Raw genomic sequence first — 144,179 nt, 5'->3', positions numbered from 1 at the left:
TCCAGAGAGAGTTAGATGGCATATAATTGTCTTAGGGATGGCATTTGGGATTGAAATTGTAATTGGTATAAATATCAGTATATTTGATGATTATCATTGCCTTACTTGCTTGCCTCCTCATCATTTCCGGTGCATCTGTCACACTGTACAACTTTAGGAAGACTCCATACCAGCCTAAGTTCATATTATACCTAAGATGAAGTTTAGGTTTCAAAATTTGAGAGGAAGTTCAAGAGAGAATGTATACTTGGAAGAGGATGTTTTAAGATGGTAGTGTCCATGAACTCTGCTTGAATATGTTGCTTCATCCAGCCTCAGTTCTTTTGTGCAGGCTGTCTACTAAAAAAAAAAGACCATTTTTGGTCATCTTCTTTTTCACAGATTTGGTCTTTTTAGTACTGGTTTCATGTTTTATACACCTTAGTTTCAAATACTCAATGTAGCTGAGTAAGGTTTTCTTTTGGGCTGGGTTTTTTTTGGTCTGCTCATATTTGTGTAGTACCGCAATGGCATTTTCTTTTCATTCATTTTATTCCACAGTTCCTAATCTATGTTCCTAATCTGTTATGTTATAAATTCTGCTTCCATGTGCTACTTTTTACCTGCCAGTGCTACTAATCTTTTTCATCAACCACTTTTTTAATATTTTTGAGCTAGTAAGTGGCCTATTGCTTGCAAAAAGACAAAAGGCTTCTCTTTTCTGCTAATAAGAGGAGAGGAGGGGAGTGCCAGCGACCTTCTCTTACAGAATGACAATACTCCCCTCCCACAAAAATGCAGAGAATAGAAATAGATGTTTACCAGTTTTCCCAAGACGCACAGTATACTAGGGCACCACTGAAAACATTATTTAGAAGCAAAGGCTTCCTAAAGCTCACCTACCACCTTCTGAAGTTCTTTCTCAGTTCATTAGTTCAAAAAGTCTTTATAGATGTAAAGTATTGCTTTAATTTTGTTTTAAAAAGGCAAGAAATTAGAATTCCTTATTAGGGAATGATAGGAGAGAGGTTCTTTCATGAGTGAGTAAAACAGAAGCCTTCAGAAGAATACAAAGGGGTTAGTTCATTCCCATCTTCATGTAAATTGAATTACAGGGTTTAGTAAGTGAAACGGATCATAAGATAAACCCCGCAGAGTCCAGAAAGCACTAATTAACACCCACAGTGAGTAACTTTTCTGAAATTGGTCTTTAATCAAACTTTGCTCTGCAAACAAAACAAGTTATTGTGGCAGCTTGATAAAAGAGATGCATCACCAAGGCTGACAGGCCCACAATCAAACCAGCACTAAAAATAACTGTTTTGTCTACTAATTTTCTTTCAGATGCTAAAAAAAAATGCATGAGCTACAGTCTAAAAAAACTTGCATAGTTACTCAGCCAAGTGACTCAGCTCTAGAAAAGTGAGGTTCCTGTAAATGTTAATACCCTCACTGATTATGAGACCTTTTTCCTTCCCACACCCTCCTGTTGAAACAGAGGAACAGCAGAGAGCATTGTGAGGCTGGGAGGGGAAGAGACAGTTTCTGGATTCCTTCAGAGTTGGTCATTTGATGCCAGCTGTCCCTCTCCTCTTGCTGCTAGTGGTGCAGAGTTCAAGCATCCTGACTGACTAACTAGTGTGGATTAAAATAAGCCAATCACTCATCTTTCTTTTATCTCCCATGAACAGTAAGGTCTATCTATGGCTGCTGTCTTTCGCAACTTCTACTCACTTAATCTGAGAGCAGGAGTTATCAGTAAGACATGCAGGGAAACACAGCTCATTTTCCTCATTTCCTTTCATCTGCTTAGCTGTAGGAAGAGTTGCTAGAACTCCTGTGGGTACCCATCCAGCCTACAGCAACTTTTATTATGTTTTCACTGTTTCCTCCTTAAAAGCATTGCTAGAACTGTTTCTGTCCGGTCTGAGATAGATTCCAAAGGGACAAGAAGTCCACTGCATAAACAGGACTAACAGTAAAATATAACAGAGTACTAGTCTTCCCCTTATAGCAGATTTTTCTCTTAGCACAAAAAAGACATGGACCTGTTGAAGTAGGTCCAGAGGAGGGCCACAAAAAATGGTCAGAGGAGTGGGACACATCTCCTATGAGGAAAGGCTAAGATAGCTGGGGTTATTTAGCTTGGAGAAGGCTTTTTGGAGAGATTTTTTTGGCCTTTCAATATGTGCAGGGAGCTTATCAGAAAGATGGGACAGACTTTTTCATAGGACAAGGAGTAATGGTTTTAAACTGAAAGAGGGTAAATTCAGACTAGACATAAGGAAGAAGTCTTACAGTGAGGGTGGTGACAGACTGGAAGACATTGCCTAGAGAGCTAGTAGATGTGCCATCACTGGAAACTTTCAGGGTTAGATTGAACGGGCCTCTGAGCAGCCTGGTCTGGTTGAAGACACCCCTGCTCGTTGAAGACACCCCTGCTCTTTGAAGGGGGATGGACTAGAAGAGCTTTAAAGGTCCCTTCTAACTCAAACTATTTTATGATTGTATGATTTCACTTACTGAATGCTCCATTGGGTGAAGTTTTACCCTATTTTGTATCTGTGCGTTCAACTCACAGTATTTTATGTCCAAAGTGACAGAGTCCTATCAGTCTGGATCCTAATAACCACATCCTTCACAGAAGAGGTTGCAATCATCTGAAATGGCTCTTCTGTTTTAGGGACAAGCTGAAAGAGGATGGCTAACATTTGCTTTAGTGCTTTCAGTACAGGTTGTATTTTCACCTGTTATGTGATCACTTGAAAAAGACATTTTCATTGTCACAACTAAAACTAGTTTAGTATGAGAAGAAAGAAGTCCACCAGTATAGATGGGTCCATAAATTGCAATACAAACTGAAATGTAATGTGATGAATTCTTGGAGACAGGTTTTTATGAAAGATTGTTTGCAAATACAGACATGCAGATCTGAGTGGCAACTTTGGCATCTGACCAGGCATGTGTTTGTAGAGACTTGAGTTCCAAATGCAACTACAATTCCCTCTGTAATTTCTTTTTTTTTTTTTTTTTCATTTTGGGGTATGTATACTTTACAAATAGGCCAGAAACAGTAAATTTGGGGTTTTTCTGAAGTCTAAAATATGCTAGTTACTTTTTAATTTTTTTGAAAAAATGTTACTGTGTATTTACCATTCAGCAGGAAAGCTCATTCATCAGTTGTTCACATTGAAAGAAAGGAGACAAATCTAGATACAGCTTAAGAAATGTCCACCACATGGATTATGCTTTGAATGTAATGTAGAAAAGAACACAAGTTCTTTTATAGTCACATTTTCAAAGACTGGTTTAGGAAATCTCAGGTTTAAAGCCGTTTCACAGCCTTATCCAAACTCATACTGGTCATTTGTCTCATATATCATGGCTATATTCCACTGCAATTCAAAGCAGCTGCTTAACTTGTATTCAGATAAATATCCCAGGCCAGAGTGACTGAAATGCATCATCAGTATTGCATGAAGGAGCTTATATCATCTCTATAGCTCTGCCTAATCTGGGCTGCAGAAAGGTTCCACAGAACTCCCTTTGTTATCAACAAAAGTCAGTTACGCCCTGACCATCATTAGAAGTAGGCAAATCATCACTATCTTATATTATAACTAAGTAGTCAAAGACAGCCTGCAACTCACTCAAAACCAGAAGGACCAAGGTAAAGCAGTGTAATAACCAGGATAAAGAATCAGAAGTGGGTGACTTCAAAGCAAATTCCAGTTCCATCCCTTTAAGTTTATTTATTGTTAATTTCCCTCTTTTTATGCATATGAATGTTTCCCACTTGGCAAAAAAATCAAGACTGACTTCAAATTTTATAATTTCGGAATAAATTTATAAAAGCATTGAATAATGCATCTTTGACCTATTTTCCCTGCAACTGGTAGGCTCTCAGCATTTTTTAAGTTGTAGCTGATATGTGGAAACACAAATATTTACAACATGTTGCCTCCATTTTTCCTGTGGGCAGAGCAATTTTGAAAACGTGGTCCCTTAATAGCACAATGACCAACATGAAATAATGTCATCAAGAACAGTAACAAAAAGCATAAGGTACCATATGACAAACCAAGTATTTGTGCAAAATGTCCACGTTATTGTCATTTAAAATCTTCACAGCCACATCAAAACAATCAGTGCAAAATCATATTTTGTAGACTTCCTTTTATATTCCAACAGTATATTCCTGTTTACAGGGCTTGGTTTTGTTTTGGACAGAAAGGCATTAATTGCAATGAAGCAAGCAAATTGTACAGGTTTTGTTTCAAAATCTTATATTCCACTACATCATTTTATATTAAGAAAAATATGGGGAAAATGCTGAACTGTAAAAACAGACAATATTTTAAAGCACAGTTTCTTTCCTTCTTGTTTAAGAAAGGGGGGGCCTCCCATTCCTTGTGTTTCACTTTTTCATTGCATTGCCTGACCATTTAAGGCAGAGGCTTGTTCCAGACAGCTTTAATTAAACTATGCTGGGAAATTGTATATAGATCAATGGAAATGATCCATTACAAGCTAATCATGTATTTAACAGTGTTCAGTACAGTTCAGTCACCTTCTAACATTTCTATGGCTTTACATTCATGTGGCAAAGCCCTGAATGTGTATATGTATTTTTAATCCATCTCATTAGTGACCATATGCTTTGGCTTCAAGGGAGACAAGAACTGTCTGCAATCTGCCAGGGATTTGGGGACATCAATAATTTGTGAATAGTCATGTTGGTACTGGTCGAAGGGTTAAGTGTTCTGCACACCAGGGGCAGATCTTTTGGGACTGGAACTCTTAGTCAAATGTTAGGAACCTGATCCCCTGTGATGATGCATCTTTTCAAAGTACATGCTGCATGTCAGATCTCCACAGCAGAAGCAGTGGCGCTTTTTTAGCTCAGGGATTTAAAAACCTTCTCTAAGCAATGTAACAATATCTTCTGGTTAAAAAGTGAACGAAAGATAGTAGTAATATGAAAGTGATTTTTTATATACTAGGCAAAATGTGATCTTCCTCTTTGTTACCATTTTCCCTTTCCATATGAGCTATTAGATTACTCCTCCCCTGCAGATATACAATGAAGCAAGAGTATGGCAGCAATAACAGGGGCCTGGTTTTGAAAACATATGTGGATTCTGTGGCCTCACCTGATACTGCCTAAATCCTACTAATGACAGCAACAATGTAAAAATCATCTTCCTAATCATTTGGAATGACCCTTTAGGAGCTCTCAGGACACTGTTCTTTCTTAGTGTGAAAGCACCTTTTAAAAACAATAGCTGACAGCCTTAGTTTGTACCATGTTATATGGAAGGGCTGCTAAGTCAGCATAAGAGACCATCGAACTGTTGATCTCAGTATCCTGTCTTTACAGAGAAATGGCAAAAATAAATGGTAATACCAGAAGACTTAGAATTATTTTTGTTCATTTTAAGTTTTAGTTATGTCCATATCCCTCAGCTGTACCCAGGTCAAAACAAAAATGCATAGCAGTGCAGGAAGACACTTCGTATCTCCCTGAACTTCTGAGGATCCTTTGGGAGCAGGGGGATTCATCTTACAGGATGAAGCTCGCTTGCTTTCAGCAAATTTCATGTAGTTATAAACACAGAATCATAGAATGGTTTGGGTTGGAAGGGACCTTAAAGATCATCCACTTCCAAACCCCCTGCCAGGGACACCTTGCACTAGACCTGACTGCTCAGAGCTCCATCCAACCTGACCTTTAACACTTCCAGGGATGCGCCATCCACAGTTTCTCTGGGCAACCTTTTCCAGTGCCTCACTACTCTCACATCAAAGAATTTCTTCCTAATATCTAATCTAAACCTACTCTTTATCAGTTTGAATCCATTCCCCCTTGTCCTGTCTTTACATGCTCTTGTGAAGTCCTTCTCCATCTTTCTTGTAGGCTTCTCTCAGGTACTGGAAGGCAGCAATTAGGTCACCCTGAAGTCTTCTCTTCTCCAGACTGAAAATCCCAATTTTCTCAGCCTTTCCTTGTACAAGACGTGCTCCATCTCTCTCATCATCTTGATGGCCTCCTCTGGACTCACTCCAGCAGATCAATGTCCTCCCTGTGCTGGGGACGCCAGAGTTGGATGCAGTACTCCAGTTGGGGTCTCACCAGAGTAGAGTAGAGGGGCAGAATCACCTTGACCTGCTGACCATGCTTCTTGTGATGCAGCTCGGGATACAACTGGCTTTATGGGCTGCAAGTGCACATTGCTGGATAATCTCCAACCTCTCATCCACCTGCATCCCCAAGTCCTGCTTGGCAGGGCTGCTCTCAATCTGTTCATGTCCAGCCTGTATTGATACTGGGGGTTGCCCTGACCGAGGTGCAGCACCTTGCCCTTGGTCTTATTAAACGTCATGAGATTCCCATGGACCCACCTTGAGCTTGTCCAGATCCCTCTGGATGGCATCCCATCCTTCAGGTGGTGTGATCAACCACACCACTCAGCTTGGTGTCATCTGCAAATTTGCTGAGGGTGTACTCGATCCCTCTGTCTATGTCATTAATGAAGATATTAAATAACGCTGGTCCCAACATAGACCCCTGAGGGACACCACTTGTCACTGATGTGACCATCCAACCAATTCCTTATCCATCCAACAGTCTACCCATCAAATCCATCTCTCTCCAATTTAGAAAGAAGAATGTTGTGGGGGACCATGTCAAAGGCTTTGCAGAAGTTCATATAAATGACATCTGTATCCCTTCCCTTGTCCACTGAGAGAGTCATTCTATCATAGAAGGCCACTTGGTTAGTCAGGTAGGACTTGCCCTTGGTGAAGCCATGCTGGCTGTCTCAAATCACCTCCATCTTCTCCATGTGCCTCAGAAGAGCTTCTAGACAGATGTGTTCCATGACCTTCCTAGGCACAGAGGTAAGGCTGACAGGTCATAGTTCCCAGGGTCCTCCTTTCTACCATTTCTAAAGATGGGTACAATGTTTCTGTTTTTCCAGTCACCTGGGACTTCACCTGACTGCCAAGACTTTTCAAATATCATGGCATGTGGCTTGGCAACTACATCCACCACTTCCTTCAGGACACTGGGATGCAACTCGTCACATCCCATAGACTTATGTATCTTCAGGCTCTTGACCTGCTCATGTCTGTTCTTCAAAGACAGCTCTTCACACTCAATACAACTCTCGATGTAGAGGGCAACCTCTCCCCCTCTCTTTCCTCTCCTGTCTTTTCTGAACAGCCTGTAGCCATTGATAGCTGCATTCCCATCATGGGATTCATCCCACCAAGTTTCAGGAATGGCAACAAGGACATAACTTTTCAGCAGCATGGTGTATTCCAACTCCTCCTGTTTATTGTCCATGCTTTGTGCACTGGTGTAAAGGTACCTCAGCTGGGCTGTCAGCTATGGTACCTTCTCAGAGGAATGTCCCTTAATTCCTTTGAGATATTTCGTTGGTGTTTCCCTGTTGGCTTCTGTTGCCTCAGGAGTCCCTGGCTGGTCTCCATAAGACTGCGAGTGTGATGCTTGTAGCTAGCAAAATTAATGTGGAACGTCACAGGAAATGAAAACATGCACGATGCACACCACCTGTTTGTTGCCTGAGAATCAGCTGGTTTTCCTTTCACTTTAATAAACATTTTGTATCAGGGCAGATTAAATAACTCTAAAACTAATAGCAGTCATATATATAACACACTCACTGTAAACCTCTGTCCATTACTTGTTTTCACTTTTATCAGCCTTTATAACTACGGCGTGCAACTGAGCAAGCATTTCCATAAGTGATATAAAGGAAAGATGGTTTTGAAATCTTTGTATTTGAATAGTTATATACTTCAGAAAACACTCATGACTGAGGCTCTGCCTAAAAGCACAATTTGAATGAGTGAAAAAAACATAGATAGTGTCTTTATTAGTGTCTCACCATTAAAAATATACAATTAGTATTGGAAGATTTGGAGTAACTTATTATAGCAGGTAAAATATATAGCTGTCAAATTTTTGGTTGTGTCAGCTATAATTACATAGGTTGCCACAGATTTACTAATCGTGCATTGTCTTCTGTGAGACAGAGTACAATGTTACTGTTTTAGATGACTCAGTCTGCTTTTCAAGGGAAATTTACATGAGCAAACTTTTATCCATAATTTTTAAATGTATGCATGTCTAATTTAGACTGTTTTCATATCAAACTATTTGATTTGAAAGTACAGTAAAATATTTAGAGACATATGTCCCAGATTTTCATTCACATTTCATTTATACATGTAGGCACTGGCAATAGAAAAGGCAGTGGTCTTTAGGAAAGGTGGCTCTTTCTGACTGGCAACCAAGTCCACTAGGGAATGTTCAAATGTAAATATTTACAGCTATTTTGGCCACCTCAAAAATCCAAAAGAATGGAGTTCTATTTTCAGATAGCCCCACTTTCAGATTCTCCCTTTGAAAAGAATATCTGGTCTTTTAAGCCTGTGTAAAAGGTTAAAGACAAAAATTACATTTTCACAATTTTAATTGATGAAAAAAAGGAAATGTAATTTTAATAGGGTGGAATGCATGACTTTTTGAGGTGGCTTGCCTTTACCCCTTCCACTTAATGCCATTTGAGCTAGAATAGCCATACAGTTTTCTGAAGTCAAAGCTTAGAATAAAAATGCTAGTTGATGTTTAATTATTGGGTCACTGCTGAATATCTGTAATATAAAGACTTAGTCCCTTTTTACACACCATATGAAGGAGTCCTTTGACCTTTGAAGTGACTGTTGACCTTTGGGTCATCCACGCGTATCTTCACCTCCAATGTCAGTGATGTTAATACAAAAGGAAGTCAGCAGAATTTCAGAAGACTGGTACTGTCTTAGCAGTATTTTGTTGGTAGCACTGCCATTATTACATTTTATGCTACTGCTGCCAGATAAAAAGAGAGAAGAGTTTTGGCTTCAGTGAATACAATTGCAAAATTCCTGTTTTATCCTGTATGAGGTAACACTTTGAACTGCCTATTCACAGTTTCACAGGCAGTGACACAAAAAAAAAAAAAGCTCTGACAGTCTTCAAGTTCTGCCCTCTTTACACCCTCTCTAGCCAAGATTGCTTAGTGTTATAAAGAATTGCCATAATCACAGAAGCTGCTGACAGAAATAACTTATTGCAACAAAAACCCATGCAGGCCATACCTTATCATTAGGAAACTGTCTTTTGTAGGGTCATTCAAAGGGTTTTCGGTAGTCTTCTTTAGGGTTCTGTGTGGCTTGATTTCTAGCATGTTCACTGAGGCTGCAGCATGACCAGAAACGTCTTGATACTGAGTTTAAATTTTCCATTCTTTAGTTTTCTTCCATATTCTAATTAGGTCTTCTCAATTATTAATTCAGTTCCCATAATGGACTTTTAAATTTCTGAACTTCTGCCACACATACCAGTCCCCTTAGAACTCCTTGTAGCCAGATTCTGTATTTTTAGCAGTTTGAATCTTACTGTAGTTCCAGATATGCAGTCATGTATGTTGCCATTTCTGGACTTCCTCCATTGTCTCTTTAACATGGGATGCTTCCATTGATTTGAAATAAAAATCATGTTCATAAAGTTTTTTAAAATGGCCCATTTTAACTTCTAGTAGATTGCTGCGCTGCAGTGGGATTTGAGAGAAGAATTTCATTTACAGGCAACTATGTGCCGATCACCCAAATACCAAAAATGACAAAGAACTGAATTTCAACATCCCTTCAGCTATTTTTACTACCTGCACGTAGTTTCAGCTTGCTCTATTGGTAATCAACAAACCACTCGCTCACTCAAGGTTGAAACATGCATTTAACCGTTTTGCTGAATTCTCACCTTAGGCAACATGTAAAATTAATCTCAAATTAGTCGACAAGGAGATGGGAGATGATAATTGTTCCTTCTATATAAAGTGAAAATTTAAGAGTTGCATTTCACTTCCTTTTTTTTTTTTTAATTGCTACCCCACAATAATTTTCAAAAAAATATTTAGAAATCATTTGTAAGAGACAGGACACAATAGAAAATAAGACAAAGAGAATTCATTAATTGTTTCATTTCTATTTTAGGACTGGAAGGATACCTTGAAAAATATCTGAAAGAGAAGGCCCCAGCTCTGATTTTAGTACCTGTGGTGGATTTACCTGGCAAGGAAGTTATTCATATGATATGCTGGCTAAGCTAGCAGTTCAAAAGAGATGAGCTGATGTCAAAACACACATACATTCCATGCAGGAGAGAACAAAGAAAAGAGTCAATACTAACTGTGTTGGATACTTTCATGAAGCAATATTGTTTGATTTAAGCAAAGTCGTATTTAGCTTGTTAATGATGCCTCATTATATGTGACAGAGTCAGGTTTGTATGAAGAATAAAGGTTTCATTTAAAAATAATGTACTTCTTTCTCATTTATTTTTAAATGTCTACAGGTAATAGCAGGTGGCTCTTGGGAGATGCAGTTGATCAGATCACATCAGCTCTTTTGTTTTGTATATTTAGGCCTGGTTACAATACACTGATTATAACTTCAGATCATTTGGATGGAAGTGAAACCAGAATATTACCTCCAATATGGTTTTAAAGACTGGATTCCTTTCAATTCTATGTTGAATATACTCACTTCAGGCCAACTCATGGAAACCTTATTTGTGGCCAAATTTTAGCCATTTTCTAGCACAATAGAAGAATTATTCAGAGGAGTATTCAGGATGCATATTTTACAGAAACAAATAATGGAGATGCTGGCCAGACAGTAGGATTTGCCATCCTGCTTTCTGAGGCAGGGGTATCTTTGTGCTTTACATCTGGTAGACAGCTCTTATTAAAGAGCTACCAATATTCAGGAAGTTACCAGTATTCAGAGCTACCATAAAAGCAGGGCTTCAGTCTTCTCCAGAAAATCAACAGGAGTTTTACCACTGCTTTTACTAAAACCGACTCAGACACACAGCTCCTATCAATTTCATTGCCACTGATATTTTACTCATTACATAAGGTCAATACAAGATAGAAAGCCTTTTGCACTGTAGAGAAATCTTACTTTCAGAAAAAGGCTATAAAATTAAACTTTAAAGAAAGAGTATCAAACTTTGCCTTGCCTATGTTCTATATCTGTATGTTCTTACTGCTTCTCTTCCAGTGTGTGAGCACTGGAGCACTCTTGCAGTAGCATATAACTGAGAAGACAGCTGCATGGTAGTAAGTTTATATTGAGGTAACTAAGAGGTGGAGTTAGCATTCTGGTTTAATTTTCTTACCCACTACCAGAAATGCACTTGGCTGCACCTGAAATGAAACAAGTGACTAAAAATAAGATCTTCCTCTGTTAGAAGCGTTGCATGGCCAGCATACTATGCTGATCAATATTTGAAATTAGAGACTGTTAAATGTTACTGTTCCTTACTATTACATCAAGTAATATAGCAGAGATGCCATGTTCTTTAGTAAGAATTACTTTTTTCACAGGTCTTCAAATATTTTTTGAAAGGGGAAGGCAAAGAATGCCTGTTATATAACAGTGTATAAATACATGTATGTATTAAATTTCTGAAGGAAAAAAGGATGAACCTGTTAACAATTCATTAGTTGATTAGTATTCGGTATCATTTTTATGTTAGACTTAAAACATATTTGATCCTTGTTCTTTCCCACAATCAAAAGAGGGCTTGTTAATACCTGTGTGTGCCTGGTTTATTTCAATTCTACTCTTTTAGAAGGCTAAATCGTTTTCTCACTTCTCCCTGGAAATACTTTATTTCTGTCACTGTGGAGTGCTCATGGACCAGAGACCCAAGCTGGACTGAATCAGAAGAGAAGGAGATGTACTTTCAGAGAGATAAGGATGAAGTTTAAGTTCTCATTGATACATATAGAAACCAAAGAGATGGCATAAGTTTGACTTTGTCTTCTGTAGCAGTCATTGTTTTCATTATGAGTTTAAAAATGATAATGAAACATGTCGATCTTGGTTTTTGTACTGTACTGCATATTTTAAGGTGGCAGGATATTTGCTCCTAAAGAAACTAGCTTTTTCTGCAAGTATTCCTGCAAGATTTGTGACTCAAAATAGCCTTCTTTTTTCCCATTAGATGTGCACTGAGAAATGGTAATAGAATGCATTGGGCTGAAAACAGTGTGATCTTCTGTTTTTCTCTCAACTGAAAGCAAACCTTTTCCTTTTTTTTTTTTTGAGAACTAAAACTTCAACTGGTTTACATTGTTAATAACTAAAAAAAGAATAGTTTGATGACTTTTTCTCCTTGAGAGGCTTCAAAGAGTTTTTAAGTGGTGTGAGTAACTAAAAGGATAAGCTGAGTCTACGGTGCTTTAGGTATGAACAAGGCCATTTGTTCAACATTGATATGCAAGGTAGGTGATTAAAGTGTTGTGCACCATATAGAGACCTAAGACTTTTATAATAGAAGGAAACAGCCCCATTTTATCTGCCTTATGCTGCCATACTTTTATCATAATTACTGGGTCATACTATGAATAAGATATTTCAGAGCTCTTTTTCACTTTCTTTGTAAGAAAAGTGCTAGCTGACTGTGAGGTAGGGAGATGGGCATAGACACATACATGCACGTACATATATGTGTTTTAGTGAAAAGAGGGAAAGACATCTGATACTCAAAATTTATAGATGCGGGGGGGGTTGTCTTTTTGTTTTTAAATGGGTTTTTCTTCAAAGCAAGCTTGGTAGAGTATTTACCCCAGCAAGTTTTAATCTTGAGACTATAAAGTCCCATACATGCTAAAACACTGGTTTTGAGGACTTATATATACACACAAATTCTTCTGTTCCTCTGATTTTAACTAAGCCAGCAAGAGAATGTTTTGTGTGCATCTTATGACACAAAAAGTTGGCTTATCTAGACTCCAGCACTCAGAACACAGAAGGGCTATGTAATGGGTGGGAAAATGTCTTTAAAATGTAACCCAAGGTCTTAATTTTTCGTTCTCTTCTTAACAAGAATATGTCTTACACACTTTTTCTGCTTCTTTTTTTTCCCAGAAATAATCTATGTCTTGTTATAGTTATCTGTGTCCGTGAAATTTTGTCTCTTCCTCCTTTTAAAAGTCTCTGTATATCAATTTCTTTAATTGCTTGAAAGTATGACCAAATGGCACAGCAAGACCAAAACTGATTTAGTAACTTTGCACTGTACTCATTTCAAAACCCAGTGATGGCAGCAGTACCAGTGAGCCTTTACAAAGCACATGGCTAAGGTGCTATAAAGGCACTAGAGCTGATCTTCCTAAATAGATTTTAAAATGACACTGAGATATTTTAAGCAGAGATTATTTAATTTTTTCCCTCTGAGTTTTACAGTTAGGTGATTCAGGAGCTGATTTGTTACACCAGATAGCATGGGCGCATCTTTCCTCTTAGCCTTCAGAAGTCTGACGAGCATTGGAACCAGGATGTCTCCTGAGTATTAGAAAGGTAATCTGAAGCAGCTCTTCTCCTTCAAGGACATCCTATTCAATCCATTATCTCCTGTCTATGTGCGGAGTCTAGTCTATCAAAATACAGTGACTGAATAAAACTTTTATTTCAAATAAATGAATGCATTGGTTTAATAAAAGACTTGTACTTCATGGTGTAACAGTTCTTTAAATGAACGCAGAAATCCTACAGTACAGAAACTTTTTCATGCATCATGTTTTCATTTAACTTTTAATGAATAACTTTGTTATTTCTTTCAGGAGGGGTTTTCTGAAGCAAACCTATCTTATTCCGTGTGTTAAAGTAAAACTGTTCTGAGCTCTCTGAGTACTAACCGTCACTTAATATTTTAGTAACCTGCTTTTACTATTATAAATGTCTGGCATTGAGAATACATATTAAGAATACTTGACAATTTACTAATTTATGATCTTTTTACTTGTATTTTAATACTTCTGGCAAGCCAGCTTGTGTTGATGTATTAGACAAACATTCAAAATACAGACTTGAGACTTTGCAAGCTTCTTTTTTTCAACTTTCATCTGAACACTGAATATTTTTGACCTATTTTAAATTTTAATTTTAAAAAACAGACTGGGTACCTGTGAACTGAACTCATATGTTACATGCAAGTGCCCTTTTACTGATGATTCACTGCTCACAATTTCTTGGATTTGACTTCTGTTGGATTAATTCATGGCTAGGATTTGCCTGTGATTTCCTGCTTTTCTCATTTTTTTTAGAGCACTGTCTGCTTTTTCCCTACATTCCCAAATAGACAATTTGTTCTGAGGATCTTCTCACAGGATATGTCACCAGCCCTAGTCTCCTTGCCTTTGCCTTGATTCTCCATTTCATTTGCAATGTTTAAAAAACACTTTTTGGATATGTCTGCTCATCCTCCATTTTATATTATATGGCTATTTTCTGACTGTATCAACTAATCCTAAATCATTCTGAAATACTGTTTGCATGATTTAACTGGGCTGACAAGACTTACTGTCCACAGTGCAAATAGGATGTACTCAAAATAGGTCAGATTTCACATTTGTTTTTCCCAGCTTTCAGAAATTCCAGCTCTTCTCTAAATTACAAAGATCCTCAGATCAGAAGAAAATAAACGTTTCAGAACAAAAAACCAAGCTGAACAAATTGACAGATGCTCCAATCTAGTAACCTGTTAGGGGGCCTGTTAAAGTCAGGAGGCATAGGTTAGGATCACACCACCGCTTTCCTGGATAAGTTTAAGCATATCCATTTGATTTCTTGTGCCTCTATTTCCATATTTGTATGTTTTCTCACCCTTTCCAAGGTGTTGGCAAAGGGATGCTATGTTGTAGTCATACAACCTGCAATAGCAAAAAGTTTAGACTGAGTGAGCAGCACACATGAGTGTGAAAGTAATGTTGTAGTGGGAACCAGAACGAATGTGATCACAGATAGGAATTTGCATGAGCACAATCTGGAAAGCTTTTCCCCCAGCACACTGCCTACAGCAGTCTCAGATCACAGGAGAAGTCTATAATACATCTAGTAACATTAATGATACATTTTACAGCATGATTCATCCCTGATGATCCCGAAGGGCTTTACAGGTCCATCACATAAAATTTGCCTGGGCCATCACTGGGACAGCCACACATGTGCTGGGGGCCTCCCCTTGCAGCATGAGCATGGGCAGGTCTCTGTGGTTATGCTGCTGGGAGAAGAGCTCCTCCACTCTCCACAGTTCCAAGTAGGGGTATTTGCTTTGACAGAAGCAGCAGTTTTCAACCTCAAAGGCACATCACCAGGCAGCTAGTGTTATTACTTTCTGTTACTCATGAGAAAACTTGTTCTACTTTAGATTTTGCCATGATACAGGGGGAGAATCCCTCTTCTATGCTCCATCAGGCAGCAGTCTCCGTTCTCCTTCTGCAACTTCTGCTGCTGGCAGCTGTTGACAGTACTCTCTGACCTGGTACATCATGTTATTGCCGTAACCCCACTTTACAGGAGAGACTTCGTTTGTCTGAGATGGAAGTGGTGTCATTGCGTTAGGGGTGCAAGCCTGTGCAAGCAAGCATTGCTTCACCTTCACCGATTCCATGGGTTTGCTGGTAGCTGCCTTGACAGTAATTTATTTTGTTGCTTATAAAAGACCAGGGGCCCAGAAGGAAGAAATACATTTCTCAGATATAAGAGTTATCTCGTTGCAACAAAGTTTAGTGCTACTCCCAGACATACCCAACCATTCTGCAGCAAGACACGGATACATGCAGATATAGAGTCTTTTGTAATCAAATTTCCACAGCTCCAGACCTGGATCTGTTAAGATTTAAAGGAGGAGGTGTTAAAGAATACAAAATAAAAGAAAGGTAACACAGACAAGAAGTCATTGTCAAAGGAATGATATTACTAGGAACTGGTGGGGAAGTCAAGCTAAAAAAGGCAAACAACAGGTCTAGGGACCTAAGGGGTTTATTCTTTATTTATGGGATGTCTTTGAAGGAAAGGACCCTGGACTGCCTCTCACTATTGCTAGTTCTAATTATAAAAGATGAATGCATGAAGAACAAAGAGGAATAAATAGAATTGCCAGGAAAAAGATCCAGAAGTGAACTTTAAAACACATCTCTCATCCCTTCAACAAGGTATAAAATGGTAAATGCTTTGACTACTCTAACAGCGTGCTTTGGTCTGGCATCTGAAGCTGAAGATGCCTGAAATGAGGGTAATATGCAAGAGAAGCCACCAGTTGTGTGCTATCCTGCTGTTAGGGGACATTTCTCCTGGGTGCTGCCATAAAGAATGTGGTTAATAGGTCTTGACTGCAGAGTTATAGCCCATGAATGTGCTCTCATTTGTACCTTTCCTTGATCAAGGTGCTACAGTGTACCAAGATGTTGATTCAGGACTTGTCTTTCATTGTTATGGATCTTGTTTAAAACTAACTATTTAAATACTAAAAGTCTGACTATCTCATGTTGCAGCTCAGATTAGGCAAGCCAAATGTGATTCTTTATGCTACAGTCCCCAGTGCAGACAAAAAGCATTCTCAGGTTGTGATCCTGCCACTCATGTAATTATTTTAGAGAAAGACAGCTCCACTACTTCAGCTTCAGTACTTCACAAGAGGAATGGAAACATTAGGAAAAGTTTTTTCTTTGATGTAGAATATGCCGCCAGTTTTTTGTTATTAAAATAGGAGCTAACTTTAAATAAATAAAATTTTGCCTGGAGCCTTCTGAAAACTAATGTTGTGTTTTGACAGTGTCATTTTTCTGATTCCTGAATGCATTATGTGAGTTAGCTCAGGACTTCAGCATGATTTTTCTTCTATGCTACATACAGTGAATTATTTTTTCAGTTCTGGATTTTAATTGATTTCTCTCTCACACACATGCAGAGTCACATCACTGTACAACTTTCTTACTTAACAGGCGCTCCCCAAAACTGGATTTTCCCCTTTTAAAGGACAAGTGGATCAACGCCCTGCAGAGAAGTTTGTACAAAGTGGAGGCAGCTACCACTATTTCTTATTGGGAAAAATGGATGAAAAGCAATCATCTTGGAAAATAAGCTAAGGAAATTAAGAAATGTCACTCAAAACCCCCGCAAGCCAGAATTTTGTTTAAAAAAACCCACACCATATTCAACATGCAAAATGTACGTAATGCTTTATTAATTGGGCTTGTAGGTTTCATATCCCCTGAATTCCTGCTTTTCTATAAAGGATATTGATGTAAAGATGATATAGGACTTTGAGAACAAGCAGACAGTCTTTAAATAACAGCTGAATTGAGACTCCTGTCTTTGATGACAATTTATGGCCCTCTTTTAAAAAAGGAAAGTCATTTAGGTGTATGCTCAACTAGAAAACTCAAGTAATGTGTGCTTAGTGAGAGAAAAAAGATTGCTAACAGCACAATGTATCTTACAGCATAAAGTGCACCCCTAAAACTGCAAATTGCTGAGCATTCTTAATGTGCTGTGAGCAATTGCATACACTGTATTTCAAACATTGAGTGCCCAGTCTAGTATGTACCTACATCAGAAGTGGCTAAACTTTTTGCTATGTGATTTCAAGAGAGAAAAAGAGGTGGCCAAAGGAATTACATTCCACTTAACAACTGTTGAAATTTCAAATTTATATTTATTTCCTATTTGAATAAAATAAAATACTTTAAAGGGGAGGGTTTTTTGGTCATGGTTGTATTTTTTTTTCCCAGAGAAAATGAACTGGGTTAAAGTGTTTATTTTCTTATTGAAAAGGTCAGATTTTCTGTTCAGATTCCTTTTTTTCCCTGGAATTACCAGAAAGCGTTGGACCATAGAAACCTTTATGTTGCAGAACTTTTTGCAATTTACATGTTTTAAAATGTTTGGTTGGAATGCCAAATTCTATTTTAAAAGATTATTTTTTTCTGTAGTACTTTGAGACATCTTATTTCAATTAAAAAAAAAGAATCTTCTTTCTGGAGTAAATACAGTTCAGAGATGTGAGCAGAGTCCTCAGAGACAAGAACTCTTGAATTCTGCTGTTGACAGTGAACTTTGCAATGGTTGCAAGTTATATATTTATGATCTCTTCCTGCCTGTAAAATGAGGACAACAGTAACGGGTATAGATTAGGTTGTTGAAAAGATTCTCTTGTAGGCAGTGTCAGGTCTACAGGTATCCTGAGGTACACATTCGAAAGGAGAACATGCCCAATGCTCTTTATGCCCATAGTTCATGAGGAAGATAATTTTGAGTCCTGAGTCCACTGTGAATTACAGAGACTTTTTTTAAAATACTACACTGCAAGAGTTCTTCACTTGCTTTCTGGTCCACATAGTAGACTTCAGGATGGTGTGGAGATGCTATTGCAGGTGCAGATTGGCCCAGGAGCACAGCCCAGGCTTGTCTCCTGTACAGCTGCAGGGTAACTGTCCAGATTCTGTCTGGATTCTTACATCTCTGCACTACAGAGCAGTATGTAGCACGGGCATACTTTGACTTTTGGCTACCCTTTCATGGTTTTCTCTGTATCCTCAAAACTAGAAAACAGTGATTTTAATATTATTGAGATTTTTAGAATATTACTTCTCCACAGAGGTTGGGGAGTTAAGAACTGCAAATAGAGCAGAAGGATTGAGAAAACTGCTTTTTCTCTTCTGTCATCAGACATCATATGCCTTTCGTCTTTGGAATTTTCCTTTGCTATCACTGTGTTTCTCTCTTCCCTCATTTCTTTCCCCTTCTTTAGGTTCGTATTCCTCCTTTTTTATTTTATTTTCTTCTTTCTCTCCCCGATACTGTCTTATAATGTCCAGAGTATGTTCGACGAAAGGAAAGCCCCATGTGAGCTCTTCTTTTGCATTCAAAACTAAGGACCTTAAAAATCCAAGTTAAGAAGAAGACCATAAGCATAAGTGAGAGGGCACACAGAAAAAAAAAAAAAAAAAGCTGAGAATTGCAGCTGCTCCCATTGGCATCAGGTATATCTAGAAATACAAACTGTAAAGTTTCATAGATCTGAGGCAAGGTGAACAAGCCTTACATTTTACTCAGGTGTTACTTGCATCTCAACAATGTGACTTAGTAGTGAAATACCATCTGTTGCCTTTACCAAGCCCCACATACATCTTTCAAAAGGGACTGGGAACATAATTTGTATCTTCACTGAGTAGAATTTGTGCTCCCAAGTCATGTAAGCACGTTCAACAAAATGTTTCTTGGGAAGGTAATGTTTTATGATCTGGTAGCTTGAACTAAGATTTCCAAAGTTTACCAGACCATACAAATAAAATGCAAAGTCAATCTAGTGCAAAAGGTGCTAGAGAAATCCTCGTTATTCCTTCTCTTCTTTACTCATGTGAGGTATGGTTTTAAAGGAACTGCACAAAGAATGCCACCCTGCTTATGCTGAATGTTGCAGCGTAAAGCCTCTCCAAAAAAATCTGAGCCTTTGCATGGCTGTTCAAAGAGGAACTGATTTTTCAATAGTCAAACACCAGAACAGCCTTCCTAGAGAGGTGGTGGTGGTTGCCCCAAGCGTGTGAGTGTCTAAGAGGAAACTGGACAACTTCCTTAATAACATGCTTTAACTTTTGGTCAGCCCTGAAGGAGCCAAGCAGTTGGACTGTCCTTGTAGGTCTCTTCCAGCTGAAGCAGCTGTTCCAGCCTGGTCTGGTCTGCCCGCTTTCAAGCACTGAGCAGCCAACTCAGGACCTGATTTTCATGTAAGATCTCGGGCTTTGGTAAGTATGTTACCGGTTATACGCTTTGCAACTTAAAAGCCGCTGGAAGCCTTTGTCACTGTTCCCGGGCAGAGGTGTCACTGACGCCGCAGCGAACACCAGGTGCTGGAGCTCCCCTCATTTTTTAAACTCACAATCTCCCCCGAAAAAGAAATGCGGTATAGCCGCGTGCGAGCACGCCGCAGAGCAAGCCTCGGCAAGACTGCGAAGGAGCAGAGAAAAGGGGATTTATTTCTTCTTCCCCCTCCGCATCCCTCCCTCGCCGCCCACCGCCCCCTCCCGCCCGGCCCCGGCCTCGGCGCCGCCGCCGCCATTTCGCGGGCAATGCTGCCCCCGCCCGCTCCCGCCGCGCTACAGCACGGGGCCGCCCGCGCGCCGCCGCAGGGCCGGGCAGCGCCCGCGGGGTCCGAGGACGGGGCGGGCACGGCGGGGACGGGGACGAGCGGGATCCGCCGTCCCTGACGGAGAGTGCCCGAAGGCTTGGAGTTGTGCTGTCACTGCTGTTGTGCGAAAACGGGGCACAGTAACTATGGTTAGTGATTAATCGTAACAAGTATGGTTCCCGATTGATGCATGAAGTGTCATGGACAGCAAACACACACCCACACGCACACCCCCCACCACACACATACCCCCCTTACCGTAGTTTGCTGCTTTGCAAACTGAGTTGTGGGTTTGTTTGTTTGGGGTTTTTTAAATTCTCTGTTCCTCTTTCGGTTTTGCAACTATAAATACAGGAATTACATTCACAGCAAATATAGAGAGATCGGAGTATAATGCATCAACTAGGAGGGAGAGGATGTGGTTGCACCATGAATGGTTGTCAAAAGGAGAGTTAAAATGTATGAAGAGAAGTCTGCTCTGCCTTAGACTTTGCAAACCCCTTCTGTCAGCTGCTTTCTCATGCTGCAGTTCTTCCATATGCTCCCTACACCCACCAACACACCCACCTACACACACTCACAATTTACCAACATACTTCATATCTTTGCTGAATTAAAATCCACACCATCACTTAAATAAAATAAAATAAACAGCTGTTTTCTTTCCACCAAAACCCAGCATTTTCTGAGTTGGCACTTGCGAAGCATTTGAAAACAGCAGGCTGCTAGAGATGCTTTTGTACTGACACATTGTGATGCTGCACAGGGGGCCAGGGCTGGACCTGGGCAGTCATCCATGCACTGAGAACCACACTACTTAGGAAGGGGACACTTCCCAGGGGGAAGGACTTAGAAGCTGTGCAAATGACAGTAGTTTGTCCTAGTGGTCACTGATATTCCAGAATAGGCATCGTTCGAGTCTCCAGGCCTGATAAATAGAGTATTTAAAGCAGCACTGAGAGGCAGAGTGCTGCAGAACCACATTGAAGGTATTTATTTCATGGCCTCCCTTCCAATGGGAGAAGTACAGCTCCAAGAAGTGCAGGCACCAGAGGCTGTGGCTAGCATTTACCCTACTTGTGTCATCTTCTCTGTTAGTTCCAAACTAAATTATCAGCTGAAATTTGAAAGTGCCCAGCACACAAACAAATAGGAAGAAGGCAAGGTCTAGAAAGAGTCATCAACAGGTTATCCTACTGAGGATCTTGTGTTGGCAAACACTCCTGCGCTTTGTTAGCCATGGACAAAGATCACCTCAGATGCATCTCAGATCAAAAAGGGTTGAAAGCAAGACAACTACCTCAAGTTGCCACCTCAGTAGGAGTATCCTTGTTGTACCACTCCGTTCTGCCAAAGCGTTACAACATGGCTCTCCTAACAGCTGTGGCAGGAACTGTTCTCTCAGGTCATGTTGGTCCCAGCTGCAGGAGCAAGGATGCTGCACTGTACAGGTGGAAAGCAGATAAAAGAACAGTATCTAACTGAAAGGCGCCTTGTCATCTAGTAGAATCCAAAGACCTAGATTTCATACCTGATTTATTCATAAAATCCGTTGTGAGACACCGATCCCAAGAGTGCATTCCTTAAATCAGCTATATCAATTTCACAGGATATTGAGTAGGTACATACCAAGCCAGCTGGCAGGAAAGACTGAAGGACTCAGATGCCTCACTCTCAGCTCAGGTGCCATTCAGAAGTCACAGTCATGAATACTCTCCTCAGATCAAACATGTAAGCCAGGTTGGACCTGCCACAAAACCCAACCCTGAGAAGAAACAGTGCTCTCCTCTCTTGTTGTGTGCAATACAATTCACTGGAATATGGGGTAACCATAACCAAATGCATTTAAAATGCATGTAAAATTTGCAGGAGAGTTTTGAATCAGTATTAGCTGTTGGCATACTGTAAGTATTGATCATAATTAAGTTTCTGGTTCATGATGTAAATTTTAATCAGTCCATCCAGTCTTGCATGCTTAGCGTTGCCGATGTTAGTGAGTACCGACTTCTACACCTATGGAGGTGGAGCAACAGTCAGTGATGCGGGAGGGGGCACAAAACAGAAAATATTTCACCTCCATCTCAGCATATGTGATGTATATACTCAGAATTGCTCTTTGATAAAAGCAGCTAAAGCACAGCCTACTATGGCTATAAGAAGAGTCTTTAGGCTCTCCTTCCCGCAAATGACTTTATTTTGTTCCCCTGCAGATGTGCTAAGGAACACCAGGGCTCAGGGAAAATCTGTGATGTTGTCCTAGGTATGTGAGCTAAAATTTCCTAAAAGTGACACGTGTTGACATATCTCTTTTGGCTCAAAGTCAGGCCATGGGTTTGGGTTAGTGCACTGTGAGAACTAGAATCCAAAGAAATATCCTGTTGTCCATCTTAACCATCAAAATCACTACTCATCTTTGTATCGTCACTTTCCAGTTCACAAAAGAAATTACGTTTCTCAGATAGGCTTGCCTAAATACTTTTTTCAGTTTATTTACAGAGTTACCATCCTGATTCTTCATGTCACTGATGTCAAGCAGCTCTCCTGGAAGCCTTTAAGGACAACAGAAAATAACTTATGACAATTAGACTAAATAGCAGAAATGAACTATTTTAATCCTTCACTCTAAGGACAAAAACACATGCTGCACTACAGCTGTGAACTCAGGAACTCAGGTGGGAAGAATAGCACTCCAGTAAAGCTTATCGATTGCTCTAGTGAGTACAAAGTGAGATAATGCAGGTCACACTGGTAGGAGCTTATCATGTTGTTGATCAACATTTGACAATGATTGCAGAGCATCAGAAAAGCTGTGTTCATAGAAAAACCCCAAACTTCCAACCACATGTACTATTGAAAGACTATTTACTTTTTTGTTTGGTTTTGGTTTTGAGGGTTTTTTAAATGCATTTCAACATTTGGGCTCCCTTTCAGGAATGGATTAATTATGCAAGGAACAAAAACCCCACATGAATTCCCTTTCTGTGCTTGTTCCCTCAGTCTTTGCTATTTCGGGTACAATCTCCTCAGTACAAAAAAACCCCAAAAAAACAAAAAACCAACAAAACACCAAAACCCACACTTGTTCATGTTTCTGAGCAGCTTTGTATCAAACTGTCAATGATATTCCTATTTCTTATGAAAGCGTCCTTTTTCTTGAAAGTTACTGTGCTGACATTGGGCTAACCTGTTTTAATACTGATCTAATAGTAAGAATTCATTCCCTGAAGTACATTAAAATTGCTATCCAAAGTCCAGTTCAGCAAGACACTTAACATATGCTTTCCTAATATGAGTGAGATGTTTAGATGTATGCTTATACACTTTGATCAAGTGGGGCCAAAGTGAATGCCAGTGAGCAGCATAGTTTGCACCAGCACAAAAAATAAAGGGTTGAAGACATCAGTAGTATTTTCTAAAAGACTATGCCTTGTGGTTTTTTTAGGATACTGGAAAGTATTAAACTGGTGGATGCTTAAAATATATACTTCTGGGGGTAGAAGTTGAGCACATGGTTTTAGAGAGATTCTGGCTCTCCAAAGCAATGGAGCATTCATCCTTTGTGTATGACATGAACAGAGGGGAATGCACTGGCTCCAAAGCTGCAGGAGAGCCGTGGTGAAACCTACTGGTTTACTGGTTATGGATAACTTGAAGAAGAGAATGTAACAGAGAGAAATAGAAAAATGAGGCTGTGGGAAGAAGAGGAGAAGCAGCCATGGTAACTAAATTAAAAAGGAGCAAAAAAAGAAAAATGGAAAATGCAGAAAACTACTGGTTTTTACCTTGTCAAAGCCTTTATTCTTTCTCACCATATAGGTGGGGGTAGGCAATGAGAGTTGTATATGAGAGAATGCACTACACTGTGAAATGAAAGCAGCCACATTTTAAAATCAGTATTTTCAGTCTTTCATTTTGTTCCCTTTTTTGAGGTACCAGTTATACTCACAATTACGTCCACCATAGCTACTGTACTGGGTCTGACTGGGATTAACTGGGAGTTACTTTCTTTATAGCTATCAATATAGTCAATTATAGCTGCTTTTTTGACTTTGTGACTAAAACAGTGTTGATAACACACCAGTGTTTTGGCTATTGCTAAACAGTGCTTTCTCTTTTTCCTACTCTGTGCCTCCAGGAAGTTGGCTGGGGGTAGACAGGAAGCTGGGAGGGAACCAGCAGGGCAGTTGACCTGAAGTGGCCAAAGGGATGGTCCATACTATATGGTACCATGCTCAGCAATAAGAACTGAGGTAGAAGGCAAAGAAGGGGAGATTGTCTTCCAAGGTGTCTCCTGATTTGACATCAGTCTGCTTGTGAGAGGTGGTGAATGATTGCCTGTGCATCACTGGACATCACATCTCTTTCCTTCACGTATTAAATTTGTTTTTACCTCAATCCATGAGTTTTCTCACTTTTGTTCTTTCTCTGCCATCCCCCTGGGGAGAGGGCGGAAATCAGCAAGCAGCCATGTAGGTGCTTGGCTGCTGGCCAGGGTCAACCCACCATAGCAACACTAACAGAATTTCATAAAGTCAGTCAAAATGTCTTGAAATTACTCAAATTGCACCTTAAGCAATGTATTCTGACAATCCAAAAAGCTACAATATCTTCAGATCCTTCATTTATCTTCTCAGTTTTGGTCCTATTATTCCTCTTACATAAATCAGGCTGTCATGGCAGGCAGGGGAACTTTTGCATTGTTTTGGCTACAGAAGGACCTGAGGAAAAGAAACCTGTTATAACAGGTCTTCTGGGATAGACATTAATCTGTACTATTTGCTGAAGAAGCCTTGGGACATGGTGCCCTAGGCCTCTTGAGACACAAGAAAAGTAGCTAGAGAAAACTAACATAGGAAGCAGCCTACTTGAAGACTGATGACAATAAGGGGTAAAAGAGAAAAGAAAAAGGAGAAAAACTATCAGCACTCCTTACCTGCATATTGGGAACCTGATTTTGGCAGCTCTGCATGCTCAGAGCTCTGCTGTGTTCTCTGTTAATATTTTAATGAGCCTGAGCAATTGACAGTCCCAGCTGAGTACTCTTCTTTGCTGCTGTTGCTAAGCAAAACAATGGTAAAAAATGCTCCTTTTTCATCTACTAAATCATAAAAACAATGAAATCATTTGTTTGATATGCGCAGAAATTCATTCTACCTCTGTGCCAGCTCAACCCATGCACCTCAGTTCATTCTTTCCTGTTTTTCCACACATACTTGTTCAATCTCTGTAACATATGGCATGACATCCTGATTTGATTGTCCTACACATCCTATATACCCTTCAGGCCACACAGAGTTCATTCAGTTTGTCCTATCCATCTGGGCTCCAGCACAACCCATGGTAATATAGATTGATACAAGTTTCTGTTCTTCTCCATATTGGCTGACTGTCTTGCCTTTCCAGCTCATGTAGTTTTAGAGTTCAGCAATGATGTAAGAGATGCTGGAAGATTTTTGCATTCTTTCTCTCTTTCCTTCTCTGTGACTTCCTGTTTTCCTAGAAAACTTCAATTTTCCTTTCTTTTCAAATAAAGAAACATTCCAGACTCATTTTTCTTTTATATTTATTTATCAAATAGCTTTTTGCATTTCTAATTCTCCCTTTCCTTTTCCCTCCTCTCTTACATTTTCTTTGGCCATCTTGTCTGCATTTTGCTTAGCTATCTGAGTTTTCACTCATGGATAGTTAATAGAAGTTCTAGTCTCACATACATTTTGATAAGATCTGATATCCACCCCTGTTCTTCAATGGCTTGTCTGCTCATAACCTGCCTTGTGATAGAGAGAACATTTTATCTAATGTGATATTAAACAATTTTGTCTGTAATGTGAGTAAGGAAATTCTGATTTAAAATGCTAGTGAATGGTAACTAACTACAGGATCCCACTTTGCATATTAAGAAAATATTCTTGATTCCACTCTTCAATCTTCTCATTACATGTGCTTGTTTACTGCAAGCTGCACTTAGAAGCTATTGGAAGGAAGTCCCCCTAACATCAAAAATTAAACTATCCTTTCCTGATCAATGGTAATCTCTGATCCTGATCCCTGACTTGTAAGGCACAGTCAACAAGCATTTGGGGGGGCCACAGATAACAGTTCCAGTTTGAATATAGACAGAGCAAAATAAGCAAATTATTATTAGCCCTCTACAGGCCATTGCTAATAGATTTGCACAAAAAGACGGGAAATTTCTACCCCTTGGTGATACTGCCTGACATAAGTGCTTTCATGGCTGACAAAGATGCTGAAAAAAGAACAGTATGTAGGAGAAAATGTTTGCAGTCATACTGAGTGTTTAGCTTTGATGGATCTTCCTTTGACTATGCAGTTCAGCATTACAATTGTGCTACTCACGGGTTGTTAATGTAACGAGGTTACTACAAAAACACCACAATCAAAACAAACAAACCCTAACATAGCATAATTTTCCAGGTTCCAGTATAGCAGTACTTCCTGTTCCTGCATGGAAGAGAACTGCTTCCATGTTCTCTCATTGTCAATGAGCACTTTGTCAATGAGCTCATTGTCAATGAGCACTTTGAAGACAGGCTACTGTCTCAAAAGTGTTTTCTATGTTCACCACACTTATCTTTTTGTCTGTCTGCTGGGCACAAATCTTGAGCAAGTTACAATGCTCTACCTCATTTTCTTCAGCCTTTTGCTCTCATCTCTGGAATCTATACCTTTCAAGTGCAGTTAACCGATTACACAAGGAAAAAGAATTTAATAAATCACATAGGCACTTTGCTACGTAATGGCACATTCCTTTGCTATGTAAATGGTCTGTAACTTTTTCATGAATCAGGCCCATATACTCTTTATTTCGCATTTCCATCCACCTTTCCCAGTAGAATTACAATTAAATGATCCTGAAACTTTTGAACACAATTAAAGGTTAGCTTTGCATATCAGTGACCTACCAGCAATTTCCCTGTAAAGCTCTGATATATGTAGAGGGTTTGATCTACAGCTGCCTGATTTCAGGAAACTGGAAGTGTTTCCATTGTGCTCTGAACCCTAGGTAGGATTGAAAAATAGGCTCAGAAGATACCACAAAATAACTACTACTTACTCAAAGCTTCACACAGTTCTAGGACACCATTGTGTGGATTGCCATGACTTTTGACTTCCTTCAGGTTTGAACAATCATTAAGTGTTTTTGGAGTGCCTTGTTAGCAAGATATAATGGATGCTCAGAAAATACTTCAGACTGGTTATGTGTTGTTTTTTCTGACATCAAGCTTTAACAGTATTTTTTTAGAAATCATAAAAGCTTTATTCTCAGAAGAAGGAATAGAGACATAACTGTGGCTGTCTTGCACAGAGCAAAGGGATGTTGAGGGAGGGATTTAAATTAGTTTACGATAGCATGCAGCCCTCCCCCAACTCAAAACCTGTGATTTCTATATTGCAGCAGCCCCACCAGGCATGATCTGCATGGGTTCTTAGAGGAAGTGACAGCTGCCTGACAGCTTGGAGTGACTCGATCAAAGGTGGAGTAAAATGTACCAAGCAGTAGGAACTCAGCACATAAGTAGATTTTGAGTGAATTGTGAAACATTTGAACAAGATTCTTTTCCTTTCTCTTCAGCCCTTTCCAACTTCCTCCCTCTGGAAAGGCACTTTAATATGTAGAATATAAATTAACAGGTCTCCACAAGAGTTGATACACATTTGAGAAAATATTGTTGCATGGCATGACTGGACAATTTAGACATTTGAGACAAAGGATGAAAATTACTATAATATTGGATGATGGAATAGCTCCAAAGTCTTTCAGCTTTGTCTGAAACAGACACAGCTTAACTACTATTGTCTTACATAGTGACTAAATATAAAATTATAAAATATTTATAAATAATGAGTGTCAAATTGATCACATTGCAGAGTTTTACTGGAACATGTAATTCCTGTTATTAATCTGGCATTTATAAATTTTTTACTACTGATCACTTAAGACATAACTGGTCTATCTGGCCTCCAATCGGGAGGTCTGGAGACACACCATCTATAACGCTGCTGCTTCCTTTGAGAACGCACACAGGATCACTCTCGAGGAGAAGAGACAACACAGAAAGAACCGTGTCTTGCAGAATATACCACCTACGGAGTCTTTCTGCTGTGCCTTTTGCAATCGGACATGTCTATCTCGCATTGGCCTTATTAGCCACCAGTGTGCTTGTAACAAACATGGATAGAGCCTTTCCCAAATCTTCGTCTGCGAAGCCCAGCCATGATGATGATTAAAAAAAAATAAAAATGAGGAGATGGAAACAGCTTTGTGATTTATTCAAAATCTCTGAGACTGTTTCTGCCAGTGTGTGTGCTGATAAATGTTAACAGTTTCTCTGTTTGTTTAACATTCTCCTGAGGAGGATTTGATGTGATTCAAGCGGTCTCATATATTTAAAGTACAGCATTAATATCTAGTCTGCAGTGAGAAAGACAGGAAGGGTCACAGGTGGCACAGAATAGTCTCACAGTGGATAGTCTTTTTCTTCCTTTGTACAAGTCTATTTACATCACAAAATAATACTGATTTTGAAAATCTTGATTTAGGAAAATATAACATGAAAATTACATTCTGCATTGCAAGACTAATGACATTGTAAGGCTTTGTTTAATAACAGTCTAATATCGGTTTTCCTCTTTTTTCTGCATAGGTTTCCATGTAGTTTTCTATATGTCAGCTTTTTCTTAAAGGAAAAAGAAAATTTTTACAACAGATTAATACTTCCTCATCCTCAATACACACACAAAGGCATCCATTCACACTCACATCCTTGCAAGCTATTTTCTAGATGCGAAGAATCAGGCCTCAATTACGATTTCATTTGTATCCCTTTTTTTTGCAAAGAGCATTTGGAATTGCTAGAGTAATTCAGAGTCTTAGATTGTTGCCTTATTGTCACGAATACTTGTTATACCTTGTCTGCATTTGATGGGCATCTGATTAAAATGAAGAAAGCTGAATCCATATGACACAGAATCTCATTTTTCCCACTGTAGACAGACTGAAAGTAAACCCCATTATTAGAGAGAGCCCACTAGGTCAAGTAAGCTCAGTAAGGTTATGCAAAGGTGGTTGTTTTTTTAAATCAAACATTATAGAAGAAACATTATCATTGAGCATCAACTATGGGAAACCCAAGCTGTTAGAACTTTAATAAATACTTGGTGAGAAGAGCTAATGGAGACCGCTATGTGTCCAAGTTTTGATTCACCTGCAATTGCCAAAAACCCACACATCAGGCTTCAAGGGGAGTGCTCTCTAAAGGAAGACTTAGAAAGCAGATTATTTAAAAGCTGTCAGCTTTCTTTTGGAAGATAGTTTTAGTTTTGCATGAGCTGGCTCTGGGGTTGCAGATGTTACAGAAACTGTAACATATTCCCTTCTGAATTACCTTGCATATAATGTAGTGCCTGGTGTGTATAAATGAGATTATCCCTAGGAGATATTAATTCTAAGAAGTGGGTCTGCTGTTTATCCATAGATTTAAATAACTTTTGGTCTTCAAGCCCACAGGGTAACTAAAATTTTCAAAAGAAGGTCAGAGATTCAGCATTGCAAGGCTTTTATCACCAGACACACAGCTGCCCTTAGGGCACTTTTCTGCACTTTCTAAAATACACCACCTGACTACAGAGGCCAAGATAATTTTTTCAGATAATATCCTGAAGATATTGACAAATTTTGGTGACTTCACTACCTTCCATTTGGGATGCTGGTCAGCATCAGCTTCTACTTCCTGAATAACTACTGTCCAGTTACCATCATTCTCTGGAGTTCAGAATGAAATATTAGGGCAAGTTCGTGTCATGGTCTATTTTCAGAATTCCTAAAAGGGCTTTACTACTTCAGCTAAACCATTGATTCTGTGACTGTTACACACAGAAACAAAAGTCTTGATGTCTTTCAGTTGAGACCCACACTTCTAGAAAGTGATTATTATATAATTGAGGGATCTGCCAGAGGAAAACCAGAAAATTTCTGCAATGTTACCACTGAGGTCATGTTTTTATTAGAGACAGTAAAATGTCCCCAAAGTGCAAATATTAAGTCATCTTTCAGTGTAATATACTTATCAGAATATTATGTTATGTCCAACTACACATTACTCGTAAAGTACCTTTGCCAAAAGTTCTTTTAAAGGAGTGTAAGACCCCAGGCTTGCACTCTGAGTTCATCAAAGGAGTTTTACTTTAAAAACATACAAGGCTCCACTCACCAGATCTATTAAAAGGGCCTTCAGTTCTTTTATACCTTGAGAGAGCGCACAGGAGAAGACACTACACATGTTTCTTGAGAGGTCAAATAACACACTTTTACTGGCAAACTTTAGAAAATAAGGGAACTTGGCGAAAGTTTAAAGGGCAAAATTCAATCAAATAAAGCATTTCACAAAGCATTGACTTAGCACATGATAACCCATACAACTTAGCAAAATCCAAGCCATCCAGCTTCTAGTTACCCAAATATCAAGAATGGAAATTAGGAGAAGAAGTAAAGAAAGAGAGAGAAAAAGAGAGAATTGTAGCTACCAGTGTAGCTACAACAAATAAGCAAACTACCAGGAATCCAGGAGATGGCAGGGTCACAACCACATGGTGGACACATGGTGTTGGTTTTATCTGCTCTGGCTCCCTGTGGCCACCAACCCCCCTCCCCCAGGCAGGACTTCAGACCCACTGTCCATTCCAGAGCTCTGGGGTGGGGTGTGGGGCAGTGCTCCTGGTGTGCCAGTGACTGACAGCTGCTCCAGGGCTGCCCAAGGAGGCTCCAAGGGGTTGGACTGGGACAGGGCACCACCTTCACCTTTGTGACATTTGACCTGTCCCTCCCCCCCCAACACACACAGTTGAGTTGGTCCAAGCCAATAATGAATATAATAATCCAGTATCTCACAAGGAGAAAGGCAGAGATGATGTACCATAAATATTTGAGTACCTGTTGATCCTGTTTATCATAGTTCTCTGTTTCAATGCAATGGGTTAAGCAAGTATCTCAGCTCAAATATAAACATTGCAGATAGCTTTGTTTCTGAGCCAGACAATGAAGACAGTTTGCCAAAATGGAAACAAACCAGAAATGCCACACTGAGGGAGAAGAATTTATTTACTAGTTTTCCACCAACTCTGGCAAACAGACAATAAAAGAGCCCTTGATCTTCTGTGTGGATCAATGGACATTTGCCACTCAGTTATACCTTAGAGTTTTTTGTACTTCTCACACTTTAGGAAGAGGGGATCATTTGGAGAATGAATATTTAGATGGTATGAAATTATTCAAGTGGATGCTAACACTTGACAAGATCTCCACATTTTTAACTAATGAAATAGTAGTTTTCCTCTACTGTCCTTTCTGCCTAAGCAACTTCTGAAAACAAGCAAACCACATCCTGTTGTTTGTTCTTACTGCACTATCATCAGTGTCAGCTGGTGGGCCATTGTTTCTTGCATGGGAAGAGATAATAAGCAGCAGATACATATCCAGCTGCTCCATTGCTTCTCCTTCTGGAATGCATGATGATTTATACTGCAGAATACTGTGCCATATAGAGATTTCAATACCACAATTACTACTGCACTGCACAAATTTCTGTCTGCAGCGTGTTAAGAGGCATATTCCAGTATCTACAACCTCCTCATTAGGGGAAGAGGAGGGGCAGGCACTGATCCCTTCTCTGTGGTGATCAGTGACAGGACCCAAGGGAATGGCCTGAAGTGTCAGAGGAGGTTTAGGTTAAATAGTAGAAAAAGATTCTTCACCCAGAGGGTGTTTGGGCACTGGAACAGACTCCTGAGGGAAGTGGTCACAGCACCAAGCCTGACAGAGTTCAAGTGTTTGGACGATACTCTGAGGCACATGGTGTGACTCTTGGAGATGGTCCTCTGCAAGGCCAGGAGTTGGACTCAATGACCCTTGTAGGTCCCTTCCAACTCAGCATGTGTGATCTATGTATAGTCTTCATCAGCTATGTAGAGCTGGAGTGCCTTGCTCATAGCTTGCTGGTTGGGTGAAATTTGTAAAGGCAGTTCAGTTACTGATACTTGTCGTTCTCTTTCCTCACTCTTTTAAATAAGGATCAAAACACAGACAGGTTGTCCTGGCAACCTGCTCAAAGGAACAAACAGTTCCTCTCCCAGGTATGAGCATATAAGGTGAAAGAGATGCTGTGCTGGTCATACATTGAACACATCTGCTGGTGACTGTATTCTTTACTTCTGTTTGCAATCAGTATCTGTAGTTTCTTCAAACTATTTATAATACATGCTTTCAATATAGAGCAGGGGGATACAGGAGTTTTTATGAGTGGGATCAAAGTGCAGTTATTATTACTTTTATAGTACTAAACCCATACAGAATTCTCTCTGTTCTTCCAAGGACAGATGACAATCCAATTTAGACACAATATAGCACAATGAAATGGAAAAAGCCTCAAAACACGGGTCAGTTGGAAGAGGGGTAAGGACAGAGGTTATGGCATTATAGCTACATGGTTAGGCAGAAAAGTCTACCATGTAAATGTAAATTTAACAAGGTAAATTTATGAGAAAAAATAAAATTAAAAATAATAAAAATTAAAAATAAATTAAAATAAATCTATATCTTTTGCATAGTGGAATTTATATAACGATACCAGAGGTCTCTTTAATACACCAAATGAGGTTATCCTTGCTATTAGAATGTCCAATTCAGAAGGAATAAAAGTTAACAACTGATCAAATCAAATTAAAATATAGAATCCCCACCATACGCTTTCATCATGCTTTAATGGCATGTAAAAAGCACCTACTTAGATAACCAAGTGAATCTGAGCAAATCTTTATGCACAGATGTCATGGACAGGGACTTACCTCAGCTTTTTACAATATTCTTTTGAAGAGTTGCAAATCTAAAACTAAATCCAAATGTATAATTTCTTAGGGATTCTATATCCAGAGAGCTGACTCAGATCATTTGTGAGAGAAAAGCCAGACCAGCTAGAAGAAATCTTTGAATTTTATGTCCCATTTAAGGGTACATATAAGCTTGTATATAAAGAGCAGTATACAGCTCAATAGTCAAATAAAAAGGGGCAGTAAAGCTAGCCTTTTCTTGAAGCAATGCCAGGTATCTGAGGGAATTGGCTTCATGGAATTATTTGGAAGGTGGATTCACAGCATACTACTATCATACTAAAATATTCCTCTCTCGTGGAATTAAATATTGTATATTCATTTTTATTTCTCCTGTCCCAGCTTCAAAATCCTGGAGGTTGTTTCTGTTCTCATTAGGATGTGTTTGAGTTTTACTATTAAGCTCTGAAGGAACAGGACTTGATTTTAAACTACTCCAAGGGCCTCTTCCAGATTCAGTTGCTAATCCACTTTTATATGCAAATTACATAAATCATCAATTTATATGAAATGGAGGGGAAAGAGATGCCTGTGATTTTGCTAGGTAGAGAATCGAGGCCTAAGTAATCATCAGCTCTCAGACTTATAAAATTAAAAGAGAAACAAACCCCTTCAGAATAGCAAGAGTATCCAGTTCATCATCATTCTGCAAACTGGTACCCTTTATGAGTTTTGCTCTTTTTCTTTTCCATCCCCACTGTTCTTAATAATTCAGTACCTTCTTTCTTTAATCATATTGTTAAAGGCAATGGACTGATGATTCATTTTGCTTTCTTTGCTCTCTCAGTGACGTCCATTAATGAAGACTTACTTTTCAGCACCATTGACTCACTTATCTAAATTATTTATTTGGTTGAGCAGTTCAGTGTATCAAACTTTTTTTCTTAGTGTAACAACTACTTATAGCTCAGATTAGAGTTTCATATTGATTTTCTTCTGGAAAATGTGTATGAAATGGATTTTGCTTTAAAGTGCCAGAAGTGGTAAAAGCAGGGCTGAAGGAGGTATAGCTAAATAGATAGCAATAATTCCTTTTGCTGTAGCAGTTTTTTACACTTGTTCTTTCCATTTTGAATTAGTAAAAGACTTTTCAAAACCTTAATGGTGCTGAAATTCTCATAAAGAAGCCCATTTCCTGCTGGCTAGAGCATTGGCCTAAGGTATCCAAATCGGCTATACATTTTCTGCCTTTTGCATTCAGCACAGAGTATTAGTCCCTGCTCACTCTAAATAAAAATAAAATAAAAACCAAAACAAACAAACAAACAAAAAACCAAAAACAAACAAAAAGGAAAAAAACAAACAAACACAAAAACCCCCACAGATTTTAATGTCTTTCCCACCCAAGGCCTATACACTATATCATCACCTCCAGAAGAATTCATGTAAATCATGGGAACAAACACATATCAAGAAAAGTTATTTTATTGAAAATTTTTGAGATGCTTCCCTGGTGTCAGTGATTGCCTTGTTTGTCCTGACTCTAAGGAAACCTAGGTTGCTTGTGGCATGTGTTGGTGTCACTCAACTCCATTTTCTTCCCCTTCACCCGCTATGACCACCCAAATTCATAGTGCTTCCTTCAGCTGCTTTCACAACTGATCCTACCGTCCTCTCCTACTTTTATCAAAAATCTTTTTAAAGAAGTTAATTGCTTTCAGTCTTTCATGTAATCCAATAAACAGAAGTATTTGTTTCTACCTGAATACTTGGAAAAAATAGTTGGATAAATTTCTAGATACACAAATTCTCTTCATTGTGTTTCATTTGACACTGTGAAAGGTTATTTTCATTGTTATGCCCAGATTCATAGACTGCTGCATAAAGTTCATATCACTGTTCCAAACTCTCCACTATAGAAGAATACTGGAAAAGCTCTCAGTCTTAACAAAAGAAAAAAAGATTTCTGTGAAATAACATTTCTTTTGTGGAACAATATTTTCTGCACCTAAATACAGTAGTTTGGGATGATAGCAAAGACTTTTTCCATTGGTGGTTAGATTCCCAGAGATACCTGTATAGTTTTGATAATTTTGTACGATCTGTGTAAAGCAGTTATCAGAAACAAGGGTGGAAGCTTGATTAAGAGTACAAACTAGCAGAAAATAAAAAAGAAAAATGGAAGGTGAAACTTCGGATAAAATGTGACTGATATTTGGCAGATGGGAAGGATCTTTATTGTCTGTTTTGTTACAGAAATGATACAGAAAAAAGTTTTAAATGTAGAAGTATTGTAAATTCCTTGACTTGAGACCTAGTACTACCACCCGTAGCTATGTCTGCAGATTGTGACTCTAGGTGAATTGACAGAAGCTATTGTATTTTCTCCAGATATCAGAATGTTTGTTCATAGACATGATGTAACACCAAGTATCATGGTGTTTCAGCACTGCACAAGTAATAGAAAAATTTATTTTAAAGCATTTTCTGATCAAGAAAGTATTTAATCTCTCCATTTTGCAGAAATAAACTGAAGCACGGAGGAAGTCTGACAGTCATATCTTCTCTGTACTAGACCATGAAACCATTTGTGGGAGATGAATGATATTTTCCATAGGGAAACCCCAGGGTTACCCCACCTTTGTAACCAATTACAAAAGGGAGCAAGATTATCCCTTAAATGACTAATTCATAATGAAAAAGAAATCTTTCACAAACAAACTGAAAAATGTCACTCAGATCCTTAGAAATAGATTGGTAACACTAAGTTTTCAGTGTATCCCATTATTGGTCCTTAATTCCAGTAATGGAGAGCAGATCCCCTCTTCATTACTGCTGGAGCCTATTGTGCAATAGAGATAATGAATACGTTATTTTTCATTTGGCACCACAGAAAATCATGTACTTATTATCAAACCAAGTCCAGGCCATACAACTCCAATCTTTCATATCCTGAAATCTTCATCACCATTCTCTACTGAAAAAAATTGAGATGGAAAGTGTTTCGATAAAGTTTGACTGATTATTTTAAGTAGCTTTTATTAAATAGTTTCTGAACTGAAATGTCTACTGAATACTTGGGAAAAGAGTTTCATTGTTGAAATACCAATGCCATAACTTCTGAATTAGTGAAAGCAGTCTAGATAAAATTCTAAACACTTCTTAGAGTGGATTCCTTCCCAGTCACCTATTGCACAGCACAGCAACCCAAACTTTTACTCAAGATGAAAGACTAGACATGATGCTGCTTATCTTAAATGTTTCAGCAGAAAAAGCAAATTAATATGAAAAAGGTAACAAAATTTGAGGTAGGAAAAAAGGCCTAGTAGCTTGAGAGTAGCCTCACACTCCTGCTCCAAGGGATTTGACTGTCTGTTCTGACATCAACACAGACATGGTACAGCTGCATAATCTTGGATTAGAGTACTGAGAAAAGAGTTGCACAAGAAAGAATTGTGAGAAGGGGGATTGTTGAACTCTCCTTGTCCAAAGCTGCTTTCAATTCCCTGCCCTTTCCCATTGTCCTTACCAAGGGTCCCTGCCCATACCTGGCCATTTACACCACTGATCCAGACCTGATCCTGAGCCATTGACTTGACTTCACAGCTTGGACTCTCACCACTACAGATTTGTCTGGCAACCCTTGGACTGTTGGTTGACTCTCATTGTTATTACCAGACTTACTGTGCTCTACTTTGGGCATTATGGGACTGGACCTTAGTGCATTCACAGCTCTGCATCTGTCTTGGGTAACCCTTGGCTCCTGGCTCTGTTTTCCTTAAAGAGAATCCTGCTCTTGCTGCTCTCAGACAATATCTTTAAATGCCATAAGAAATCTGCAATACACACACACACACCCTCAAAAAAAAAGGAGAGGAAAAAATAGAAGACAAACACAGCAATGGATAAAATCCTTTGCAGGTCACCTTAGGCAGAAACCAATTTGACTATTTATAGCCAAGCTAAAATCCATTGAAAGCACAGATCAAAATGGAAACACTGACCCTTGCCTACTCCAGGGCTAGTGAGCACCACCCCTAAGTACTTGTAAGCTGCTTGCAATAAAAAAACCCTTAGTTTCAGGCCTCCAAGTGTCAGCCCTCTGTACTGGTTAATATTATCAAGGGAATCCTTGCCTGACAGAAAGTAATTTAGGATCCATTAAATATGATTACTTGGCCTTGAAAATGATGGATATTGAACAGAATTATAGGATCACTTTACAAAAGAAAGGTCTCTTTTACATCCTTTCTTGTGGGGCATTAAATAAAGTCTAAGAAAACTCCTGAGGGATTTCTGGCATTTATGGGTTACATTTATGAAAAGGAGGATTGATATTCATATTAAAAACTCTAAAAATTTAACAGGGTGATGTGGTGAGCACATGGACAGCTGTGACATGTCTAAAAAGTGAGTGACATGTTCACCAACTGTTTTCATTGCTTCATTTATACCACAGATATGAAAAGTGCCTTTAATTTCAGACTAATCTTTCATGTTCTCTATTTGAATATTAACCTCAAGTGGTTTCCTAAGTTCCCCACACTTCCCACTATATCTCTATTTTTAACTGAAGTATTTATGCCAGAGGTTTTCAAAATTCTCGGGACACTGTTTTCATCATGTCCTTTACTAGTCATATGTTGAAAGGGAGTTTGTATGGAGACTTGATATGTTTATGCTGCTATAACCTAACTGAAATCTAATCCTGAGAAGACTATATTTTAGGTACAGGAGAAGTTTGACTTCTTCATTACTAAATGATGTTCCCTAAAGTTCAAACATACAATGAAAATAGACAGTTTGATCTTCCTCACATTTGTCCTACTTGAATTTCCAATCAAAATTGATAAATTGAAATCAACTAACATTTACTTTTAAATTAAGGGGTTTTTTATTTTTAATTTTTTTTTTTCCTTTTCCATGAGAAGGTGGATTGACAAATTTATGCTATGAAGAAACCAGCAAATATGGCCCCCAAAACTAGAAAAATGTTTATGGATGGCTCACCCTGAAAATAAATCCTTCTCTAGAAACAAGGAGAAAAGGGAAAAATAAAGAGAAGAAAATTAAGAGGAATTAGGTCTTCTGCTGTGATCTTCCTCATCTCAGTGTTTACCCATAAGAAGCCACCCTAGAAACCATTTCAGTATTCTGAAATGCCCATCCTCACTCTGATCAGTTGCTATAGATAAGGGTTCACCTTACAGACAGAAATTCCAGATGCTTTACCTGAATCTTCCTCATTAACCATAAGGCAGCAGATTCATCATTAAGACTAAAAGCACATTCATCATCTACTTCATAGGCATAAACACAATCACAGGATGTCTGGGCACAGCACAAGACATGGCCCTCTGACACATCTTAGCTTATGCACTTTGTATTTTGAAATGAGGAAGAGGTTTAATATGTCTTTGATGTAAAAGTTTCAAGCCAGTATATGAATTCCCCCGCAACTGATTTTCGATTGCAGTTTTTATGTTGAGCATATATTCAGACATTACAAGATTGTTGATGTATACTTTGAACCCTCTCAATGACATTAAATCACCCCTCTGGTTTCTTAGATCTGACTCTATGTAGTGCACATCTGAAGCAAGTTTGACCCATTCCAGAGGAGGCCTTTCTGCTACTTCACATTATGTGGGATCATTTGTACCTGTGTAAACATGACACAATATTTTATGGGACTACGGTAGTTTAATTTATACTGACAACAGCTGCTACGTGCATCTAGAGCTGGGCAGATCTCGGGAAATCTCTGCTTCTACAGCAAAGTAGGCTAACTCTGAGCTGTTTTCTTTTAACTAGTAAACAACAACACTGAGCAGCTTCATGCCTCAGGCACACATCACATACATACACATGGGTTTAAATTCCAGTTTTGCCAAATTCAGAGCAGAGAAGTGAACTGGGAGTTTCCACATCCCCTAAGAATGCCTTAGCTATTTGTTTGTTCAGGAAGAGGAGCAATCTCACTTTCCAGTTTCAATCAGGAAAAATATGCTTGACATGAGATAACTTCACCAAAAAAAAAGTTGTGTTAAAACTGATAGATGGTTCAAAAAATATTTTTAGTAAATGAGTATTTTCTGATAAAAAGGTGGTTTCATCAAGCAGTTCTTGACCAGTTCCATTTATGCAAGCATTGCACAAATTTTGGTGACCTTATAATATGTAAGAAAATGCAATTAAATTTATACAAAAAAAAATTCCTAATATAATCATTATAATTTCATAATCCTCAGCATGCAAACTAATGTGGTACTTAACCTCTTTCTTTTTTAAAGGAATCCATGATTACATAGCTGGGAATATTTGGCAATATATGATGTTTCTTTTTATTTAATTTTTCTTTTCAGTACATAACTGGAATGTTCTTGGGGATAATGATACCTGAAAAGTTCTATCAACAAAGTATAGAAGAAGATGCACAGAAAACAAAAGATATGTGGTTGAGGATCAACTGATGTTGTTTGCATATGTATTTGGTAGGTTTTAAGAATAAAATACATTACACAGTGTTCAGTGTTGTATGTTTTTATAAATGTTGCTGACTGTGATGCTGAAGTAATCCAGCAAGTTGTGTTGCAGTAAACATTTTCTTTGTACATCCCTCTCGTGCTTGAAGTGAACCTAATGAGAAACTGCACCACTTAGACTAGAAATAACATAATTTCATTCTGTGAGACGGTTTAGAAAAAAGTCCTTTGTTTGACTTGAATGCATCAAAACAGTATCCTAAATTTTTAGTTTTAGGCCCTTCTAGGATTATGTACACATTTGAAATTTGCCAATTTTTTCCTGAGGGTTAAATGATTTGTAACACCAGGTCTCAGCCTGCTGTGCCCGTACGTATGCATGTATGCCCAGATGCCCATAAATATCTTTCCTTTGCATTGCCGTGATTTTGCTGCACTACAGTGTTTTAAAAAAGATGCTGAATACCATGGTTATACATCATACTGCTCTGTTGTGTACTGCACGTATTGCAGGATTTATGATATCGTGCACTGTTGGACCCTTATCAGAAAAGGATACAGTTTCAGACCAGGACTGAAACTAGATAGTTCCTATAACTTCTCTTGCTTCATTCTGTCATTTTTCTTTTTTTTTTCCCTTTCTCCTAAGCAGTGCCATTTTCAAGGTACTGACAGTTGGTCTGGAGAAAACACTGAAGACCTTTTATTCTTTACGCTGATTAATATAGATAGACCTGTGAACAAATAACTGAAGCTGTGCTGTGACATTAAAACAAAGATTCTGAAGATATGAATGAAGACATGGCTCAGTAAACATTGAGTGGAACTGAGAGGAATCCTATGATCCACTCAGACAAAAACACAGTATGGCGCAGGACTGTGGTGAAGAGCAGTAAAACTGTTACAAATTGGCAAACTCTGACTATTGCTTAGCATGTAATTAAGGCATTCTCCGTTAATTATTAATTTATCTTGAAGTTAAGATGTCGTGACTACTGAGTGAGCATCTTTTTCTCTAACTGATACTCCTGGGTAAAGTATAAGAGGTTCCATTGGTTTGTGGTCATTGGGTTCCCAAAATGTGCTAAGGCAAGTAATGGGATATGTGGAACCATTTTCTTTTCGCTCCAGTTGTCAGCATTCAATAACAGAAAGAAAACATTCTCTTTGGCCTGGTGTTTTGGTTTCTAATCTTTCTATATGTTGTACTGATCTCTGACAGTTTACTTTTAGGTGCTGGAATTGTCTACTTCTTCATCTGTTCATTGATGGAACTTCTACAGGTTATGAAGTCTTCTTATCAAGTTATTAAGTTGTTAATATAGTAGAAGATGTATAAAAACAAATGTCTCATGTAAACTCAGAACTCATCACAGGATGGCAAATTTGTGTCATGCTATTCCAGGACAGAAGACAGACTCTCCAGAGTGAAGCACCTTCAGCTTTTGACCTACTGAAACAGGAGTTTGAACGGAAAGGTACTAAACTCAGACCAGAATGCCCAGGAAGTTGTTCATAATATTATTTGCCTTCTGATCACAAGTTAAAGCAGAAGTTGGAAACTAAAGAATGCACCAGGGTTTTCAGAGTACCTATATGGTAGTGATCACACTGCTGGGCAGATGCAGTGTCAGCTTTGAAGCCAACAACGTATCATTTTTCCGTACTGTTTGACTATTGGAAATCTCTTAGCGTTAGGTCTGCATAGCCCACTCAATACAACTAGTAAGAAAACAACTTCTTCTAGCTAACTCAAGAATGTAAGTTATGTGAAGACAGGTCCTGGAACTTCATGCCTGAGCCTGGCAGCTTGCTTATGCCTTCAATCTGTGCAGTGATGTCAGATTACTGATGTCAAGCAAACAAAGTAGTTTGGAGTTTGTCCCAGAAAAGCCCCAACATTCCCACTAGGGCAAGGATAGACAGAGACGGTGAACTGATGAAATTTAGACTGCCAAAAATGGAAATACAACTAATTCCAGATTTTAAGAGGATTACATGGAGCTCTTAGCATTGACCGGACACCCAAGCTATATTGTTTCACAAAAGGGACCTCAAGAGTACTTAAACTACAAATAGAAAGCTGACAACTTCAATAATATATGGTGAAAGGTAGACAACCTGTGGAAGTGAGGGATGGGACCCTGCAAAATCAGCATTTCCTATCTTTCAAATGCAAAGGGCAGTAGACAGCTGTGGGCTGGCATTTACGTGAAAAGGTGTTACACTCTCGTGACAGTTCTGGAGTAATCAAGGACACACAAGTAAGTGTGTAGGCTGACATGAGTACCCATAATATATTATGATAACTGGAGAACTTGGCGGGTGTGTAAAATTCGCCAATTTTCTATTTTCTTCTTTTGTTACTCAAGATAATTTAAAGCTGAAGACAGCAGGGTGAAGCACTGTGAGATGGAAAATAATTTTTACCTTAATATCCAATCCTACAAGTCTTATGCAAGTAAATGTTTAGCCTCAGAAGCCAAAACCATATTTTTCTCCAAGTTAATAATTTTATCCTCCCTGAAATATGACTTTAGTTGATGGTAAGCACATCTATTAAATTTCAACATATTTCTTGAGTTATCAAGTAATTTCATAATTTGACAGTTTGTTTTGTCAAGATTCTCTGCAGTGTAGATAAAACTAATTGTATTGATGGACCGGAGTTTTTGGGCAAGTCAATACAGGAGCACTGGGATTTAAGAATAGAAAGGATTTCATGGCTCATCAAATTCAATTCCTGCTATCACAGGTGGTCAGATGTTTCATGTTCTACTTCCATTATATTTCTGCAAAAATAAACATACAGCTTTCCTAATCATCTCACATCAAGACTTACAAATTTTGCTGCTACTTCAGATTCTCAGTCCCCCTCTCCCCTCACCTACCTTGTGATCCCTATTGAAAATTGAGGCAAAATATTCCAATGCATTTTGAACCCTGTATCGTTTATCCTCCATTGCTCCTTCATCTTCTGTGCACAGGGCTGTCACTTACTGTTCTCTTAAATTTATGTGGATAAAGAACCTTTTGCTATATATTTTTAAGACTAATAATGTTTGACTTTTGGCAAATCTTGTTTCACAACTATACTTCCCATCACTGACATTTGGCTTTCCTTGCTGACCACTATTCGATTTAATTAGTTCTTGTATTTTCTTGAAGCTCATCCTTTCTTTTGAAATAATAAATCTAAAGACCAGCTTCTATTAACCCTCCAGCTAACCAAAATGTAATCTGCATGTGATCACTTAAAACGTTGTTTTTATGATCAGCTGTCCTTTGGTGCATGTATGGGTTGCAAAAATCAAATGTAAATCAGTTCTAAAATAGAATCAGCTATAACAGATTCAGTAATCATTCAGTATTGTCTACCACATCCAGGAATAACTGGCTCCAAATGTTCTTATTGACACTTGTTTCCCAGGGAGTGACACAGAAACTGATCTGCAGCAGTAATTTTGACTATTCTGTTCCCAGCTCATTTGTTTCTCCTTAACTGAAGCTGAGATCCCACAGAACTATAAGCCAGTTTAACTGTTAGACCTTTCAATTAACAAACAATAATTGTTTGATGTTTCAAACCTCCATCAGCTCCAACTGCATGTAATTTTGTGCCTAAAATCTCCAGCGATGGAGACCCCACAACCTCTCTGGGCAACCTCTTCCAGTGTTTTTCCACTGTCAAAGCAAAAAAGTTGTGAGTTTTTTTCATGGATAGGTGAAATTTCCTGGCTTTCACTCTGTGCCTCTTGCCTCTTGTCTTTGCAGTGGTAACCACTGAGAGGAGTCCAGCTCCAGCTTCTTTCCCCCTGCCATTATGTATTTATACACATTGGTAAGATCATCACTAAGCCTTCTCCTTCTGAGGCTAAGCAGTCACAGCTCTCTGAGCTTCTTCTCACAGAGCAGATGCTACTTAATCATCTTAGTGGCTTTTTGCTGGACTCACTCCAAGATGTCAAGCTCTCTCTTGTACTGGGGAGCCCAGCAGTGGACACAGTACTGAGGACATGTTTGTTTTCTCCAGGTCTGGGGTTTTTTTTTATGTTCATTTTACTGGTTCCATGAAAGGCATCCATTTCCATTTTATGAAAAGTCATTTTCAGCTCCTGAATGCACATATATACCTTGGAATTATATTGCACAATTTAATGTTTCAGTGTTGTAAGGAATACTTTATCTCTCAGAGGCCACCTAAGCTAGCAAATGGCAAAGTCAGAAACACAAAACTCACATATTATACACAGCATGTGGAATTTTATATTGCATTTGAATTTTTCATTTCTATATCACCAGAAATTTCCTTTAAATTGAAACAAATGAATCTACAGGAAGGAGATGAAGAGAAGGGGTACTTTCTATGGAGTATGTCAATCTGTAGATTAATTAATACATTGATTCCATTTGAAAGCGTGCATGTACCTGTCTTCCCATTGAGATACCCCCTGTGCAATCAGTGTTAATTCAAAAATCAATTGCTCTTCTGTAGTAATTAAGTTTGTCCATTTAAACAGATATAATTGATAGAGCCTGCAACTAATTTCAAAGCAGGGATTCTTAAGGGATTCTAGAGATTAAGAGCTGTGAGCCAGCAATTTGTGGGGTTTTTACTCAAAAAATGAACATCTAAATACATTGGTTTCTGTATCTGTTTCAAATGCATTATACCAGATAAGAAAATTATTTTGAAATATACTGCTAAACAAAGCAAAATATGTTACTAGACAAAGCTAAAAAGTTAACGAAAGTGCAGTTAGGCACAACTGTATCTTAAAGGTATTGAGATATAATTATTCTTAAATTTCATAGAACTAAATGTGTAGCCTTCAAAATTTCACCATTTTTTAAAAAATTCTCTTTTTTTCCCTAGCTTTTTGTAAGTCTTCTTGAATAAAGTTTATTTTTCTCAAAAACATCATTAAAAGTTGTTTTCTGTTTTGAGCACACAGAGACACTTTATGGGGCTCTTGCCACACAGTGCTTTATCAAATAAAATATGATGCTTGCACGTGTAGAATACATATTTCTGAGATTCATTAAACAACCATCTCCCCTCAAGGCAATTCATTGTTATGCACCAGAGGGCTTTAAGATGGACTTTTTAGGAAAAAAACAAAGCAGAAAATAGGACAAGAGAAAAAGGAAGGAACCTAAGACTAACATGAAATGCATATTCACAGTTTTAAAAGTCTTTGCAATTTACTGCAGCCCTGAGGTGGCATTAATTGACACATTAGCAAGTTATATATTGTGTTATGTGTCTATCTAGCCTATAATACAATAAAAATAACACCATGGAAATCGATATAACACATTGCATGTACAGCACATGTTTAAAGTAGGGAGCACCTTACAAAAGCAGACACAAGATTATTAATAATAATGTGTTGCAGTTAAAACTCACAGACTATCCCTGCAACTCATGTAATTGAATTGCCAACTGTCAGCTTGCAGAGGCATATTCACAATATTTTAAGGCAAAATCCTATACTTCCTAAATATTAAAGAGAATTGAAATATATTGTAATTAGATCTGAATGAGATCTGGTTTTCCATATCAATATACTATAGCATATACCCACAAAAAGAGTAATCACTCATTTTTTGTTAACATTAAAACCAAGATGCTAATACCTGCTCCAGACAGCATGCCTTCTACAAGAAGTGGAGCAATATGCATTTAGAATAATAAGGTAAAAGAGTTACATAGCTTATAGTCTTATATAACGTTTTCTTTCACAAATGAAGGAACAACGCAGCATTTCAGAATCTTGAAATTCAGTACTAACTAGTGAAACTATTGTATTGTGGAATTTTTCTTTAAGGAAAGTTTAGGAATTCTTTTATTGTTTATTTTTTACATTTTATTTTCTTTGGAGAAAAAATAATAATAAAAAATATATTTTCCATGTAACACTACAGCTATCACTTAGGCTAATTCTGTATAACCTCTCAAGTGCCAAGTTAGACAATGGTCATGCAGATTGTTTCAGGATGCTCTTGGTTTATTATTTGTTAAATATAACCTAATCTAGCTAAGTAAAACAAGGATAATACCAAAGCATGCTCATTCTTCATATTCTACATATTCTCAGCATGTAGAAAACTGTTATTACAAGTGTGCATGGAGAAAGAATGGCAACATCTGGGTGTGGAAGCATCAGAAATAAAAAACAGCTAGAGAACAGTTACAAGAATGGCCTGTATCCATAGTACCTAGATTAACAGGCCATCAAGATCCTAGCACATATCTACCTACAGTTTAGCAGGACATCCAGATGGTGGAAAGGGTACTGAGTAAATCCCAATGACTTGCTGAAGTGGGACAGGATAATAAGCACAGTCAGGTTACAAAAAGACATATCCAAAACCAAGATATGAGAAGAAGGCATAAATGAATGACTGAAACAAGTTTAGATTTTTTTTAAAAAAATCTGCTTTCCTGTCTTAGAAGGTCTTGCATTGTTGTTACAAAATTGCAACATTATTTCCTACAAACCCTACCTATTTAACATGTTCTTTGGCATCATAAAAGCATATAATCTATTCTGTGTGTTTGCAGTGTTTTCTACAAAACCATATTGAATGAATTCACCTGTTTTGTTATAATTGGGCTAAGACTGAATTAAGTATTTTTGGATCACACTTTCTGCTAACTTCCAGAAATACACAATAAGATCCTCACCTGTTATGCATGCTAGAACTTTATTAAAATCAAGAGAGCTACAACACTCTACACTAGCTGTGGATCTGCTACATTAGTTTTTTATTGGGCGCAAGCAGAACTCAGCTGCTTGTGTACTTGCTTCAGACCAGAGGTTTCATGAACAGGTTGCTAAGGCTGGATATATTTTAAAATGAAAGATATGTTTTAAAAAGATGTATAATCAGGCGATCTACTATTGTTAAATGATTAACAATATTTCTGAATAGCTTTATGAGATGTATGTGTCAAATATTATGCACTTTTTATAGTTGGGGGATTGACATCTAGAAGGTTAAGTGGCTTGCCTGTGGTCATATAGTGTTTCCAAGCTTTCAGCTCTAGGCTGTCCCAATCCCCATTTTAACCACAAGACTTGGCTGTCTTTCAGTGAGGTTAATACATGACTGTGTGCTATTAAAGTAATGATCAATGCTATCTAAGATGCTTGCTTGAGCATTTAAGGTTAAATGGAAATAAATTTTGTTCTGTAGTGTTAAAACTTGGCTTATGTGTTGCAAACTAGGTCAAATGTTATCCACACCACTGGTGATAAGACTGAGTTGATTTCTAACATTCCTAAGCTAAGAAGTAGTGATTTACAGACATTTGTTTCTAGATGTCAAAAAATTACATCTCAAGGACAGTTCTGCAGAGATACCAGGGCCTGAAAAATTATCTTATCCTTAGGCCTGTAAATGCTGCCAACTTCTCTTTCATTGATGTATACAAAATTCATGAGTAAGCAATTATTTTTTAATATATATAGTAGTTGCTTGGAGTTTGCTTAGCATTCATGATTGCCTCTTGAATTCTCAGTAGGACTGGAAGAGAGGGTTTAACACACACAGCAGAAAGATAATACAAGTTACTGGAGACTCTTTAAATCTTTACTGATTTACATCTTTGATTTTTTGTCTGTTTTGCCCTCTTCTGTTCCTCCTGCTAGGAGTTAGATGGAATCTCTGTAAAAGGACAGCTAAAAGAAAAGTATGAGTGAGCTGGTTGGCAGAATCACAGAATCATAGGGTGATTTGGGTTGGCAGGGACCTTTAAAGCCTATCTAGTCCAACCCCTTGCTGTGGACAGGGATATCCTTCATTAGACCAGGTTGCTTAAAGCCCCATCCAACCCGGCCTTGAACACTTCCAAGGATGGGTCATCCACAGCTTCTGGGCAACCTGTTCCAGTATTACCACCCTCATTTGTAAAATATTTATTCCTTATGTCTGATCTAAATCTACCATCTTCCAGTTTAAAACTGTTGCTTCTTGTCCTGCCACTATGGGCCTTGGAAAGTCTTGTAAGCCTCCTTTAAGCACAAGGAGGCTGCTATACGGTCTCCCTAGAGCTTTCTCTTCTCCAGGCTGAACACCAGCTCTCTGTCCTCACAGGAGAGATACATCAGACCCCAGACCCTTTTGTGGCCTCTTCTGGACTTGCTCCAGCAGGTCCATGTCTTTGTTGTATTGGGGACTCCAGAACTAGATGCAGGACCCAACTGTAAACAGTTTCTGTCATTTTCGGGATATCTTCAGCCCTTTGCCTGCCAATCTCGGAGGTAACCTGCAGCCACCAAGGGAGCTCTGACTACTGCAGGTCATCCGTCTGTCCTTCAGCCTGTGAGCTCCTGCGCTTGTTTGATCCCTCTCTCCTGCAGAGGGTGCAAAACTAATACGTTTGTGTGCATATGTTATTGAAGGTACTTTTAGATTTCCTGGAAAGTGCCTTTTCCCCCCTTCCCTTCCAGGCACCATTTCCAAGCCTTTTAGGCCACTAGGTTTGGCCTTATGATGTTTACCACACAACAGGGTATAACTCTGCTTTAGTTGCAACCCCACAACCACCGGGAATTTGTTCCTTGCTTTTAGGATGCTGAAATAGGAAATGTGTCTTATTTGTGGAGAATAACGTGTCACCACCAACTAATAATTCATCAGCAGAGCCAGGGGACATTTTCTGCCTGGGCAGAAGTGAAGCCCGGGGCGCTTCCCCCGCCCCGGCCCCGGGCCCCGGCGCCGGCAGGCGGGGCCGGATTGCGCGGGGGAACGGAAAGCTCCGGACCGAGTTTCCCGTTGTCCCGGTGCCATCCGGGGGAAAGAGTTTAGGTGGCAGCAACCCCGGGAGGGATGAGGACGGTGAAGGTGCGGTGGTTGCTTCTCCAGGTCGCTCCCTTCGCCTCCGCTCCCCGCCCTCCCCTCGGCCGGCAGGCCAGGGGCCCTGGCCCAGGTGCGGCCCCGGCGCGGCATCGCGGGGGGGCTGGGCCGGGGGGTCACTGCGCGCTGGGGACCCGGCGGGGCCGGGCGGGCCCGGGGCTCGGCAGGGACCCGCTGTGCGCCGGTGGAGAGCGCCCGCAGGGTGTCTGTGTGTGTCTGTGTGTGAGTCGGTGTCTCTGTGTGCGAGGCTGTGTGTGTGCACAGCCTGCTGTCCGCAAAGGCTGCTTCGCTGCTGCTTTGAGGTTTCTAGCTGGATTTACGTGTGGGGGGAGTGTTGGTGTCAGTCCGGAGGTCTCAGGCCCCTGCAGCAGAACATAGGTTTATCCTTAAACTAGCCCTGCTTCATCATCATAAATCTTTTATTTTGTTTGCTTCAGGAAGTGTTTTGGAAATATGCAAGGAAGATAGGGGAGAATAAGGGGTGTTAGCTTTGAGGAGCCATAACACTTGATTTCTGCACAACTGGCAGGTGAAGGTTCCATTTCTAGTGTGAGTTGTGTCCCCGTGGCACCAATCTAAACTTTTCTCTTGGGAGAGCTGGTGAGGAAATCCATCAGACAACGTGTTTGTCTCAGTTCCTCTTGCTCTGTCACATACTATGTTTCATAAATCAGCAGGTAGATTTTCACTTTTCTGTTGTGTAGTTAGTATAACTGGAAACAACTTATGTTTCTTCACCCATCTATTATTATAATTCATTTTCTTATATAATTGTTTCTGGGAAGCTGTAAGTATTAGCATGCTTCAAGGATCTGAGGATATACTACTAATAATAATGCAGAAGAACCCTCCATGGCAAATTTTGAAATATATTGAATTTTCAAGTCTTAATTGGCTTGTTTTGAATTACAGTGATGAGCAATTGGAAAGCAAGCAAGAATATTTATCTGTATAGGGTCAACTATATGAGTGTGGGAATTTGAGAGATGTTTGTACAATCTTTTTTGAAAACCTCCAGTGTTGGAGGCAGAGCAATCTCCCTCCATAACTTATTTGTATGTGCATTAAAAGAAGCTTTGCAGCTGTAAGGGCAATAATGTACTTGAATCCTCTACTATAATATGAAACCATTTCCATTCACAACTATAAATGGTTTGGGAAACAGCTTATTTCTGTTTGCCTTACAACAAAGGTTCTTATGCTTTGTTTTGTAGGGCGTGTGTTCTTTTTAATTGTGTCTCTTCTTTTTTAATTTGAACATTCGCAGTTAGTTTAATCCTTTCTTGTATATTTGGCATTTAAGCTCAGATCATTCTTGATCCTCTTCTCTGAATTCATTCCAATTAGTTCATATGTTTGACTGGATTTGAAGGGCAGTATTCAAAAATGGATAGAGTACTCCAGCTGCCTTCTAAACAGTAGTAAGTAATAAGAAAGATTTATGTGCTTTCAAAGCTTTACATCTGTTCATGCATCCTGGTATGGATGGTAGCTTTTGGCATATTCACCTTCTGTTCCAACTTAAACTCCAGGTCTTTCCTGCACAACTATAACCTAGTAAGTTTTCCCCCTTCCAGTTGGTTATTCTGGTCTAAATTGAAGGCCTTGTATTTATTCTTATTAAAATGCCCTTCCTGGTTGGTTTTTTTGTTTTGTTGAGGGTTTCTTGTTTAAAAAACAAACAAAACCAAGGCAAACTTCTCTGATTAGTTAAGACTAGATTTGAATTCAGAATTTTCTTCCATTATGGTTTCATGTTGTTGCAGCTTGCTGCCCTCTGTAATATTAAAAAAATAATCTGTAGTTAATCACTAAACAATACTACTTAGGAGGATCTTCTGTGGACCTTCAATGGCCTATGTTATTTCTTGATTCTGTTTTTCTGCATGACCTTACAGCCAAGATGAAAAGTAGTGTCAGTTTAATAGTAAATTGGACTAAATCCTTATCACATAGGGAAGTACATTTTCTAACTCTAATTAGGACAAGCCTTTGTACTTGCAAGGCTGGCAGGAAGCAATATTCCAAGCTTGTCTTTTGCTCTTTGATCTTTAGCAGCAGCATGTTTATTCCTTAGATGTGCAAGGCAGAGAGCACCCTGAAATAGATGTGGAGAAGCCTGTCCTTAGTAAATAGGATTTGAAAATGTATTTGGGCCACACAGTAATGCCCATCTTGGCTCCTTTCTCCTTCCCCTGCATCCCCTTAGTTTACCCTGTCTGAGCCTTTAGTTTTTCACAGGGCAAGCAGATCACAGCAAGAAGCTATACTCTGCTTTTGACACCTTGTACTACAGAGCATTTTCCTAATTCACGAGATAGAAACTTTAAAAAAATTATAAGCTAAATACAAAATCCCTTGTGTAATATGCCACAGCTGTCTCTTACTTCGGACTTTTTGCTTTGCATGTCATTGTAGTGTTTGAGCATTTTCCTGATGTGTAAATTAGATCTGTATGACAGTATGTTATCTGAAATTCGTCAGTCTTTACAGTTCTTCTGCGGGAGGTTTTCTTTAATGGAGGCTGCCTTGAGCTGCACAGAAACTCAGCATAGCTGCGAAGCTTTTCTGCTTTTCTCAGACTGCCTGTCTCTAGCTTCATGGTAGCACAAACTAGAAGACATTTGGTGTCATACACTTAACTCTCTCTCTAAATTTCCATCTTTCACACAATGTGACGGCAACTGGGAGGAAAAGGGGATCTCCTAAAAGTGTGGTTTCTTGCTTCTTCAAAAAAAGACTGAAACTGAGTAGCTGTTAGAATTCTACAGGAAAAGAGAATAGGAAAGTAAAAGTTGACTTTCTCGACTGCTTTATCTATCCTGAAGTATTTCAGTGAGATTAAGTAAATTCTTAGTGTAGTGACAACCGCATGTAAGGCAGACATCCAAGTGTTACATATTAAGGCCCACAATTATATAGGAACAGGTCTGTTAGAGGTGGAACAATCCTACCAGATGATCATGTTTTCTTTCAGTTAAGCTTAAGAAAAATCTTGATTCACCAGATACCTTCAGTCTTTGTGCATGTTTCTCGAATCTCATTGTACTTTTATTTAACTTGCTTTCAATTGCAGGTTTTTATTCTTTGCAGTTACTTTGAATAGATTTTTTGGATATTTCTGAATTTTTAAAAACTAAGGGCATTAACTGTGAAATGACGGGGTTTGGAGACACTGAATAAATGAATTTTTTATTCTGCTGGTATGTTGAACACATATACATACAGCTTGTGGTAACTGTGAGATACAGAAGACATTTCTACTAATTATAGTTTGTGGTGTTTTGATACTACAATTCACAAGTCGTAACTGTTATGCCCTTGCTTTAAAGTTTGCTCCCTCCATCCCTTTTATATAGGTAATCTAATTCTATTGTTTGTACTGTGCTTGTGGACTGGAATACTTAATCTGTCTTAGATGCTTCAATTTAGGATTGATGTGACCAATTGAAATCAGTCCAGAGATGATTTAAAAGACCAATTTTTTTTTTTCTTGGTAGACCTAAAAGCAATACTTAGAAAACTCCAGAATTTTCCTAGTTTATAGAAAAGGAGATAATTCAGACTTTGAATACATAAAATTGTGATAGAGAACAATGAAAATAACTTTGTAGTAAAGAAAGGCTCTGCTGAGTGCAAGGAAAAGCTTCCTATGAAGGTGATACATTGGAGCAGGAGCCTTGCTGAGATTTTGGAACCTCCCTCAGTGGAAGTTGTTAGGGCCACTTTGGAGTGATCTTAGACATGAGTTGGCCTCATAGTGGAAGGCTTGGGCTAAATGTTTGCTTGAAGTGCTTTCTGGCTGTTCCTGTGAATATTTTAATAACTTTTCTACACTCAGGAATTTGCAAAGGTATTGTTTCTTTTTTATAAGTCATTGAGCCTCAGCTGAGACACAGTAGCTTGCCCAACTGTGTTCCATCTGTTGAAAATTCAAGGAAAATGAATACTATTTCATTACTGTGGTTTAGACTAAAACAGTAATTATGATGAATTATGGTAACTACCTTTGTATTCATGACTTCACAGTATATGAATGGTTTGGTATCACAACTCTGATACTCTTGCTTTATAGTGAGATAGTGAACATAGCTTGTGTTTTTTCCATGTTCTGGGGGTTGTGTTTTTCTGGTTGTAGTTTATGGCTAGTGTGTTGCTCTTCCTGACTGGCTCCAGCATTTGCCATTTGAGAGAAAGTAGTATAGTTTTTCTGTACCATGTGACATAACAAGTGATTACTCTGTTACAAGGAAAGTATTTTAAGCCAAGTTAAATCAAGAGTATTCTAATCTAGGTACTTTTGGTCTCTTATGTAGAAAACAAGAGACAAACTCATCAATCATATATTAATATAAGCTAAATAATACTCTCTTTCTTGTTTTAGGGACCTGTGAGATTTAAGAATATCTCTCCTAAGAAAATTCGCTGCTTCTACAGCCTTCCATCTTAGTGTGCAATTGATGATTTCACTTGAGACACCTATCTGAAGAAACTTAACAGTAGGCAAGGTGTAATTGCCCTTTAAAAATGTTAAAAGTTCAGCAGTGTGTAACAGCTGTCAAGATACCCAAGAAAAAGCCATATATTTGTGACATGTGCTATAAACAGTTTGAAACTCCATCAAAATTAGCTAGGCATTATCTCATACATACTGGTCAAAAGCCATTTAAATGTCATGTATGCAATAAAACATTTAGGCAGCTAGTCCACCTGGAGAGGCATCAGTTAACCCATAATCTGCCTTTTAAGTGTATTATTTGTTATAGAAACTTCAAAAATGTAATAACTTTCTTAAAGCATCAGCAGCTTCATAGTGAAAATTATGAGAATGATACAAAACAAGCAGAAAACTCCATGAATTCTGAGCAAGGCAGGGTCACTTGTGGCATATTTCAGTGTTCTGTATGCTGGAAACCTTTTAAAACTGAAGAGAAGTGGATGCTGCATCAGTGTCTGAAGTCAGATCATCTACGTGGTGCCAGAAAGAGAAAGAAAACTCACACTTGTGAATCATGTAACAAGACATTTCCATCAAGATCCAAGCTAGAAAGACACTTCCTTATTCACACTGGACAGAAACCTTTTAAGTGTTCTTCATGTGGCAAATCTTTCAGACAGTCAACACACTTGAAAATTCATCAGCTCACACACACAGAAGAAAGGCCTTTTCAGTGCTGTTTTTGTCAGAAGGGATTTAAAATACAGAGCAAACTTGTGAAGCATAAACAGCTCCATGCCAGAAATAAGACTTTCCCCAGTACTGCATGCAAAGCAAAGGCTCTTAAGTATCCCAGACCACACAACCTGCTGGAAGGGAAGAGGGATAGTTTCAAGAATGCTGACACACGTGAGTCACAGGAGAATGACCCACATGATGTTCACTCAATTTATATTGTACCCTTTGAATGCCCAGCATGTGAGCAGTGTTTTGAAACAGAGCATGTTCTAAATTTGCACAAATGTTGTCCAAGAGACAGCAGAAGTTCAAATAATGGTACAACAGCTTGCAGACACACAGTCAACATGAAAAATAAGATCCTGGTGAAACTGAAGTGTACTGGAGCAAAGGCAACAGATTTTTCTCTGACTGACAGAAAAAAACCCAAATCAGGTCATGTTAGAAATCCTGACCTGGTTGCAGCTAGAGATCAGTGTTCTGATCAGCATGCCTCCACTAAACCTTCCAAGGATTGCCACAGCAACCTTGACATGCATAAAGCACTTAGTAGTCAGATGAAAAGAACACTGACTGTGGCACTACCTTGGCAAGAGTACCTGCAACCTCACAACTTGGGTGTTAATTTAAAAGGTGTGCTTACTGGTGAAAGCACGTTAAACGTTGATGATTCACCGGATAATAAAGATGATGCTTTTTATGGTTCATCAAATGATAACTTCTTTGATAATCCAGAAGTACGTCACTGTGCTTTTTCAGCTTCTGCTAAAAATATACATAACAGACACAAAGTGTGTCAATGTGACAGATGTGAAAAAATTTTTCCATCTTCATCCAAACTTCAAAGACATTATCTTATACACACGGGACAGAAGCCCTTTGGCTGTAATGTTTGTGGGAAGACATTTAGACAATTAGCTCACTTAAAAAGACATCAGCTCACCCATACTGAAAAGAGACCCTGTAAAAGCCCCATTTGCCAGGTAGAATTTGAAAACCTGAACAAACTTTTCAATCATCAGGGAGATCACATTGAATTTAAGTCTTCTCAGCCTGTGGGTTATTCTCAAACACCTTCACAGCCATCTGGCTTTCAAGAATTTGAGCTGATTCAGTCAAACCAAGCAGCTGAAATCAAAGTTGAAATCGAGTCGGGGAATTTTGTGCTTGACGCCAGCAGTAGAAACCCACAGCTGTATTTGTGTAGTAAATTGTTGGAAACAGAGCAAAGCTGTTACAGTTATTGGCATAATTTTTCTGAAGGTACTGAGAAAAGTGAAGTTGTTAACAAATTGTATCAATGCAGTATCTGCTTTAAAACTTTTAAATCTCCTTCTAAGCTTGAAAGACATTACCTAATGCATGCTGGACAGAAACCTTTTCAGTGTTTAGTTTGTGGAAAAAAATTCAGACAGACCCCACATTTGAAAAGACACCACCTTATTCACTTTAAAGAGCTTAAAGCTTAGCTTCACTGAGCAACAGGAGAATATATTGTTTTTATCAAAACTGGATAATGTCCTATGAAATCATAGATTTAAACTTTTGGTTGCATAATTATTAAAATACTTATGTTAGACCAAACAATTAACTAAAGAGGATTATATTTTTCTGTTACACGGATGAGCTGGTGAAGAGTTAATATGCTGTCTTCAGAACTGTCTACTTGTTATAATTTGTGAGATATGAATGTTGAAATGTTTTAAAAAATGCAAAAAAACCCACTCTGCATTCCTTTGGCTAAATTAATTTATAAATAACATTCTTACTGTATTAATAGTGTTGCATAATCTGCAGTGCTCCATGAATCAGATATTTTAAAAGTTTTACCTTTTTCTGCGTAGTATTTTATGTTCAATGACAACTACCAGAAAAGTAAAGACAAGGTAATTGCCACAATATAGAAAAAATGGTCCCTTTACTTTCTTCTGGCTCCCTATATGTTGCAAGCAAAGGACACTTGCTGTATTTGTTTCATATTTTTAAAAAATGGATATTTTTAGAAAAAAGATACGAAAAAGGAAGAAAGTACAAAAAGGGGAGAAATGAGAAAATGGGAAAACCGTGAGGTTTAATGAGAAAAATGTTGATGTGGCATTATAGAACATTCTGTTTTCTATAGAATAGAAAAAAATGCTTTTTAATGTGCTTGGAGATCTATTCCTCATCTTGGAGATGAGAAATTAGATTATTTCCCTTTTTATATAAAATATAAGGAGACAATGCTATAATGTTAGGATTTATAATCAATCCATTTCACTACTTGATTAACTCCACTTCCTTGCATATCCCTCGCCTTCTCTAGCTCTTTTGGCCAATTCGTATATTACTGAACTATTTTTATGTAAGAGAAGTGGACAAGAAATTATCATTAACTTTACAAACGTGCTTACTATCTGTTCTAGTCTCCTTTCCTTCTATCATACATATTGAACCAGTAAAAGAAGTGTTCTCTAAGATGTGATAATAACTCAGACAAGCAGTTTTGCCAGGAAGTCATGTTCTCATTATATTAAATATAAGAGACTGAAAATTACTTTTAGCTGAAATTAAGTAATTCTGATTTTGTATTAATAGAATCTGTAGCTATACTTTCTGGTAAGTAGATGGCTTTGTCCTTTGTGCTGAAGAGGCTGGCAAGAAGTGTAAGTGCAGTGGAGCTTTATGAACAAGAATGAAGTTTGTTTCTTTTTTATTTTCCCCTGAAAAAACTACCTTTTAGGATACTTTGTTTGTTATACAATTTTCAGTAGTTGAAACCTGAAGTTTTTAATCCTATTTCTAAATTAGTATCTGTAAGATACATGACATTCTCTATTTAAATAGATCCATATTTATTTAACTAAGATGGGTTTGATTTTTTTTTATTTTTGAAGTGGCGTGAGCTTTGTAGTATTTGGTGAATATGAAGTGAAGGGTAAAGGGCGTTTTTATTTTCATACATGTTGTTATTTTCCATTTTCAGAGAAAATAAAACCAGGAAAAATACTCAGAAACAGTCTGTAGTTACTATGATTTTTGTGTGACAGACAAATTCATTACATTAATAATGACTATAGTTATATATTGAGATTTGTTTTCTCCCTATGTGAATTGTTTCATATTGAAAGAACACTGTATAAAATGTTTTGAAAGGATATTGCTGAGCTCTTTTAAAATACCTGTAATAAACTATTTATATTGTACTTTTATTGTATGCTTTTTTTTCAAACTAGAGTTTTGAAACTACTTAACATTCATTATGCAGAAAAAACTGCATATCAAAATAACTAACTTTGTATGTTAGAACAATAGCTTTTATTTCAGATATTTTTTATTATGAAGTATAAATATGTTTAAACATAATGAGATCTTTCTTAAGGAGTTACAGTCATTTAAAAATGCTATGTTTGAGAGTAATGTTTAGAGAACACTTTTTTGTTTTGAAAATATCAGTAAATGAAGGGGAGGTAATACAGAAAGATACTTTTGAGGGATGAACAGACATTTGTGCAAAGTGTTACTATCTGATTAATTTGGAAAGCAATGAAATCTTTGGGCTTGGATTTCAGAAGGGCAGTAAGAGCCACTCTGTTTATCTGGCTCTCTATCCCTTTATGAAAAGTTTTGTGTCAGTATAAATTCATGATTTTAAGGGGTTAATTGCAGACATTAGCTAGAAAGGGGTAAAATCGTTTCTAAGAGTCAGGAGAAAAAACTCTGAAATTGAAATCCTGTGTCCTTTGCAGTTAACAGTAAAATTCACTGGGACTGCCATACTAACTGATCACATCATCCATTTTCTACCTAGGAAATGTGGCTATGGATGTTTTTAAAATGTTTGTGCTGCACTGTCATTGCAATATGTCACAAATGAATGTTTTAGGCTGCTCAAAGAATCACTGGCAAAGGTATCTTTAAAAGCAGGTTTAATGTAAAAGTGAAGGCACGACAAAATTGGTTGACAAGGTTCACTCTACTACTTATTAGATGGTTAAAGCACATGGAGAAAAGTCAGACTAAAATCTAAAATAAATCAATTTACAACTAAAATCAACCTAAAATGATCTGTGTGGAGGCTGGGAATGGAAAAAGGGTAAGGATGGGAAAGAGTAAGGATAAAAGGAATAAGGGAGACCCTCCAGCTGAGGGTCTTCACAAGGTTCAGAGGGCACTCCCTTGCCAAACTTTCTCCTGGATTTGACCAATGGGGTGGCAGTTGTACCCCCGCACAATGTTGGCAGAAAATCAAAACTTACATATATGTGTTCCTATATATGTCTACAGAAAATTCAAAAAGGAAAAAAAAACAATGATAAACCACAGAAAAACTGTTTAATCATTTTTGTAGCTGCTTCTCATTGAGTGCTGGGTTTCTCCTTTGGCTGTGATCTGCTCTATTTCACCCAGAGCCAACAAGAAAAGTTAGTGAGGCAAATTGAAGATAGACACAAAAGAAACTTAATTGAAGTTAATGAGACCTTAGGCTGGATCTAATGTTTAGTTTTCCTGGCTGCCTTCTAGTGTAAATGTAAAACTCTAAAAGTCATAATCTTGCAATAGTAGCTCATTTGAGTAACACTTTTCTAAGTACAGTTGAATGACTCTTAAATCAATAAAGACTATGGATTCAGCCTGTCTAATGGCCCCTTGTAATAATGTTGAAAATGCCTAGATCTCCTAAATAACTAAAGTGGTCACGGTTCATATTTCTAGTGCAAGGTTTTGTGGATTTTTAAAGTGCAAGTTTTAACTTAATAGCCTAGTTTTATGGTCTGATGGCTGTGGATGAGATGTGTCTGAGAGGCAGTTATCATAAGGAAAATTGAAATTACAAAAGTGACTATGCTCTCATGTAAGGTACTTTATCCAGGTTAAGCAAATTAACTGTACTTTTGTACTTTTTCATGTAATGACTAGTTCTGTCAAGCAGCTTTTAAACAGCATTTTTTTAGCATCTGTTAAAAAGGTGAATATTCAAAGTCCGTGCAAGTGAAGGAGAAATCAGTCTTATGCCAACAAAATCACTCATAAGTGATCATATCCCTGTTCAGAAACTATTGTTCTAACATAAAAGTGTCATTATATGTGTCCTGAGTTATCACAGGTCTCTGAATGCTGTTTACTTCTGTTCTCTGCCATTCCAGTTCCTGTCTGCTTCCAGGATATCCTAATGTGTGACTTGATTCTGTTATGCATCTGACGTGATTTGGATATGTTGCTGAAATGTTTCCTCATCACTGGAATCCTTCCAGTGTCCCTGGTGCTGAACTGTATGGATCTGTGAAATCCCATATGTGACTTCTAGTCCAAGGGTCGTGGAGGTGGTTGTTGCACGTGTGCTGCCTTGGCATGCAAAATAGTGCCTGAGGATGTGAGTGCATGAAGATGCAAGAAGCTGACCGGTGATGATGTAGACAGTGGCCTGTCATTCTCCACTGAAAGTGATCTGGGTGTGTAGGGTAGTAAGAGCATATGGATATGGTGACTGTCCAGCTTTGCCCATGGCACTTGAATGTCCCTTGCTGGCAAAGTGAAGGAAGGGAAACAGAGAATTACGTGGCCACTGCTATATGAAAAAGTAAAAACTGTTCCTAAGCATGGTGTCTTCCATTTGTACTGCTAATGCACTGCACTCGTATTCTATTGACATAAAGGAAAACATTATCTTTCTGGCATACAAATTTGCATTATTTTATTTGTGCATTTTTTTAGGGTATAAATTTTAATCCTTAAGTATGTCTTTGCAAAAGGAGCTGGCTGAGCTACCGAAAAGCAGATGATTTCCTCAGTTTCCACTTTATTTTGATTCTCAGATGATCCTGAAAATACATCAGAGAGATTCCTGTTAGTGACAATATAGGCCTAGTAAATTAAGTAGAAATCTGCTAAGCCATCTAGACACCTCAAATGCACCAGGCAATTTGAGGATAATTTTTAAGATCAAAACATGTTAGGATTTTTTCATGACACTGAGAGCAACCTTGGATTAGTATCTTGGCAACCTTATTTGCCGTAGTGCACTTTATCTCATATTTAGACTCTGGGTCTTAATAATAGCAGGTACTTGGGTAGTGAGAATATCTTTGTAAGAATTCCCTCAGGCGTTGAATAGCATGTCTGCTGCTAGTGCAATTAGTGGAGGAAAAATGTCCATTTGCCAATAAGCTAAAATGATTTGTTGTGTATTATTGTAGTTTATATCATAGTAGAAGGGTTTTTTTCAGTCAGAGGAATTATTAAAAGTCATTAAATTATTTTTCAGTATTACACCGTTGTGACTTTGCTGTCTTCAGTAGGTATTCTGTTTTATTGCCATTTTATCCTCTCTTAAAATCCTGACATGCTAATGGCAATGTCTACCAAAAACCTAGAAAATATGGAGAAAAGCAAGGATGAAAGCTTTAGGAGACTGGAGCTAGCTCTCAGCATCTTAGAATTGCTCTGCCTCCGATTAATTTTATGCTGCATATTAGATACACTTCAGTTTTGTCTGCAATCTGTTTTTTTTTTTCTTTATTGTGAGGAAAGATATGTGATCAAGGATCTACCTTTACAATGATGCTGCAAATAGACCCAAATTTCTATAACACTTCTCATGCCAGCACTAGCAGAAAGGAAGTTATTTGCCTTATAATCTCATTTCAGTGATGAAGGCACCATGTTCCTCCATCAAACAGATTTATTTCATATTAATTTTTTTCCACATAGAAACTTTATCACATAAAAGCCTCTCATAGGATTTCTAGCAAATATTTCTAGACCTTTTCTGGCCATTGGTCTCTTAACTTCTAACTGTGGTTCTGCCTCAGTTGGTAGGAACCTAGCTAAAATTCTCTGAAAAGAATTAGAATAGCCCAGAGTCTGCTCTGACTTGAGCCCAGCAACAGAAAGCTCAGAATGACACAAAGTCTCCTATTTCAGCATTCCCTTCACTAGACACACTGCTGCTATTCTGGGATATCAAAGCATCTGGGTTGCTGAATTAACCATATTTTTCTCTAGTCATGAGCTCAGAATATCCATTGAAGTTACTGTAAGTTTTGCACAAAAATCAAGGGCAGTACATTGGCCAGAATGTGTGCTAAATAAATATTTATACACAAATCAGAATGCTACTGATGGCTTCTTTACACTTTAAAATTCTAAATATTTTAAGAAGCATCTGTTGCTAAACTGAGGCATAATTTTTGAAAGTACCCATATTTACTGAGTGGAAGTACACATATTTAGTGAGATGAACACGGTGACAAAAGCCTTGGACTAGAAGAATATACATAAATAAAATAGTTAAAGGAACATTACATGATTGAATTAAAGCTATAGAGAACAGGCTGAACATTTAGTTTCTATAAATATTAACTGATATGAAGGATAAGCTATAATCAAAGGAATAAGCCCTTGTCATTGTGCCTGAGCTTTTTACATGTTGAAGGATTGCTCTGATCTTTTTTGAGAAGCTGTTCCAAATTTTATTTACCTGAAAGCAGGTTTAAATCAATATATTTCTTCTACAATATCAACAGGTAAGAGACAGGAGATTTCAGATCTTTTTTGCTTAATGTACATAATATTCCGTTTCTATGCCATTCATCCCCTCATCCCTTTCAAAAACTTACATAACATTGCAAGGAATGTTTCAAAATGTTGCATATTCATAGTCACTTTCCTCCTTTGGTTAGAAGAAAACCTGTATGTGCAAGTTTGAATATATACATGATAAGACCTGTAATTCTCATGTGTGGAGATTTCTGTTTCAGAGCTTTTCAGAGGGATGCCTCTTGAAAAACCTCGTGTTTATGTGTAAAAGTCAACAAGCTAAGATAAAAGCTGATTTTAAAGTGATACGTTCTCCTAAGCTTGAGAGCATCGCTTCACAGAAAGCCTCAACAGGCTTGATCCTGCATGGGAGCTTTAGGCCTAGCTTGAAATTGTACAGATGAACCAGCAAGAAAACAACCCACGGATGGCAGAGCGTGGAGCGGTACAACAATGCTGTCAGTGAGCTGCTTTTCTGTTCACCAGAGTGGTGTTAGCTATAATGGAACAGACTCCACCCTGGAAAGGAGGTTTCAATATCTTCAATTCCACCTTATGTCGGGGGAACCTCTGTCATTTCTGCTCCACTGGCCACCAGGACAGGTGGCAGTAGAGTTGTGATAGCCAGCCCATGCACCAGATCAAAGAGCCGGGAGTAGCTGCTGTGCTGCAGTGACCAGGCTGAGGCACATGGGGAATCATCTGTCCCTAACACAGTGCTTGCTTGGAGGAGAACAAGTCAGTTGTCCATCAGACAAGATAGTGGTTCATAATTTTCAAGGAATCTGGTGACTGGACTGGGTAAGGTAATTCCATTTGGCACACTGACTGCAGTGCTGGTATTTGTCACCTGCTTTGGAATGAAACTTTTACAGCAAAATGTACATAGGTGCAAGATGGTATCCGTACTGAGTCTGCATTTCAGTGCAGGGTTTATTTATGTCTAAGAAGCTGAGGGGTAAACCTCTGTGTGAAAGAGAAAAGTAAAAAGTGAAATGGCATTTATATTAGAAGTATGGCCCTCCTGAATCTAGTTTCACTGATCATGTCTCACTGACAACCCTAAAACAATAACAAAAAAAAAATCAATTAATATTGGAATCAATTAATATTGGAAATCCTTATCGATTAATTGTTTGGAGTTTTCATTGGTAGAAATTAATAATTTCTGTGACTCGGTAGAACCTAAAATAATCTAAAAGGTAGACAAGACAGAACATAGAATCAACTCCTGCTGATTATCACTAGGTACTTTCTGACCTACTAAAACTGTGTTCAGGAGAGTATCATTGAGATAAAAGCAATGGGCAGCTTACTGATGACCTTGGCTTACACAGTTTGCAAAGAGAGAGAGAAAAGCGTATCTTTCTTAGCTACAATAATATAGAAGGGCAAGCATCCAAAACAGGAAGAGCTAATTAAGCAAGAAAGCAGCATAGAATATAAATTGACCAGGACTCGGTATGCAGCCTAGAAATTAATAATAGTCTTGAAAACTATCTACTCAAATGTGTGACTTTTAAATAATACATGTCTTCATGAATGAATTAACAGATTTTTTAAAGGAATATTTTATTTTCTTGACATGTTAAGTCAGTGAGTACAGAAAGAGGGAGAACTTCAGAGAAGGCTGTGGGGATGACAGGGTACGGGGTATTATTTTTCCTCAACTACAAAGGAGTTTGGGGTGGAAAGTCTCAGATGTGCCTCCACTCAGGGGGGTAAACTGAGCATAGGCATTCAAGAGACCAGTCTTAATAGACAGTTGTGAGCTGGGGTCAGAGTCACAGATGGGGACATAGGTACAACACTGGGTGTCGTTATACCTGGTCTAACCACAACTCTTTAAAGGTTGCCCTGCTCTTGAGGCTTGAAAGTGATGTATTTTTCCAAACCACTGATTTATACTTTTGCTATTCATTTGTAGTCCTACTGTCCCAGCAGTCTCTAACTAAACAATACGCCTTATAGAGAAAAATTTAATGCATTATTTATAGGGAGGGGATCTTTATCACTTTATTTGATATTGTCACTTAGGCATGTAATCATATTACCTACCATTAGGCATGTGATATTAGTTTCTGATATCAGAAGCTCCTTCAGCAAATGAGAGCACTTAAATTAGTTCTGATCTGTGCTCTGGAACGACCTCTGTTGCCACATTGACTGGATTGACTGTAGTGAAGTTTAAGAAAACTGATCTCCTCACAGGGACACCCAAGTACCAAAAGATAGGTAAATGTGGATTTGTTCTTGAGCTTTCATAGCTTTGATAAAATATGGAAATTTGCAGGTTTTGACACATGCCTGATGATCTATCATAGGCAAAAGCCAGAAGGTTTAGGTTAGCCTTGCAAGGCTGTTCTAGAAAATTTACCAAGTCCAAAATGCATTTGCCTCTCCCGATTGTCCATCTTAAACACAAGGCTCCTACCTGAAAGCCAATTGCAGAAGCTTTCCTATTTTCAGCCCATATTTATAGGTAATATTTATAGGACATTTCTTTGTCCTTCGGTAGTTCCTTCCTTTCCTGTCATTTATCCCTGTAGTTTACTTATGGATAGCAAAGAGTAGTCTCTTTTCTTTTGTTTGCCAAACTGACAAATTTTTCTGATACATGCAAATATAAGCTATGTATGTTGACTTCTGAGGCAGGCAAATATACAGCAACCAAAGTGTGGAAGGCAACTTGGGGAGGACACTGTAGGCAGTATTATCAGCTAAGATGCAGCAACATGCTAATACGGCTCAACCAGCCAGCTCAGGTGAATTTTACTTGTATTTTCTACACCTGTCCATGGATGCAAGTGCTAGCAGTTGTACTAGGTGATGGAGAAAGGGCAGACACCAAAAGGTGTAGTTGTATTTGCATAGATTTTGATTAGCCTAAGTCAGTCACAAGCTACAATCTCTAAGCTGTTTAATTTAAGCTGAAGCATCTTAATGCACTGGGTTTTTAATATCAACATTTAAGTGTAAGGTGGGGTACATTGGTTCAAATGTATTTTAAGTGCTTTACATTTACGTATTTTTCATCAAATACAGATTTCTGAAGGTTTCAGTGACTAGACAAGACCATGTTCAATCCTTGTTATTTATAGAATTTTTTACTGATACTTTTGTAACTTTTTGGTTTTACTAGTTTTCATGCAGAAAATGTAAATTTTCAGGGTCTTCTAAAGTAAAGGCATGTGGTAGGCCTGTTTATTTGAATGCAGCAATTGTCTGATCCTATTCAATGTACTGTCCTTACTTTTCCCATTCCCATTGTACATTCTAATTCAGCTTCAAAAAGAATATTTAGTTTAACTTCTGCTTGAAGAAATGAAATGGAGATTACTTTGATAGCAAAACAAAGGAGGTCATATTCAAACAGACTTCAATAGGATCTGCCTGGAAGTTTAAAGTACTTGAGTGGCAGGTGTTGGATAATGAGCCCAGAAACAAAGCACCATCACCTCCCTAGGGAGTCTGTTAATTTCCTCCTTAATTAATCTGTTTACCAAATAGAATGAGTTACTGCAAGCCATTCTAAAGCATTATCAAACTTCTGACTTCCGTGACCGTGCAATTTTTCCCTTGTACCTTTGCCTTTCCTCCACATGGGCACATGGATCGGACAGGGTGCACAGCCATGCTCAGGTCTCAGTGGCAGTTGTTTGATGTTAGTGTGTTTTTCCCGCATTAGGATGGACAGAAACCTGTGCCCTAAGTCATACACAGAACAGAAGGAGCCCCCCTAAGTGAATTTACTGAGCGTTGGAATGATGAGTGTGGCAGCAATCTGGCGTGTTGACTGCCTCCCTCTTAACAGTATGAGGTTCAACAAGACCAGGTGGTGGGTCCTGCACTTTGGCCACAACAACCCCCTGCAATGCTACAGGCTGGGGACAGAGTGGCTGGAGAGCAGCCAGGCAGAAAGGAACATGAGGGTACTGATTGACAGCAGGCTGAACATGAGCCAGCAGTGTGCCCAGGTGGCCAAGAAGGCCAATGGCATCCTGGCCTGGATCAGGAACAGTGTGGCCAGCAGGACCAGGGAAGTGATTCTTCCCCTGTACTCAGTGCTGGTGACGCCACCCCTGGAGTGCTGTGTCCAGTTCTGGGCCCTCAGTTCAGGAAGGATATTGAGGTGCTGGAGAGTGTCCAAAGAAGGGCAATGAGCTGGTGAAGGGACTGGGGCACAAGGCCTATGAGGAGAGGCTGAGGGAGCTGGGGCTGTTTAGCCTGGAGAGAAGGGGGCTCAGGGGAGACCTTATTGCTCTTTACAACTACCTGAAAGCAGGTTGTAGCCAGGTGGGAGTCGGTCTCTTCTCCCAGGCAACAAGCAAGAGGGCACAGTCTTTACTGCGCCACGGGAGGTTTGGGTTAGACATTAGGAAGCAGTTCTTTACAGAGAGAGTCACTGGGCATTGGAATGGGCTGCCCAGGGAGGTGGTGGAGTCACCTTCCTTGGAGGTATTTAAGAAGAGACTGGATGTGGCACTTAGTGCCATGATCTGTTTGACGAGGTGGGGTTAGGTCATAGTTTGGACTCGAGGATCTCAGAGGTCTTTTCCAACCTGGTTGATTCTGTGATTCCGTCTTTTCCCACAGCCTTTCTGCATTTAGAAGCTCCTGATCTCCCGCAGGCGCCACCGTCAGGGAAGGGGCAGCAGTGCCAGCGCAGGAGCAGCAGGTGGCGCCGCCGCCCGCCCGCCCGCCCCCCGGCCGCTCTAGCGCTCGTGGCCCCGGAAGCGCTCCCGACTCCGCTGCTCCCGGCCGGAGATCCCTCCCTCGGCCTGGGCCGGGCTGGGAGTGCCCGGGACGGTGGCCTGTGCTAGGCGGCTTCAGGGGCGTCCCCATGGCGGCGACGGCGGCGTCCTCGGCGGCGCCGAAGAAGATCGTGGCGCCCACGGTGTCGCAGATCAACGCGGAGTACGTGACACAGGTAGGGCCGCCGGGCCGCCCCTCCCGCGGCGGGGGCCGGGCATGGAAGGGCCATTCCCGCCGCGACGGCGCCGCGCTGTTTAAATAGCCTTCCTAGGCCGTGGGTGTTGGGGAAAGGGTTTTATTCTGTCGTGAGTGATGAGAGATGTAACTGTGTTACGTATGAGAGGTTATTTCCCCCCAGCGCTTCCAGACTAGGGAGATTTACAAAGCAGCACTACATCCATCATGCACTACTAAAAGACATGTTTTAACACGTGAAAAGTTGCTGAGAATTTCTTGTTGCTGAACGTTTTAAGTGGTTTTCTACAAGTCTGTTTTTTTTTTTTTTTTAATTATTATTATTAATTTCTTTCCCTCTGGAAATTTGATTTCCTTCGTCTTCCAGAGCATAAAGGAGGTTGAATAAAGTTGGATAGGAAGCTCTTGTTACCATAGCTCAGGAGTCTTGTTGAAGCATTAAATAGCATTAAAGTATTAGACTTTTATATATAGTCTCTAGTTACTTGTTAGGTTCCTCAATGGAAGCATAATCATTTGAAACCTGGGATTCACAGTCCCTGAAAAATCATGTTGTATTTTTGAGGGTTTTGTTAGAAGTAGCTTACGAGTAAAAGTTGTTTATTACATAGCAGTCTGTGCATCTGAATTTTTTCCAGAGAATTACACCTCTCTTGGAAAAGGTTTAGGCATAAAATCTTAAATTGTTGAAAAACACTGCTGTTAAAAAATATAATTTTGTTACCTGTGGTTACTGTAAGCTGAAATTAAGTAAGATATTAGTGAAATAAAGTTTGGGGATGAAATGTGTTGTAGAGATATTGTATCATTACAACTGAAAATGTATATATTTAACCTTTATTTTTTCTCATGCAGTTAGCAAATAAATACTGGGCTCCACATGTGAAGAAAACATTGTCTTTTGATTTAAAGGTAATTACTTCTACTGGAACTTTGTTGGGGTGTAAAAGAATGAGGATCAACCTTTTTCTGATGTGTCAATGTCCAATGGTCTTTATTTTATATAAAAGTATAGGAGACTGCTTGGAAGGTCAACAGTTGCTTAAGACACTAATTTTTTATGTATTTGCAGTTTATAAATGTAGACGCTGTTAGAAAGGTGTGCTATAGCAGTGCAGTTCTTTTACATGCTATTTGTTCAGTTTATTTTGGCCAAGAACTTAGGGGGGCAACAGATTTTTGAGCATCTCCTTTGAAGCTAAAAGATGCTTGAGAGGGTACTACTTGTAGAAATGAAAGGATGAAAGACGCAGGTATTGCTGAACTGTGTACTTTATAAAAGCTCTCTTTGGAAAGCTTCGATCAGAACTTCAGTGCTGTTCTGGTGGATATGTGCACTTTGAATGTTTAAAATTTGGCACAATGTGTTTGGTTTTGTGTAGTGCAGAGTAACCTAAGTGTTAGGTTTCTTTTCCTTGTGGATGTTTGCCTAGTCTCTTTGTAGTATTTGTGATAAAATTTGTCTGTGATTGTTAGAACTAGGATGTACATAAGCAGCTGAACTGCTTCTCTGTGTCATATGACATCGAAGTGTGCCTATTGCAACTGATAGTGCAGATTCTTTCATTCTTGTTGGAAAAGTTTGATAAAAGTATTTTAGTAGCTGTAAGCAGAGAGTAACTAATTTAGAGTAAGGTGTCTTAATGCATTTTTAGTCACTTTATTCAGTATATAAAATTCTCTTAAATATTCTTTCCCGTAGGTCATTGAAGATGTATATACAAAAGAAATTGTCAGGTCAAAGTAAGTACACCAGTTGCTTTCTCTTATTGGCAACCATTCCAACATTATCTGTATTGAAGTGGTTTCTAATGTTTCATAGAATATTATAAAACTCATCTACATGTTGAAAGGAGATGAAAATTACTCAAGGGTGTTTAAGTAACTTAATTGTTATGGTATTTCAAAGTCTGAATGTGGTAAAAAGAAATTTCCTAAATTCATAATTCTTAAATGTGATGGTTGGACATCCTATTATTCAGTTCCTTTACTGGTAGTCTGTTGTGTTTCATGTTGGTTTTGTTGTGATGGTTATAGAAGGTTGATCCATGCTTTTATCACTAAGGAATGCAAAGAAAAAAAAAACCAACATTGAGGAGTGTGCTGCCTCTAGCTTTCTACTCTTTTCCTGGTTGCTGTTACCAGGTTTATAAAGGGCAAGTCTAATTTCTAGTTGTACTGTTAGATGGGGGAGACAAAGAATCCAGGATAAACTAAATTCTACAACTGTGTGTACAGGAAAGAGTTGTAACTGTAGCTGGAGCTTTCAGGGGAAGTTTGAGCTCTGGAAATAATTCTCTTATTATTCCTCTCTGAAAGTAATCTAAGAATTGTCATATGCGATCAGAGCAAGCTTCAGTTTCTAGTCACTAAGAAGAAATACCATTATGAACTGATTAAATATATAATTGTTGTTTTCCAGAAGACACTCTCAGCTTCTAGCAATTTGTATTTTCAATGCTATTGGAAGTGGTGTCTTCATATTTAAAAGACCTGCATGAATTTTTTTAAATGTGAATTTAATTGTTTAATGAATCTGCATGAGCTTTAGCTTCCACAGCAGTTGCTTCTGCATTTGAGTGGTTGCTATTGCATGGAAACAGCATGGCAGAAGTAATTCCTGGGTGTTTCTACAAGCTTCCTTATATAATGAAATAAGGAAAAATATAGCCATTTTCCGTGCAGCTAAGATGTGTGTGTTCCTGTGTTAATTGATTACTTTTTCCTTTTTAGGTTTGCGATTAGAAAAATAATGCTTCTTGAATTCAGGTAAGCTAATGGCAGTGAAACTTTGAGTGGTTTTTTCATAGGAACCTGTAAAGACGAGAAGCAAATGCAGGGCAGTAAATCAGTTTGAAGGTAGTATGCTCACTTGTTCCTACTTCATAAGGCCTTGAATTGTATACTGAGGAAAATTAAGTAAGGAGAGCTTAATTTAAAGGGGAAATAATTCATAAATTTAAGTAACATATCAGAGTATCTTCGTTCATGATTCTCAATTTCTAGTGTAAGTGAACCATCGAGGAAGGGAGTATGAGTGAAATAAGTGAAAAACTTAGGTCCGTAATTTGGAATGTGTCATTTAGCCTTAAATCAGAACTCATTGAAGTCAGAGGAAGTTTTTGGATTAAGTCTCTTACTATGAGGGTAAAAGTGAATTGTGCTGCAGCATCACTAACATTTTCTTCACTTGAAAAGAAATGGAAATCTGTTTAAACAGTAGTTTACAACTACTTCAGACTTACCTGGAAGAATTTATAGAGTATGTCTAAAAACACAATGTTTAATGTTCTCTTTGGCTCTTTTATCAAATCTTAAGAACAAATACAATGAGATGTTTTTTAGTTGAGGTAGATTCTTTGTTTCAAAAGGCTGAAATATATAAGTAGAGTCACTAACTACCAAAGTAGGATAAACCTCCCTCTGTTTCCTGCTTCTTAATTAGAAAAGTTGCAGAAGAGAAAATGTAAATTATGGTTTGGGGCTTGACATAACAAATGGCATACAATGGCATGCTGGTAGCATGACTTCTGGAATTTGTATGTCAGCAGTTACATGGAGTTAGAAGTTCTTATCCTTTCTGTGAACATTCTTAATGTTATCAGCCCCTAACATAACTTCAGTACTTTCTGGTCTATAGCCCCATCTACTACCATTTTTCCTGTCATGTTCTCTCTCTTTGCCCTCCCTGCCCCCTGTTTGTCTGTTAAGCTCTTCTGTCTTTATCCACAAGATTTTTTTTTTTTATTTAGTAATACAAATACTATTATACTGTAGTTGTTCTTTGCATCTTATGCTCAGAAATTTTCTTTGGGAAAATCAACCTGAATTCATGTTATGACTTTGTATGGAGCTGTGGCTACTTGTTACAATGAATGTGTCTTCCTGATGAAAAACTCACCTGTCTCTTGTGGCTTTTACTGAGTCTTAACAAGTTTTGCTTCAGTGACCTAAATGAGAGGTAACTTGAGGAACTACTCAACAAACTATGAAGATGACTTTAAAGAGGAAAAAAAACCGTTGTGGATAACTGCTCTTTTAAATGAGTGACAGATTATGTGGGTGGCAGTAACTAATGAAATACTCTTTGTCTCTTCACAGTCAGTACCTTGAAAATTACCTATGGATGAATTATTCTCCAGAGGTGTCCAGTAAGGCATATTTAATGTCAATCTGCTGTATGGTGAATGAGAAGTTCAGAGAGAATGTCCCTGCGTGGGAGGTAACTGATTTCAATTACAGCTGGAATTGACTTTGATCTGCAAGTTGCAGCTTTTGCAGTGTGCTCACTTGTAATGACAGAAGGTGGCAGAGCTTGTAGTGTTAAAAGGGAATGGTGCCTCAGCTGGAGCATCTCATATGCTGTTTTAAACTGTAAGTTCTTTTTGGAGAAAGGACTGGACAGATGAAAAATTACTTGATCCCTCCCAGTGCACAAGTCCTTAATGTATGGCATCTCATAGCAGAATAATCACCAGCATTTGCTTTTTTGGCACTTAACTAAAGTTGGGTATTTACAGAGAAGTTCTTGCCCTGATATTGAAAGAAAAAAAAAAAAGATTTTTTTAATCTGTGGATATAAGCAGGCACCACTGAAATATATTCTTCAGTAATGTTGTGCTTAAAACCTGTGAATACGATTTTCTAGCTTTTTTACTTTATACTAAAATGATCTCTTATTCTGCTCTTGTGTAGACTGCTTGGTTAGTTTTTTGTTGGGTTTTGGTGTTTGTTTGGTTTTTGTTTGATTTTTTTTTTTTTTAATAATATGTTTAGAAACGTTTGTGTTTCTACGAACAGTCCATTTCTCGCAAACATCTCAACAATGTGAGCCTAGTTAGACATTCTATGCAAGCGTTATTTCAGAAGCACGTTTACTTCGGTACTAGTGCCATTACTTCAGTGCTGGTAAAGCATGAAGGATTACTAACTGGCTCATATGATGTCTGTCTTTTTTTGTTCTGGCATATGTCCTAGATACAAAGTGACAGGTGTGTGTTACCTTTCAAGCAGATGAGTTAAATTTGTTATTTGGTACATGACTGCCCTTGTAAAGAAACCATTTTGTCTTGATGATTATTTAGTTTACCTTTTTCTTCTGAGGTAGGTGGCTGGAATTTCCATTAAATAAATCTCTAGTGGTTTTTACCTGCTCACTTTTTGCAGATCACTTAGAACTGCCATGGTTTTAGCCAAAGTCTACTGATTGTCTTCTAACCTGGGACATTTTACAATATTTTTGTGCAGTCACCAATTGAACATTCCCACAACACAATCCACTCCACCTGTGCTTCTTGTTCAGTTTGTCCTGTGCATCACCTGTACGAGACTATGCAGAAGGTGTACCGTGAGGATCCCGTGTCAGGAGGATATCATTGGTCTGTTTTGCTTGTGCTGCCCAGTCAGAATAAATGAAAAGAGGAAAATTAATCCTTTCTTTTATAGATTTAAATGGATTTAGGGAACTTAAGCTATATTATGTGAAAAGATTGAAATTATTTGTATCAGTCTGACTCAAAATCAACTTCCTCTTCTATTCCCAGACATTCAAAAAAAAGCCGGAACACTTTCCTTTCTTTTTCAAACGCATACTGGAAGCATCGCTGGTTGAAAATGAGAGTGAGTACTCTCTGCATGAACAGACAGTCCTGCTGCTTTTCCTTGATCACTGCTTCAATAGTTTGGTACGTTAAAAGTAACTGTAATACTTCCAGTGTGTTTATGCTGTTCTGTGTTAATGGCAGTTTGAGCAATTTCTTCTTACGAGGCAGATGAAACAAAATTCCCATTTAATGAAAAGACATTACTGGGGAGCTCTTACCTGTTGTTTTGACTTTTACTTTATCTCTCTCATCATGTTTGCTTTTCTCCTACACAAGGTCATAGAAGAGACTTGAAATTGAAGCATTGGCACTTGGACAATTTAGAGGCACAATTGAATATAAATTTTGGTATTAAAAATGGTGCTTAAAAAATGACGTATTTATATTTGTAAAGTTACTTTACACTTAAAAGCAGATGACTTACTATTTGCTCTTTCTGTTTTGGCTGGGAGATTGCACAAAAATTATTTCCATTAGCTATTGAGAAAGACTGTGTTTTCCACTTTTGAAACCAGACTTAGATAATATTTCTGTCTGCACTTCTCCCAAGTTAGTTTTAAGAAAGTATTGGACCAATTTGTGTTCTCAATCTGTAGTTAAAAAAGCGTTGAAGATCCTAAATAGCAAGCAGGGAGAATAATTTACAATTATCTGTGATATGAAGCAGTGCTCTATAACCACTCTTGCTACTGGACTTTTTCTTTACTTACATTGCACATGGGATGTATTATTCAAAATCGACGTCTGCACAAATAAGAACAAAATTCTCACAGACAAAAAAATTTAGAAAGTGAATTATTTGATTTTGGAATTAGGAATGGTTGTGGGAGCCAGTAAGCATCTTGAACTTTATGTGTATAGTTCATTGAGGTAATATTTTTCTGTAGTATCCATGGTACAATGCATCTCCATTTTCAATAGTTTGATAGTGACTATGGAATCCTTCTTGTAGAGCACGTTTCTCATATAACATGACAGGGAGGCCAGTGAAAAAGTGCTTGTAAAAGCACACTGCTCTTGCAAGCTGTCCTTATTTGTGAAAGGCAGAACAGAATAGTCGCAGTAGTGTTTTAAGTGAAGAGCGGTGAAGTTTAAAGTGTCAGAATGCTGAGAATGGAGTATTTGTCCATGAAGATGTTAATGGAAGTTTTTCAGTGGTTTAGGAAAGAAGGAAAACTTTGTGGATGCAGATCACAGGCAGAGCTGGGGAGAGCACATTTGAACTGACAGAGAGAATTATTTATTTCAGATAATGGGAAAAGTGTAGATGAAGTGAGAGAAACTTGTTAAATTAAGGGCTTTAGGGGAGAAAGTATAGAATAAAAACAAGTAGAGAAAGCACAGTGGGAAAACTGAGTTCAAGAATAAAAATTGGGTGAAGAGGGAACATCAGTTCTCAACGGCTTCTGTGCTAAAAATACGTACACAGATGGGGCCTCTGCTGAAATATTGAGAACTGACAGACTCCCTGGAAAGTCTAAGAGAACAACATACTTTTGTTAGATGGTAATGTACATGGATTTATTTTGTAAGACAGGCACATCAGAAAACATAAGAATTTTAAAAAAGCATTTTTTGTCTGTAACTTTCTAACAGGAAGTGGACTTGATCAGAGGTCAAGTGCAGCAGCTCATTTCCTTACCGATGTGGATGGCTCTACAACCTGTAAGCATAACACTGTAAACTGACAGAGCAATCTTCTAGGGATTATCCAAGTCTTATAAAGTGAATTCTTATGGAATACTGTTAAGGAATTCTAATATTTACAGCATTGCTATGGAATTACATTTTTGTGTCTTTGTAAAATTCTTTCTTGTTTGTTACTAATTTCCACGTAATAATAATTATTATGTAATTTTTATTAAAACTAAGCCTTTTTGCTTATAGCTTCTTTATAGTTTGTAGACAAGGCCATGAGGTCACAGGGATTAGGCAATGGAGCTGACATCTAGCCATAACTAGACTTTCTGTAGCAGTATTACATTCGTTTTACAATGATACTTATTGAGAATAGTCTGAGCCAACTGTTTATTTCAGTTTGGTATGTATTTCTTTCTTTTTTTAATGAAAAGACTGGATTGTATTTTTATCTCTTGTGAAAACAAGGATTCTTGGTGACTGAATAACATTTTAATGTTTCAGAAGCGACTGGAACATGAACTGAAAAAGACACCAAAACTAAGAAAATTCTGGAATCTAATTAAGAAAAATGATGCAAAAATGGATGAAGAAGCAAGAATGCAGTATGTTACAGAAACATTTTTTTTGTGTTAAATCCAAAGCCCTTATTACTTTCATTGTGTTTTAGCTAAAATAAATTGTTTCAATAAAAAAAGTTTTTTAAAAAATGTGTGAATATGGCAAAGAAGGATTGATCATATGTGGTCTCTTTTTTTTAGTAGTCTTTATGCAAAATATTGTTACAAACTTTATATTTTATTTGATTAGTGAATTTATGATATCAAATCTTAGAGCTATTGGATGAAAGTATAAAAGAATATTCATATAGTTATTAGGTTTTTTCCATGACCTTTAGCAAATGTTTCTCTTTTAAGCATATAGCTTATGCAAATATTTGAATAAATCTGTGTGTATCTCAGCAAAATTAAATGTTCCAATGGTTTTGTGTTGCAATATGGTAAGGTGTAGGTGGTGACAAACTCCTCTTTGATTCATTAAGAAGCATGGGTTGTTAATCAGTTCTGTACCTAAAAATGTAGACTGCTATTCTGTGTGCCTGAGTGCAGAGAGAAAAGTTACCATCTAAACAGTTTAGGTGTGTTTCAGAGCAACCCGCTACCATTGTGTAAATTTTGAAGCAGCTAACTTTGTATTAGTTAAAGCTACAATGTACTTCTAGTCTACACATAAGAGTATTAATTCTTTCGTCATATGTCTGATTTTAGAGCATATCGGGAGAGAAGATTTCTTTCACAGCTCATTCAGAAATTCATTTCTGTGCTAAAGACAATACCTATCTCAGGTAACTGTGGTTCTTATGTTACTTTGTTGTCTGGTAATCTGTGTTAAGTTCTTTTCTGTTGCTGAAGTCCTTAGGATATCAACCTGAGGTTGGAGACCTTATTCATATGGAGTTTTAGTGAAATATATGCCTGTCTGCATGGATTTCGTATAAAAATTATATTCAAATTTGTATATATTTTAAAAATTTAACAGCAGAAAGCTTCTTTCAGCCTCCTTCTGTTCAGTATGGACCTAGTAAAAACAGTGTTTCTGGGAACTGATATTCCTTATTGTATGCTCAGAGCATTAAAGCATTTCATACATACTTAGGTGCCTTTTTAAATAGGTGATATAAATGCATATTATAAGTCTCTGTTCTGTTAGTACTGTTGATTTACAGTAAGAACAAAAGCCTAAGTGAAGTGAAATTCTGTAAGACTTGACTGCAGTTGATTTATAAGTCATTGTGACAAGCAAAATTATATGCTTACCTGATTTAGAAAGGAAAAGTGTTTGTACAGGAAGGTGTTAGCCTTTTAAGAAAACAGGATTATTATACTCTAAACACAGCACAGTTTGGATGAAATCACTTCCCAGAGTTCTGCTTTTGCTGTTAAACTCTTGGCAAACTTCAACTCGTACTGAGCTGTAAGGGAAAATTTTGTGTGTTGTGGCTTCTTCAGAAAGGATACTTATCCCCTCTGTTTTTCTAATTATGCAAGATCTGTTTTAGGAAGATTTACTTTAACAGTTCTTTGGAGACTTTAGGAATTAGGTAGTCATTAGAGCAGACTAATGTATTTTAATATGATTCTGAAGGCCCCTTAGTAGTCACCACTGAGTTCCTTTGAAGATGGTCAAGGCCTTTTGCACACACCTTGATTGCAGATTTTAAATTTTTGAGTACTGGGCCCTAAAAGTTCTCAACAAGCTTAATGGGCCGTTGATATCCTGTGGAAGAAAGCATTTTTGCATGTCACATATGAGGTTTTCTCAAAGTTGATAAAATCACTCCTGAAACTCTGGTTCTATTCCTCTCTTTCATTGCTAACCAGAAGAATTTTGGATATAAGAAAGGATTGTTTCAGAAAGAGAAGAATGTATTAGTTAGCTTTTAACAAGATTAAAAAGTTAATACTCTTGTATTTGTAGCATTTATTACATTTGTGAAGAATAGTTCAAGTGTAACTATATCGTGGTGTGGATCAGTTTTAAAATTTTTTTTTCTACTATCTAGGTCCTATTTCTATGGACAAAGTTCATTATTGTGAAAGGTTTATTGAACTCATGCTAGACCTTGAGGTGAGTTATTAAATTGTTTCAGCCTGTTTCCGGGTGTACTTTTCTAGGCCTTTAATGCATAAAGTCATTATTACAGCCTTATTCCCAATAGCAAGTGGTTATGTCACAGCTGTGCATATGGTTCCTTAATAGTGGTTTTCCATCTGTAAATAGGAGGTTATAGCAGTGCATCTACATTGGGAACTGACCAGTAATATTTATAAGCCAGATGAATTATTAGACAAAAGTAGGATGCTAAAGTGCTCAGTGAAGAGGACTTTGTTAATTGGAGTAGTGGTAATAATTCTGGCAATTGATTAAAGTGTGTGATACTTTAATCTGCTAGGAATAACTCAGAATTGTTCTTCCCAATGCATAACAGGTCAGTTAAAGTATCTTTTGTCTTATAGGGTTAAATCCCAGAAAGCAGCAGTAGTTCTGAAATGCAAACTATTTCTGTGTTGACTAGAATTCATGATTTAGAAGTAATCATGAATCAGATCTGGTGACTGAGCTTTGTTAAGGGGTAATAAGGGGCAAAGCAAAGTTTTGTGAAATTTTTCAGCCGGTACTGAGTGAGACAATTTTAAGCATCACAGAACCAGTATTAAAAATAAAAGGCATTCATTTGCAGTTCCTCACATGAGTAGATACTTATTTAGAATAACTTCAACTTTAGAAGGCATGCTGAAATAAAAGAGACTTTTCTGAAACAGTAATCACAGAGAACTTTAAAGTGGTTTGATCTTGTCTAACTTTTGTCCAACTGTCCTCTGTTAAATCACTTAAGTAATTTGTGCTTGTAGTTGCAATAGAATGAATAATTTAAATTAAAACTTGTTGTTTTATGTATATAATATGTATATAATATACTCTTACAGAGAAAATATGTATTTGAAGGTAAACTAAAGTCTGTCAGTTAGCCAGAATGCTTAAGAGGCAGTACATTTAATGTTGGTTCTTACTAGGTATTACAGAAAGGTTAGAATTCAGACAGGTTATGAAGTCTGTTTAATTGACTGGAACAAGTAAATGTGAAATTAGCTGTAAATCTAAGTCTTTCTGCCTTTGTAACATGTACTGTGTTAATGGGCTCATTTACTGACGTTGAAGCCTTTTTTAGTATAGTACTGTTTCATAGTACAATATATGCACTGCCATCAAAACTTGGTGATTTGATAATTTGAAAGTAATGATTCCATGGAGAGTTATTATGGTTTTCTGAGTTTGTTTTTTGTAATTATTGTGCAGAGTAATCAACATTTACTACTACAGATTCTTTTATTTTCTTCATCTTAGTTCTACACACCGTTTTGATGCTTTTTGGCTTTCTGAATTCAGTCCGTAGAAAGTTGTGGTGTATTATTGTATGCTGATCAACAGTTGCTACATACAGCAGCTTTTAAGCTATTTACATTGAGAAGAAATGATCACTGCTTTTTTTTAAGATTTGAAAAATTGGTAGTCTAACTTCAGTCTTACAAAGAATAGGAGATACCATATCGTATTTGGAAGAAACAGTTTGCAGTTTTAGAAAGATAAGCTAAAAGTTAATGAAATTAGTATAGAGAACAAACACTTGATGTTGAAGCAGTTTGACATATCTTTTGTAGCACACAGCCATTATATAGACACTTAGTAGTAGAATAATTGCTGTATTTAATTTCTTTTTTTACTGGCAGGATGAATTCTCACTAATAGCAAGTTTATGCCATGCTCACAGTCACATAAAAAGCTGTGTTCTTAGCTGCTTACCTACATAAAACCAGTGTCTTGGCATACATAAATTCTACTTTAAAAAGAGAACCTCTGTTAGGGTATTGGATATGCGAATAACTGCAACAATATATCGTAATATGCTTTCTTGAAATGGAAAATTTCTGAAAAGCCAGGATTTCTTACCTTTTGAAGAGTTGCTTGTATTAACGTGAGGTTGTTTACCGCAGGCTTTGCTTCCCACACGGCGCTGGTTCAATACAGTGTTGGATGACTCCCATCTTGTTGTTCACTGTTACCTGTCTAGTCTTGCTAAAAGAGAGAAAGAGGGTCACCTCTTCTGCCAGGTGAGATACAAAGTTGTTGAAAATGACTTTTTCATTCACTGTGTTTCTGAATGCCACAATTGTTTTGTTTTATATTTATTTGTTGAAGATAGGCTTTTCTCCTGGATGCAAACTACACATTTATTTAAATCAGACAGTAGTTCTTTCTTACAGTTACCTAAGTGTGTGACTGCTGTTACATTTCATAGAACAATTTGGGTTGGAAGGAACCTTAAAGATGATTCATTTCCTATACCTCGCCATGGTCAGGGACACTTTCCGCTAGACCAGGTTACTCAGAGCCCTATCCAACCTGGTCTTGAACACCTCCAGGGATGGGGCAACCACAGCCTCTGTGGGCAAGCTGTTCCAGTGCCTCACCACCCTCACCGTAAAAAATTTCTTCCTGGTATCTGATCTAAACCTGCCCTCCTTCAGCTTAAGTCCATTCCCCCTTGTTCTATCACTACGTGCCCTGTGAAAAGTCCCTCTCCAGCTGCCTTGTAGCCCCCTTTAGGTACTATAAAGGCTTGTATAAGGTCTCTCCAGAGCCTTCTCTTCTTCAGGCTGAACAGCCCCAACTGTCTCAGCCTGTTGTCCTAGGAGAGGTCCTCCAGCCCTGTAGCCAAGTCCTCCGGACGTGTTGCAACTTGTTGCAACACATTTTTCTTGTGTTGGAGGCCCCAGAGTTGGATGCAGTACTCCAGCTGGGGTCTCACAAGAGCAGAGTAATATTTTTGGTTCTGTTCTTGAAAAGTTCTTAAAAGTACAATGTAAAAAGCAGTGGAGCTTCTGGCATGCTTAACTGCACACATAGCAGAAGTTGTCTCTAGTGCATTCCTGTGTTCTTGATTTTGACTTCAGGCTGTTCTGTAGTGCAGCTGTTTTTCACTACTGTCCTTCAGTTTACTCAGTCATAGCTAGTATATTTTTTTTAATGGCAGGATCTGAAGATCTCTTGCCTTTCCTTCATGTGAGCTGCTTTTCCTGCTGCTTGCTATCCCCCATCTCTGGCAGTTGTTCATTTTCATTGAGGGTCAGTGTTGATGAAACAAAAAACCAGCAGCACATCTGAATAATTTTATTCTTCCAAGTTAAATAATCTCATTGAGAGGTAGGATGAATTTCAGAGCTGCCATCAGAGGGGGCAGGAGGGAGCAAGACTTCTCCCATTTGGTAGCAGCAAGCCATAAATTGGGTTCAGTGACTTAGTGAGCCTCTGGCAGATGAGATACCTAACCAAAATTATTTTGTGCATCAGCCAAGTATAAAATTTAGCTACCACCCCCTTAGTCCATTTCTTCTAGAACTTTGAGGAGCTTTTGTTTGTCCTCTTAAATTGTGGTTTTGTTTGTAGTAGGGTGTCTCTTATTGTTAATCCACTAATTTATATTAATGTCTTAGCTTTTAGATATGCTTAAATTCTACACTGGCTTTGAAATCAATGATCAGACTGGAAATGCTTTGACAGAGAATGAGATGACAACAATTCACTATGACAGAATTACCTCTCTACAGGTAGGCAGATGATGAAGTGCTTATGGGAGGGAAAGGATGTGGTTTTGTTTTTCTAGTCTAATTTGCATCTGGAATATGAACAAGGATATTTCCCAAATCAAACCCTTATTTTCCCTATTGAGTTACAAGAATAGTTTTAGCTTGACTGCCCGTCATATTGAAGACATGTAATGCTTCAGTGTGGTGGATGTGACAATGACTAAATAATATGCTCTAGCAAAACATCACCACTTCGGACTTGAAGTTACCAAGATGAACTGTGAATGCTGTAGGAACTTGCAGTGGTGCGGTAGGTGGCAGCATTTCATCAACATCGGTGGGCATGTGGCAACAGTGGTCCCTTGTACAGAAGAGACAAAGTAAATTCACATATGCTTTTCAGAACTTTTCCCGTCAGCTTTAGCAAAACGATTCAAGGAAGCATGGCCAAATTACACTTGTTCCTTGTTTTTCTTAGTTGCCTGCAAAGCTACATATCTGCTCCATTGCGTTTCATTTCAGTAACAGACCTGATAGAAAGGTGTGTAAGGATAAGATACTGTGTCAGAAATCCAGGAGTAACAAATAGTTGGTGTTTCATTGGCTTTTATTTCTGTGGTGGTAGTGTCCATGGGGTGGAACATGTTATGAATCAGGAGAAGCTTTTATCTGAACATTTAAACTGTTACTAAATTGTTTCTTTAATATGATTACATCCAATTTTTGTGCATGGGTCTTTTGTAGAGAGCAGCATTTGCACATTTCCCGGAGTTATATGACTTTGCACTCTCAAATGTAGCTGCAGTAGATACTCGTGATGCACTGGTGAAGTTATTTGGACCCCTTAGGTAAGTTATCAAGTTGAAATTGAAATTGTTTTCAGTATAATTTAATTTTACAGATTTCTAGTCTTTTTTCTTTCTGACTTCTCATGCATTCTCACATGACTTATCAGTTCCTTCTGAGTTGTCATGGTGCCTTTACATCTCCTGAATTAGAGAGACAGGGAGATTTTGAGTCCACTAGTAGTGAAAAATAACTTTCTTTTTCTTTTTTTTAATTAATGTGAGAAAGAACTAATATTCTGGAAAATAAGCTGGTTGCCTAAAGTAGTTGTAGTAGTAATTAACTTGCAGTAGTTAACCTCTAAGCTGTTTAGTTTATTTTTTTTTACTGTGTTCTGTACAAGAACTACAACAGAAATCATAAAATTATGTCACTGTATTGTAAATGCTGTAACTAAAATGTGAGCAGGTCGTATATTGTCAAAGGCAATGTGTGCTTTGTTGTTTGATTCTGTTTCAGGTATCTGTCTTGAAACAATAGAAAGTATTCATACCTTGCTCTGTTTATTGTAGTTGAGAGGTTCAGCTTACACATTACACTCAAACTTCACTTAAAAGAATGATCCATAAATTATGGTCTCTGATCAAAACAGATAGTTGGATTTTTTTTAAGCTGCAGCAAGTGCTCTCTCTGGTTTCAGTTTAAGTGATAGAAGCTTCTTTCCTTTTGCTGTGCAGCTCCAACGTTCTCCACCAGGTGGCGTCGTACCTGTGCCTCCTGCCACCCCTGGCCGAAGGGGAAGACACGACCCACGAAAAGGAGTTTCTGCTGGAGTTGCTGGTAAAGGCATAGTTAATGCTGCTTGTGTTTTTCTTTTGAAAACTCATCTAAATCCAGCAACTACACTTCAGTAAAGTAGTCATTTAGGGCATTTTGCTGAAGCACCCACGAACCACAGCAGTGTTACAGCAGTAAATGGCATACTAAGATGGGGTTTAAAACCATATAAATTAAATATTTGAAAATGCCTATTTATATATATGTAATTTCCATGAGAAACTAATATGTGTGTGTTTGGTGTAATAGTAAAGGCCAGTCAGAAGAGTCTTAGTAATAGTTTTGAGTTCTGGAAAAGTTTTTGCTCCTTATTTAGCAACCTGCTTGCCCCACTTAAAAAATCTGCTAAAGTAGATCTAAGTATTCAGTACCTATTCAAGTCTCAAACCCATTTGAAATACTCTTTGTTGCACATAATTTCTTTTGATACCTTGGATATTCAAGGTATACAATATTACTGTAGGCTTCTGATCTGATATCAGTATTAAAATGGCATAGCTGGTTTTTAAAATCTGTTTAATAAGCTTATTTTGGGGTTGGTGATTTCTTAAAAAATTGTTCATGTAGTTTTCTAAAACTTAGATGGTAGTGATACGATACCTATCAATGCCATGGAGAGATACTTATTTAATTTTAAAAAAATTATATTTAATTTAAAAAAAAAATATTAAAAGAGAAAATGCAAGTGACCACTAGCAGTCTTATGGATCAAAAGCAGCTTTTTTGTTCCTTTTTGACTTAGAGTTTGAAATGCATTCTTTCTTTAGGTTTCCCGTCATGAGCGACGAATATCTCAAATTCAGCAACTCAACCAGATGCCTCTTTATCCCACGGAGAAGATTATTTGGGATGAAAATATTGTACCAACCGAATATTATTCTGGAGAAGGTAAGATTAGTATTTCAGTAAATGCTGAACAGAATGGTGAATGCTGCATAGAAAAGGCAGTTCTGATGTCTTATGTTTATTCTGTTCGAGAAACTTATATGCAGTACTTGGTGTCTTCCAGTATCTTATAGTAAGGTCAGGGGGGTTTTTTCTTCAGTTGTGAATCAGGAACTCTGAGATTAAATTGTTAGCAATTATGTAGTGGATTTAAAGAAAAATAAACCTGTGTTTACACAAAGGCATTTATTTGCTTCTGGATAACAGGTGTGTTATACTACCAGCTGAGGAACAAGTAGTTACTGTAAGGTGAAACAGGTTGGAAATAGCAACAGAAAAGCTGCTGTCTGTGCTTTGCTTTTAAGTATAAGGGGGGGGAAAGGGTGGTAATGAGAGGAAATTAACCCTAATTATCTTACTCATATTTCAAGGTAGAAGTGTACACATAGTCACTAGAGAGTAGCGTATGCACTCTTAAATTCAGAACCTACTGTTTTTGCTTAATGTGCTTATGATAAAGGAAGCAAACTGCAGGTATTGCAAACAAGGAATTGTGTAATTTTAAGCTTTGCAATATACAGCACATGTATTTTTGCCTAGCTACTTTTAAAAATTTTTGTTTTAATGCACATCATGAGAAATTTCATTAGGAATGTGAAAAATTTAATTTGGAGTTAAATTAATATGGAAATCTTGTATAGCAGTGTATATGTTCAAAGAGATATACATTTATATATGTATATATATATGTAATATGTAGTATAAAGCATATTTCAGGTTTTAGCAATGACTATTCCATACATACCCTTCTTCATGTAGTTTTGATTCAGAGGGTTTTTTGGGTAGTTAAAAACTTTAAGTTCAGTTGCTTACCATAAATTAGTTTTTTTGGATGAATTCTCTGCGAAGCAAATATTAATGAGAAGAAAGAGATGACCCCTTTAGACAGGCAGAGTTATAGGCAACAAAGGACATTTTTCCAAACTGATATGATACAGATGTATGTGTTAGAGTAGAGGAGGAAAGGGAGGTAGGAGGAGAAACAACACAGTGCAGAAACAGGTGTGATGAGCTACTCTGACTTTTTAATAATGCATGAAATGTAATTTTGGCAAGTAACAGTGGTTGCTGGTGGAAGCATTTCCTCTTGTGGTGAACTCTTTTGCAATTATTGTATTGATGGCACTATTGTGAAGTAGTTCTGTTGCCGTCAAACTATTACAAATATTTTTCTATTTTGCTTCTCTTAGTTTAGTTTACACTTTCTCTTTTTAATCTAATTCTCCAATCCTGGTTTCAAACAAAACAGTTTTGCTTTTGTGGTCTTGAAGGGTTTTTGTGTTCTTAAAACTAGCTTGATTACTTTGGTCTAAAATTTAAGTAAGAGTAATTTAATCCAAGAAGGATAGGAGTTTTGGGGTCTTTTTCTCTTATGAAATGGGGGAAGAATATCTGTCTAATAAATACTGTGCAGCCTTAAAGAGGTGTTTCTTCACATTCTGCCCTTTGTGCATATAACTAGCTTTACAGGACAGGGTTTGTTACTTGGTGTTGGGAAATGTGTTAAAGTATTTTATCACTATCAGGCTTTCCAGAATAGAAATTACTGTGTTCTGTCACCTCTTCACTGGTGTTGTATCTCAGTGCATGTGAAAACCTATATGTAGTACCTATACCAGTGAAAGGTTTCAGCAATAATATTGCAAGTTACAAAAGTGTGATGCTTTCACAAGTCCGGAACGTAGGTTTTCAAACTGAGATATTAGTCCAGTAATGAGTAACTTACAAGAATTTTTATTGTGAAAAATTTGCGTCTAAGTCTACCCTAAAAAGATGCAAGCTTCAGGACCTGTCTAGGAGTTCTAATACTCTTTGTGTAGTTAGATCTAATCTTCCCGTGTTTGTCATTCTCGTAAAAAACCTAAAACATTAACAGAAACTTTTGAGAGGAGTTGTGTATTAAAATTTGATTTCTTGACTTAAAACTTTTTTCTACATTAATGGGTTTTGTGGCTTCTAATAAACATAAAGCATGGGAATTGGGGAATTGTTGGATAATGCATGGGGTTTTGTAGTTAATGAGCCTTTTTCATCACTATTTAATGCTAGCCTAATTGTTGCATTCCCAAAGTACCATTATTTTGCCCTGCATTTGATTTTCATAAAATCAATTTTGTTGTAGTCTGAATACAGGGATGGATTTAATATTTAAATATGTCACTGTATTACTGCTAGAAGGATGACAGTTCGTTCAATCTTGCGCAGGTTAATTTAGAGAGAACCTGAAAATAGGTACTTTTTAGAGGCATATATTGATTAAAAGGGGTAGTTCTTAGAATCTCGCAGGATAACATCTATGGCAGTTATAGAACAATGCGTGCATGTATGTATGAATTCATAGAAACATTGTATTAATTCATCTTCTTTGTGTTTATTCATCAAATACCTCTCCCCTTCCACCCTTAAACCCTTAGGCTGTCTTGCACTTCCCAAATTGAATCTGCAGTTTCTGACTCTTCATGACTACCTGCTGAGGAACTTCAATCTTTTCCGCTTAGAGTCTACCTATGAAATCAGACAGGACATTGAAGATAGTGTCAGTAGGATGAAACCATGGTAATATTTATTAACTGCAAACCAGTCAGTTCAATTCTAATCAAAGTGCATTCGAGAATGAATAACTGATATTGTGTGTATACTAAATATATAGTAACTACTGTGCTTAAAATTATTACACAGATACTGTGTTTTATACTTACTCCTTCTATAAGGTATTGCCATCCCAAGGGATGAGATTTTGAGGATGTGTGGATATGTATCCCTGTAGGGGGGTTAAAGGCGGTATGTTGGATGCCAACAACTTGTGTTAAGATGGATGAGTTAGTTTTCCATAAGTACTAAGCCTTGGCTGACATTAAAAAACATGAAAACTTACCATCTCAGCTCCTCTGGTTTGTGACAGGGGTTCCTGAATATTCTTGAATTTGCCATCTGCCACATTTTAATCCTCTTTAGATTTCAAGGGTTCGTTTGGTGTGCTATCTTTTATACTCAGTAGTTGCATTTTATTATATTCCCTTTTTCTTCTGTCTTTGTGAGTTGTTTTGTTGTTTTTTTTTGGTTGGTTGTTTTTTTTATAATGCTAGCATAAGTTGCCTTTGTTTCTTGAAATATAAGTCAGTTCATGTTATGCATCAGTTCTAAAATGCAGGATTATGTGAATCTAATTCAGTAGCATGTGAAATTAAGTATTCTGCTTTTGTCTTAGAACTTACTGTGAGGTAAATTGTTTCACACTTTAAAAAAAGAACTGAATATGTTATCAGATAATGACTAACAAAACTTTGGGGTTTATTTCTTAGGTTATCAGAATATGGAGGTGTGGTCTTTGGTGGATGGGCTAGGATGGCACAACCCATTGTGTCTTTCACAGTGGTGGAGGTGGCAAAGCCCAATATTGGTGAAAACTGGCCCATGCGAGTACGAGCAGATGTCACAATTAATTTGAATGTCCGAGATAACATCAAAGACGAATGGGAAGGTATTTATGTTCTTTGAAGAAAAGTGCTTAAAATAGGTGCTCATCAAAATACATTTTGATGTAATCTTATTTGTAGGAAAAGGGGGTTTTAATCCAAGGTACAGTTATGTCAATCCTAATACACTATTTAGAAGTCAGTTACTCAAATTCCAAGTCTAAGAAGTTTATACTTTACTAAAGTGAAGATTGAAATTATTAAAGTACTTAGATGTCCATTGACAACTGAATGTAACTGATGTCATTCAGTTACTAACTGTAGAATTCTGTCCTTTACAGGGAATGTGGAAAGTTAACATTTTAAATTAATACATATGCTAATAATGTAGCACTGAAAGTATGGGAAATAAGGTATCTGTCTCATACACAAGTGGAGAGAAAAGACTTTAGTTTAATTCAAACCAGTGCATTTGAGTAGTTTTCAGTATATTTGACTGTTATGAAGTGTTGACGGTACCGAATACTATTTCTTATAAGTATCCACAGATGACAGTTCTTTTGCTTGGGGATTTGAACTTTAGTTGACCGTGTTGGCAAGTGGCATAGAGGCATGCACTTGTATTATCAGTAAATGTCACTCCCTTCTCTTTTGTTAGAGAAACCTGATAAATATACTGGAGCTGCAGCTGCATGGTGTGATTACAGGTCATGTAGCACAAATACTAAAGCAGGAGTGTGTGATAAATAAGCAGATACAAGTTTGGGAATGTAGATTTCTAATTAAGTAGAAAATCTAGGAGGATGACAGCAGAATTCACTGCACTGAGGTGGTGCACCTAGCTAGTGCACCTAGTATATTCTATTTTATATATATATATATAAGAAATGGATAAGGGAAATGCCATTCAATCAAATCACTGAATATTCCTTTTGGGAATCAGGTCTGCGTAAACATGATGTCTGCTTTTTGATTACGGTACGTCCCATGCAACCTTATGGCACCAAGTTTGACCGACGACAACCTTTTGTTGAGCAGACTGGTCTGGTGTATGTCAGAGGCTGTGAAATTCAGGGCATGTTGGATGAGAAAGGGCGTGTTATTGAAGAAGGTATGATATACCAAAGCTTTTTTTCTCTCTTTATTTTTTCATTTTTAACAGCTTAGTTGTTAACTTTCTTCTCTGTTAAGGAATGCTCATTGAATTAATTACCTACTTGGAAAAAAACCAAGCAAATTCCATAAGCAGCCTGGAAAAGGTTAACTAGTTTCCTCTGGTAAAATCTGATGTAGTTACATTAATTAAATAAATCCGGTATGTTTTTGTTTTAGGAATAAAATAGATTATATTCAAAAACTGTTAGAATAATGCAATGAAAATGTTTCTACTGCTGTGCAGAAATTAGTTGCATCATGTGAATTTGCCTAAATTTCATTTGAGGAACAATAATGGATCACTTATTTGAATGGTAATCTGCTTTTAGCACTAATTCAAATTCTAATCTTGCTATTTCATTACGGGCAGGACCTGAACCCAAACCAAGACTTAAAGGTGATTGCAGAACATACAGAGTATTTCTAGACCCAAACCAGTATCAACAAGACATGACCAATACAATCCAAAATGGAGCAGAAGATGTTTATGAGACATTTAATATAATAATGAGAAGAAAGCCAAAAGAAAACAATTTCAAGGTAAGGTACTTGCTCTTTGAGTTTTAGGTGAGAGTTTGTCTGAATATGCCAGCAGTACTGAGACTTGTTTATTTTCGATGCATGTAGTTAAGCTTTTCAGGTGACATTGCATCTAGTAAACTACAGCATGTCAGCTGGTGATAACCTTCCCCTACAGATAACTGTTGAACTAACTGAAAATCAAAACACTGCTTCTTCACCTAAGTATATAATGAAACATTAGTTTATAATTTCAGTCCTGTAACAGGAAGCCAACAGATTTGGCCTTTTGGGTTAAGCAGGTATGTGGTTTTTGTTACCTGATGTAATAGCGAAAGGAATATTGAAAAATGGGGAAAAAAGGGTGGGAAAAGGAGTAGCTACTCAAAAGGTTAAAGTCAGAAGAACCTGTTAGTTTTTGGGAGCATCACTGGATCAATTTCTTATTGGGTATTGGAATGTGTCAGATCAAGGGCAGCTCTGCAGGGAAGCACTTGGAGGTACCAGTGGATGAAAAACTTGACATGAGCAAACAGTGTGTACTCATAGCCCAGAAAGCTAACTGAATCTTGGGCTGCATCACAAGAAGCATGGCCAGCAGGTCAAGGGAGGTGTGGACCTGTTGGAGTTACTCCAGAGGAGGGACATGAAGATGATCGGAGGGGTGGAGCACCTCTCCTTTGAGGAAAGCCTGAGAGAGTTTGGGTTGTTTAGCCTGCAGAAGAGAAGGCTTCAGGGAGATCTTATTGCACTCTTTCAGTAAGGGGGTTTTTAAGGAAGGCAGACTTTTTAATAGCAGTAGTACAAGGAGTAGTGTTATAAGAAAGCAATATTTTACAATGAGGGTGGTGAAACACTGGAACAGGCTGCCCAGAGAGGTGGTGGATGCCCCATCCCTGGAAATTTTCAAAGTCAGGTTGGACAGGGTTCTGAGCAACCTGATCTAGTTGAAGATGTCTCTGCTCATTGTAGGAGGGTTGGGCTAGATGACCTTTAAAGATCCCTTCCTAAAAATAACATTCCATGATTCAGCCTCAACAGTGCTGAGCAGAAAGGAAGGAGCCACCTCCCTTGACCTGCTGGGCATCTTGGTAATGCAGCACAAGATACTGTTGGTCTTTTTCACTGTGAGGGTACATAATTTTGTAAACCTAAACATATTTCTTATTCACTTTCTTTGCTCTTTAGACCTCTGAATCTTAAATGTTCCTTGAGTTTTCCATTACAAAAATACAACACGAATGAAAAACTACCATTCTTTTGGTGCCTTAAAATCATGCATTACATAATTGAAGTGATTTTTGTTTTAAAGGATTCTGAAGCAAATTCTGTGTAAATGGATGGAGGCAGGCAGGAAGACATGGACTTCTTTTTTCTCTAACTAGAAAGATGTCTCTGGTGTGAAACAGTAGCTTGCAGCCTGCTTAGACCATTCTGGTGCCATCCAGCTGTGGATTGGTATATTGAAAGTACTTCATGGAGAGTCCTTTATAAATACATTTAAAAAAACCTCTTCAGAAGAGCTAATCTGCCTTCAATTTAGTAACTTCGAAGGGCTATCACAGAATTCACAGCATGTTTGAGATTGGAAGGAATAGATTAGGAGAATGGTTGAGGCTGGAGGGACCTTTGGAGATGATTTAGTCCAAACCCTACTTAAAGCAGAGACAGGTAGAGCAAGTTGCTCAAGATCCTGTGACTTTCTACAGTTGGAATTGGGTATGTCCATTGATGGAGACTACATAACCAGTCTAGACAACCTGTTCCAGTGTTCTATTACCCCTACGGTAAAAACATTTTGATGTATTTAAGTGGAATTTCCTGTATCTCCATTTATGTCCATTGCCCCTTGTCCTTTTACAGGGCACTACTGAGCAGACTCTAGTTCCACTGTCCTTACTTCCTCTCATTACTTTTTTTTTATACAAAGTGATAAAATTCTCTGTCACCCCATGAGTCTTCTCTTCTTGGAGCTAAACAATCCCAGCTCTCTCAACTTCTCATACAACAGATTCTCCAATCCCTTAATCGTCTTAGTAGCTCTCACTCATTCCATTATGTCTATGTCTGTTGTCCTGGGGAGCCTAGCGTTGGACACAGCACTCCAGATGCTGAGTAAAGGGAAGAAATCAGGAAGTTGACTAAGCAGGGATGATGATCACATTACTTGATTCCATGAATGATAAACTCAAGCAAGAAAAGGGCAGAGAATCCTACCCTTTGGAGATGGATATGTAAATGTAGACTATCAGAATAAAATTCCATACTTTGATTTGACTGATTATTCTTTTACAAGATTGGCATTTGGAGATTCTGTATTATATTCTGGTCTGGACTGCTGATGCGCTGTGATTGCCATCCATTTGTGTCCATGTTTGCTGGCATGTTGTTGTGCTCCAGGTTAAGCTATAAACTGCCCAGAGCAGTTACATTTTTATTTAAGACTTTAAAAGCCTTTTGGTTTGTTATAACCTCTAATTAGTGTCCAGAGAAAGAGTCACACACTCTTCTCTAAGAGAAATTCTTTTTAATTTAGTGAGAAAAAAAAAAGATATTTTGGCAAAAGGTTTTTACAGGAGTAAAATACAACAAAGAAAAAATATTTCACTAAAACATTCAGCACAAAGACCCATTCCACAGGAAACACTCACTAAAACAATCCATATACCAACTATATTGAACCACAGTTCATTGGTTTTAAGTTACCCACAAGAGAAGGAAAAGAGTAAAAGAAGAAAACACATTAAAAGGAATAAAGAAAAGAGAGAGAGAAAGGAGAGAGAATAGTTACCAGTAAGATTCAATGATTCGCATGGTGCCGGCTGGAGAGGGAGAAGAGAGAAGATCTCATGGAGTCTCGTGTATTTGTAGAGTTCAGTTTTCCCTCCCAGGCAGGATGTCCTGTCAGTGCCTTCCAGGCCAGAGTGAGTTGTGCTGTAGCCAGTCACAGGCTCCAGGGGTGTGGTGTGGGCGGGCTGCCAGCCCGGCTGCAGGGCTTATGTGTTTTGATACTGGTGTTTTGATGCATATATACACTGTATATATGGACTCAATGTAACCAAGTTAAAGAATGTCAATTAAGAAGTTACATTCTGTCATCTTAGAACAGATTTAATTGGTCTTCAGTATGATTTTTGCTTGGTAAAAAGTCAATCTCTCCAGTCCTATTTTTCTGATTTTTTTCTAATTTACAGGCTCTTCTGGAGACTATTAGGAATTTGATGAACACAGATTGTGTGGTTCCTGACTGGCTGCATGACATCATTCTTGGATATGGAGACCCAAGTAGTGCACACTATTCCAAAATGCCAAATCAGATCGCAACTCTGGATTTTAATGACACTTTCCTGTCTATCGATCACTTAAAAGCTAGCTTTCCTGGATACAATGTTAAAGTCACTGTTAACAATCCAGTTCTGCATGTACCTCCCTTCAGGTGATCTCAATATTTCAAGTACTGGTCGGGTATTCTTGCTGAAATGTGTTGTCAGGTGAAGTTATGTTCAGGGGTTGAGGGGAGATGCTCTTTCTTTTAAGATATGTTAAGACTTAGACAGTTACATGACAGAGTTAACCGTACTACAGTTAGGCTCAAGACCAGCTTCTGTTCTATTCTGTACAAAAATGCATCAGAGCATTGCTTGTAGATCAGCCTATGGAATATATGGGAGAAGCAAAAGTAGGAGATAGAATCAAGACACGTAGTATTCACTTCTGTAGTATTCATTTCTGCATTATGTTATCTAGCCTCCTCAAGGTCAGCCTAAAGAATTTTAATTACATATTTTCCTTATATGTCTCATTAAAGCAAGCTAAGAACAGGAATTTCAACATCAGTTAAAATTTGAGCTTTTGGAAACACCATTCACGCAAAACAAGGGGTTGAGTCTGAAATCCCATATTGCTTATTTTATTTTAGAAATGGTTTCTGAAATAAGATGCCTGCCTTTGTGACAGCTAAGTGTCATCTGCACGTTTTGTTTCGGTGGTGCTGTTTGGAGACTTGACAGTTCTGTCTCTCCTGGTGCACCTCCTTGAACTTTGGCAACTGAGTTTCACAATGCATAGTATTGGAGAACAGGTTCTTCAGCTAAAGAAGCTGTATCTTTTTCTCACTTATAGTTAATGAGAAGTGAAATATGTTTCCTTTTGAAAGAATGGATTTGGGGTGGGAAAAGATGTCTTTCCCGTGCACCATTCCATCTTTTATCATGGCTAAATTGAATCTTGAAAAGCATGGAGGTAATCTTCCATGCTTTTTTTGGAAACACTGCTTGAAGAATTTGTATGGAGAAGGCACTAACACTATATAATGATATAAAAGTAGTCTGAAGTTATCAAGAAAAGATCTCACAATTTTCCTCAATGATTTAGTGTTCATTTTCAGTTCGTAGATTAAGACAGATATTGCTCTTTATGAAGAGCTATTGCTCTTTGTACTGCTGCATTTGTCCTGTAAAGAAACTTAGGAGATTTACTGTTACAGATATCTTCATTTTTGTCTGGAGATAGTTGAATAGGCATTGGGATTCCTTCACCTGTGATTTGTTTCTGAATTAGAGAAGCTTGCTAACATATACAGACGGCTATAAAAAATTGAAATGGGAGGATAAAAGGCTTCATGTTTTGGGGCAATTTAGAACATTGATACATCTTTTTCCAGCTGGCTCTCAGCACTGCTCCTGGATTTCAAGCTATGAAAATAGTGCTTTTGACATACTTTTTGTCTAATCAGCTTCATCAGTTTATTTGTAATTTCTTTATCCTCATTAGTACTTGGTTTTTGTATTTGCAAAGTATTTGCAGCAAGTATTTGCTGCTGCAAGTATTTGCAGCACTTGTTTCCTTATTGTGTGAAAGTTTGTCTTAATGGTGATAAAGAAATATTTCTGTATAAACTTTTAAGACAGTCTGTGTTGTATTAAACACATTTAAGTGTAACCTTAAGTTATGTGTTACAGGATAACTTTCCCAATAAAGGGAGGTAAAGGAACAAAAAGAAAAGAAGATGGAAATGAAGAAAACTCTGAAGAAGCTAAAACACTGATTGTAGAGCCTCATGTCATTCCAAACAGGGGACCGTATCCATATAATCAACCAAAACGGTAATAAATGGATGAGAACTTATTTTAAAATAATAACACATGCATAGCAGTTCATATTCAGAAATGAGACTGATTTGTTTTATATTTAAATGAAACTATTCTATTATCCTCTATTAAAAAATTGACTTGAAGAACAGAGAGAAATACTGTCTGTTAGTATTTTTTTGTCTCAGGATTTTGAATATTAGGAAAATCATACCTAAATAATTTTACAGCATTCTCTGCAAATAATAAATAAAAGACAAACAGTCTTTTAGATGGGATAAATTTGTTGTCACATGGACAACGTGATTTATTATCTTGCTTAGAAATTGCAAGACTGTTGTGTCTATAAAGAAGATAGTTGCAATGTTGATTTAATTTATGCAAGAGTTTGTAAGTGTGTAGTTCTGGAGTGATTTAGCCAATAATTTAAATAAAACTTGTTAAAACAATTGCTTTTATCAAAACTGTTGGCAAAGTCTATCAGTTATCTGATCTTGTTTTGCTTTGTTACAGCAATACTATTCAATTTACCCATACTCAGATTGAAGCTATACGTGCGGGAATGCAGCCTGGACTAACTATGGTATTTTTAGGGATTCTGTTATTTTATTTATTTAATTCTGGCTTTAGGTAAATTCAGTTGTAGATTTTTGAGTAAATAAAAGAAATGAGCTCTCTTTTTTTTTCCCCCTGTTCTTTATGTCTGTGTTACGTGACTCTTTTTCAGTTGCGTGTGTCTTGGTGCTCTTTTCGCCGTTTCCCCCATGTTCAGCCGGTTCTGAGGCTAAACTACCTTTTTTCTCTGAGGAGGTCTGTTTCCATGGGTAGTGGAACCAATCAGTACTTCATATGCTGGATTACCATATTCCTTTTAGTCAGGAATCTCCCTAACTAGTCTGAATGAGTCTTTTATGATACATTGTATTTGGTCTTGAAGTTCAGCAAAGCCAGGGAGCACTGTATATTGTTTGAGATTGTTCTGAGTTTTTTTCCCAACTGACTAAATGTTTTTTATTGTGCAGTATTCTGATAATGTATTGATTCTTTGTTTGGCTTTAATTTTTTTAATTGTGTTTCATTTTAGGTAGTGGGTCCACCAGGTACTGGAAAAACTGATGTAGCAGTGCAGATAATATCCAATCTTTATCATAATTTCCCAGAACAACGAACTCTTATAGTTACCCACTCTAATCAGGTAAAGTGTCAATCATGTGTGAAATTTTCTTGTAATTACAATCTATAAGAACAGTAGGTATTGAAATTAGTAGTTTTGGGATTGCAGTTGTCTCTTAACAATGAAAGCTTGAGTTGACTTGTGTGTAGTTTTGCCAGTTTCATAATGTGAAATTAAATTTTTGAATTTGAGGTATGTAGTTTTGAGCTATTTATCGGAAGTTTTTAATAAACTTAACTGATTGGAGGTAGAAATTAGAAACTATTTTGAGAAAATCTCTGCTCAGTTCTTACAGTTGCACGTTCATTGTGTGCATACCAGATTTTGCTAATTAACTTTCTCATACACTGGTTGCTCTGTGCTTCATGCTCCTAAGGGAAGACCTCTTCAGCTGATTGTTTGCTTCCCATTCATAGGAGATTGAGTCTAACTGCTATTTCTCAAGTATATATAAACTAAAAAAAATAATGTTAAAAGTCTTAAAGAGACTTACTCTAAATTTCCCACTCTACTTTGCACTGGTGTCACCTCACCTTGAATACTGTGTGCAGTTTTGGGCACCACAATATAAAAAAGACATTAAGCTCTTAGGGAGCATCCAGAGGAGGGCTACAACGATGGTGAAAGATCTGGAGGAGAAGCCGTATGAGAAGCAGCTGAGGGCACTTAATCTGTTCAGCCTGGAGAAGAGGAGACTGGGGGGACCTCATCACAGTCACAACTTCCTTGTGAAGGGATGAGAAGGGGCAGGCACTGATCTCTTCACTCTCATGACCAGTGACAGGACCCATGGAAACAGCATGTAGTTGTGTCAGGGGAGGTTTAGGTTGGATATCAGGAAAAAGGTTTTTCACCCAGAGGGGGGCCGGGCACTGGAACAGGCTCCCCAGGGAAGTGGTCACAGCACCAAACCTGTCTGAGTTCAAGAAGCATTTGGACAATCCTCTCAGGCACATGGTGTGATTCTTGGGGTGTCCTATGCAGGGCCAGGAGTTGTACTCAGCGATCCTGTTGGGTCCCTTCCAACTCAGCATATTCTATATTCTATGGAATCTGCATCTGATTTGGAACGATTTGTTTGGAAACCAGGGTTATGTATTTCGTGGTCTCCCTAATTATCCCGTATTGTCTAAGTTATGAGCTGTTTTAACTGAAATACCACTTGAAAAACATTTCATCTTTTCTCATTAAAACAGGATCAGGCACTTACACTGTTGATCAAAGAACGGTGTAGGGGGCTTTGCTTTGGTGAGGAATTACAGCCTGGAATAATAAAGGCCAATCTGCAATGGGCTGTGGGAGAGTGACAGGTAGTGAAGTTTGGAGAAAGAGTTGAGAGCGTGTTTGTTGAGGAGAAGGGGAAGAAAATATTTTGGGGCGGGTAGGAGACTTCTTACCAGACAAGACTTCTATGAAGACATGATCTTGAAATTGTACCTCGGGAAATAAACTGTATCTCAGCAGGGTTTGTTCCCTATGCTTTGATGCATGACTTCCAGCTGGAAGTGCAGCTTGCCTATGTTTATTCTTAGTTTCATAACTTGATGATGCAGCACTTATAAAGTTGCTCCTTTGAGATAGACAGTTGCTCCTTTGAGATAGACAATTCCTCTGAATTAGACAGTTGATATTAAGCAATTAGAGAATTGAAGAGTTTAAGGGAGAACATTATCCAAATGGAATAGTCACAGCACCTGATAGTCAGTACCAGATCATACTCTTCTAGTGCACAGTAAAAGTTAAATTGTTTAAAGTCATCTAACAACAATCAATGTTTACAAAGTGTGCCTCTTGAGGCAGTTTTTTAAACTGATGGATTTATCAACTAAGTTAACTATGTGATAGAATTAAATTTTAAAATTGTAAAATCCAATTTAATTATTATAGAAAGTATGGAAATACAAGTGTTAGTAGGCTAATGTCCCTGTTGTCAAGATTAAAAGTTTCAATATTAACTTTGTTTCAGCTTCCATTTATACTAAAAGAGGCATAATTTCCTAGCTTGCTTACCAGTGATTCCTCAGTTTTCCTCTGCAAGAGCCTCTGAATCTTCTAAAAACTACCTTTTCTCCTGTTCTTGTCAATCTTTAGGCCTTGAACCAGCTGTTTGAAAAAATCATGGCTCTAGACATTGATGAGCGTCACCTTCTGCGTCTGGGTCATGGAGAAGAGGAATTAGAGACGGAGAAAGATTTCAGCAGGTGAGAGGAGGTGCTAATGATAAACTCACTTGCATAAACATTGTAGCAAGATGTGTGTGTTGAATCCACTCTACCTCCCATGTAAATGTGCAAGGAGCTGTGTTTGACAAGTTTTTACCTTTCTCATATTTTTGAATCTCAGTAACACAGGGTACGCTAGTTTTCCATACAGGGTTCAGTAATTTTGGTTATTACCTGCTGCAGAAACTGTGCTCCCTTGAGAATCTAAAGGCAGAATCAGGCAGTTGCTTTTTGACAAACTCAACTGCTTGAATAAAAGTAGTCCATTATAATTTTTGGGCTCATATACCTTTTATAGAATTATCTGTGAGAGAAGTTAAAATGATAAAGGTAGGTTCTTGGAGCTGCAATTTTGTTTGCAAATATGATATCACTTCTACTGTTACAATGAATGTTACATTAATAAACAAAAAAATGAAATTAAACTTTCTGCTTTTAATTCTTCAGATAAGCAACTTTGAGGTTAAGCAATATTTCATTGATAACATGTTGAAATATACTGATACATAAGGAAAGCTATCAACTCTGTATCAGTATAAAGACTTAAGAATCTTTTCTCCTAAATATTTGTATGTTTGTCAGGTGTTAGTCCAATTGACGTCAGTAGGATTAAACACATTCATAAGTGTAAGCACGGGTATAATGGTCGTGCACTGGAAATATTTGAACTGTCCAGTACTGGATTCTCATAGCAATACTTTGACTTCAAAAGCTGTAGTAAAAATTACATGTAGTCACTAGAAGCTACCCACGTATACATAGCTGAGCATTTAGCAAAATAAATATCTTGTGATTTTTTCTTTTAATTTGAATGCTTTGACATAATGAAATTATTCCAGAAATTTGATAGCCAAAATCTTAGTGATATGATGCCATAGCATATATTTATTTAGTAATATCCATAGTTTACTATATTCCTTGAACAGTAGTACTCATTATTAAAAGGAGTTTTGTTTGAGACGCTCTGCCTCTTTTCATACTTTTTCAAGGTAACTTCGGACCTATGGGATATTACTGCAGGTGTTACGGGTTCTGATAGTTTGGGAGGGAGGGGTAAAGGTTGAGGAATATATTTGAAGGTGGGCTGCACTACTGTGAGAAGTTTATTTCTCATATGCCTTATGTTTGTTTTTAGGTTGCTTCTGAGTTCATATTTTTTCTGCATGAGGTTGCTTTTGAGGGCACAATACTGCTTAAGGAATTTGTCCTGCTTGCAAGCTCGGTGTTCCTTTTTTGCACCCTCTGCAAGCACAGCAAAACACAGCAGGGGGTATAAGAACATGAGGTGGAGAGGAGCTGATTAAACTGGTACTGTCACTGAAGCACAAAGCGGATCAGCTAAAGAAAATTTTTGTAGGAATGAATGAATACATAAAAGAGGACATATGACTTAAATTGTGAGAAATAAGAGGTCACGGGAAGTGTGAGTGGGGGAAAAAAAATCTCACAACTGGTTGCAGCCACTTTTAATAATAATGGATTAGAGTTGTTGACAAAGAAAAAACTATTTAGTATTTCAAGGATCTTAATTGTCATAGTTCCTTCTCCATAGTCTTGGATTTTGCCAGTTGTCAGCAATATTGTATTCAGTTGTATCTTAGTAAATTCAAATCTCCACCTTTAGTACTCTTCTAAATAAGACAATAGAACTCATTGTGGCAGAGATAGTGCTGGGTATTTTCTGTGCAGAAAGCATATTTTATGAATAGTAAGTTTAATAAGAACTTGAAAGTTAGCCATTATTCACATTTGAGGTTTTAAGTATTTATGCATTTTCAAAAGAAAGTGTCCTGTTCCTCTCACTTCTTTAATTCCACTCATTTATATCACTTCTAAATTAGTCTTCTTTTACAGAAAATCTGATTCATTGATTTTTGTTCTTTTAATGAGTCTGGGAGGGGAGGAGTTCATGCAATAAAGAATTTGATTCCTAAAGGAAAAAAATTTGGCTTGAATTGTGTAAGAGAAGGAAGAATGGAAGGAGTAGGTTACAGACTAATTGTAAAAGTCATAGAAGCTATTCAATGGGCATGTAGGAGTACAGGATCTCTTATGAGTGAGTGCAGACCTGCCTGTTATGGTGTGCTAATTATCACATGACATTTTGTATATTGCCAAAGGAAGTAAGCCTTTTCCTGCTGAAACTCCGGGTATGGGTTTTGTTTATGATGGTCCCTAGTTTCTAAACAGTACATGGGAAGTAATGCTTTTCTCCTTCACAGGTACATCATAAGAATGTATTAGTAACACTTAGGGAACTTCAGTTGAAGTGTAAGATAAAAAGACCTTTATCTAAAGCACTGATTCTTGCATGGCTTTGTGGATTGTTAGGGCTCAGTTGATAAAAATATACACCATGTAGCAAATTCTTGGGTTTTTTTATTTCTCATTGTGATACTTAGATAAAACAGTTTTGAATTAAATACACTTAAATAAAAACGATGTTATATTTAATCCATTTCTTAGGTATGGAAGAGTTAATTATGTGTTGGCTCGAAGACTTGAACTTCTACGAGAAGTTGGGCGACTACAAGAGAGTCTTGGAGTCCCAGGAGATGTTTCTTACACTTGTGAAACAGCTGGCCACTTTTTCTTATACCAAGTAAGGATTGAAATACTTCTACATAGACAGTGTGACCTAAATATGTTATGAAACACTTTGTAAAAATTGCAGTGAATTTTTCAGAGTTGAGTGTAAAAATAAAATGCTTTTTCCTTGGTGGTTCACAATACAATACCAGCCAAGATTAAAATTGCTACATGACTTGCTTGTATTGCTGTTGTTTCAAATCCTGCCTGATGACTCACCAGTTGAAAGGTTAGCATGGCTGCCCTTCATGACTGCTGGCAAGTCAATCTGAAGCTTCTCCTTCAGATAAGAAAATCTGTGGGCTGCTTTACATTTTCGACCAGCACTGGAGCAGGTACTTGATGGTCCTGCTAGAAGGCTTTTATGGCATTAAATGCCAATGTGAAATCAAATGTTTAGTGTACAAAATGGTGAATTTTTTTTTTTGTATACTGTGTATCCCTCACTTCCCCTCCATATATTTTTCAGTGACACATCTAAATTAGCAATTAGTGTTGCATAAGAAGACCTGTAGAGTAGTACTTAGGATTAAATGCATCCACTGTATATGTTTTTACAAAAGTTACTCTGGGCTAGCCTTAGTGTGGGTCTTAACATTAAATGGACATTAGGTGTTGAAGTGTGCTGGGAGCACTGCTAAAGCTCATCTTCTGGCTGAGTTTCCTCCTAAATGAATCCCAGTTGGTATTTAAACCAAAGTACTGTAAGTGGAGATAATAAATTACTTCTGTACTGGGCTTATGTGGCAAGGTTTTGGTAGCGGGTGGCTGCAGGGATGATTTCTGAGAAGAGACCAGGGAGTGCCCTGTGCTGGACACAGCCAGCTCCAACAGACCCACCGCTGGCCAAAGCTGAGCCCATCAGCGACACTGGTGGTGCCTCTGTGAAAACCTCTCTGAGAACAGGTCAAAAACCACTCTGCAGCAGCTGAGGGCAGAGAGGTAAGTGTGAGGAACAGCCCCATGCACCCAGGTCAGAAGGAAAAGAAGGGGCAGAAGGTGTTCCAGGCACCAGAGCAGAGGTTCCTCCGTAGCTCAAGGAGAGGATCATAGTAAAGCAGGTTGTCTTACCTGCAGCCCATGGAGGACTGTCTCAGAGCAGATGAGTAGCCCATGGAGTATCCCACGCTGAGCAGGTGGATATGTCCTGAAGGAAGCTGCAGCCTGTTGAAATCCCATACTGGAACAGGGGAGAAGTCTAAGGAGGAAGAGGTGGCAGAGATGTAGTGTTACAAACTTTAATGACAGCACCATTCTTTCTGCACTGCTCAGCTGGGGAAGAGGTAGAAAAATTGGCAATGAAGGAGTGAAATTGAACCTGGGAAGAAAGAGGGAGTGAGAAGAAAAGTAGGTTTGGTTTTGGCTTTGTTGCTCACCATCTTACTCTGTTTTTAATCAGCAATAAAAGAAGATAATTTTCCACAAGTCAAGTCTTTTTTGCCTGTGATGCTACTTGCTAAACGATCTCCCTGTCTTTATCTCAGCCCATAAGCTTTTCCATCGTTTCTCCCCCTGTCCTGTTGAGGAGGGAGAGTCAGAGATGCTCACTGTTTGGGGTGGGAATCAGGCAGCCAGCCAAGTTCAACCCACCACAATTTCGAAAATGTCATCCTGACACAAGTTCAAATGCTAATTTAGATATACCTTACTTTTGTGATATTTTTTTTTTTAATGCTATGTATGCAAGCCTACACATTGCCAAAAATTTGGTGATATAAAACCACGTCAGTATGACACTTGTCTTTGCCATAGGTAATGTCTCGTTGGGAAGAGTATATCAGCAAAGTGAAAGTTAAAGGTGGAAAGCTGCCAGAGGTCACAGATGTCTCCAGTTTGTTTCCTTTTCACCAGTATTTTGCAAATGCTCCTCAACCAGTTTTCAAAGGCAAATCCTATGAAGAAGATATGGAAATTGCTGAAGGGTGTTTTAGACATATTAAGAAAATATTCACTCAGCTTGAGGTAAGACGTGACTGTTAAAGGTAACTGGATCTGGCTAATCCTATAGATTTGCCTATAAACTTTACATGGTCCCAAAAATCTCATTTGCCCAACATCCAAGAAGAAATATATACCTCTAGGCAGCTTCATTAGCCTGCAAGGTGACAATTTCCACCTTTGAGTGGTAGAGGTATGTTTTGTGATAGAGATATGGGTCTAATCTCTTTTAATTTGATTTTAGGAAGCAGCCATTCTGCGTGTTCCATTTTCACTGATTAGGTTACTAGGATTGGTACACCTGTCTGTCCTCCTCTGATCCTTACAGGGTCTTCATATTTACAGTGAATTGCCTTTAATCAGATAACCTAAACGTAACTTAAACAGATTATCTTCTAATTTTGCCAGAATTGCTTGAGAGGCTTTTCAAAGTTAGAGCAAAGGTGATTTTTTTGTATCATTTAGTCATATTAATGGTATATTAACTTTATGATACTGAATTTACTTCAGTAAAGTAGGAAACAAAATTTTGGGGGATTCTGAGAGGGTTCCTCAGAATTAATTGAATAATTGTCTGCAAATTTTTATATGCACACATGTTCACAGAATTCTTTGACAGGTTTTTAAAAGATTGTTTTTTGAAATATGCAAAACCTGGAAACCACAGTAAATTATTCAGATTAGATTGATATCAGTAGATACCTTCATAACTTCCTGGTTTAATTATATTAAGAAGGTGGCCAGATAGTTTGAGTGGGTATATTTTATATGTTATATTTTTTTGTATTTTGACTTTCAAGAATTTTCTTTTGTCCTCCATAGGAATTCAGAGCATTTGAACTTCTCCGCAGTGGCCTGGATAGATCCAAATACCTGTTGGTGAAAGAAGCAAAAATCATTGCCATGACTTGTACTCATGCTGCTCTGAAACGACGTGACCTGGTTGAATTAGGCTTCAAAGTAATGATTATACTAGTGTTACTATACTACTTGATTTTAATGTTGATCCCCCCCAGCCCTGTATAAACCTTTTTATCTGCCCTAAATCTAGGCAACTAGATTATTTTGAGTTGCATTTTTTTACTAGTGTGTTTCAATTTGTAATTTTACTGAAGAAAAATGTAACTCATGTAAGATGAAATAATTTTCAAGTTCTTGTATATATGAAAAATGTTTAATAGTGCATTCAAAAAAAAAGTTAGTTTTGCTATATTCAGTAATAAGCAGCAGTGATAGGATTAATAAAATAGAGGCAGAATTGGTATGAAAAGCATGGCCTTTAGAACTTTAGTTACCTAAAGAATTTTAACCATTTGAGGAAAAAGAACCACGATGCAATGCTGTTTTCACTCTGCAGTGGTAACCATAACTATTAATTCAGTGCAGACTTTTTTTCTGACAAAAGCCAGACACCAGTAATTCTTTTGCTGATAATGCAGTGTATTGGATCACAAAATGGCTCCTCTTCAGCTTCAGTGCAAAGAGACCAAATTAGTTTGCTCCACTGCAGAAAGCTTTTCTCTTGTGGATGGGTTATGGCATATAGGAAGCATGTAATGTAGTTCAGTCATGGATTCCTTCTAGATGTAAGCCCTGACTGGTATGGATGGATCTGCCATTGATGTGGTAGGATTTCATCCATTTGGTAATACTGATATTTTGTCTATTCCTGCTGTAACTGTTCCAGCCATCAAAAACAGAATGAATAATGGTAGGCTGAATAACTACATTAATTTGTATTTCTATCTGTATGGACATCTCTTTACTTTTTTTTTTTCAGTATGACAACATCTTAATGGAAGAGTCCGCTCAGATCCTGGAGATAGAAACCTTTATACCTCTTCTGTTGCAGGTTAGACTTGAAATATAAAACATATTTCAAAAAATTATAAACAAGAGTCTGTGTTCTTGAACAATAGTGAATATTAAAATGGAAAATATCTTGTGCAGAAAGTAACTCAGAACTGATATTTGCTATTTGAGTAGGCAGTAAGAACTGTCACATTGATTATGAAATTATTTTATTTAGTGAAATAAACATCTTACAGGTTTTTTTAAATGCTTGAATGAGCATTGAATAACCAGCTACATCAGGCTGGTGAGGGAAAATAAGTGCATATGAGGAATGCAGAAACTGAAGAGTTCGTGTAATTAAAGCAGACTGTTTCACCAGAGAGGCATATTCTGGGGGATTCCATTAGTATATTTACATGAGCCATCCAAATAATCCTTGAAAATTGAGTGGGTTTTTTTTTAACAAAACCTAAAGATCTAGGCTTCCAGAGTAGCAGCACTTGATTTCTTCAGTTGCAATTCAGAAAGAAATTTTTAAAAACTGCTTTGTTTGGTGAGCTCTCTGTCCAAGATTAAAATTGCTGCTAAGAGCAGAACGTCTATATAGAATGCTTGGTCTTCTCTAAAGCTGTAAGCTTTTGGGAGGGGTTGAAAAAAAAAAGAAAGATTTTTTTTTTCCATGCCAATAAAAATAATTTTCATACTCTTTCTTACTAAGGCATTTTCAGACTTGATGAGTTGGACAGTCCACAGTTCAGTTTTCATTCCTTGCTGTCTGATCAGAAACGGTTTCAGAGCTCTTCCAATTCAAGTGACAAGAAAAAGAACTTTAGGTTCTATCTTGAATAGTGCTCCCATGGGGAAAGGAAAATATCACAGGAGTGCGTAAGAAATGAGGGTCTGGCAGGTGGAAGTCTTCAGGATTCTAGTTCTTGGATAATGTTACCCGCACAATCTGTTCCTTTTATGTCCCTGTATTTTTTCATGAGGTCTGTCAGTATGTAACATGGGTGCACAAAGGATGGTACAGAACTGGAAAGAGATATATGAAACATACTGAAGAGAATTCAGTCCAAGAGCCAAGATGAGAGAGAATTAGTTAGAGGCACATCCTGGTCATGGAAGAGACCATGTGAGAATTACAGAGGTAAAGAGGTGAAGCACATGAACTACAGAGACACTTGAAAGGCAGGTTAAGTCTGTGCCTCAGACATCTGAGCACTTAAACTGTTTCAGATGCATCAGTCATCATTCAGATGCTTCATATTCAATACCTCAGAATCCTGAAAGTAAAGTTCAAAGGACAGTTCTGGAGTAATACTGCTATGGAGTAACCAGGTTTTTTTACTACTCTAGTGTCTATAATTGTAGTTCTTCCTTTTGTTCTCTGACAGTGTGTTACTTTTGGCCTTTAAAGCAATGTAATATGATATTTATCCTGATATTTGTCTACTAATTTTAGCAGATAAAGGTACCTATTGTTTTATAAGAAAAAAGACTTTATTTAGAATTCCACTCTCTGATTGGAAAGAAACTAATAGTCTTTAAAATGACTGCAGTTCAGTGTAACTTAAATGTTGGAATTTAGAGATTAGACAGAGGCAGCCAATTTAACTATTAATGTGTTTTAATTGAGTGCCTGGATTATATCATAATAGTTACAGTAGTGTAATTTTTTAATTCTAGAACCCCCAGGATGGATTCAGTCGTTTGAAGCGGTGGATTATGATTGGTGACCATCATCAGTTGCCACCAGTCATTAAGAACATGGCTTTTCAAAAATACTCCAACATGGAGCAGTCTCTTTTTACACGGTTTGTTCGTGTTGGAGTGCCAACTGTTGATTTGGATGCGCAAGGAAGAGCAAGAGCAAGGTGAGATAGCAGATTGCATGTCTAGCTTGTATGGAAATACCAGGTTAAAACTGGGAGTAGTGCACATATAATTTTGGAAACTTTATTTTTTATTGTTAGGACAGAAGTTTGCGAAACTGGAATTTAGTTGTTTTGTTCCATTTTTTTCAGCTTAGACTAGGAAGGCAGTTTTTACTTTGCTGAAAAGCAATGAGATTTCTTTCTTCATTGTTATTTTTATATAGTAGTACTCTGCTGTTGCATGAGTACTTCAATGAAAATTATATTTAAAGGAATTTAATATGCTTAAGTGTTTGGGTTTTTTTTACAACTGAGACTTCTTTGCAGAAGCTTCCTTTTCTAAACTAACATTTAATATATTCAAGGTTAAATAAAGATTTGATTTATTTAGCGTTGAGTATATATTTCCCTTTATTCTGTAAAAGGGTACTTTTCTTGTAGTATTTCAGCAGAGCTGCATCTTTCATTGGTGGCATCTAGGTTGTCCACACAAGGCCATAAAGCCTTTTTTGTATTAAAGGAGATACTGCATCTCTGTAGTAAAATAACTTTTCTTTTTATCTAAGTATTTGCCATTTCACTGTGGTAATTTAAATATCAGATTTATTTATTGTGTAAATTGCATATTTGTGGTGTTATATTAAGAAGGAAAAATAAAACCAAATAAGAGAAAATTACTCTATATAAAATCTTGCTTTTTTTAAGTTTAGTTGTAAATCTTTATTTTAGGCATAAAATGTAGTTAACAATATGAAGGAGAACATTTTTTTCATGTAGGAAATGTTGAGAGGGTAGAATATTATTTTCTAGTCTTATGAATGACAGTTTAAAATGCAAATTCTATCTGAGTATAATGGTAAAAAAATGACATTTATTTTGCCATCTACTATTTCACAACATCTCAGTGAATTTTTTAGTGATAAGAGAGCACAAGAATTCCTTCATTTTGCAAGTAATTTTTTGATCAAGGATTTTTTTCCATACCTTCCTATGCTTTGTCCTTTTTGATCAGAGGTAGCTTACCCATTAATTATCTACTACTTTATCTGGTCTGGATATTGTTATGCATTACTGAGTGAGGCATTTTGGTTGTATTACTGTCCTATAAATACCAGAGATGATTCAGAATTAGGTAGATTTTGGTTCTTTCCCTTCATGTCTTATATTAGTACATGGCAATACACAAAATAAGTAACAAAATAAATTTCTTTTTAGAGTAAGAAATTCTACAACTGTTAATGCAGAAAATGGGTTTTTTTCCTTACTCCTGTTTTGTAAAGAAGAATTAATATTCCTTAAGTTCTGTTACCCATGAAAATTTCCACTAGAATTCTTTGCAAAATTTTAATCTGATCAAGTAGAACAGATTTAAGGCTGTGTGTGCCACAATGAAGTGAAATCTGAAGTTTTCTGTGAGACAGAACCAAACAGAATCACAACTTAAAAGTAATATTGCTGGATAGCTTGTTCAAATAAATTCATTTATATATGTATAGCTGCCCAGCAAAGTTATTCTTTTCATTGAAGGCCTACAGAAGCACTAATCTTGAAAGCAAGGAGTTGTGTGCAGGTGAACTGTTTTGAATGAGTTCGAGAACCTATAAGTAACTCTTTGGGGTTTGTCTCTGTGGTTTTGAACAGTTTATGTAACCTCTACAACTGGCGTTACAAGAATCTGGGTAACTTGCCTCACGTGCAGCTTCTGCCAGAGTTCAGAACAGCCAATGCTGGGTTTTTGTATGACTTCCAGCTTATAAATGTAGAAGACTTCAATGGCGTAGGAGAGTCTGAACCCAATCCATATTTCTATCAGGTAAGAGAAATATTACATGTATAATTCTTTTATTCTGAATATGACTTAGTAGATCTGCAGTGAAGACAGGCTATCAAAATACAGTAAACTGATGTTTAGTTCATGTTCTCAGATCAGAGTCATGTGTATGTGTGATTCTTTTCCTCCTGTTAATAAGTTTTGAATGTTGAAAATGGTAATGTAATATGTTGTATTTTTTGCTCAGTGAATGACTTTTATATCTGTTTTCTCGATTTTATGGGAGAGATGAGATTCAGTGTGTAATTCATTACAAAATGTCATTTTGACCTAAGGCAAATTAAAGTCATTGCAATTCAGCTGCATGATAGTGAAATAAAGAGTAGCATTTAACCTGAACATGAAGAATCAAAGTTTGCTTGGTGGCACATATTTGAGTTTTAGGAGTCGCTGTATTGATTTGATTTATATGTAGGAATGCTAAAAGGTCCGTTCGTAGAAGAATAAAACAGTACTGCAAGAAATATACATCAGGCAAAGAAGCATTGAGGCTTAAGTACATTGCAAAAAAGCCCTTGATCTTGGAGTTTCTCAACTAAATTTTCAAATCAAACCACCACCAACAGTCTCCATCTATTTCCCTTAAACTGGGAAAACATTTTACACTTGTAATAAGATGCTTATATTTTCAGTCCTTTTATTTTTCTTGTTTTAAAAGCAGTGATGAAACAGACTCTGGTGCCTAGAATACCAAGCTTGAGTTTTGGAAAAGTTAGAAGCTGGAGCTGTGTGCAAGTTAAGGAGTTTAATTCAAACATGGAGTTAACACCTTATATTTTGCTTAATATTGTGGAAAGCAAACAATAGACTTTTAAATAATAATATTAATATTAATTTTTTCCCTGTGAAGATCACTGAGACTTATGTTAATCTGTTTTTAAAAAAGGTGTAAAATATATTCATAAGTTTTGCTTTGGTTCCTCTCAATGTATTTTAATACAAATTATTTTGCTGTCAGTGAAGAAAGCAATGGTGAGTCATAATGCACTTTATCCCACTTCTAGATTGAGGACAAAATTGTTCGGAGAGTTTCTTTTGGTTTTGTTTTTTAAACTGTAATGCAGAAGTAGTAAAAAGTTGTCCAGTGGAAGATGAACAGCTGAAAGGAGTGCCTGATAATTGAGAGTATGAGCACTGCTTAGACCACTCTTTAGCTAAAGAAGATTAAGAACACTGATATGAGGACACAGAACACATTTGTTATTACAACAGTGCTTTCATGTGCAAATTCCTCTATTTCTTCCTACTATTACTTTTTTTTTTTTTCCCCAGGATCTTAAGCATTGCAAGATATTTAGTGGAGTATATTGATGGCATTGCATGGTTTTTCATGAGATAAGAGATTGCCACCATGTATTATTTCTCTTTGTGAATTTGGGCTTTTCTTTCCAGACTTAGAGGGGATTAAAATTTGTAGAATAGCTTTACACCCACAGGTGTTTGATATGCCTGACAACTGCATTTTCCAAGTAATGCAGAGCCCACTTAGTAAGAAAAAATAAATGAAGCTGGTATGTCCAGCCTATTCGAACATGCGCCAAGTGGGGATAAAATTCCAAGTATAAATAGATCAGGAGTAAATGTCAGCATTTGAGAACAACTTCTTAACCTGAAAGATAATTTTTGTTGACAGAAAATGGATTTAAACAGGCTATGAATAACTTCAGTCTGGAAATAGAACAAAACTTCCTATAACCAGAAGGGTGGTTCTTTGGGACAGACTTATAAAGTAAGGGCACAGAAAGTAAGTTACAATGTACAAAATAACAGCTGGTCATTTGAAATTGAATAGGTATGGCCTGCAGTAGAAATAACTGGATTTCATAATCCAGATGTCTGTCTCCTAATGAATACATGAAAGGACTTTATTCTAGTTCAACTAGTTCTTACTTTCAGTTTACTGGAGAGTGAGTCATTGCAGCTTTTTGGGGTGACTGTTTGGAACTCTTGACTAAATATTGCAAAGTTTCAGTTGGTGCCTGATAATAGTATTGATGTAGATATTTCCAGTAGTTCTCTGAAGAGGAATTAGAGCAAAGTTATTAAACCTACTTATGGTTCTTTTATTCTTTCAAAATGGTTTGTATGAAATCAGGAAAGAATTATCAGATCTAGAGACGTTTCAGCACTAAGATATTTGTCTAAATACATGACAGTGTCACAGGTGTTATTCTTTTTAACCTTACAGGCTGGGTAACCCTTTTTTTGTCTTCTATTTTTTCTTTTCTTTTTCTCTCATTTTAAACTTTAGAACCTTGGTGAAGCAGAGTATGTTGTGGCAGTTTTCATGTATATGTGCCTGCTTGGTTATCCTGCAGACAAGATAAGTATCCTGACAACATACAATGGACAGAAACACCTGATCCGTGATGTCATTAATCAGCGGTGTGGAAATAATCCACTGATTGGACGGCCAAACAAGGTGACTTTGAAAATATATTAGTCATTGGAGTGGTTCTGCTTTCTGTGTTTTTAAATTGTCATACTGTCAATAAGACTAATTTAATAGATTCACAGCTACCTGTGCAAGTATTCCCTGGTTCACTACACATTTATTAATCTATGTTCTATGGAATTTCGTAATTAGTGCCTTTGTTTCTACCTGTTGGTAATTTGACAGAGTGAAGTCAGTGAAGGTGAAAAGACTACAGGTTACATGGGACAGAATAACTCTATTTTGTAATTTATTTTGTCCTCAATAAAAACAGCAATCCCCAAAACCACACCTTTAGGAAGATCCATCCAGGGTGGAAATTATTTGATAAAACATATGACGAATCTGATGAAACAAATAAAGAATGTAGTTATTAAAGTCTGGTGCTAATTCTGCAGGTTAAAATTATATTATAAAACCAATGACTTTCTGTAATCTTTTGATATTAGCACCCCACTGCTAGTTGTCTGAATTTAAAAAAAAAAAGAAACTATATTTAGTCAGACAACTCCTCTAACATCTTGCAAAACAACTCTAGACTTTTTGGTTAGAGACCAACTAAAACAGTTAAAGCATTTTCTTTTCTATTCTTGTTTACTGCAATCTCAGTCCAAAGTTGATGTTAAAATTTTAGTGTCATGTTTTAAGTGAAATCGCAAAGATTAATCTATGGAGGTTTTTTTCTTGGTTTTTGATTCTCTAGGTAACAACTGTGGACAGATTTCAGGGTCAACAAAATGATTATATTCTCCTTTCACTAGTGCGTACCAAAGCTGTGGGCCACCTTAGGTAAGTAAGAACACCTTTTGTAGTGTCATTGAAGTACATGTTCTCTGTGTCAGATACAGAAATGTTTATAGTACCTTGTACAAAAGTGTTAGATTATTTGGGTATGTAGTAGAAATGAAGTTTAATGCTATATATATAATGAAGTTGAGACATACTTCCTTTTATAAATGTCTGGTACCCTCTTCATGATCACTTAATCCTTTAGTAATGGCTCTTATACTATAATTAGTTTATATTACTACAGATAGGCTGAACTTGGTTTCAAGTAGAATGCTAAGACTGTAATGTTTGTTGAGCAAATGCAGGCTTAAATTTTCTCATAAATCCTTTCCTGTAAGTGAGACTTATTTATTTTGCATCAGAAGTGTTTGATCATTGCATGAGTTACATTATTATGTGTGGTTTTAAATGTGCTTTTGTTTTGGGATGGGATGGAGGAAGACTTGTCTAATCAGCAATAGTTAGATGAGTTATCAAATTCATCTTTACTCATTTGGTGATACAAAAATGGTGTTGGGATTTGTTCTCAATGCTTACTCTCAACTTTACTTGTGAGGTGTAGGAAGATAGTAAAGGGTGTTTTTTCATATCATTATTGATACAATGGACCTATATATATATGGTTCTATATAATGGTACTAGGGTTTGGTAGCTATTGAAACAGTATGTAAGGAAAAAACTAAAGACAGAATAGTATTTTAGCAGATGATTTTATATTTCCTTTAATTGAGACTTTAGCATACTTTTAGTTATTTTATTGCAACTATTTATCAGTGAAAAAGAACATGATTGATTTTGTTTTCTGAAGGGATGTCCGACGATTGGTTGTTGCCATGTCAAGAGCCAGACTTGGACTTTATATCTTTGCAAGGGTATCACTATTTCAGAACTGTTTTGAACTAACTCCAGCTTTCAGCCAACTCACAGCTCGACCGCTTCACCTCCACATTGTTCCCACAGAATGTTTTCCAACAGCAAGACAGGTAGGAATAGCTGCACTGGATTTTGGTATCTGTAATGGGTGTTTGTGTTTGCTTACTTTTTTTGAATGGGCTATGGAAGATGGAACTGTTTTCTCTGCTAAACCAGTGCCTCCGCCTCTTGGCATTGGACCAGTCTGCCCAGGGAAGTGATGGAATCATCATCCTTGGAAAGCTGTGTGGATGTGACACTTGAAGATATGGTTTAGCAGCGAACTTGGCAATGCCACTTGATTATTGGATTTCTTGATCTTAGAGGTTTTTTCCAACCTTAACGATTCTACGAGTCTATGAATTATGTCCTTAGAGTTAATTTTTATCATGATACATGCTAGCTGGTTTTAATTGATGCTTCCATAAAAATTATCAGTATAACTGTTGTGCCTGTGTAATGGATTCAGTATTTTTCTTTTGTGATCAATAAGTAAGCTTTTAGTGCTTACATATTTTTGGTCTAGCTATGAAACAAAGTTATTTCTCAAAAAAGCCACATAAAGCTAATCACTTCTCATACAAAGACATAAAGTTATATTTAGCTGAATAATTCAGGATAACCAATTTAACCAATTAATTTTTTTTTCTTTTTAAATTAGTTCCAGAATCACGAGAGTTTGGCTGCTGTGCTAGGTTCATAAGCACAAAAACCTAATTTGTAATATGCGCTAGATCTTTAGGGAAAAATTTGTATTCAGCATCTAAGCACAGGGCACACAGAGCAGGCTGCTAAATGAAGAAATAGAGGAGCATATCTGCTTTGCATACTGAACCTTTGAGAAGGGGTGCCTGCATGTACCCCAAATTCAGTTACAAATGTTTCCCTGGTCTTTAATGCTGTTGACAATTTTGGGAGGGAGCCCTTCAGTTGAAACGTTCAGATCACGTGTGCAACAAGAGTGCAATGTGCATGGTCAGTGAGTGTGAGCAAAAAACAGCTGGACTGCAGAGGGCAAGTAGGCCAAGTCCTAATCATGAAATATTTGTGCCTTTAATATGTTAACTTACTCAATTCCAAAATGTACTTTATGAAGTAAGAATCAGAATCTGGCATTTCCTTTTGAAATTTCTTCTTTGGGATGCAATATCATTATTAATCCAGTTCCCCAAAGTGGAATACCTATACTTGCTAACTTTCCAAAGAATTAAGCAATTTTTTTTCTTTGAAAAAGAGTATTTAACTTCTTGGGGCTTATGTTTTCTAATATAGTTGAATAACTTTTGAATAATGGTTGCTTTGCTTTGTTTGCTTTGTCAACCTTTTTTACTTTCCTTAGAATGGAGAAAGACCATCTCACCAAATACATGTTATTAAGAACATGCCTCAAATGGCTAACTTTGTGTACAATATGTATATGCACATGATTCAGAGTACTCGCCACCATCAACAGGTAAGGCCCTTCTAGCTCTTGGCATATGTGCACTTAAAACAGAATTGTTTTTTGGTAGAAGCGGCATGAGAAGCTGTTGAGGTTTGAGACTGTTCCTGTTATATTTCAAATTCAAGAAGCGTTTGTGACTGGGAGTGAGAATATTAAAAGAATATTAAAATATTAGAATATTTAATATTAAAATATTAAAATTAAAATCTTGCAGTAACAAAAGCTACATCTTCTAGAAATTTGAGCCCCAGTTTAAGGTCACTAGTAGTAATTGGTGCCAGGTGGTAGACATGGCTCTGTCTGGTCCAAAAATACTATTCATTAATACTAAATTTCAGTATTTACTTGAAAATAAACTTGTGTGTTATATTTCAGGTAAGTGCAGCTAGTGAGATTATAACACCACTGCATGTTGCAATAATGTTTTGAAAGACCAGATCATGTTTTGAAACCATTTTAACCATGTTAAATCACTGTATTTTCCAGGCTGGTTCACAGCTGTAGCATTTTTTGTTCTAGAGCAATTTTTTTTAGCACTAGTTCAGCACCAAGCAAAATTTCATGGGGTTGGAAGCAGTTGTAGATGCTTTTTGTACCTAGTTTTGTCAGTGTTTAATCTCTGAACCCAACAGAAAACCGTTGTTATCATATGTAAGTATAGTTTAGAAAGTATACTGAGCAGAAAGCTGCCTTTACTCGTCATACTTGGATCTGTGAAGCCTACAGGAAGTTGACAGTAAGTGGAAGGGAGAGTGGTCTTAAATGCTACCCCTCGACTGCATCAGCTTTTAGCCAATGTCTGGCGTGCATCCTGTTTATGTTACCTGTAATTTATTCTTTCGTGGTACTCTGAAGTTCCCTTATTGGTTTTCGCTCTTCTGAAAGATTTCCAAAAGTAGACAAAATTGATGTGAAAGGACACTACTCACTCTGTATTAGCTGACTGTGGGAAGAGAGTGTGAATGTGACTCTATGCTTGAACAGATAGTCCAAGGTTCTTGTCTGTGAGATACAGGTTCTGTTCTGTAATGCAAAGATGTCTCTGTGCTACATCCTCTTCCTTTCTTCCACTGTTTCATCAAATATGGAACAGTGTAATCAGTAGAGATCAGAACCCAAACTTCTCCTTTAACTGATTTTCAGACTTCAGATAGAAAATTTTTTTTTTGTCTGCAGTTCTTATCCAGTGATTCTTGGATTTTATTTTATTTTTTCTTCTGTGAGACAGCTTCAGCCAAATTTTCAGCATTTTGCTACCTAGAAAAAGCCTTTGCCAGGTTGTCCTGCCAGACAGGATACTTTCTCGCTATTTTGGGGAAATGCTCTAATTATCTGTGTGCTGTAAAGAAAAGGGGATAGAGAAAGAGGAGTGACACTACTAAAATCTCTTTTTCTTACAACTATTTTTTATAGTAGTGAAGGAAACTCACACTGTTTTGTTAGAAACCCAGTTTAGGAGCCAGTTTGTCTAATGTAGTTGGAGATCTTTCAACCATGCAAAATGCTATGTGATGAAGACTTACTAGACTCTGTAGTTGGTCACATTCAGGTGTAAATGAATAGCCCTGTCAAAACAGGGAAGTGTGTATACATGTCCTGAAAAGCAGATGGTAGCATCTAAATATTACCAGCAAATGGGTTTGCTTGACACATTAAACAAATATGCACCTGATCCTTCTGCTAATGCTGGTTATTCTTTTTGGCATCCTAATCTTATTCATTCCTAGCTAAAATTAGTTACAAACCTGCTGTTTTCCTACTGTGTCACTGAATCACATTCTTCTTGCAGGGGAAGCCAAGTGAACTATAGATAAAAAGCAAAGCAGGCATTAAATTTCTTTTGTCCTATTTAGTACAATGTAATATTTTTCCTTTTCTTTTACACTAGTCTTTATAGTAGTAGTCACAAAGCACAACATTCATCTAACTAAATCACAGAAGACTGAATTTGTCTCATACATCAAGACTGCATTTTTTTAATGAAAGGATCTCTGGTTTGGAAATACATCTTCTGCGTACAGGTGGATTATAGAGACCAGTGTGATAACTTTGAAGTCTGTAAAAAATGCTTTTCATATCTCTGCTAGTGGTCATAATTGCTTTATAGATTTGTCTGTGCTTAGTAATATTCGTAATATTAGTGCCATCTAATTGAAGGTAAGACTTCACTGTAATTAAACACTTAATTTGTCATGTGAAGCCAAGTTGCCTTTTGAGGAAAACAAAACTGAATAATCATCAATGGGAAGTTTATCAAGCTTGCATTTAATTAAAACAATCCACAGGATCCCAAGGAAATATCCATCATGTCATTAAATAATGTCAGGCTGCAAGAAGTATGAGTGTTTCTGGACAGCCTGGAATTGTATAGCATCCATACTTACATTTCAGCTCTCTGTGTTCTTGATGTTTTTTTCCCAAGTGGGGAATGCATATAATGTTTTGCAAACTACTCTTTTGGTTGCAAGCAGAACATTTAAACATTGTTTTGACTGTTAGTAGAACTTGCTAAGTTCTACATTTACAGCTCTGTGTGAAACTTGGATAAGTACAGATTACAGTCACATAGCATTTTATAAGGTGTTGCAGGGGGGAATTATGGAAATAAGTTGTTAAAGACAGGCCTGTTAAAGGCCTCAAAACCAAGTTAAACATATGAGTTTGAATTGGTAATAGGTGAGTTATAGTAGTGTCATGTGTGGAGTGGGAGCTTCAAAGTTCATTAGAGAAGCCCTCCCATAGAGTCACGAGGTGGACCCCCTTGCTTTCTAAACTCCTCCTCAGAGAGGAGCCAAGGTGCAGCTGGATCCAATCTTAGCCCCAGATGTTGTCAAAGGATTGTCAAGTCTAAGAAATTACAGAGGTGTGATTGAACCTTTGTACAACTTTGTCCCGCAGGATTAAGGATGGCAAATCAGATATATTTATATAAAAATGAATTATTTATTATGATAAATGTTTAGACAAAAAGATCTTAATCAGAATTATTTACTACACAGTATAGAAGCTAAAACTACTAGTATAGTATAGTATATAGTTTATATCAAAGCAATTATATTAAAGCAGTTATAAGAAAGCTAGCAAAATAAAGAAAGAATTATTAGGTAGAGATTGTTGTTACCCATACCAACGACTGTGGGCAAATCTCTTTCAGTCAGCCTCAAGGGGTAACCTTGAGGAACATCTCCTACCAAGAGAGGAATCTCCACACACGCTCCAAAAGGGGTATGTTAGAAGAACCTGCCATTGAAAAGTGGGATTAGACTTTTGTAGTATAAAGGGATTGACTGTCAGTCATATGTCTCCAGGTCAGCTCTGTCAGTTTAGCATTTTTAGATAAGGATACTTTACCATATCTGCCACACCTTTTCCTCACTATCAGGATGTTTAACTTTGGAGTTAGTGAGTCAGACTGATTTTAGCACAATTCAACACCAAAAGCAGCATGATATCCCCTCAAAGTCCACCACTGATAGCTTTGCAAAATAGGGCACTGTTCAAGTTGTTTTGCTGCATGCCAGGCAGAGCATCCTACTACAGGTAGGAATACGCATGTTGCTCCAAGTAGGGATTTACCATAACTTGTCTTACTGTTTGGGGTAATGGAACGTTTGCTATCCTTGAATTGGAAGGCCTGACTTGCTAATACCCTCTTTTCAGGAAAAAAATATATCTGAGATGACCGTTTTGTGAGCCAAGATTATTTAATTTTTTTTATATAGGACTGAAGTGCTTACTAATCATTAAGGCTTCTAAATCTTAAGTCTTTGTTGTTAACTTGGTATGCAGACTAATGGAAAATCCTAACTATAAGGTGAACAGTTCAAGCTAAAATGTAAAAACTTAAAATCCTTCCTTTTTAATCATTCAGCATTTACTGCCCCCACCTGCCATGATTGAAGAACCAGAAATGACTCAAACTGAAGAGACTGAAGTGGAAGGTGAAGGGCAAGACATGCAGGAAGATGCAGAAGAAGAAAATATGGTACTGGAAGAAATTATGAAGGAAGGAGAATTGAATGTGGTAGAAGTGGATGAACATCGAAAAATGCCCGAACACCCTGGAAGAGACAGTGACAGTGGAGACAGTGAACCTGAGAATGAGACTGAAAAGTGATTAACGGAATGCTTGTCATTTAGGCATTTTGAAAAATGGATGGGGAAGAGCAGTTAGAAAAATTGCTATTTTTATACTGACTTTTTTTAAAGGGTTGCTTTTGTAATGCAACTTGTTTGATATATTTGTCACTGAATGCTTTGTGGACTAGCAAGATGTTTGGCAAACATTCTACTGAGTTCTTGTCAGTATCGGTAATGTAATTTGTTTAATGGCCTCAAATGATATGCATTTTCCTTTTCATAAGTTGTTCAGTAAAGATGCTTTTTATACCAGTTTTGAGTATTTGACCTTTAATTCAGTCACTATGTTACCCGTTAAACCTCACCGATGAAGTATATTCAGTATTAGTCAGACACTCTTTATAGTTTCCGTAGTGTTTTCCCCTGGAGAACTCCTTATGCAGAACTGTGCTTATGTACACTGAGATGGTATTTTAGGCAAAGGCTCAAGTTCATTAAGATACTTAGTTGTATGTCTGAGAAATGTGAATTATCATGCGACTTTGAAGCATTGAAAAGCTCTATTGAATTGTGACCTTTGCAGGTTCTCGAGGTTTCCTAAGTCCCAGGTACTTGTAGCAATTTCTCACTGTTGACTTCTGATGCTGTTTTTAATTTATTATTCTTTACAGAAGAAGTAAGGGTGCAGCTTTTCAACAGCACTGATTTTTAAATTGGTGTTTTGAAATAAATTTCTTTTGATTTAAAAGGAGACAGTAATTGCCCAGGCTAAAGCCACACAAGGAAACAAAATGAAAATAGTTCCCTGAATGCAGGGTATGCAAAACATACAATATTGATATTAATGACATAATGGTTGAGTGGTGTTTTTTTAGGGTAACTTCTGAGTGTACACATTTCATAAAGAGATCAGAGAAAGGGTTTTTCCTGATTCATTAAGATTACTTTTCATCTTGACAAATTATTCAGTGGTTTAATGAGACTTATGAATTTCCAAGTAGATTTTCAAACAGCAATAGCCATAACATCACCTTCTGTTGCTGGCAAATGGAAAATTTTTGATTTTCAAGTGTTGCAGTCGTGAACCTGCCAGATGAACTTGCTGTAATGACTAGAGAATGATTAACTTACAAGCTTTTTTAATAGCGTTGAAGTTTTTTATTTAGTATTTTTGTAGTATAATATGGAAAAAAATAGCATCAAGTTAAATGTAAGCCAAGCTCCATGAAACACATCTAGTGTGTTCATCCTGAGATCTCGTTTGCTCCTCCCCCAAAATCATTCTCCCCCCATCAGTTAGAGGGGAGGTCAGGAGTAGCAAATCTAAATACTTACCTTTGGTACACTGTGTTCTTTTACATTTTGTCTTTGCTGAAATTAAGTTTTCTCAAAGAAGAAACTAATAATTTGAGCAGAATTTCTGTTCTTTCCTTGCTTGTTTTGATTGAAGGGAGCATACTGTTTGTTACTGAATTGTCTGCCATAAAAGAAAAAATACTGCAGTGTTGAACATTTGGATATTAAGTTTCATGCAATAACAATCACATGTTCATGCAGAACTGAATAATACAAGGCCTTCAGGCCACAAGCAACTAGCTCAGCTGAGGGTTGTCATCTTTGTTTTCCAGCCTATTTTCTATAAATACTGAGTCTGACAATCATTTACTTGCTTTAGTATTTTACCAATTTGAAAAGGATTCTCTAGTTGTCTTTTTTGTTTTTCTTTTTTTTCTAAAATGGATAATTTAACTGACAGAGATTCTATCAATAGTTAGGACAGAAGGACTTTTAGCAAGCACCTGAAGTTGAAAGGAGCTTCAAAGACCTTTTTGAGTTGTGCACAGTTTGCAATGAACAATATGCACAGCTACCTGTGTGATGCTGAGTTCTGTGTGCGAGTCCCAGGTGTATGTGGTCACTTTGGCTGAGTCCTTGCAGGACAAGAGTTGTCCTAGACTTCAGTGTTGCCCTGAAATCGTGAGTGGAGTTGTAATGAAGGTTGTTTCTGGCTAAGGTGCAGGAAGAGGCAATCAAACTACAAACAATTGCAAAAGCTTGAACAGCCTTAATGTGCAGCTTTCTGAGGGACCAAGCACCACCTGTAAAAGAGATGGAAGGTTTTGTTGAGATAACTTGAGCAAAGCAGGTTGTTTGCTATTCTTAATGTCATCTTCCACATGTTAAACTTGACTTTTTTCAGGGACGTGGTAGGATTAGGAAAATGCATTTTCAAAAGTTTGGCAAAATGATGTTTTTCTTCTAGCAGTGGTTGGAAAGTTCTTGAGCCTTTGATTTGGAGTATTAGGTCAGAAGCTTGCGGCCTTTTACCCCCAAGCTTTTTAGTTCTGTTTTTAATCTTTGGTAAAGAACAAACTTTGTCTTTTTCACCTAAATAGTGGAAAAGTTATGTTCTGCTTACATTTTCTTATAAGAAAGAGTAGGTGAGAGAAGTGAAGGAATCTAAAACTGTAATTTTGATCTACATGGTTTGTTTTCCAATGTCAATATTTAGTTAGGATTTAGCATCTCTGTTCTAGTGCACAAGAAGATCCAGTTGTTAAACTAAATGTATTGAAAATTTAAAAGAAATTACACAAATTATTTTAAAAAGGCAGAATCTTTAAGTAAGTGAAAAAAATCGTTGTTAAGATAGCTTTTAAAAAATTCTCTTCAAGCATTAGTGCAAAAAGTTATAGCAGTGCATGAAAACCTACCGACAAAATCCAAGTCTAAGGTTATGAACTGGAGGAAAAGATATAAAATTGCTTTACTTTATTGTTCCAAAGCTGTATAATAAGAAATCCATTAAGGACATTTGAGTGAAACTAAAGAACTAGTGTTTTTTCTTCCTATTAATTTAGCTAAGCCTTACATGAATTGCTTTATTTTCCTCTGTTACACTAAGCCTGTAAAGCTACATAGGCACTACTTTCCAGATTTTTTAAAGACTAGTTAAGAATCCCTTGGACGCTAATGTACTGCTAATGTAAAAATGATACTGTAATGCAATGTCTGTTCATTTCTGTAATACCCAGTAATAGAAAGGTAAAGAGCAGTTTACTTGGGTTCTGTAATCCATAGGTGGCTGAGATAGTGCTATATAAGTACAGGCCCTTTTCCATCTGTGACTGAAATAGTACAGTAAGTGCAGGTGTCGGTATTACCAAAGAAAGTGCCTTGGTAACACTCTCAAAGTACAGTTTGCTTTTGTTTTAGTCTCTATGGGACTTCAAAAGAGAGCTTGGCAGTGTGGCAAAGGCGGTGGGTAAGTCAGTTCTAAAAAGTTCAGGACAAAGTTTGCCAAGGGGGAAAGAAGAGACAAGCTAGAGGTCTCAATAAGCAGTTTACAATAATAAATATAAGACATACAATATATATAATCTATAATAAACTCCTAAGGTCATTACTTTTTCCTAACCTACCTTGCATTTGCTTTAGTAGAGGATACTGAGTACTGAAGGAGCGAACTTCCTTCAGAGGGGAACCAAGCATCTGACCCTTTCCCTTCCCTCTTGGAATGGACCGTGTAGTTTCCTGGGACATAAAAGGATATGAATCCTGAAGAAAAGTATTCTCATGAGGAGTAGAAGTTAAGTTTTTCTGACAGAATGGCTTTGCTTAACAGGACAAGAGACACCAGTTTTATTCTCTGAAATCACTGAATTCTTTTAAAAGAAGACCTAGAGGCAGTGGTGATCACATACTGGATAAACTTGATGACATACAATTCTACTGAAACAAGAATTAGGTTACACATGAAATCTTGTAGCAAGCAGACAAAAGCGCATGTCCTAGTGAACAAATAAATCACAGCCCACAGCAGTCAAGAAGCTGTGAGTGCTGTTAAGATATATGACAACATGGTTTCCTTTGCCAAACATGGTAATCCTCCCAGTAGAAACAATTAATAGAAAGTGAATGTTTTGGGGGGAATTTGGAGGCTGTTTTTATGGCCCTTAGTGCTTCCTTTGCTATACGGTTTCTCAAGTATAGTTCTTTTACAATCCTTTTTCTCAGATTATTGGTTGCTTAGGTACCTGTCAGAAAAGCCAAATAACAGTGTGACAATATGCTATAACATTTTCAAACAATACTGTTTCCATTGCAAATTAGAAAAGAACATTCTTGAAAGGCTTTCAGCTAAGTATTCTCTGTAGGTCCATGTAATTTCCTAAGTTTTTGGTAGGTTTCTGAAAAAGTACAGTACTCAAACTTCCAAAACCTGCAAACACAGGCATCTACAAAACAGCTACATTGAAGAGAATGGAAGAAAGAGAGAAGCTATACCTGCAATACTGCTCACTCTCAGTTTCTGCAGTAATGAGAAAGTGATTTTTTTTTTTTCCCCACTCCCATGGCAGGAGTCCTAACAAGGTGTCCTGTTGTGTCCTAACAAGGACAGATAATTTCTCTGTGCCTTGCTTTGGTAGGGCTTTAATCAGCTTAATCTAACCCATATGAGGGGTAACGTAATACATTGCTATTAAGAAAGATAGTATGTTTCATTCAGCTTCCATTACAATTTTCACTCACCTTGAAAAAGGAGCAAGGACAATGATATTTGAATCGAGTAATAGCATTACTTAAGTGTAAAGCAGAGTGACCTGTTGCTGTACCATTGTATCTAGAAAACAGATTCAAAAAAAAGCTGGAGTCATTTCAGCCATAAGTAAGAAACTTTCCAGTGTTCAAGCATTATTTTTCTGCTTGAGAAACACTGTCAGAGTAAACAGAGTATGTTTCTGTATGAGTATTTTTTAAGAAAATGTAGACCCAAGCAAAACGTTGAGCCAGCTGCTGTCAATTACATGTCAGTGAAAAAATTATATATGAGTGCAGGTTTGCCTAATAAAACATTAGAATTTTATGATTCCAGAGAACAGCATAAAAGAACAAGATAAATTGCCAAATAAGGGTCAGGAATATATCAGTCCTGGCACCATTTGCAAGAGATAAAAAGAAGCCGCCCTTATCACATTTATCAAGTGTGAATTCCTAAATTGCTGCAACTCAATGTAAGAGAAGCCCTGTTACGCATCTAGAGACGCTTCAGCATCCTGCTGTGCTAGTCTGACATCTCTTGTGTGTCAAGAGCACTTATTTTTAGATGGGAGAGTCGTTAGGGACAGAACGTATCTTAACTACTGTAAAGGAAGTAGTTCAGGAGCAGCAGAAGTGCATAGAGAGAAGCTGAGTATAGAGGCACAAAGATTCTGTTTCTGACCACAAGCCACAGCAGTTTAGGCTTGCCCTATTTTTTCAGAGTGATTTTTAGCATCAGCAGTCATGTCTTATTGGGCAGTACCATGTTTTCTAAATTGAGACCACATGTTTTGAAAGCTGAGTCAGGGGAGAAGTCACTCACCAATAATCCTCTTGTGCTGAGGACACATAAAGAACATTGAAACAGAACTAACTGGGATGAAGAAAAGCCCAACTGTGGAAGGGTTTTCTTGCTGTCTGTCATTGACAACCTCTGGAAATGTGATCAGAGTTTAAAAAAAAGTGTTCTAATGTATGTAAATACGACCTAAGTTTGAAAAGACCTCATGCATATCCAAATATCCAAAAATATTGCCTCTGTATGGCTCTGAATTAAAACCTAATAATTACTAAATTTAAGGTGAGATAATGATTTTGCTTATGCGAAAGATATACTGAAAATTACTGTTCTTCGATTGATTGAAATATTTACTGAAATTAGTCTGTTAAAAGTTTTGTGGATTCATACAGATCCTAGAGGAGAACGTTACATATTCACCTTCAAGAAGATTTTGAGTTCTTATTTTGTGGACTGTTTTTTACTGATAGCATACTGTGTATTGGTCTGGGTTTTCTTACCTCTGTTGGTGTCTAGCAGTGAAAAATCTTGTGGAGAGCAAGGACAGAACCCATGGCATCCAGTTAAATTCTGTATTTATTATATAAACATTATTTTTTATATATATATTATAAACATTATATATTTATTATTGTATATGTATATGTAACATTGTATCTAAACTGTTGCAATGAATGGTATTTACGTGAACTTTAAGTGATGAATTATGGATTTTCAGAACAGAAAACATGTTAGGGTATTTTGAAACTTCTGTGGGGTATTTTTTTAGGAAATAATGTTATTGTGGATGTAATGACAATTCTCACAAAGCAATGTTTTCCCCAAAATGTTGCATTAAATGTGGCACTGTGTTGGTTGCTTATTTAAAAACAAACAAAAACTGTTCAAGCACTTGCCTTTAGTAATGCACTTTTCCCTTACGTGAATCATACATTTTTAGAAAGTCAAGGGATAAAATAGAAAGTAAAAGGTACGATATTAAAAAATCCACCAAGACCAAACAAAAAAACCTTAACCAGCCAACCAAAAAACCCACAACACCCACACACAAAGAAACCCCCAATATATCTGCATGTTTAAAATGTCTGGGTTGCTTTGTTTTGTTTGTTGATCTAATTAGCACTGAAAAGAAATTTAAGATTTGGAGTTTCATACAAAATGAAAACTTGAAAGTCTGACCAGCTCTGATTACATATGTTTGGATGTTGAACCATTCCTATGCTACCACTTGAGTTCCAGTTTTGAAAACTGACCATCGTAGATGATCATAAGTGCATCTCACAGTGCATCATGCAGGAGTAAAGATTATTCACTATAACCCTCATGAAGTTCAAGCTATTAAAATTGTGCCCAATACCCTGCTTTCCTGTCCTGGTAAAGGATGTAGTGTCATACTATTTCTTTCCTTGTCCAGACTGACCATATTTCAGGCACCTGCTAGTTCTACTCAGAGCTAAGAAATGCTAAGAAATTTTCACAGGCTCAGTTCTTTATCTCATTTGATCTCTAATATACTATGAACTAATCTTGCTCCTGCATACACAGATACTTCAGTGATGGGACAGTTGTCCTAGATTGCTCCCTGCTCCTGCAGTGTTCCCCCACTGGCGTTCTGTCAGTCTGAGCTGCATGATGAGACGAGGCACCGAGGGCAGCTGCTGCTCCTGACTCACTCAGTGCTCAGTCCTGTGCACAGTACCTTCCTGTAACTCTGAGCTGATGCAATCATTATAAAATGGAATCAAAAAATGAGCAAACAGAGCAGGTGTAGTGTTTTAAATTTTATCCATTGAAACACAAATATCAGTGGAACTATACATGCACACCTTGTGTAGTGGTAACTATATATATCAAGTTGATTCCAAAGAGAATATCTTCCTGTAATCACAAAGGGATATGCTTGATGTTGTCAGTACAAAACTTAATATTTTACATAATGTGAGGTAAAGCCAAATTTGTAAATTATTTAGTTAAACAGGTTTTTAGTATTATTTCAATATAAGGAACTATGAATGAATATGTACCCATGCTTTTTACCTGTGTTAGTATACAAAAAGCCTTTCAATTTAAACAATGTAAAAGGGTTTGTCCTGCAAATTTATTCTATTTGGATTTATTTTATTCCACTTAGAAATGGTGCCTTACAGTGTTCCAAAATGAATACAGTGGAATAAAGAGCCAGTGTAAGTTATTGTTATTGCTAATGCTCCTATACCATGGAGGAGAAGGTGTGGAGAAGGCAGTCTATCTCCTATGTTTCTGAATTCTGCCAGCAAAGCAGAGTACTAGAGGAAAACATGTTCTACCCAAGCTAATAAGGGTTTGGATCAAGAATATTTATTTTAGACCTTAGCTAAAGATCCAAAGTTTACATACATACAAGTATAAAGATGTCCTGAAAATTGCTTTATTACATACACAAACTTTTGTGTAAAGGATTGCATGACTGTAGTAACTGGGACCTGGAAGTCAATAAGTAGAAACTAGTGAGACTGTTAGATCAGAGGTGCATAATATACCACGAGAATAGTGTGAGGAGATGCCGAGTAATTTGCAGTAAGCTAAATATATATCTCAGTGGTTAAGCTTTAATTTATGAATGTAATAGCAGTTCCATGTTTCTTTTAGCAAGATCTTTTACATGAACTATAAATACATCTGCTTTGGTAAAGTATTTTCTCGGTTGGCACCTCTCTCCACCTTAGGCTACTCTTCTCCTTTGAGAAGGGAGGGAAGGAAGTGTGTTCGCGACTCTTCTCACAGTCATGCCTGCAGAGCCAAGCTCTCTTCCTCAAGTCAACCAGAAAAGCGTTAGTGGGAATCTTCCCCTACCCTTCACCTGTCTCAGTTTGCTGTTGATAGGACCTTCTATTTCTCAGCTTGGAAACAGTTTGCTGAATGAGTTTTGCTGCTTTTTGCTGCAGCTTTTTGCAGTCTAAATATGGCCACATTCAACACACAGGTGAAGGGAAAGACGTAAGCCTTGCTTGCATTTGAGACAGCAAGGTATGCCTCTGACAGATGCGAAGATGTGAAAAAACAATGAATGTGCTCATAAGCAGAAATCTGTAAAGGGGTAATTGGCCTAAATTGCCAAATTGCTGCTGCCTGACTGAATGTCAGCCATGTACATCAAGGTCCCTCCTGAGCCATGTAACCCTGTGGCACTTGGTAAGAGACGTGCAGATTTCCAGGTTATGGGTTTAGATTTCGATGTTTAAATGCCATTGCATTCAAAAAAGTTTTGTTTTGGTTTGGGTAGGGATTTTTTTCACGTCTGGCTCTAATCTGTATAGATATCAATAGATGGAGCAAAAAAACTTTGAATCTTGCAGTGTTCTTTTTAAATCAGCAATCTTAAACACAAGGAACAATTATTCATAACAATCTTTTGGGTAATTCTGAGAAAAGACTTGAAAGTGTTCATAATGTTTTCATTAATTTTTTTTACTATCACCATTTCAGATACCCTCATAAAATCTACTTAAAATAGGGAAGTCACTCACTCAAAAGTACAAGAAAGACTGTACTTTCTTGTCTTGTTCTAGCATGAAGCCAGATTTAGGACATCTTGAATATATTTGCAACTGAGATGTTTGAATACAGTTTTAATTAGCTATTTAACTAGTGCATTTAGTTGAAATTGAGCACTAATTTGCAATATCATTGCAATCACATGTTCAGAGTGAAGATTAGCCTGTTTGTTTTCTATTGGAAGAAAGTAAAAAGCCATCTGCAACTTAGTATTAAGGGTCTGCACTGCAAATACAAGCATGGAGACATAGTGCCACTGTTTTGTTATGTACTGTGCAGTTTCTTTATTGGAATTTGTTCTTCTGCTTAAGTTGAGTGGGTGTTTAAAATTTCAGTTGGCAAGCTGTCAGGTTTGCCAGCAGCATTATAACTGTGAATATCATGACATCTGTATACATAAATATTCAACCAAAATATTTTTTTAGCAACTTCAGTGCTGAAATAAATGTATGAAAAAACCCCACTTCTTCATATACACTGTGAAAAAAATGTTGACACAGTTCAGATCACCATGTATTTACCTTGACTACAAGATGTTTTGTTAAACTAAATGCTTAATTCATATTCTTGATGAGACTTTGAGATACCTCAGTAAGAAGAAAGTTACTTAGAATATCTTGCAGCATTTCACTCTGATAAGATTTAATATAGCCTAAGTGGATTTTAACAGAACTGTCTGAGGCATAAATATAGTTGAATTATAAAAAGCTGTCTATAGAACAGTATTTGTAAGATGCCTTTTAAATATTACCAAATGTGGTAATAGAAATACACATGGAACATTCCTTGGGAATCAGAGAATGTTCTTGTCATCTAGTAAAAAGATGGAAAAGACAGAATTAAGGAAATTGGAGGATTTAAGGAATTCCTGAAGTGTTAGTGTAACTGGTTGTCCTGGGATACACAGAAATTCTGGTATCCACCTTTATTCTTTTCTCCAAATATGCCTTTTGGGCTTTTTGGTGTTCTGCCTTCTTTAAAGAGACTGAACTGCTGTGATTAATGACTCAAACATTCAACCACCTGCAGTGACCAGCCAGGTGCTGTAGGGGACTGTACTATTGGTGTTTATGGCTCAATCAGCAGTGTGCAGAGTGGCCACCCAGGCCAGGGGCTGAAGGTGTGCACATCCGACACCTCAGGCTACGAGCTGGGTGTTGAACAAGGTAAGAAAAGAGGCAAACTCTGTGATGTGGGGTAGTGTTTCTTTTTCCTTACCCAGATGAGTCAGCTGTGATAACTCCCTGGAACACTCTTAACCTGGACTTGAACACTGGGCTTGAGGTTAGAACCTGGAACACTGCTTAACCTGAAGGTATTCATCTCTTGTTGATGGGCCATAATGGGCCATAATGGACTCAGCTGCACTGACATAAGAGACAGCTGCAACATCTTGGAAGGTGTCGAAGACTCCCGAAGTATCCTGTGACTCACTTTACATCATCCAGTGTAAAACTCCCCAGCCCAAGGGAGATACCTGAGGTGTTCCCACCTGAAACTGAGCATATATAACTCTGAGTTTTGGGGCTTCCCAGTTTGTATTTTTACTGTGAAATCTCAATTATAAATTATTAAAAATGAAACATTGAGAAATGTTGCAGTGTTTTAGATATGATCAATTTATCTTTCTATTGCATCATTTTTCTTGGTTTATTTCACAGTTGGACATCTCACAAGACCATCAGAAAATTCCAGGTTGTGTTTAGGATTGTGTGGCGTTTTCATACATATAAATATATCTGCAATTTTCTGGACTGCTGAAAGAATAAACAAGGCAGAAATAAAATGCTCTGACAACTCACAACACATCTTAGTCATTGGGGACATAACTGTTAATAGTCTTGGTGGATAATAGTCTTGATGGATCTGTTAAAAAAAGCACATAGTCTGAAAGCTTATCACAGGGAGTAGGTGATAATGAAAAGAACCAGCAGATATGTAAACTCAATTAACCTGGTACAGTTGAGTGCAACCTATTTCTCATTAAACCAGAGCATAAGCAATGTTGACAGCCTGAGAAGTTCTGCAACTTTATGGAAGAGCCATAGTCTAGTTCTGGGATTTTCTTAATGTATTATATTCTAAATGTATAATATTCCAAACATTAATTCTGTTCTTCATCTATAGCCATATTTTATCATGAAACTTCTCTGTAAAGCTATGTTAAAAGTTTACATCCAAGTCATTCTAGTCTAGAATACTACAGATTAAAGTGAATCTGATCTTTTCTTCCTTAGAAAGTTTCCCAGAAAGCATATGTGACTTGGTATTTTTTAAATTAGATTTTTGTTAAATACAGGAAACAGATTTTTCTTGACTGAAAATATCTTTTTTTTTACCTGCAAAAAAAAAAAGTCAAAAAAGAGATTTTTTGGCTTCTCAAAAAGAGAGTTCTATCTATATATCCCTATATCCACTTGCAGTCAAAATTAACCCTTCTTTTCCATGTCACTGGTTTCAGATGGCAGACTTCAGTTGCTTAGTGTGGGGATTATTTTGCCTCACTGTGCTGGTGTTTCTTGGCTGGCCCATAGGCATAGCCTTGTGTGCCCTCTATGGATTCCTTTCTCCTCTCACTGGTTTGATAGGACTTGATGAATTAAGCGAAGTGTTGCTGAAGGGCACGTGTTTGGGGAGGCAGCACACTTAGAATGTGTACAATGGCAAGCTCCTGTGTTAGTCAATGGAGACAGCTCTGCAACAGAAAAGCATTCACCTCTATGCTGCTGGATTTCATATTTTACTCTGTTAATCCTAAACAAAGTTTTCTTAATTTTTAACTGTGTGAATTTCTCTTGAGCATGTCAGAGAAACCTTAACAATCCAGAGGTTGGTCTCCTAAAATATGCAATAAAAGTTGTAGCTATTGTTTTGAAAATGAGTAATGATAACGTACTTGGAGAAGGTAGATACGTACGCATTTCTCAGGCTTTCAACTTAATGTTAAAATCTAATTAAATAGAGAGGATTGAAAATGGGAGGATAGAGCAGCCAGACAAGGTTATATTGAGGAGCTGGACTTGACTGTGAGTAGGTTAAGAATGAGGTTGGAGGGCTGATAAGACATAGTCGAAAAGCTTGGAGAAAACCAACACACCCAGGAATGATATTTATCTTCAACACGCTTGTGGAAACCTATTACTACTGGTGAATGTAAAGACACCAGCCTTGTTGGGGAAAATGCACTATGTTTTTATATGACGTTGCATCTAAATTTCAGCTTCCTTTTTTGTCTCCCTGAAACCTTTGGGCAAAGACAGTTCAGTGAAAGTATATCATGCTTGCAAAGTGAAGCACACAAAGTCAGGAATGTTTCTCTTACGGTTGCTGATTAAATAGAAATTAAATGATTGCATATGTTTTCTTCAGCAGGGGTCTTGGTATCATTCTGGGTACTACAGGGACGTGGTCTGAGTGTGAAATTTTGGATTTTAATTACAATCAAATCTATTCCAGAGCTTTTCATATGTGGATATTAATGTCTCATCTTGTTCTGCAGGACTCTTGGGAAACTCTGCGATGAAGAAGGGCACAGTAAAATCCCTGAGGAAACCAGAGAGTCCATCTTCTTTAGCCTACAGTTTAGAGATCAATGTCCAAGGCCAGTTTACAGGCCAGTTTACAGTTACTTGTTAAAGTACTGAAAGGAAAGCATAGATAGAGAAGTAGCCCCAAAACATCTTTCATTTCCTCTTTTTGAGGACATACCTAATCATTAGCGTATAGTGAGAGATTCAGTCCTGTGTATATCTATCTATAATTATTCTTGTAATAGCTTCTGCCTAGAACTATCTTGAACTTGGTTTTGCAAAGTAGTGATATGTGTTTCTACCACAGTAAGAACAGAAGAGGATTACATGTGCTATTTACCAATAAGCTACTGTACTTAAAAAGCCTTTGTAAAATAAAGTTGGTCGCAACTGACGCATTTTTAGGTTGGATATGAGGAAAAAGGTTCTTCACCCAGGGGGTGGTTGGGCACTGGAACAGACTCCCCAGTGTCACAGCACCAAGCCTGACAGAGTTCAAGAAATATTTGGACAATGCTCTCAGGCACATGGTGTGATTCTTGGGGTGTCCCGTGCAGGGCCAGAAGTTGGACTCGATGATCCTTGTAGGTCCCTTCCAACTCCGCATATTCTGTGAATCTGTGATTCTCTGATTCTGCAATTTTGAGCTCTCATGAGGCGGTTTCATGCTGTGTATCTAGACTGGTAAGAAAGATCATCTAAGCTTTGAAGATCAATGTTATTTCAGAAATATCCTTGTCCTCATTTAGCCTCAATCTTCAAGCATCATCTTATGCTGAACTGGGTGATGATACACAGGAGAAGTTTAATATTTTAGAGGATAGGATCAGAGAAAACACAATGCTGACTGAGGTGATTCACTGGGAGTTTTTTGCTGATGCTGTTCTCTGAAACATTTAACTTCCCCTGTGTATTAACACTGAACTTGGGAGCTGTAAAATCTTCTAGGGCAGAGCAGGCAGATAAAACTTAGACATTAAACATTCATCTGACATTTATGTTAGTATAAAAAGGTTTAAATATGAGATTTAGATTGGGCACAGTATGTGCTCTGGATATGGAAAATGAGAGAAATAAATGCACCCAAACTCAAACCCTAAAATTAGTGTGTGGTCATGTGATGGACTCCCTATAGGGAAGCTTTTAAGTGCTAGAATGAAAGTGTATTTTTTGTTTAACTTATTCAGCACAAACAGAATTATTTGGATAGTTTCTATTTTCTTCCTCTTTTATAGCTCCACAATAATCAATCAGAATTGAAACAAATTTCTGAAAAATCAGATCTTTCATTGAAAGCTGCTTTTGTAATATCTGTCTGTGGTAACTTTTTGTTCTGCATGGAAATACATTTTCTGAAATCAGTGTTATAATTAGATTACCTTCTCAATCATAAATATTATTGTATGACTTCCAGCAGTGATTGTACTGAGTGGTAAAATGGAATCTGAAATGTACAAAGGTCTTTAAGTTACTGCTTAAGCCTAGCAGCTAAATTCTGGGAGTTTTGGAGTATTAGTTCGCTAGCTCTTTATTTCACTAGTGTTACATCACCAGTTGGTAACACAGGGTACCTGTTGTATCCAGGCTGTGTCTATGACGCCAAATCCCAGAGGGATTTGTTAGAGGTACACTGTGAGTTAGAATGTTGAGTGATCTCTATGAGCACCTCTCTACTTTGCTCTTCCCTCCCCACCTCTCTCAAATTAAAAAATAGTAGGTGATTGCTCAAATCCTTTTGTATTCCAATGAGTTTTGGAGCTCAAAATCAAGACAGATATGAATATCTGCCAGAACAGCCTCCATTCTTCCCTGTTTCCTTTCAATCTTAATCTAATTATTCACCTTTATTCTCCTTAACTCTTTCTTCTATTTTTTCCTATTTTTGTTGCTTTTTTGTTTAGTCCATTGTAATCTGCATCTTCTTTTTTTCCCTGTAAGATTTTTGATAATTTTTAATTTGGGGTTTTATGAATTGATTTTATTTTCCTTCATTATGTTTTCTACGTTCCCCTTTAGCTACTTTACTTTGATGAATTTCCTGTTATATTTATAAAGTTGCTTTTATGCCTGACATAACAGTTGTAGAATTCCTTGTGCTGAGTATGTCTTAAGGGGCTATTGTGTTTTGGTTTTTTGTTGTTGTGTTTTGGATCACAGTCTGTTAAACCTTATGTTATTAAGTTTACTTGTTCAGCCATCCTTGATCACATTTTTGACTGTATCCTGCTGTTTATTATTTCCTTGTAGGAATGGACCTTCAGCAGTAAGTGTCCTAGACTGGTGGTCTCCAAACTTTTTTGATTGCACACACCTATCAGCAAAAAATGTTGGAACATACACATCCAATCTATGTATATTTATTAATGTACAACTTATGTGTGATTACTACTGTAATAATATATTCTGTACATTATGAAATATACAAAAAGACAAAATTGGAAAGTGAATAGTTTAATTCTTACAGCAGCCATTTAGATAATTTTCACTTGAGTTGTCATAGAGCCTTCACTGGGAACCAGCTTGACCACGAATGACATAAAAATGAAATGTGCAGATGAGCTTCCTTTTCAGTTTCCAAAACCCTAGAAAAAAATTTACATTTCACAAGAGATTATGTATTTAAGGCCTTTACCTTTAAAATGATGTATTTCTTTTAAAGCATCATAGATTTTACTTGCTACTTTCAAAAAATATGGAGAGTGTGCTAAATGTAAGGTAGACTGGAGATACTGCAGTACCTAATTCTTAATTGCTTGTCACTCAGCAAGAATCTGGAGAGTTGGCATAGATGTGTCGGTTCCACCTGTAATATGTGAGATGACTTGGAAACCTCAGCAAGTAACTGTTCTTTTTTACTGATTTTTACTGAGTTATTTATCTTAGGGCCATTTTATTTCATTTTGAAAGTCAGAATGCTATCTTTGAAATTTTCTGCATGTCAAGTTATGTCAAATCTTGGTCTATCCAAGACATTTTGCACTGAGAAACAATTGCTTGTCATGAGAGTCATTCCTCTGAGGGCAACCTTGTGGCCTGTAAGTTTTGATACTGTTTTGCAAAGTAGAAAAACATCTAGATTTTTATTGTGGTGTCTGCCTTTGGTTGTACTGTGTGTATTATTTTGGAAAATATTTTATGGGGAAGTAATTTCTTTATGAACCATTGAATTGACCTTTTTCTTTCTCTGAACATCTACTATGCTTAAGGTAACAGATTAAAACTGTATTTTCAGCAACATTTTCCCCAGTTGACTTAAATGATGAACTTTTGCCAATGAGATTTTACTGATGCCATCTGGTACTTTCTCTGATCTTGAATTATTGAGATTTTAGGTAGATTACCTGTTCCTTAAATATGCATCCTTTCAATTTTGACACTTTTGATCAGAAGTTTTCCAGGGGTTTGTAACGGTTCAAACCCCACATGCAATGAATTATTGTTCCCAAGCTTAGGGTAGTTCCTTTCTGGCAATTCTTTACAGGTTGAATGACAATAACTAGAAATTTTACCTATGCTTTAGAGGTATCTTACATGGAAATGTCTATTGCTGCTGCCCACAACTCTTATCTGCAGGATATGCTGGACAGCTTTATACAAAATGCTAATTGAAATTTGAATTTTAAACATCTTTGTATCAAGCGTAAATAATTACCAAGTTTGATGAGCCAGTAACAGGCCTTCCTATGTTAAGGATGACAGTACTTTGGAAATCCAGTACTCTGTTCTACAGGCAACTCAGAAATGCCCCGTTTTCTGTCATATTAATGAAGCCTTAGTAAATGCTTAGTCTTATATAAAATGGAACATTTTAACACGAAAAATGAGGGAGACTCTGATTTATTTCTTCTGTAGTTAGAACTTTGGATAAATAAGTGACAAAATAAGTACTGGTAGAAACTATTTCCCACTGTCATTCTAGAACACTATTTAGAAAATTATTAAACCCTAGAACTAATCTCCTTTTAGTCTCCCGAAACTGTTTCCATCCCTAAGCATCCTGAATGGCTTAAAATGTGGTTTTGCTATTTTCATTTCAGTTGAACTTTATTTTTCATTGTGGTATCCTTTTAGCCTGTACGCACATAACAGGAGTAGCTTAATAAATGCTCTCTGAGATCTTAAAAGTCTGTCAGTACTGTTGTCATGTTACAAATATATTTTATTGTTAAAATGAAAAATGTCAGTCTGGTATGGATTCTTATTAGTTGTACTGAATGTATTATGGGAATGCTGGGTTGAAATTAAGACACCATTACTGAAGATAGTTCATGGTAGGATATTGATTTTGTAAATATTTGAGTATCCTTTATAAAACATACTGTGCAACTAACTATTCATAAAAGCTAGTAAAAAAATGTGCCTAGGCCATACCTGTGCAAAAAAGGTACTCATATTATGAATTCCCTGTGAAAGTAAAATTCATGATCCAATAGCTGACTGAAACTCCAGAAAATGGAACCCATATTACATAACTATTTCTTCACTGGAAAGTCTAGATTTTTGAGTTATGTTTACACTCTCTTTCTCTCTCTCTCTTTTGGCCATAAGGAGAAATGAATGACAAAAAGTGGATAAAATTTGCATTCATAACATGATACATAGTCACAATATATGAATTTACACTTTTAGTATGTTTTTTATATTACATAAACTCTCTTTATAAGGTAACTTTGTGGAAGCTTCTGCAACCTTGTAGCCAATTGCTTAATTGCTAATTGCTGAATTTTCAAGAGAATCTAACGATCAGCGAGATTCCAGAACATTTTCATTTTGGTTATCACAGTTTTAGTTTTGATCTGTAAACTGTCATGTTTGAGATAATTTTCCATTTTTTGAAGAAGGTGAGATAAAAATATTTTTTCTATTTGTCTAAGGGGCAAAAATCCTGAAAATACTCAGAAACAAAATTTGGGAAAAAAATAGTTTCTATCAAATAAAATTTTGTCTTTGTAATTCCAATAGTGCTTTTCTGCAAAATAATGCTGTAGGTTTGTGGAGTTTTTCAATCTAAAGAAAATTAAATAACCTGAAATGAGAGCATTCTTTGAAAAATGGAGTAGCAAACTTCTGGGGTAAAACATGTTTTGAAGAAGCTCTGTTTTTTTAGCAAGATAAATAATTTTTTCCAGAAAGTTCTGAGCCAGTGTCAGCATCCTCCAATTCTGCTCTTGAATCCACTTACTGCAATGTTTTCTTTATATATTGTAGTGGTTTGAACCTTGTTTTCCCCAGAGGCTAAGAGAAGTGGTAGACCCCAAGGGGTGGAAACCCCTGGAAGTTTTGAAGTTCTGCCCAATGGGCGCTCCTGCAGAAATGTAAACATATCACAACCAGACCGGAAAAGAAGAGTTGTAGTTTGGTTGTTGTAGGAGAGGTGGCCATGTTGTAGAGCCACGAGGTAGGGGCTCTGAGCCCCTTGGGGCCTCTGGCCCCCTCCCAGCCCCTGGCTGGGGGCTGCAGGGACCTGGAACAGCATAAAGCTGGGCTAGGTGCCTGTAGTTATGCCGGGAGATGTTTTCTCCATGGGCACAGAGCAGCAGCCGACGCTGACCAGAGAAACGGTGGCAGAGAGCCAGAGATAAGGACCTGAACTGGAGGAGCAGCAGAAGCAACATGCAGCACCAGAGAAAGGACTCCTGGAAGGAGAGCCGAAAGAGAGCCAGCAGCAGAGAGACAGAGTTTGGGGTAAGACTGTACCACACTCCCCCAAAACTCCCTTGAGACCCCTCTTGGAGAAGAGGGACATGGACTCCTATTTTGGAGAGCAGTTTTAGACATGCAGCACCAGAGAGAGAGAGGAGCTGAGAAGCTCAGAGCGTCCCAGAGCTGGACCAGGACGGCCAGATGGAATGCGGGGGGAGTTGACCTTGGCTCTCCCCCCTCGCACTGCTGCCACGGTGGCAGCCTGAGAGGCAGGGCACAGAGGCCCTGCAAGAGATACCAGACCGTCACGAAGACCCCCCTGTGTCTTCGTGATATGACGTGGTGAAACGACCTTGTCTGGGGTTACGAAGCCCACGGAAGACCCCTCGGTTGTGAGGCGATGGGGCCGAGAGAGAGGCTTGGATACCTCCCTCGTGGAGTGCTGGCAGAAAGCCAGCTATCAGCTGCTGCATGCATGAGATGAGGAGAAACCTGCTGCATTAGAAGATGCTGCTGCTTAAGGACTGGAAGGGATCTGTCCTTCTTTCCCTCCTGGACTTTTATTTGGAGGGGAGAAGAGATCTGATCATTGTAAATACTATATGTCATGGTAGAGATAGTTATGATCATGTGTATAATGTGATATGGTATTTATTTGTATAGTCATTGTAATATATTCCCTTTTCCCCACTTTGAGTCTGGTGTGTTTTGTCTGGAAAAAACCTCTCTCACATTAGGTTGAGATGTGGGAGTGGGGATGGAGCTAGGGAATTGGATTTTGGGACTATCTCAAACCATGACATATATCATGGTGCAGCTACACCCTTTGTTAATAATTGAGATGTTTTTATCTAAATCATCTTACAACTTTGCAAAATTGCATGTGGGAATCATCACATTTTTCTAAGACTCATCAAAAATCTTTGTGTTCCTAATAGCATCAGTAGAATCCATCAGTCTTGTGATACAACATTTCTTCAGAAGGATATTGTGGCAAAGTAAACTCTTTTTGTGTACACCACAGATTCAGAAAGCCTTATGTACTCGTACCTCAGAGCAATGGTGTGCTTCTTGCTTAATGGTGTGCTTCTGAAGCAGGATTCCATTCTTACATAAACTGCTAAACCAGTGTGACTTCAGTCAAGTCTCTTTGTTCTGCTGAACCTCAGCTTCTCATCTGTAAAGCAATACTTCCTTCTCACCTTGGTCTATGCAGATTAAGAATTGTTGCTCCTCCAGCTTTAACAAACAGTACAAGTAAATGCTTGAAGAGAGGTTAACAGAAAATCAAGTATTTGATAGTTTCCTTTGTTAAAAGTTAGTTCCTTAGCAAGAATGAAATTGAAATAGACTGCTTCATTGTTGTTTTTCTTGTAATTATGAGGCGTCTGTCTCTGATTCTGGAAAACAAAAGGCAGCTGAGAAACAATCTGGATATTCTCACAGTACTTTGCAGCAGCTGGCAGATTCAGGTTTCTTTTGCTTCAAATTATTGAATCATTGAATCATAGAATGGCTTGCGTTGGGAGGGACCTTAAAGGCCATCCAGTTTCAACACCCCTGCCATGGGCAGGGATATCTTTCACTAGACCAAGTTGCTCAGATCACCATCCAACTTGGCCTGTGACACTTCCAAGGATGGGGCACCCACGACTTCTCTGGACGACCTGTTCAGTGCCTCAGCACCTTCACTGTAAAGAATTTCTTCTTAATATCTAATCTAAACCTACTCTCAGTTTGAATCCATTCCCCTTTGTCCTGTCACTACATGCCCTTGTAACAAGTCCCTCTCCATCTTTCTTGTGGGCTCCTCTCAGGCACTGGAAGGTTGCAATTAGGTCACCCCAAAGCCTTCTTTTTTCCAGGCTGCACAATCCCTATTCTCTTAGCCTTTCCTCATAGGAGAGGTAACCCATCCCTCTAACCAACCTGGTGGCCTGCCTCTGGATTCATTCCAACAGGTCAATGTCCTTCCTGCGTTGGGGACCCCAGAGCTGGATGCAGTATTCCAGGTGAGGTTTTATGAGACTGGAGTAGAAGGGCAGAATCCCCTCCCTTGACCTGCTGGCCACACTGCTCTGGATGGCATCCCATCCTTCAGGTGTGTCGACTGCACCACTCAGCTTGAACGCAGTGGTTGTGACTCAGAGACCTTGTAGAAGGACTTACAGTAGAGAACTAGACTACACTGGAAGGTTACAGCAGTGTGCTGGAAACACCACCACTGGTAGTAGATTCGCATCTGCTCATGGCACTGATCCGGTAGCAGTTTGTGAAATGCTAAATTTGAAAAGCAATACATAGATAGGCTATGAAGTCCCGATCCCTTTCTACAGAACATGACAGGTGCAGAATCTGTGGCAAAAAAACAAGAGCGCAATGAGCTTGGAGGAGGAGTGAGGCATAAATCAGGATGAGGAAGTGCCTTTGGCTGCAAATTTTTGAGTCTATGTCTTGTGTTTTTTCTCTCTTTCTCACTGTTCTCCTTTGTCATCTTTAAATATCTAGATATTAATCTAAATAATGTATATACTAATTAAATATCTACTATGGTCCCATGCAATTTCATTACACTTCCTGGGTGACCATCCTGCTAATGTGAGTTTTTTACTGTCACATATAAGAAGGAAATATAATTTAAATAAAAATAGTCACAAATTTCAGCCTTTAGCACTGATGGACTTTGGAAATATTCCTAATATAAGGTATTGTCCAACTCTCTTTAGTACATCTAGTAATTAGCAATTAGCCATTGCCTTTGGAATTTTTATGTGCTGACACTGTACTAGCAGCCAAATGATGATTGTGTGATACTGAATAAACACACACAAAGTTATTTTTCAAGTTGTTTTTCATATTCCGTTTTTTCTGATGTTTAGGTCAGATGTGTTTTCTAGATGGAAAACTTTCAATGGAAGGGTATGGACAGATTGCTCCAGGATCAATATGATCAGGCAAATGTCGGATTTATTAGGAGAAAGACAGATTATATAGTGCTCATGACGCTCAGCTTCTTGTTCACACAACATTGGTTACATAAGGAAAACATGCTCTGCTGTCCACTACTAATTGGACCACAACAGGTGGTCATAGGAGATGAGAAAACATTATTCACCTGCCAAAAACTCCTCCTTGGCATCTTGGCACAAGGCCTGCAGCCATATTAGTGGCGCAGCATTTTTTACTATCTGCACCCAGCCATGCCAAGGTGAAACACACAGAAATGTAAAGAAAATTGTTCACACAATTTTTGCCTTATGACAGAAAACTCCCCTAACAACAGTAGAAATGAGAGTTATAAATACTGATAGAAATACTGCACATTGGCTCTAATGTAGGGCAGGTATCTCTCAGAGACACCTGAGAGATACAGGTGTCTCTCAGGACAGGACAGGCAACCGAGATACATGCTGGCAACAGCCGAAGTGTTCTGGACATATTTCTGTCATCTTGAACTACTCCTGTCCCTCTGTGCACAAAATAGCCTGAAGACCCTAAATTACAGTGGTTTCCCTGGGCTATGTTTTATTTCAGAGTAGACTGGTCTTCACACTATGAAATGCTGGAGTCCTACTCTGTCATGCCTGTCACACTCTGGCTGGTGAGAGATCTGCAGCCATTCTGAAGCAAGACATTCCTCCTTTGCAGGCACACAGAATCTCCTGGCGTGCTCTGAGCTCTCTTTCCCCTGCAAAAGGGTCATAATGGAAGTGAGAATCTCAACCTTTCTTTGTAAGTGACGTGGCAAATAATACTTCTGGAGAGTCACAGACTTAGAAGCACAAATTTCTCTCGCTGCTACTCACCTCCACTTACACTGTCTGTGCCTAATTCTCTCAGGTTCATAACAAGATGTTTTAGCTGCATCTCTAACTCCCAGTGCGTACCTCATGATTCTATGCTTTCAGAGCACACTTAAGATGTTTTAGGTTAATTATAGATGTGCAGCAGTACATGAGTGAGTGAAAGACGCAGAGAGATGATAACAGCCTGCAACTATGTGAAGGGTTTAAATGCTAAGACGACAAGGAATGTATTAACTATGAAACATGGGTTAGTACTAGGGTGAATGAGATATAACTAAGAAAGGGAAACACCCAAAGAATTCTCTGGAGAAGTTTGCCAGACAGCGTGATTATTAAATTGGGAGGCTCTCACTTGTGAGGTTCAAAACCTAACAGTTTAGTAGTTTCATAGGGAATAATTTCATATTGCTGCTGACTGCAGAACTGTCTTTTCTGGCTTCTCTTTACATGTCTGCATATGCACACATGTTCATAACTACACATAGAAAATACAGACATAGACATAGATAACCACATATGACTCCTTCATGACAGTGATTTTCATCATATATTGCATGTTTGGCATTTTCCTTTCATCAGGACTCCTGCCCATCAGCAAGACTCTGCTGCAATGCTGCTTATATTTCTAAAGCCCATATAGCTCCAAACAGCTATCATGAGACACAAGAAAACCTGTCAGAGTGACATTTGCTTCTTATTCTTGAAAAAGTAAAATTTCTTCCAAACATTACACTGGCCTGAGGCTTAATAGAGGTAACATTTGGCTCTGTGCTAGGACAGATTTTATATGTCAACATCCATTGAATTTAGAAATAGCAGATTTTAAGTGAGAAGTTGTCTGCTCTAAAGCTTGCTAGGTCAGGGTATACTGCAATATTTTGGTGCATTATGTAAAATTTATTCATTTTATTGGGACATCTATAGGAAAAAAATTTTTGAATGCAATGTTAACTACTGTAAATGATCTGAAATCTGTTGTAATAAGTGTTCTATGCCTCAAAGATTTCAAAATCAAGGCTATATTTTTAAGCTAATTTTTTTTTTTTTAGTCTAATAGCAGTCATGAAGATTTCTGGGCATCATAAGATCACGATGTGATTTTTTTAATTCACATTTTTACTACACAGAGGTAAGAACTCGTTCTGATTTTGGCTGCAGTCACAACAGTCTTGTTGGTTGAATAACACATCCAGTTTTGCCTATGTGCCTGTGTCTCATATATATTTCTATACACACACACACACACACACATTTTGCTCTCACATTAATAATTGTACACACTGAGGCTTCATTGAGGCTCCTGCGTGTTCAGACTGTTCTAGGGTACATGCAGATCACGCCCACTGCAGATCTATCTGCTCTCCCAACAGCCTATACTGCCTGTGTTCCCTTTGTCTCTGGGGTCACTCCCAATAGCTAAGTAATGAGAAATGCTCACAGCATGTGAGGACCCTGGTCAGTCAGATGCTAGTGTTTTTCCTCTAGATGACGTTGCATAACATACCTCAGTAGGTTTTTCTTCTTTGTTTGCTTATATGGTTTATTTGAGGCTGTAATAACACTTTATTGCAGGAAGCAAAATTATTTTGGCTAAAGGAGTGACTTTACCTGGGTAGTTTTCAAATGGCTACAAAGAAGCAAATGTGATTTTGGAATTCCATACTTCGTGTGGTGCCCTTTTCAATTGACCTTGCAATTTATGGGAGTGTGTTGGTGTGTGGATTGGTGAGTTCTTAAGTACATCAGAATTCTAGATATGAGTCCTGTTGGACTAGAAAGTTAAAATTCGAGAAGATAGTAGAGAAAGCATAAATTTAGTTAGAAAGTAAATAAGAAAATACAAACTGTTTCATTTACATTTTGCAGTGAGGGTTGGCTCTGTCTCAGTGTCAGCAGTCTGTCTCTCTCTAGCCAAAGGGAATGTAGGATGTGACAGAGAGGGTCTGATTGAGGAGGAATTCAATGCAGCTATCAGCAGTGGGATTCTATGTAAATACTGCAACACCTCTGAACCGAGGAACAGCTGAGATAACACTGTAAACTAATCTCTAGTGCTGGAGAAGCTGGCCAATCCCTCACAATACATGGTTTCTGTAGAAAAGATGCGCTAGGGGAAAAAAAGAGGCAGATTTAACTACATATAGCAACTTACCATGGAGTAAAATATGCTGACTGTTTAAAATTGAAAGTAGAATACAGTAAAGTATCTTTGTCTTTGAAATGGTGCTCTGTGGCAGGGTGTATATGCTTATAAATCCTTGTATATATATGAATTCTTATATAAATACACAACAGCACTATCACTAAAATATTTCCAATTCTCTGTTACCTGAGCCTAATTAATTTAGATAAATATATACTCATTTGGGGTTCTTATTCCACCATTATTGATTTTGGTCGATTTTCCATCAATACAAAGAAAACAAAGAGTCAAAGTTTGTCCAGAGAAGAGGTACTGAAGCACCATGTTTTGCTGCTTTGACCTTTCATATTTCACAGACCTACACAGCCTTTCTTAGGTAGCTAAGAAAAAAGCCCAACAATATATACATATGTATATATACCCAGATATATACATGGATATAATATATATATGTGCATATATACTTATATATACTTATATATTAAATATACATACATAACTCCATACACAAATAGTGTCTCACCTGTAACATGTTCTCTTTCCTCAAGGCATTTAAAGAAAAGCAGGAGCTATCAATGGCCAAAAAGTTTGTTGCTACCATCTGTTTCAGAGTTGTGCTCATAATTGGGCACAACCCCAAGATAAACTGGGGTTGGGGTGGAGCTAACCACCTTATTAATTGTGCTAGAAACAAAGTAACAGATCCCACTATCTCCAATTTCAGAAGAAATTAAAGTCTGAGGGTCTCTGACGCCCCCTTTGGATACCGTTTAGAAATAGTCGGTGATTTCAAGTTGTCGCACTTTGTCAGAGCCAAACCACAGTGCAAAGATCGCTTACACCAACACCCCTCAAAGCCCCCAGACTGCAAGTTGGGTTGCATTCACAGGCTCTTTCCTTCTACTTAATTTGTGATGTAGATAGCCATGTGACACCAGCCCTTGTATGGCACCTAATAAACCGGACCTGTGTTGAAGCAGTTGATCCATTTGAGTGTTCCCCTCTTCATCTTTGCATCTCACCATTCCCTTCTGTCTCAAACCTTAATTCTTCCCCCTTCCCACATTGTGTCACAGACAGACATGGGGCAGTTTACAAGACGAGCTCCTGAAGGACACTGTACTCTGTATTATTATGAGTTTCTCTGGGACACAAGTTGACAATCTCTGCCTTCACATACCAGGGCAAACCCACTCAAAGGATGCTTCTCCAGTCATTCTATTTTTAACAACAACAACAAAAAAAGTCCTGAAGACACATGGATTTTGTAGGTTCCACCACTGGAACAAATTATCAATGTGGATGTTTCAACAACTGAGCAGGAAAACAACTGTCACATTACATTAATACCATAGCTGGTTTTTGTCCAAGCTCTTCCCATATCTCATCCTCCACCCTAGACATATCACTATCTGTTACTGATCCAGTGTGCATTAAAAGAGCAAAAATGGAGAGTTTAAGTATATGCATATTAACATAAATGAGCATATTAACATAAATGAGCAGATTCCATTTTGTGCTATAGATGTCAGCCAAAAGTGGAGAAAAGGACATTTTTTGCCGCATGTGCTCATCAAAGTTTAAAAGAAATTGAGTGTGCACTGCTCTTTCCTAAGGCAATACAGGCAGCATCTGCTGCCTCCATGCAGAAGAGGAGCCTCAGTTGTTGGCATTGAAGTAACCTCATGGCTCGTTGATTAAATAGGAGCTCGAATGGCTTTTTTTTTGGTGGAAAAATGAAAAGCCGGGGGAGAAAACACCCGTGAGGCTTCCCTCGCACCCTCCACCAAGCCCGAGCATCAAGAGTTCAAGGCTCCGCGTTCCCGGCTGCACCTGAGCCGGTACTCGGCGGGCGCAGATCCCGCCAGGCGCTGGACGGGGCCGGGGCCGAGCCGGGCTGCGGCAGCGGCCGGGAGGGCGGCCCGGGAGGCACCTCCCTACTCCGGTCCCGGAGGCGCTGACCCCCGGGGGCTGCGCGGGGCTCCCTATTTGGCCATGCGGCGGGCCGGGGGCGCGCTGCCCCGCGCTGCCTTACATGGGTCGGGCGGCCGGGGCTGGCCGGGCTCCATTCATGGCTGCGCGGCCGCTCAATGGCGCGGAGCCGACCAAATAAGGAGAAGGTGGCTGCCCCGTCCCGCGGCGGCCCTCGCCTACGCTGACCCTCGGGGGGGTATAAATTGGGGTGTCTCCGCTGACCCAGCACCCCGGGTCTCCTTCGCAGCCCCCCCCGCCGCCGGTGCTGGTCTGGTGAGTAGCGCGACAGCAGCGGGGCGGGCAGGGAGGGACTGGATGGAAAATATGGGAAGGGATGGATGGGAGGCACAGCCGGGCGGCGGATGCCGGTCGTGCAGGTGCAGCCGGGCCTCAGCCCGTGCACCTCGCGGCTCCACGTTGTTTCTGCCGGGGGCACCGCCTGCCCCGTTCCCGGCCGCGCCCTGCGCAGCATCGGCCGCCGCGGTCCGACGGGGCGCGACGCTTCGCCGCCGGCGAAGTGTTCTGGGCAGGATTGATCTTTTCGATTTAAAACGCTTTTTCTCCCGTTTCTTTGTGCGGCCCGAGGGTACCGCTAATGACGCCCTAATTGAATGTCCTGCAAGCTGGGGCGGCTTTTAAAGCCCGGAGAAGAAAGCAGTCGTTTCGCCATGTTTAGAGCTCTGCCCACGAGCATGACTGAGCCATCGAGCATCCTCCCTAGACGAGTCAAATTTCCCGCTCCCTCCGGAGCAATCCCTGTGCCGCCGCCGCCGCCGGCGTTGCCCTCCGGGATGTCGGGCGGGAGGGCACCGAGGAGCCGCCCGAGGGCTCGTCGGGGCCTGGCGGCAGCGCCGGGATCTGAACTAGCCACCGTGCTATTTTTCAGGTCCGTGCTTTCTTCCGAAGATGTGTGACGACGAGGAGACCACCGCACTGGTGTGCGACAATGGCTCGGGGCTGGTCAAGGCGGGCTTTGCCGGAGACGATGCCCCCAGGGCCGTTTTCCCGTCCATCGTCGGCCGCCCGAGGCACCAGGTAAAATACAGAGGCAGGACCAGGGCAAGACAGACCCTTCCCCCTCTCTCCAGACGTCTCCTCCACTTGCCCCTTCTCTCCCTAGTTCTTCTGTCCTGTCCTAAATACCCTGCCCTTTCATCTGCTCACCTTTGTGATAGTACTAGGAACACATTTCCAGGTCTCTCCAGCACTTCCCTCAACTTCCCTGTTTGACTGTCCCATATCTCCTTTTTCTTCTATAATTTCCATGGTAAAAAGTTCATAAACTTCATAATGCTTTTTTCTTTTTTTCTTTTCTTTTTTTTTTTCTAATTAAAACATTTGCAATTTATATTTTATCATAAACAAAAACTCCATAGTAATATAGAGTATCTTCCTTAATAGGATCTGAATTTCCCTCTGTATCTTCCTCTTTACAAACTCTCTTTGTATCTTTTCCTGCTCGTGATATTGTGCATTTTATTTTCAGTCAAAATTTTGGACCAGAAAGAAGCAATTGAAAATAAGATGTGTATTAAAAAATGGGGGAAAATCCTTTCATCTGATGGAAGGAAAAAATATTTTATGAGAAAACATCAAATTCTGTTGACTTAATATTTTAATAATGTTAATTTATTTTCCAAAACAACTTTTTTGTCGTGTGACTGTTTGAAAATAACAGAGTTAGAATTATAGAATCACAGAATATCTTGAGTTGGAAAGGACTGACAGGGATCACTGAAATCCAACTGCTGGCCCTGCACAGGACAGCCCCAAGAATCACACCGTGTGCCTGAGAATGTTGTCAAAATGCTTCTTGAATTCTGTCAGGCTTGGTACTGTGACCACTGCCCTGGGGAGCCTGTTCCAGTGCCCAGCCACCCTCAGAGTGAAAAACCTTTTCCTAACACCCAACCTAAACCTTCCCTGACACAACTTCATGTCAGTTTTCTGCAAGGTAGTTGTTTGGCCTCTGTGATGTTGTCTTCCTCTTATAATGCTTTTCCGTATTTTCTTCTCTTAGGGTGTTATGGTTGGTATGGGTCAAAAAGATTCCTATGTGGGTGATGAAGCTCAGAGCAAAAGAGGTATCCTTACTTTGAAATATCCAATTGAACACGGCATCATCACCAACTGGGATGACATGGAAAAGATCTGGCACCACACTTTCTACAATGAACTCCGTGTGGCCCCTGAGGAACACCCTACTTTGCTCACAGAAGCCCCCTTGAACCCTAAAGCTAATCGTGAAAAGATGACCCAGATAATGTTTGAGACCTTCAACGTACCTGCTATGTATGTGGCAATCCAGGCTGTCCTGTCCCTGTATGCCTCTGGTCGTACAACAGGTAAAATAAACAAACACTACTTAGATATTTCCTTTCAGGAACTCTTCTTCCTTCCCACTCCAAAAAGGAAGAAAACACACTGTAACTCATTCAGTTTTACAGAAAAATAGGTATTTTTAGTTTACAGTAATTGATGATAACAGTGGCAGAAAAGCCACTGTGGAAAGAACAATGTGGACCTATCTGCATTGCTTTTGGGGAGGCACCCTGGAACTGACTCTGCCACTGCTTGTTGTGGCACAAATGAGGAGACCTCCCTGCGGAGATACTGCAGTTGCACAAGTGTTACACCAGGTTAAGGGTTTAAACTGGGTCAAAGGATGCCCATTATTGGATCAAGACAGTGACTATTGCAAATATTCTTACTGCTCAGTGTAGTAGCAGTGGAAGACTGCTCATATGGATTAGCTTAAAATATGTACGGATCAAGTGTTTTGTGGGAAAATTCACACCAAACAGGAACATACGGGCAAGCAAAGGCAGAAGGAATTAGAAAGATCTTTATGACTAAAATAGAATAATACTCCTTCATGTTCCCTGAAAAATCCCCAATTTTGTTGTGTTTGTTGCTATATACTGTGCCTAAGGGTTCTAAGCATTTGCTAGGTGATTCCAGCTGCTCTCTGAAATTTCTCTCCCAGGTATTGTTCTTGATTCTGGTGATGGCGTCACCCACAATGTACCTATTTATGAAGGTTATGCTTTGCCTCATGCTATCATGCGTCTGGATCTGGCTGGCAGGGATCTGACTGACTACCTCATGAAGATCCTCACGGAGCGTGGC

At 37.9% G+C, this 144,179-nt stretch overlaps 4 protein-coding genes and 1 long non-coding RNA gene across 10 annotated transcripts in view; all 5 read left to right on the top strand.

Moving 5' to 3' along the window:
* The window catches only part of DPH6 (diphthamine biosynthesis 6), a 197,082-nt gene extending 186,715 nt beyond the window's left edge, over window positions 1-10,367 (top strand). For all 5 annotated transcript variants that reach the window (XM_039378310.1, XM_039378311.1, XM_027736479.2 and 2 more), the window contains one exon: window positions 10,039-10,367. In XM_039378310.1, coding sequence (XP_039234244.1) covers window positions 10,039-10,154 — 116 coding nt within the window. In that variant the 3' untranslated portion in view covers window positions 10,155-10,367. The remainder of the gene's footprint in view (window positions 1-10,038) is intronic.
* A 9,694-nt stretch (window positions 10,368-20,061) lies between these two features.
* On the top strand, window positions 20,062-24,421 carry LOC120322597. Its single transcript, XR_005562392.1, has 4 exons — window positions 20,062-20,175; window positions 22,237-22,286; window positions 22,512-22,698; window positions 24,162-24,421. It is a non-coding gene; the product is annotated as an uncharacterized LOC120322597 (long non-coding RNA).
* Window positions 24,422-48,202: 23,781 nt separating this feature from the next.
* On the top strand, window positions 48,203-115,391 carry AQR (aquarius intron-binding spliceosomal factor). Of its 2 annotated transcripts, XM_039378309.1 has the most exons (36): window positions 48,203-48,292; window positions 65,510-65,843; window positions 66,719-66,775; window positions 67,566-67,606; window positions 68,597-68,632; window positions 69,965-70,085; window positions 71,407-71,547; window positions 73,063-73,131; window positions 73,609-73,709; window positions 74,373-74,449; window positions 75,668-75,732; window positions 77,658-77,774; window positions 79,158-79,271; window positions 79,995-80,098; window positions 80,774-80,876; window positions 81,641-81,761; window positions 84,233-84,374; window positions 85,121-85,299; window positions 86,178-86,345; window positions 86,760-86,929; window positions 90,103-90,344; window positions 91,870-92,013; window positions 92,512-92,581; window positions 93,083-93,193; window positions 95,264-95,373; window positions 97,861-97,996; window positions 99,736-99,945; window positions 100,744-100,881; window positions 101,702-101,773; window positions 103,402-103,589; window positions 105,231-105,402; window positions 107,672-107,842; window positions 108,558-108,643; window positions 109,452-109,626; window positions 110,895-111,008; window positions 114,871-115,391. In XM_039378309.1, the coding sequence occupies exons 2-36, from the start codon at window positions 65,757-65,759 to the stop codon at window positions 115,114-115,116; spliced, it is 4,398 nt and encodes a 1,465-aa protein (XP_039234243.1). In that variant the 5' UTR covers window positions 48,203-48,292; window positions 65,510-65,756; the 3' UTR covers window positions 115,117-115,391. The 2 variants fall into 2 exon arrangements, with proteins under 2 accessions (XP_039234243.1, XP_027592270.1); XM_027736469.2 differs by lacking the exon at window positions 48,203-48,292 and having other exon boundaries at window positions 65,464-65,843.
* On the top strand, window positions 48,216-56,580 carry ZNF770 (zinc finger protein 770). Its single transcript, XM_027736470.2, has 2 exons — window positions 48,216-48,292; window positions 52,604-56,580. The coding sequence occupies exon 2, from the start codon at window positions 52,747-52,749 to the stop codon at window positions 54,862-54,864; it is 2,118 nt and encodes a 705-aa protein (XP_027592271.2). The 5' UTR covers window positions 48,216-48,292; window positions 52,604-52,746; the 3' UTR covers window positions 54,865-56,580.
* Window positions 115,392-141,149: 25,758 nt separating the features above from the next.
* Window positions 141,150-144,179, top strand: part of ACTC1 (actin alpha cardiac muscle 1) — a 5,443-nt gene continuing 2,413 nt past the window's right edge. The window contains exons 1-4 of the mRNA XM_027736475.2: window positions 141,150-141,323; window positions 141,937-142,085; window positions 143,071-143,395; window positions 144,037-144,179. The exon at window positions 144,037-144,179 is cut by the window's right edge and continues 19 nt beyond it. Of these exons, the coding sequence (XP_027592276.1) occupies window positions 141,957-142,085; window positions 143,071-143,395; window positions 144,037-144,179 (597 nt within the window). The 5' untranslated portion in view covers window positions 141,150-141,323; window positions 141,937-141,956. The remainder of the gene's footprint in view (window positions 141,324-141,936; window positions 142,086-143,070; window positions 143,396-144,036) is intronic.

Source organism: Pipra filicauda, unplaced genomic scaffold, assembly GCF_003945595.2.
Source record: "Pipra filicauda isolate LSUMZ 115617 unplaced genomic scaffold, ASM394559v2 scaffold134_size1991817_pilon, whole genome shotgun sequence".
NCBI lineage: Eukaryota > Metazoa > Chordata > Aves > Passeriformes > Pipridae > Pipra > Pipra filicauda.
This window is presented reverse-complemented; position numbering and strand designations above follow the sequence as displayed.

Coding starts and splice junctions, on each gene's coding strand:
- ZNF770 (XM_027736470.2), top strand. CDS start 52,747: ATGTTAAAAGTTCAGCAGTGTGTAACAGCTGTCAAGATACCCAAGAAA.
- AQR (XM_039378309.1), top strand. CDS start 65,757: ATGGCGGCGACGGCGGCGTCCTCGGCGGCGCCGAAGAAGATCGTGGCG. Junction 77,775..79,157: donor AGGGTCACCTCTTCTGCCAG/GTGAGATACAAA, acceptor TTAATGTCTTAG/CTTTTAGATATGCTTAAATT. Junction 86,930..90,102: donor CAAAAGAAAACAATTTCAAG/GTAAGGTACTTG, acceptor TCTAATTTACAG/GCTCTTCTGGAGACTATTAG.